Source organism: Phoenix dactylifera, chromosome 8 (assembly GCF_009389715.1).
Source record: "Phoenix dactylifera cultivar Barhee BC4 chromosome 8, palm_55x_up_171113_PBpolish2nd_filt_p, whole genome shotgun sequence".
In the NCBI taxonomy this organism is placed as follows: domain Eukaryota; kingdom Viridiplantae; phylum Streptophyta; class Magnoliopsida; order Arecales; family Arecaceae; genus Phoenix; species Phoenix dactylifera.
In genome coordinates this window covers 18641989-18782518 of record NC_052399.1, presented here as the reverse complement: position 1 = coordinate 18782518, position 140530 = coordinate 18641989, and the positions used below count along the sequence as shown (strand labels likewise).

The following is a 140530-nucleotide window of genomic DNA, read 5'->3' as shown; positions in this document are numbered from 1 at the left end:
AATGTTTTTCCTGAAGGTGTCTTTATCATGGATGCATATAGGATTTGGATAGTGGGAAGAAATAAAATGAGCAACTGAAATTTTTCGCAAGACCAAAACTCACTTATCCGTGCCAACATTAGTATGGGTCGGATTCTGCAGAAGATGTTGCAAATTAGCAAGAAGGCAGAATCCTATTCATTTTTAAATAGAGTACCAAAAATTTGACTCATCAAACATTTAGACGATTGACTAGACGCAAGCACAACGCATATCAGCCCTCATACATTGCATATTGGACATGTAATAGCTAAACTTATAGAGGGATGATGTATCTAGTTTACATCAATGATTTTTATTTCAAAATGAGTCTATATAATGCATTTAGTCCTTAACTTGAACCCAATTGATGTCTAAAGTTTAAAGCACTGACTGATAACAAAATTAGTACAAGCTACAAAAAAATTAGTCAATTAAAAACAATTATGAGGAGAGCTCATATTCACCTCATTAACCTCCCTTGCCAACTCAACTAAGCTTTCATTATTTCAACATAAAATAACAAATAAGAAAAAACAAAACAAGGAGATGTCAACGAGGCTCATTCATAATTATCCATTTCCAACAGAAATAACATACTCTAATTGTACGGTATACGAAGCATAAACAACAACAGGCTCAGCAAGTTGGAAGCAAATTGGGAAAAGAAAAAAAAAATGCTTGACTTCATATTAAGGACCGGAATGCAATTTCCTTTCACAATATATTATAATATAATCACAACAAATTTGCATTGAAAATGAATAAAAATTTTGAAATTACATATATCTATCTTATTCCTTCCTCAGCACTTTTGGCAGCACATCTGGATCACAGAGTGCAAAACTTGATAGAGGCAAAAGCTGCAACTCCAGCAATTCCTCTCTGGTATATTTAATTCTTTCATCTATATCAGAAAAATTGCCATGGTAAGACATGGAATATTGTAAATAAACAAAATAAAAATACAGGAACAACTAACTGATAAGTCAGCAGCAGCAGCTTTCTACAAGAAAATACAAGAGATTCCTACCTGCAAAAGCAACCTCTGGGAATCCACTTGGGGCTTGTGATAATTTTCCCCCCTTTGATTTCAATTTTGGTGCTTGGGTTGTTCTGTGGAATGGGGATGAACCAGCACTAACATTTTCATTAGTGTAGATCATTTGAACAGATTCATGTCTCACCTCAATATGAGGGTGGGTTCTACAAAACGATGAAACAATATCCTCAGTTAAGAGCCAGCATCCTTTCAGATCTAGTACACGAAGTGTTAATGGAGGCATATATAGAAGAAGCCCAGAGTTGGTCAATACAGCACCACGGAATCCAAGAAATTTCAAGTTTGACAGAGACGCCAAGGCATGCAAGGAGATATCTGATAGGAAATCACTCTTCAGATACAAACAGTTCAATCCCCTCAAGAATCCCAAGGGATAGATTGCTTCATCTCTTACTTTTGTCTCTTCCAAGTTTAGACTTTCCAAGTGACTAAGATTCTGAAGCATGCTTAGTGAAAATATTTTTTCTAAATCATCTCTTTGCCAGTAAACAAAACCTGACATTCCAAAATATATGACACATGACAATAAGCACATATAACAACCACTTGTTTTATGTGATAAGGGGGCCTAAAGCAAACTTTTAGTAAGATTGATACCTTTGATATTTGTAGCGCTCAAATCAAGCATTCTTAAAGAAGGCATCATACCAATATATGCGAGAGCAGTGTCGTCAATTGCTGTGTGAGATAAAGATAGAGATTCAAGGTTCATTACATTTCCAGCCAATATACAAACTCCCTGGGTGGTGAGTTTGGTATTGCTAAGATTTAAATATCTTAAATTTACTCCAACATCTGCAACTTGTTCAATTAAAGTATCAGACATTCTGCTGAAGCTGAGATCCAAATGCTTTAGTCTTTTCATTTTGACCAAAAAATGGAAGTTGCAAATGGACGAGCCAGACAGATCAAGGAATGCCATATGGTTTACTTCCACACCGCGAAATGCTTTATCAATATCATCAATAATAGCTCCAGGAAGAAGAAGCTTTGATAAAGGAGCACTAGCTTTGCAGTCTCCATCAAATATAGAACGAATAGTGCAACTGCTCATGTTTAAGCATGTGAGAGAAGGAAGATTTGGCAACCTAGTGACATTGGTCCAAGCTAGATTCAAGAAACTTAATCTAGGAAACGTTTTGAGGACAGCAGCTCCATTGTTGGAAATTTTGCTACCCCACAAATCCAAGTGCTCCAGTCTTGTCAAAACCTGCAATAAGTTATCAAAGATAAATCTCGCTTAAATATAATGCAAGGGAGAAAAACACAATTTTGATCTAAAAGCACCAATAAGTATGACATATACATTTAGAAAAAAGATACAAGATTCAAATAGATCTAAATAGGAAGATAATAGTCAAAGGCACCAATCAGTAGAAATACTTTCCAAAATAACGCACGTCATAGTGACCAGCAGATGAACTTCATAAGATTCAAAAGTGGATGTGTCAAATGTTCAATGATACAACATAAACAGTAGTTAAACTACACCAATGATACAAAATGTAATGATTCACAGACAAATATAAAGTTACCTGTAATGAAGATAGTGCTTTGTCGGTGACAGGGATGCCTCCTATATCCAACAGACACAAGTTGCTAAGGGAAGAGAGGAGCATCACTCCATCAGCAGTCAATCCAGTCTCTGAAATGCATAGCTTCTCCAGATTTTTAATGGATAGCACATGCTTAAGGCCAGCATCAGTAATCTTAGAGCACCTTGACAGATCCAACTCCTTGAGACTAGTCATTCCTAATACCAAGAAAGTATAAAAGAAATTTATCATATCACCTTCATCAATGAACCAAAGGTGTCTAAAACAAATAAATTACCTGTCCCATTATTGTCATCTTTGATGTTATAAATTTCCCCTTGAGAAGTTGGAAAAACAACGTGAAAAAAGAGAGTATATAAAAAAGAGGAAAGAGAGGACAAAGAGACATACAAAGTAATAAATTAAGCTTTTCCTTCACAACCAAATTGATACTGGTCAGCCCTTAGAGACCAGTTTAGGTGCCCTAACTCTAGCATCCTCATGAACAACTAGAAAATGAATTTTAACCAAAAAAAGGGCAAAAGGATCAATGTGCTGGCTTGATGAAGTTCCGCCCTAATAGTATGTTTCAAATTGCTCGGTCTCACTCATCAAGTCCCTGAGCATATTCCTGTTGGAGGTCTCCTCCCAATTCACATGCCGACGTGAACAGACGATTATGGGCTCGTTTGGTTCGCGGGAAGTATTTTCCCTCCTAGGAATATGATTCCTGGGAATCAGATTCCTAGAAAGAGGATACCTAGGAAAGTACTTTTGGCATGTTTGGTTAACCATGGGAAAGTGACAAATTTCCAAAGTGCTTATGTTTGGTTGACCATCCACTTTCCTAGGAAAGTTAAGTATAATTCCTATTATGCCCTTAATAAAAATTAAGTCTTTAATGCCTCTTTAGTGCTTCTTTAATGCTGAAGGGTCTTTTTGGAAAAAAATAAAAAAGGAGTGATTCCCACCTCATGGGAAAGTAACTTTCCCATGTTTCTCATGGGAAAGACTTTCCCATGAAATGTGGGAATCATATTCCCATGGGAATACAACTTTTCCATCTCTCTCCTTTGAAAACTCCAACCAAACAAGAGGCATTTCATTACTTTCCCGTTGACCACACTTTCCCCCCTCCTTTTCCTGCGAACCAAACGAGCCCTATATGTCTACTCTCTTCATACGTTAATCATGCAAGCTGATGTTAAACCTTTCGGTTACTAGCATGAAGGTCCTTCAGAGTACTGGCGTCAATCATTTGCTGACAAACTTTCCTTGACCTGATGACAATTGTCCTGAAAACAGTTTGACGATCTAATCCCATCAAGCATGTGAGAATACAGTCAAATATCATTCAAGAAGTGGTTCTCTTTCATTATAAGTTCATCCAAATGACTGTTGTCATCTCATCCCTTATTTATGAACCCTCTTCAAAAGTCATCAACAGAAGGTACATCCAGAAGCTCTAAAAGAAACTGATAAAACAAGCTAAGTGGAGACTCCTGACCACAGAAAATCTGCATGTTCCATAAAGCTCAACATGAACCCTTGCAGGACTACTAAAAAAACTTGACTTTAAAACCAAAGATCACCTCATATCACCTTAGAGAGAAGGAAAGAGGGAGGGGGGGTGTACATATTGAGCGATCACTTGTTAATCGACATTCAAACTTTTCTAGTGCACAGAACACCGTTTAAAAGTTATCAAGAATCTACACCCTAGCCATTCTCGTATTAATTCTCTTCTTCTAATTCCTTTCATGAATTTATACAAATAAAGTATCCAATAAATAATATTTGGTATTACATAATTGTTTATTTTACTTCTGCATAAGAATTTTAAGATGTCTAGTACATTACTCAATGAACATGCACCTACTACTCCTGATTTAGGTAATAAAGAATCCATTAAAAGGCTTCCCACAAGTAATGATAATGACATGGACATATTATCATCTAAACACTTAGTGCTTATTAAAATAGCTTCTAAAAGATCCAAATATAATCATTGTGAAAAGCCAATTTAAAATTCAGTCCACCCATGATTTATACGACCATAACCTATACTACCAAGCCTACTACCGAAGGAAGGCTTCGCCGCACATTATATAGTTTTCTTCTTATACTTGTTTCACTTATAATGGAACATCCTTTGTTTATAAGTATCAGCATGCTCCTGCATAAATTATAACAAATCCATACCTAAAAATTTATCTTCCTTTCTAAAATCACCACTTTAACAAAAGAGATCAAATCCAATATTCCTATTAAAACTAGTTGTTACTTTATTTAGGATTATCTGCTGATGAAAGTATAGAATAACACTTTAAAGAGTACTGTGAAAATAGGAGACTGAAACTAAGATGATCTAAAATGATAATGCATCCACCAAGTGCGTACAGTGCAGGATGTTTGTCGAAACTCGATTATAGAAAAGGGCCTCTCTTCAATCAAAGTCCAAGAAGTTCATATTGCTCAAAACAAATGAGAATTTTATCATTGAATAAAGATGTGAGGTCACCACCCATTCCCTTCATAGGAAAAGCAGAAAGATGAAAATATGACAGCACACCAAAAGAACACCCACTTTCCTTTTTTTTTTTGCTAAGGAGAGCACCCACTTTCTTTACATGCCGAAAATCTCCTTCCAAGAAGTATCTCTGTCACAACCTGGAGCCCGGTTCTGCCAAATCCCAGTGTGACAACAATCTCAGATTCTCAATAAATCAATACCCTCATTGAACTCAACTGATTGCCAATAGAAGCACATATGCATCAATTTAAACCTCATGACATGTAACTATAAAGTAAATAGCACTTTGATCATACAGCAACTAAAATTTCATCCAACTAAACTTTTGCCACTCAAAATTATAAAATCAACCCAAGATTTATTTCATTCCATTGTCTTATAATATGCAAAATAATTTAGTTTATAGGCAAATATTCATCCCTCAATATAGGAACATTATATACTCTCCCCTCACCTTACTAGTACAGTCCCTTCTATAACTACAAGCATTACCTCAAGATACACAAGAAGGATCTAACTCTTCCTTTTATGGTAGTAGCTTCCCTACATCCACCGAAAGGTTAAGCTTGGTAGTAGACCAATACCAATTAGACTTTCAATCTGAAATGTCATAACTGAATGATAAGCTACATAGCTTAGTAAATACCGAAACACAGCAAAAAATAAAGTGTGAAGAAAAATAGAACGATGAGCATAGTGAAGATACATACTTATTAAAATTAAAATAGTCAATAAACAATATCTTATAATACTTATATAATAAGTACACTCAGATGTAATTTTATTTGAAACACTTGAACGCTTTTGAAAACAATTCGTACATCAATATGCATGCTTTTCGTGCAAAATTATTGAAAAAAAGTTGTTTAGAAAAACACTAAAATACATCTAGAACAACTTTAATTACCCTAGGGACACTTATATCAAAACTTTGAAAGGATTATTACAATCATTTCAATACCAACTGGCCAGTAACCAACTATTATATCCGCTAGTCAGGAGTTTACTGATCAATATGCCCATTAACTAAAGGTTCACTGAGACCAACTATTATACGCGTCAATCAAGGATTTGTTGCATCATATATCTATTGAGAATACGAAAGCAAACAGCTTACTCTTATTGGCCAAGGTCCTACATCGTATCTCTACTGAGAACACGAAGGCCAACAACTTACCCTTGCTAACCAGCATCCTGCATCATATCTCTACCGAGAACATGAAGGACAACAACTTAACCCTTGTTAGCCGAGGTCCTACATTGTGTCTCTATTTAGAACATGAAGGACAACAACTTAACCCTTGCTAGCCGAGATCACTTATCATAATATAACTAACCAAAGTTTTCGTTTCACATCATAACAAATGAAACGTTTCACTTTTAGGCAATATAATGGTTAATGGACATTTCAAATGGCTAGAATCAAAGAAATCTCCCTAATATATTGAGATAAATTTTACTTCACGATGACTTAACACTGATAAATCTGCATGTCAAATATTCATTCAAAGTACATATTTTTCAAAATTCACTTGCCATTAAATATTCAGAAAAAAAAGATGAAAAAATTATGAAAACTTTCATCATTTACATATAACCAAGATATATAACATAGAACAGTATCCATGTCACCAAGGATAATTCTAAAAGTAAAATTAACAAGCTGCCCCAACTTTAGTTAGAAACAAGGAATTTAGACAATTCATAGACAGTGAAGAGTAGAAAACCAATTCCTAAATCCATATGAAGCCCATCAATTAGTTACTAATATAGATTGTAAATCATGTTAGGGCACCTACCAATTTCCATCTTACAACTTCAGGCCACTCTCTCCTCCATGGTATGCCATACTAGTTGGTATCGGTGCATTCTGGGCATACCATATTGTACAGGTACCAAATTAGTACATGGTATGGGAAACATTCTAATTGCCAGTACGCCGAACCGAGATTGTACCAAGCATACCAACATTGTACCAAGATGTTACCGGTATAGGGTCCGGTAGCGAGATGGTAAACCTTACTCTCCTCTCTTCAAATGGATTGCTTGGTATTCATTTCCTTTCTTCTCTATTTTTTCTCATTTCTATCACTAGTTCTCTACATTGTAGGTGGCTGAATAGAGAAGCAAAAATGATAGAATGTGGGCTGCAGCCTCCTACTTATAAATGTCTTCAAACATGAGGGATCCATCCCCAATATGTAAACACAAGGTGGATACTTTGATAGTCCTAAGCAAGAGGTGTACAAAAGTGAGGTGGTAGCTAAGACAACAATTTGAGGTGGCAGCTTAATAATAAGTAAGCAGTGGCTGCACAAGCATAAGGTGGCATGTGTATAAGATGGCTGCAAAGCATGAGATTGGAAATAAGCACGAGGTGTCATTAGCACGAGCTGGCAGTTGCTTAAAGAAGCACAAGGTGGCAGCCTTATTAGAGAAAGCACAAGGTGGCTTTAACTTTCTATATTAGCATAGTCAAACTTTTCTTATTCGAAGTAGGATCTTAGTTGTCATTAAGTTCAAGTCCTTACCAATCTAATTCCCATACAAAAGATTCATTCCCATGATGATCCTATTTACATATATCAATAGTTATTATAGTTCACTTACCTTGCATATACGGATGATCATGTAATAGGCATCAATGTGTTGGGATATTACAATCTCTCTCCATCAAGTTTAATCATTTATAAAGATAAAGTAGCATTCGCCTCTAACCATCATTGAATCAACTGAATATTCTTCATGGTTGATGAAGCCTAATCCATTAGCTGTTCACAACTTCATGTTTGCAGTAATCAACATACTAATCATCATTTTCCACACCCATGTTTTACTTTTGTACAGTGGCACTAATTGCCAAAGGCTTTCTCACATTCTTTCTTGACCTCCCACAAACAATAAAATCAGAACATTAATTTAGCAACATTGCTTGAACAACTAATATTATTTATACCAACCATTTTCTGAGCATCGTATTCTGCATGCTGATAATCAGAATTACAATGTATACTTCTTTCCCTACTAGTTTGTGATTAGATATGCTGAGATAAGAAATACAACAGCTACAGAGTATCTTACCGAACTTTTGGGGGGAATGAGGTAGTGGCAACTGGGCTACAGGTTTATCTTTAGGGAATGTTTATTTAAAAATGAAAGACCACCCTAATGCTATTAAAGTAATTATGTGGATGGTAATTATGTGGATTGTGCATCAAACATCAGAACACATTTTGCAATGGAGCAAAAGCTATCCCAAGACCAGGATCAGAATATTAAGCATTTTATCGCATCTAATATAGAATTCGTTATATGGCAGGACATGTAAATAAATCATACCTGTGACTAGCCAAAGAGCAGAATTGTTGATGGCCCTGCAGTCCGCAAGATTTAAACTACGCAGGTAACGAAATGCACCCAAGTATGCCATCCACTCTGCATCCACGTAGCTTGCACCTTTCAAGTCAATTTCCTCCACTGAGTGCTGGAAAAGTCTGCAAATGAAAGCCAATTACACCATGTTTAAATAAGAACAAGGATGATCGTGATGATAATAACATATGGCTCGCAATATCATCGATAGCACTGGTCCTTGCTATTTGCCATGATACAAAATTCCCATAGCACACGTACTGAATGTACCAATACAATATATGTATTTACCTGAATAAATGATAAATTGGAGACCTGTAACACAAAAGAGACGGATTGTTTTGAAACCATAACAAGAATATAACATAAGTATCTCTAATTTTATTTTTAAGAAAACAATTGAGTCAAAATTAATATCTAATTTACAAAACAAAAAGAGCTACTAAAATACCCATTTAAGAAATAAGCGGCAGCGATTTTGTTCCAAAGAATGATTTTGGGATCTAGGACCACCCATTTAAATAACCACCAAATTCCGCGAGAATTTACAAAGATGAAACCTTTATCGATGGGGAAAAAGAGATCAACGATAACGTTTAGCATTAAAAAAATACGAATCATAGGTTAGCCTTCGAACTGCACAGGAATCAACGAACATCAAACATCTCATCCTCAAAAGAGTGCTAGAGAAAGAAGGAAACTAGGTTTGATGACACGAAATTTTCTTATAAAAAGGGGAGTGTATGGAGAGAGGTCAACGAACTCTAGCAAGGAGGGGTAAAGGAGGCGGCGATGGATGAGGCGGCGAAGGAGTGCGTCGGCGAGCTGGGCGGGAAGGCGTTCGAGGGTCCTCCGCTGCCTCCGCCATTTCTCCACGGTCTCCGGGCTGGCGCTCGCCGCTTCAATACACATCTCCACCAACTCTCCAACCCCGCCAGATTCCATCTTCTCTTTCGCTGTCGTCGTCCCCGCTTCCTTCTCTTTTCCCCTTTAAGACAGGAAGATGACCGACGATGGACCTACCGATGAGATTTCTTGGCAGCCAAGGAGGATGATATTATATTAATGGGGTAGCCAGTACCCAGGACAAGTCCCCCTTTTTTTGGTAGTAAAAAATATATTAAAAAAAAAAAAAAGAAGGAAGGAAGAAGGGCCTTCCTGGGCCCTCCCCATGTAGCATGTTTGACTCCGATCACAAATTTCCGCGTGTTCTTTTCACCCGTAGTTACCTATATGTGAGTACGTCACCCCAGCACTACTTTGGTTACCAACAGACCAGTAGCACTTCCACCAGCAGCATCCAAGCGTGGAATATCCGATCTCTGAATTTACGCGTTTCGAATCTGGACCACCCTGATGGAAGACAGGCTAGTTTCCACTGGGCTACCATCTCGGTGGTACAAGTCCCCGATGCCTCGGACTTGGGTTGAATACGAATTGGATAATGATAATATACGATGGGACCCGTGTAAGATGGGATTCGGATAAAAATTTAGGTCTTACATATCTATTCATAAAGTTTATCAAATTCGGATCCAGTTTTGGATTTTAAAGAGGGCTCATGGGTTGCTCATGCTTCCCAAACGTCACGCATTTTTTTTTTCAAATCCGTGTCTGGATATTTGACAAACCCTAGTAAAAAATTAACCCTACGTAATTTTGCAACAAGAATTCAACCGTCAGGCTCCAGCATTAATTTCAAATTTTATGGCAATGATTTATTCTATGTCTTTAAACCTCAACTTAAATAAATAGAGTTATTTGGTGTAAGTCACAATATTTCGTATTTTTATTTAAAAAAAGCCATTTCTCTTAATAAATATGAAAAATTATTGATGTTTTTATATCATATATTTTATTTTAGATAATTTTTTTTCCTTAGTATTTTAGTGCAAGTTTGGTTGGACTATGATCTAAACCCTTGAGGGGTCAATCTCCTTGTGAGTTTGGTAAGTATGTCACCCTTATCTAGTTATCTGTACTTTACATACTATTTAGGTACTAGATTCCATTCCCATCTCCTAGGTATGTTGACCAAAGACTTTATTGAACCAATGCAAATCAAGTTTAAAAGGGCTTCAATAAAGGCTAGTTAGGAGAATAATCTATTATGATTTTATCTCTTAATATTTGATAATTTTCTATCAAAAAACTTAATATTTGATTATTTAATACAAAAAAAGTTCTTGATAAAATCATACAATAATTGTTTTCTACATTGGAAAAAATAAATACATTATAACCATACTTATCATTGTTTTTAAAAAGCTAAAAAGCACTTTTTGGAGAGCTGGATTCTCTTTTGAACGATTCTGATGTCTTTGGTAAAACTTTTGAAACAACTTTCGGAATCCTCTAAAAATCAAAAAAAAAAAAGGGACAAGCTCTAATTTAGAACTTTTAGGCGAAATATCTACTTGAAGCTGCCTTTTTAGGCAAAAGGCTCCCCCAAAAAATCCGAGTTCAAGCCATGGAACAATTTTTATTAAAAGATAATTTATAAGTTAATAGTATTTTATAATAACCATTTTTTAGAATATAATATAATAACAATACAATAAAAAAAATAATATTATTATATTGTGTTTTAATAATATTATATATCATCACCATCGCTATTATTTTAATATTATTATACTTTAATAGTATTATAATATAATAGTTTTTATAATATACTAAATAATAATATAATAATATTATATTATAATAAGAAAATTATTATATAATAATATTATAAAATTATTGTTATATTTTATTATAAATTGAAATATTTATTATTTACCATATTATTTAGATTAAATATCAAAATAAATAATTTATAATTTAAGAATACTTTATAATATCAGTTTTTTATAATGCGAATATTTAGATAATTAAAGCATTATGCAGTGTCCTTTATTATCATCTCATAATACCAAAAATATTTTTTTAATAGGATATAAAACAGATGTTAAAGTCTCACAACACTTCGAAAATATAATTAGTAAACAGCAAATAAACTTTCTATTAAAAGCTTTATAAGCAGAATTTTACTATCTAAAGTTCTAGGAACAAAAACTCTACCATGTATAGCAATGCCAAATAGGACTTAAAAAATATAAACCTATACATTTAACCACATTATTATTGATCTCAAAGTATATTAGTTTGCGTCTGAAAAAATGTTAGGACTCTACATTATGTTAAACCTATACATTTAACCACATTATAGCTAATCTCAATATATATTAGTTTACATCCGAAAAAATGTTAGGACACCATACAAATCATTTCTTCTACGTCATTACTAGATCACTAGATAACCAGCTGCATTCCTCGCATAACGTCACAGGAAAAGACTCGTGAAATTCAAAGGGATGAGACCACCAAGGCACCGATAAGACACCTTGTCAAATAAGAAACAGATCAACAAATATAGTGGCGTGGCATGGTATCACATAGATGAGTACCTAATATCCACGTGCACTCAATATATACCAGAATCTAAATGCACCATATATACGTTGAATTTTGTTTTAACCTGAATCAGATATGGGATCTAATTTCAAATCTTGTTCGTATTTGATTTGGATATTCGCCAACTTGCATTGCCTAGATCGACCTGTTGATCTAATTTCGAATCTTCTAAAGTTTACACACATCTCTTAGCCGCTCCAACTTCTTTATCAGTCTTGGAGACTGGGAATGATCAAACGCCTGGAACCAGCAAACCTGCACATGCTGCATGACAAACATCTCCATATACAAAATTCTGTAAGGCTGTCAATTTTACACAGGAAGAATTTCTAAGATAAAGACATAATTACATACCTTTTTCCGACGCACTGTTTAGCTACTCAATTTCACATGCATATTTTATTTGAATTTTACAAGGTCAAACTTTGCCCCCCAGTTTACTCTCACGGTAACTTGGTGCACAAAAATTTAACACTACCACGGTTACAAAACCATAGATAAAAACTACATCTACCATGAGAAATAACAGGCAAGGAATTAGTCAATAAGATAAGCTTGTTTGATGCCATAGAATTGCCAGAACCATTAATAGACCTCAAATAACAAAATTACATGTCATTGTATAATTTTTCACTTAATCAAACTTCACATTTAATCTAGGAGGAGCTTTCATTGAAGTATAGGCAGAATCAATTCTGACGATAGAAAAAAAAGAAAATTCTTTAAAGAATCACACTTTTCCGACTTATGAAAATAATTGTCGGCCTGAATTGGGATTGTTGGGATGAGTGGGTGGCCTACTAGGAGTAGGAATCGGAATAACCGCTAGTTCCTTCAATGAAGCAGCAGCAGTAGAATCATCATTTAGCATAGACTGCCAGCATTGAAAAAAGTTGAACATGTAGCAAGTCTCCGTGACTGTTTTAGCAAGTCCATAAAATGGCTGTGCACAATTTTATGCACCCGAATAAGAATAAAGTTCATGTTTTATGGCCAGGACCACAGAAAACAGATCTCATATGATAACATGAGCATATTGTGCAACCCACTTATATCTGCTGATCTAATTTGTTGAAAAATGTCAAATTTATTTTTTTCATTCACATTGGCCTAGTCACAAGATACATCATAAGTTCATTTATCAATGGCAATATACGTCTCCAATTGTATTATGAAGTCCCCTACTTGGCATTTTCTACTCTCCCAACTCAATCGCTACACATACAATACACTTGACCCATTTTACCAGGTCCTAGGAAGTGAGGTCTGCGTTTTCTGCTGCTGCATTTGTCTTCAACATGTCATCAGCCTGTTTCAATTGCACCTGCCACAATACAGCAATAGATGAAATGGTGATGCATTTTTTGAAAAAAGGAAACATGTCATAGTTTCAGGATTGTAACAGCAGAAGTTCTGGACCAGCGGTATAGGGAAATTTCAATAAGTTTTGTAGCACACTAAATATAAAGGTAAACTTTTTCGTATGATATGGCTAGAATACATGCATGCGCACATCCATAATTTACACCATAATATTAACTTTTACAAGCTCATAATTAGTCATTATCTCATAGACCATAATTCATACTTTATATTTTGATATTAATGTATACTACAAAATTAATCCTCAACCTCTCATTTTCGGAGGTATCGGGGAAGTATATAGAGTGTATACATGAAGTACTTGGAATATTTTTTAATTTTGAAAAATAAGATACTTAAATATAACTATAGAACATGTATCTAAAAAGTATCCGACGAGCATCAATATCTGATACGGACACGGGATGTGATAACCCTGGTTCCTATATATTAGCAAGAAAAGAAAGGACAAAAGAGCAAAGAAGAAATGAAAAGTAGAAAGATGGGGAGAGAAGTAGAGGACACTGGCATTCTAAGGGTCTAGAAGTGTTTTTGTTAAGAAAAATGATAGAAATTAGATTTTGGAAAGGGCTCAAGAATGGAGGAAGAGAAGAAAAGAAAACATGCACATGCACGCCTGGGGCCCTGAGGATTTGGTGGGGGTGGCGGTGCTCTGATTCTTATTTTCAGGATTTGACCTGACCGTCAAGTCAAAATATGACATTCTTCTCAGGCCTATCAGAGCAAGTTGTGGTTATACTGGGAACCATACAACTCGCATGTACCACTAGTGGAAATAAGACAAAAAAAAAAAAATGTTACCACTAAATGGGGGAAAGCACAAAATTCAACAAGCAAAGCAGAGGACCCCCATAAGCATTTCCTAGCATCACCCGGAAGCTACTCTTCAAAGTATTCGTTTCAGAGAAGAACTTTTCAATTGTGTTTGTTTTAAAAATGCATGTTTTCTGCTTTAACACATAAAGCAGTTGAACCCACCCCCACCCAGCCACCCCTCTAAATAAAAAGCATTTCCTGGCATCACCTGAGAGCTACTATTCAAATCATTCTCTTATAGAATCATTTTTCAATTATGTTTGTTTTGAAATGCATATTTTCCGCTTCAAAATCAATAAAGGAAATAATGTTGAAAAAGAGAAGATTCGACTTTGAATTTTCAGGAAAAAGAACTACCTTGGTATATTTAATCTATTTCTTCAAATATCCTAAGTCTCAACCATTAGGGTAAAAGCAAAATACCGGATAACATTACAGGAACCTTAATGATTGTTATTATATAAGAAAGCCAACACTCAATAGGAGTCTGTTGCACTCATGATTTGCATCCAATGTCTTTTTTTTTTTGAGCAAAGCACCCCATGACAAGTTATCATATTTATAGTTGACATAACAAAGCTCGTCAAAGATTGAACTTTCTAAGACATTTTCAAGTCATCAGTCCATGATTTTCCATGCACCAATAAAATAAAAATCTGGCAGGAGTAGCAAAACAAGGCAATTTATGAGAATTTTACCATTGTTGAAGAAGCATAAACAGCATTTATCTCTCTCTTTGCAAATGATGGCAAGATGAATGCAGCTTTGTGCATCTGAAAAACAGCAAATAGGTTACCCAACTTGATGCCATGTAATATTAACTTTATGAGCAGCCAGCCAAATCACTTAAAATTTAGAAAGAAGAAATAAAAAGAAAGTGCAAGAAGCCAGTGAAACTATAATTATGGCTAATGGAAATTTTAAACCGTTCCTAACAATAACAATACCTCTGAGTTATAGAATTTGACCTCTCTCCCAACCTTGATTGCTCGTTCCTGCTTCTCAATTGGATTTATAGGGTTCATGAAGTTAACTGGCGGGCCATCCTTTGCGCATAATAAAAACCCAATTGCACCACTGCATTTACATTTAACATAGAAACATCAAAGAAAGCGAATCTAAACTGTAGCCATTCCATATTGCTAAGATTGTCTCATAAGGTACAAACATTGGTGGAGCCAGGGGGTTGGGGGTGCAGTTGGCCCCCTGGATTGGAGAAATGTCTCAGATATTTGAGAGTGCTATTTGCTCCATTTTATTGCTAACTGATGTCATGCACTCCTATCATGGCAGTCAAGGGGAAAAAAACTTTTGGAGTAGCTGTAACAGTCCACAACTACTCATCTCTTTTGGAGTTAATTCAAACTTTTCTATTTAAATCATGATTCTCATTTAGATATGCATGATCTCAAGTGGGAAACTTTACTGGTTCCTTCTGAACGAAGAACCAACTTATAATATGATTTTTTTTTTCAAATGCCGAGTAAAAATCTTGGGCCATTAGATTTTTGATAGATAAAGAGAGTTAGTATTCTTTTAGCCTCATCCCTTAACAATGACTCTTTTTTTTTTCTTAACCCGATCATGATCTGCCCGTTTTTGGCTTTCCGGTTCAGGATAACTTGGCAACCATCTTGGAATAAAGGAGATAAAACAGAACCTGTGAAGAGGCAGCAAGCTTCTTGCAGTCATATGCCCTTACCAAGTTCCAAGAGAGAGAGAGGAGGGCTCGTCGTTTTCATTTTATCTTATTATTATTGTTTCCCTTGTGCATGTTTAACTTTTTCTTTTATATATAGTCATTGCACTGTTTTTGGTTAGAGCTTTTGTTTAAAATGTTATACATACAAGAAACAGTGGTCGGTGAAATATTACAGACTTCTCACTAGGGATCAATTTATTTTTCATTTATCTTCTTCTTTATTATTTTATACTTCTATCTTATACTGGCTTGCTTGTATTATTTAAATGAACACTTCAATAGATTTTAATGAGATGTATTTTTTTATAATTTTGTTATTCCTCTAAAAAAACTTTTATGTTGGATGTATTCATGAACAGTAGTTATCAGGATTGTCCCAACTTACATCATATCCTGGATCAGCCACTGGCTACAAGGAGCGAAGACGATTGCTGACCATCATCAACTTCAATGAGTTAGCCAACTATTCTTTTGTTATTACAAACTGTTCAGTAGCAATCTTGAGATTACAGAGCCACGTAAAGAGAAACACTTGGAGTTGAAAAGCAGGACCAGATATTAGTAAGAGAGAACTCGAAGACAATGCAGATAGCATCAGTGAAAGGTGATTTTGCTACTACAATTGACAGTGACTGCTGCCCATATTAGGAATTAAAGGGGTAGGAGGATTTGAACGAGCCAACCAGTTGGATAAGGAGTATCATGGTTATTGTTTCCCTACAGATACCCGAAATTTTTTCTTTTCAAATTTAACATTTACATGTAACTGCTGAAAAAAATTGCAGAGACAAACAAAATGCTAGCATACAAGCAGTCATAAGTCAGTCTATATGTTTCACAGGATTAAAAACAAATAAACTAGAAAAGTTTCCCCTGCGGAAAACTTAATATACCTTTCTCTCCAGGGAACACATCTTAAAGATAAAATCATATAAACAAGATTACATGTTCAAACTGATAGCAAATCCCTTCCCCCAAAATTAAGGGGAAAAAAAAGAGTTAGAATGTTTAAGTAAGTTGTAAAGAAATTATCTCAAATTGATACACTAGCTAGTACAGTATAGCATAACAAGATGGCAAATAATCCAGCAAGTTACAATTTATGATGACGAGAACAAATAATCATAATGAAAGTTTTCCTTCAGGTGAAAAAGAGAGATGTTGCTACATAAAAAGTCCCAATACTTTCAATTTTTCAACTCATTGCTAAACAATTTATACAATATACTACTAGACAATCAAAAAACCTTCAAATAATTCAAAGGTTGGTTCTTGAACTATTCACAAATTAATTTTAACATATTCATGAAACATTCACTACTAAGAATTCATTAATCAGCAAATGTTCACAGATAAGTGATTGCTAATGTCATCATTGTTGTTGTCAACCTATGCTTATTGCTTGGCGACAGAGTACCAGGATACCATTGTAGCATTCTTCTTTCTTAAATTCCCATCCACGTGACCATCTAACTCTCCATATTAATATTTTTTTACATTTTCCTAAATTCAAGATTTTATCACTAGCTGAATTATTCTTCAATATCAAACTTGTAATAAGGCTACACTTGGGGGCTATATGGATGCTTGGCTACCTCAGTCACTAAGTTATAAGAGGCATCACATAGACATGGATGCCATTCATCCATAGAGCCCTTGCCCACTTTCATGCACCAAAATCAGCACGTTGTAATCATTTAACATGATTGGGTGCTGTATGCAATACCAAACTGTCTAATGGAGACTTCTGTCCAAGTGTTAAGTCTATCTATGCCCAACCTGAAGTAGACTCCTGATATCAAAAGCTTCAGGAGGAACCAGGCACTCTGTTACAGACATAAGAGAAACAGAGTGCAACATTATTGTAACCGCCATTGTGCCAAACATCATGTTCGAAAGCTTCTGAGGATCAGATAAAGATAACCAAAAACTATTCTCAAAAAAAGAAAAATAAAACTGTAAAAGTACCTAGGATATGTGGGTACACTTGTCCAGGCATATCGGACAGAACCCTTAAATGTTTCAAGACAAATAGAAAGCATATCCTGAATAAGATGGGTATGCAGCCACATGCTTTCTGCTTGATTACAAAGAACACCACCAGGCTTTAATGCCCTTGCAATTGTGTCAAAAAATGGCCTTTCCACAAGTTCCTGAGCTGGCCCTGTAAATCAATGGGGGGAAGGTTCAGTGTGCAACACTAATGATAAATGTACTAGAAAAAAGAAACATAACATTAAAGAAAGCACAAAAGGAAAAGCAAGAAAACATTGATTCCAGACTTCTTCAGTTGCATAGAGTAACATGCTTTTATGAAGGTGCCAGGGAGCACCATGGTTTGGCTGTTCTAGTCGCATGTGGATATGCAGTCGTCTATATAACTAATTGAAGACTATTGGAACCATTTCAAAAATAAATTATTGAAGTCACAATAAAGATGCTTTCTTTCAAAATGACTTCGGTGAGCAAGTGCTGAACTCGATGAACTTTTTCATAAGGGCATTAAACCAATAAACGTAAGAGATGACATCCGAGCATGGCAGCACATTTGGAGGCTCATATATGAAGAATACATATATACACTATAAAGATACTAATACAACAAAAATAAAAGTAGCAAAGAAAGACAGTATAACAAATAAATTTATGCTGTAATATATATATACTTAGAATTCATGTTAGAAAAAAAAAAACAATGATGTATCTTTGAAAAAAAAAAGTGTTGTAAAATGCAGTGCATATTGTTGCACAGGACATGCGGTCTCTTGACTGCCTGCGTTGCCTATATGCAATACTACATGCACTCATACAGCATATATTATAAAAAGGAAAAAAAACTGTCAGCTTAGCATTGCATGATTGCATATACAACCTGCTTAGTATCATAAAGCTACATATGTGAGCCCATTGCATTCTGGAGCTGCATATATAGCCCACTCTTACGTGGGCCATGAGGTGATGATTAGGTTTGATATGGGTTTCAGGTAGGCCTAATACAAGCATTAATAGTGATAAAATATTGACTATGTCATAGTCAAGTAATAAGCACTAATTATTAGCTGTTATTGTTATTAATATTGCTATTATTGATCCACAAAAATTTACCCTCATAGATATTGTTATTAATATCTTTTGACTCAATATATGTGGGCACCTGATATCTATGAGGGTTCACCCACCCCGGTGACAGCATTCCTTTCTATTGCGCCTAAAATCTCTATTTTTGCAAATATGTCACGTGTTTCTATTGTTGAAGAAATAAGGTCCGTTGCTGATTTCAAAGAAAAGGAAAAGAAAACGGATCGCCCGGCTACCCTACCATTTGAAGCGAAGAGGCCAACATTTCATTTATATCGAGCGTCCCATCGGACGGATCGAAGGATCCTCAGACTCCCCAAAAAACGTCGTGTTCAAATAGTTCCAACCTTTTTTGAATCTCCATTTTCACTTGACATATCCCCGCTGCTTGGGCGTCCCTGTAGAAAGGAACTCAACTCAAAACGAAGCGAAAACTACTGCTTACTGCTTTGGCCGCTACGAAAAGAGGATCTAAGACCAAGTGTTGGCACCCTCCAACTGAGACAGTTCTAATCTGACAATTGTGTCGCGATCGGTCTTTCGGTCATGGGCAACCTTATGAGCACAGACCCAACAACAGGTGTTACTGAGCGTGGACGGAGTCCGTTACAAGTCTAAGATTTTGAAGTTGCCTTCCAATGGATAAACGTTAGTACCCGTGGATAGAGATGTTTTCCCAATGATTGATAGATATACCGGGGAGATAGTTTGGCAAGCAAGATCTTCTACTGGAAATGAAGCTGTCTTCTACGGGAGAAACTTCATCGGATAGGCCGGAGTGAGGGAGCCCAGTAATATATTATTTTTTTGTTTTTATTGTACTTGATATATTATACTTATTTTAAAATAATTAAAAAATAGTAGCCACATATACCCACAAACCACATAAGCTGCAAAAACACCTAAGGCAGTTGGATAGATGTCATAGTGTGTCAAACCAAAGCAAGGCCGCTTGAGTAGCATTTACATACCCAAGTGATTTACCAGAAAAATAGAATCAAGTGATCAAAACTAAGATCGCTATAGGTGAGATAAGATGGCACTGAAGAAGCAAAATGGAGCATAATTGTTTACGTTGCAAGCAGAATAAGACAGCAAAGGCAGTTGGATATAGGGTTGTCAAACAAGCAAGCTGTTCGTAAGCAGCTCATGTTCGGCTCATAATTCAGAGGGAAATAAGCTTGCTTAATTAGTATAAGCTGAATATAAGCAAAGATTATGAGCTCAACATAAGCAAGCAAAACAAAAGCTGGACCGCTCGCTTATAATCAAGATAAGCCGTCTCAGTAATGAATACCTTGTATCGAAACCACATTATCACTGTGTCGGTACGGTACAATTCAGAGCCTATTCGGCGTATCGAGTGTTATTACACCCCTCATATTGTATACCGGTACCAAACCGGTACGTTACAATATACTCCATACCGCCTAGTTCGGTACAGTACAGCGAACCCTTGCTTATAATCATCTCAATATAGCTCAAATATATATTTTATATTTTCTGTTATTTTTATTTCTAATATAAAAGTATTTCAGATACAGATGATGTCTAAGAGTTAAGATCATTAACTTGAAGGAGATCAAGTTATATCAGAGTTTTAGTTTTCCCATCTACTGGAATCAAGACCAATGGTTGAGACCAAAATCCTTTTAAAAAAAGGGGATCCAAAGAGGGGAAACCCAAGATCAGCTCTAATCTTTCTCTTCTCTCCATTATTTTTTCCCTTCCCCTTCCTTTCCCTTCTCTCACACTCTCTAATGGCAGCAGCAGCAAGCCATAAGATCTCATCTCTGTGTCACCAACTTCCAGCCAACAATCTCCTTGATTTCTGCAGGTCATCGATCTCACCGGCCACTAGATCTTCTCAGCCCCTTCATCACCCCAGCTTCGCTTCCATTTAGAGCTCCGCCTCACCATGACCACCTTTGTCATATCCGTGGCCACCCCACATTTCTTGATTGATGGCCCTAGATCTTGCACCGCAACCCCCCCCCCCCCTCCGAAAAAAAAGCAATCAAGCTAATCGAGCAAGCTCAAGTTCTAAATGACCCATGCTCAAGCCATGTTCTCTGAGCTGCAGTTGAACTCAAGCTGAGCTCGACCCAGCCTAGTTGTCAATCAAACCGAGCTGGAGCTGGGGTCAGCTCGCTCAAGTTCAGCCCTTTTACACCCCTATTTGCATGTATGTCACAGTTGGTGTCAAAGCACAGCAGGGAACCCAGCTTCTACGTGATCTACTGGAAGAATGACGTACCCCACAGAGCTGCAACATGAAAGGGTTGATAGAACCATGCCAGTAGAATGAAGCAGCTAGCAAAGTCAGCTGGCCACAGAGCTAGCCGGCTAGCAAAGTCAGCTTGAATGATGTACAATGACATGCAATTTCAACAGAACAGATGATGTCACCAATATGCATGCTATTGATGTTGACAAGTAATTGAACAATGATTTGTTCTAGGCAGGGAAATGAAGGTTATGAATCTCAATGAAGGCACCAACAAGGGGAGATGAAATAAAAAAGTAAGTCCAGATGGCAATGCACAATGAAACATGAAGTTATGAAGCACCACCAAGAATCACTGATTGGTGCAACAATCATACCAACAAAGAAAATAGAGTTCCACTATGGAGCCAAAATGATGGTGGAAAGAAAAATATAAGGAAAACCCTACTACATGTTTTTTTTTAAAAAAAATCAGCTTGAAGTAAACACAATAGAATGAAGATGCTGCAATGGATGATGCCATCCAAGATTGAGATGTGAATCGGAGACAAGATTGTGCAAGTTTTCAACAGAAGATGATAGGTCGAGCAAAGGATTTCTCGCATATAAGGTCATTAAATTGAAGAGAAAAGGCACGATGTGCATAAAGTTCATAACATCTCAATGGGTCAATACACATAAGATTGCTTGGACCTCAAAAAGTTTGGGAGAAAAAAGCCCGATGTGACCTACAAAAAAAAGATGGATATCACTAGCAAATAAATGGTGGATTCTCCCTCTCATGGTTCATCGTACTGACTCGAACCAGGCAGTATTGTGCGTACCATATTGTACCAGTTCGGTACCGATACACAATATAGGTGGCGTACTAACACTTGGTACAACGAAAAGATTCCGTACCGACACTGCTAGTGTGGCACCAGTACGGGGTCCAGTACCGAGATGGAGAACCTTTCTCCCTCTAATCATAAAGGGTTACAGAAGACCAAAAGGAAAGCTAACACAATACTATACTAGCCAAAGGAGGAACATCCCACAACCTAGATGTGTTGACCTTATGAAGTTTAAGCAACTATATAACAGAGATCATGAAGCGTTACAAACGACCGAATATTACTATGTGACTGGCTGAAGGAGGAACATCCCACAGCCTAGATACAGACCATATAAAGTTTAAGCACCTATACAAGTGGGAACATCATCAATAAGGCCGACCAGATTATTTTAAAAAACAATAATTCAATTACATGCAAAATAATAAAAAGATAAGGAGCACATATAAAACAGCATGGTAGGGAACAGCACTTGTACATTCATATCTAATAGTGTTAGTGATTACCTAACTGAATGATACCATTTGACATTGTACATCTATGTGTAATAATAATTCCACTACCCCTGTAAAAATACTGACAGCTTTGTACGTCTGTGAATATAAATTATTGGCTATTGCCTTCTAATAGATCATTTAAGTTTTGAGCAGCCTGTTGCAACGATATAAGAAGTGATTTCTTCTAAGCAAAGATAATATTTTAAAGATTTAGCATCTAGACATGAAAATTTTCACCCTCAATGATTTCTAGATGAACTATAACACCATTATAAAATTTACCTGAAGAGAAGTGGTAACTGCAGCTCACCTATTGGATCAGAGGAATCAACAATGATGGCATCATACATCCCTTCAGGAACATTTTGCATATACTCAACAGCTGTAAGAAGCCCACATATTACCCAGGAAAATGTTAAGCATAAGTAGGTAAAGCTGCAACTAGAAACTAATTGCTTATATGACTTCACATTCCATAATAACAGTACACATTGACGCAAATTGCCAACCACAGCAATGCCATAAATACAAACTGCTCAATTAATGGCATGCATATGCCAATTTCTTAACATACCATCACCAACATGAAGTCGAACTCGAGGATCCTCAAACCCAACAGATAGATGTGGGAAGAATTCTTTACAAACCTGCATAACACATACATATTTAACCACAAAAGAGAATATCCGTGACATGAGAAGGTAAAGAAATTCCTAACACACTCACATCTATCACCAGCTTATCTATTTCACAAATATCTATGACCTCCACAGAACTATGTCTAGAAACTTCTCGAAGCACACCACCATCACCACCTCCAACGACTAAAACCTGCATTGAATAGTCTTGTTTAGCTTGTCATAGCATGAATAATTGCTATTTGTATTGTAAAAATCAGTGCTAACACAGGATAAGAGACATTTTAACATTACAAAAACAAGAAAAAAATTCACTAAAATGCCATACATATAATCAACCTTACCTCAAGATCTCTGGATCCTTTGTCCATTCTGCCATCTAGAATCAAACTGCCTACTTCTAAACCACTTATTAGTTTATGTCAGCTCAAATTACAAGAGAGCTAAATAAATCCAGCAAGCTACAGCCCATGCCTAAAGAAACTTTTAGAACAACATATGCCATCTACGAATCTATCAAATCTTTAAACATTGAAACTTGGAACAGCATTTCACACCCTCTCTTTGCATTGATTCTTGTTATCACTATCATTTTCATATAATAAAACATTAGATCGTCATGAACACAATTTCAAAATTATAATATACCTATAAAAATGTATCATTATCATAATGTTCTTAGAATAACCTACAACAAGATGATGTGTAACTGAAGTTGATGTGCTCATTAACGTAAATCAATTATAAAAGCTCAGAAGCATGTCCAATAGCACTAGAACAAATATCCTTCTCCACAAATGTAAGGTGGGTGGAAAAAACCTCCATCTAATGCAAGAAATCACCACCACCTTCTCTCTTCTATTGTCGACCTCTTTGACTTTACTATGGAAATATGATACAAAAGAATTATTAACAAGTCCCACTTATAGTGAATTGATGCAATGACAAGTGAATTAATAGATTCATGATCTTAACATTAACCTTCTAATGTTAACATGGAGAAAAAAGTGAATATCATCATCAAGCACAAACAGTCTTAGCATTAGCATGAAATCACCATCACCTTCTCTCTTCACCTCTTTGTTCTTCCTATAGAAATATGAAACGAAAGAATTACTAACAAGTCCCACTGATACTGAATAGATGAAGTGGCAAGTGAACTAATAGATGCATGATCTTAACATTAACTTGTAATGTTAACATAGAGAAACAAAGGCATATCAGCTTAAAGCACAGATGGTAAAATGTGATGTCACACCATGCAAGTGCCTAACCATGGAAGCTACAAGTGCAGCATGCTGTCTTTCGCAGTTTGAAAATTTATCAAGTACCAAAAGTAATTAGACAAAGAAAGGCTTAGAACAGTAAAGTTACATGTTTGGGGGATGGAATTGAACACAGAGGAAGGTGGGCAATCATCTCCTGGTAAGCACATTCATCTTTATCCGTCAGCTGGACAATGCCATCAAGCACAAGCACTTTTCCATATGTCTTAGACTGCATAGGAAAGCAGCATAAAAGAGAGCTCAAAATATTCAAGATAGTTAAATGTCTACAAACAAGATTAAGAAAAACCTCAAAAACCAATATTTCTTGGTACTCTGACCTCCCCTGGTATAGAATCTTCTCCACTTCCAAGGAATGAGTTTCTCCTGTATGCAGCAATTAAATTCACATGGAATAGATATAAGAATTCACAATTCGATATAGGTCAACATTGAGTAATATGTTGTAATGCACAAAAGAAATCTCATATATGCACAAAGCAAATGATAATGCTACAATACAAGGGAGTATCAAGCAAAAAAGATTCAACGTTAAAGTTCATATTGAACCTATTTTTGCAGACAACAGAGCAAATGGTTTAAGCTATGCATAGACATCATGCCAGATTGGTATCACCCAAGGTCCGCAATCTCAGTACCGCATACCATATCGGTATTTTACAGGTTCGGTACGGTACGATACGCATCATGTACCGAAATAGCTTTCAACCACTTTTCTCAATTTTTATCTTGGTACGCCTCAATAAAGGTCGGTACGTTCGGTACGCCTCGGTACAGGTCGGTGTACGCCTCGGTATGAGGCGGTATGGAATGGGGTACAAGGCGGTATGGGGTTTGTACCGATTTAAAATTGAGTTTTGTACCAGTTTCCTCTCGGTATGGTATGATATGCCCCGTATCTAGCAATACGGGGTGGTATGGCAATCCTTGGACTATCACCACAAAACACAAAAAAGATTTGGTAACTCCAATATAAGGCCAACTATGAAAAGTGATAGTCAAAAAAGGAGTTAATGCATACTAACTTGCCAACTATAAAGTGCAATCAAGTCAATTAGGGATGTTATGGCTATCTTCATTAGAGGGGAAAAAATCATATCACAGACATGGACATACATAATCAAGATCATAATACATAAGATGAATATCTCACCAGGCTGAGGACTAGAGGAAGCCTTAACTTTGTAGACCAATTCAGAACTTAAGCAATCCTTATCCAAAAGGACAAACAATCTAAAAATATGGTTCAACAAAATGAGTTTGAAAATTCAAAAATTAATGTCCATCATAGTGAAAGTTTCCCTAGAACATTTGAGGAGCTCCTAGAGAATATAAATATCCTAAACTAAGAAACAAGCCAAGCACAAATACGTATCCAGGTATATCTGATACCTCAGCATCCTTGCAGGGCTCCAATTGAATATAAATATCTTAAAACTTCAAGGCATGCCTCGTCATGCGAAGAATTAATAATTTCTTAGGGTAGGAATGCCACATCTTGTAGAAGTATCATACCAGAACCTGAATATAACCTAGTAAATAACAAACAATTTGCATAAATATTCATTTACTTAATGGCAAGGGTCTCAGTATGATGAGGATATGGTCCAGATACTCCTCACATGTTTTGAATGCTTTTGGCATTTGTGGGGTTATTGGCTGAGTCAGGTCAAGCAAGTCCATGACTAGAAAAACCATATATACATAGATGTGTATATATCATATATACATAGATGTGTATATAGAAACTACACAAGCGCACACACTGAACATGAAATTTAAGAGAGGGTACCTGGCCACATAGGATTATTGTAGAACAAGACCTTGCCAGCTTTACCTGCAACAATTCCATAGCAAGGAAAAAAGAACTGTAAATTAAACCACCTCATATACCTATCATCATTGTCAGGATAATAACAAAATTCAGATACAAATAACAGATAATAACCCGAGCATGACCGAGATTCTGTGAACCACCCTGATACCACAGTAGCATGACATTTAGCCTCAGACTCTGGCACCGAAGCCCTTGCCTTTAAGCAGCAAGGAGGAATGACCTTTACGGAGCCATTTCCCCCACTTCCATTTGTTTCTTGCATCCTATCCAAATCTTTTCCTGCGCCACCTCCCTCCATGTATTCTATTTCCTTTTGCCGTTTCAAGTATCTCACCAAGTCAGAAAAGAAAGCAAACGAGCATGAGCTACACGGAAGAAAGATTTTATTTCCCAAAAGGAAGACACCAAAAGGAAAAAAGCAGAGAAAACTAGAAGAACATATATAGATCTTGGGAAAATTCAAATCTTCAGGAAGAATCAAAATCATCTCCATTGAAAGGACCTCAAGAAGCAACTGAAAAAAGTACCCAGAACGCTACAGATCAAGAAATCAAGAGCCTCTAGCCATTGTCCAAAAAGAATGAAACTGGACACTTATCAAAGACTCTAATGAGAACCAACCATGGAAATCTAGACAAACAAAAGCGAATTTTGGGAAACCTTCAAAAAAATCTTCCGAAACAGGCAACAAAAACAGCAAAAGATGTTCTAATATCACAATCAACCCCGACATAAAAATAAAGAAGCAACTGACTAGCAACCACGATACGAATCAAGAAATCAAGAGTCCCTCACCGTTATTCAAAAACAAAGAAACCGAACATGAACCGCACCGACAAAAGAACAAGAATGCAACCAACAAGCATAAATCGCAATGACGAAAGATTAAAAACGCAACCAAACATGAATCACCACTGAGAACGATCTGATTCTCCGAAAGAAAGACATGATACAACAAATCAAACCCAGCCGACCACAGAAACCTCGAAGAAGAGAGAGACAAATCGGAGAGAAAACTCCAATAAATCTTCGAAAACGAGCAACTAAAACAGCAAAAGAAAAAACCATAAAAACCTAGAAGATCACGTACAGGAAGTAACCGACAGTTATCCACAAACGCAAGAATCAAGAAATCAAGATTCGATTCCCCTGCCACGCTAACTGAAGCGTCTCCAGAGCGAGATCGCCGACCAACGACCTAGGGTTTCACCGAGCCCTATTGGAAGCGTAAGAACTCAGCAAGAAGTCCGAGAAAGAGAAGGGAGGAGGCGATCGGCTCGGCTTACCGGGTTCCAATGGCGAACGAGGGAAAGAAAGGCGTCGACAGATGCCTTCTTGGAGAAAGAGTAGGTCGCTTTGGAACTCCTTATGCTTCTCCGTTATCGAGTAAATTACCCTTATAGCTCCCGCCCGCTCCCTCTCTCGGTCTCACTCACTGTTCGAGTTTTCGAGATGCGATGTCGGAGCGGGCAGGGGGAATTTATAGAGGTGGACGGGGATCATCACCTCTTTTCACGAAAAGACCGATTTGCCCTCAATCCGTTTTGGTTCGGTCTTCGAGGCGCGAGTCGACGATAGCGTAGTGCCGTGACGACGAACTCCTTTTCAATAACCTTCACGGACTTCCTTCATCATCAAAGAGACGGCGTCGCGTGATTGGTGGGCGCTACTGACAGCGTGTAGATAACTTTCCGAATGGGAATGGTTGTGAATGCTTGCCACCGCCGTATCGCTCCATTATTCCAAAAAGAAATAAGGGCGACGTCTCCTCTACCCAAAAACAGCCACGGTTTTGGGCCCGGCCCACCTAAACTTTTTGGTCCGCGGCTAACCACCGCGCTGCCACACGTTCTCGGAACTTAGAGGAGTGCTACGACGAGAGGCCTGTCCTTTGTCAGCTGTCGGAGGCAGCATGGTGTTGCCTTAGTGATTAAAGATCACGAGTTTAGGGTGATTATGGCGATAGAGCGGGGCAACTTTGAGTTATCAATTATGAGGGCGGGACTCAAAATTGCTTGGGAGGATGCCGAGTTCTAGAAACTCGGTGCATCATCCTAAAGAGAGACTCAGTAAAAATAATTAAATAAATTCTACAGTAGGAATCAGAGGTGTTCGATCGCTTCTAGAGGACATTCGGCGTGCTACAAAAATATGACGTCTACCAAATTTTGTATATATTTCGAAAGATGAATGCGCCTGTTGACGGGATCATTATTATTATTTTTTTCTCTTCTGCTGCTGCTCATCTTGTGCAAGTGATTTTTTTTTTTTTTTTTTTTTTTTTGGGAGGACTGGAAGAGCCACGTACCTTTGGATTGGACAAAAACCATCAAATATCATCGCGCATCTCTTGATTGGAAGTGCATGTTGAACGTATGCCATCAATTAGTGGTTACTATTCACAGACACGACATGTCCTCAAAGATGAGGAGCTGCGTCCTAGGAACTACTATAGCCAAAGCGATCGATTTTTAAGTGCACATGGATTCGAAGAGTTTTTTTTTTTTTTTTTTGCCATTGCTTTTAATCTGAGTACGTTCCTTTCGAGAAAATGATGGTGTTTTTTTTTTATTATTTTAACAATATATTTTTATAGGTAATGCGCATCATGATTGTGATTGGGAGGTTTAGACTTTATGCTACGTGCGACATTACAAGATAATTAATGCTTCATGTGCATCCGTTCCACATCTAGCTATCCACATATAATGACAATATCTGGGGGGATTCAAGACCACAAAGTTAACAATATTTGTTCCCCTTCTTCTGGAGGCACTTTGACAATTCTAACAAAGTACGAAGATTATTTGTATTTATTGTGGTAGTCAAAAGAGAAAAGAGAGTGATGACTGGTGCTTCTTTGAGCCAACAACAACAAGAAAGAATAATAATAATAATAAATAAAAGAGACTAGTACTTCCACCTGCTTTTCTTTCTCCCTCCATTTCTTGATGAACATTAACAACCATTTTTTGAGAGGCTTGCCAACTAATTTCTTTAATAAAGTAGATTTATTTGTACTATAAAAAAATGAAAATTATAAATAAGTAGCATTTGTTTATTATAATCACAAGGTCGGTATTTTATTCCTTTTCTCAACTAACTTTTTTAGATTTTAGAATTGAGATCATTTCAGAAGATCTTTATTTAGTTTTCATATGGATAAAAAGTTTGGAAGGGAAAGAAATAAATGAATAAGATTATAGAGGAGGAAATCATGAATTTAGATCCGAAAATTCTAACTAAGGTCAAATTTTTTGATATCATGGTTTTACTTTTTTATCTATTTTCTTTAGAAAACCAAACATCCAACTGGATTAAATCACGGCATATAATTTTCGAATACTGTATTAGATTACAAAATATTATAATTTTTTTGTATGTCTATATGCAACCTCACGACTTAGGAAAGTGGTATTATGTGTGCTTCATATGTTTTTTTATTCAGGAGATTCCAAGTTGGCCCTCAACATTCAAAATAAGAAACAAGATCCTTGGGGCAGGAGTAGGTATGCCAGCTTTGTCCGCATATCAAGTACCTAATGAAGGAAAATATGACTACCCATCCTATCGTGTTTCACAAAGTTTTTTCTTCTTTCTTATAGATATATTTGGGAATGTTGAGAGGGCAAGGAAATAACTCCATCATTGGAAACGGGGGAGATCAAGAAGCAGAAAAATAAAATAGAGAGAAACAAAAGCCAAGGTATGAGCTACTAATTAGGATAAGGACTTTCTCGAGAACAAAAATCATATTGGGCGGGCATCATAGGATATCATATTGGGCGGGCACCATAGGATATCATATAGGACGAAACTTTTTTTGTCATATTTTTTCTTACATCCATTTTAAAGAAGAAGCACGGAAGTCAAATAAAGATAGAACTTCTACTACTAACGGAATCTGTCAATTTCATAACTTAAAAAAATTAAAAAAAATTACATATCAATAAAGACCATATGCAAAAATGACCGCCGCATCTTCTTTCTTCTTCGTCAAGTGATATACATTCATTAGCTTCTTGATACATATTATAAACTTATTTGATATACACCTAATAGCAACCAATACATACCTCCAAATAAATCATTACATAGTTTTTAGAATATGATGTCTACCAGTACATAATATATCTCTAGTTGATATACACCGAGCAATATAGTCATCCAATATCTCAATACATACTTTTAGATAAATCAATATATAGTTTTCAGGATATGATGTGTACCAGTACACACTACTTGATCAAGTAATACACACTTATCGGCTTCCTAATACATAATGCAAGCTTTTCTGATACATACTCAGCGGTAACCTGATATATACCTTTAGGTAATCGGTACATAGTTTCCATAATATAGTATCCGTCAGTACATACTGCACGGTCGGATGATATATACCTAACAAAACAGTCATCCAAGTTTCAATGCATACCTTTAGATAAATCGATATATAATTTCTAGAAGGAAGGAAGAAAGAGATTGGAAAAAAGAAGAAAGACACGTGGATGAGAGAGATGGCTTGATGAAGAAGAGGATAGAAGGAAATGTTTGATGAGGAAGAAAGAGGATGTAGATTATTTTTCTTCGCGCATGATCTCTCTGTATGCGTGCAATTTTTTTTGGTTTTCTTATAAGTTAGGAAACTGATGAACTCCATTAGTAGGAATTTTCTTATCTCTATTTGACTTTTGGATTTTTTTTTAAGACAGGCACAAAAGGAATTGTTTCAAATAAAGAGTCCAGCCCCATATTTTTTTTCCATGTTGCCCACCCTAGATGATTTTTGTTCCTCTCCAAGCATAATGCCAAAGACCTCCGAGATCTAAGATTGGTGGAAAAAAAAATAACCATAACTGTTGTCGAATTCAGAGACAAATTTTTTATTCCCAACAATAGATTTTACGTGTTTTAATTGCTCCACCTCTTAGCGTGCCCCGCCCGACAAACAAGGGCTTTCGAGGCTTGCTTTGTTGCAGTCTTCTTTTCTTCTCCTCATTTTTTTCCCCACTTTCTCATAACCACTCCCTAATCAAGGCGCTTAGTCCCTACTGCTTCATTGTAGCATGCCATATAATCTCACACAGATAATGCATATGGGAAATTGCTTCTCCTTTATAAGTTCTGGAGTGAATGATATTAAAACCTATCAAACGAACGGTAAACCCAAGATGGTGGTTATTGAATCTGCTACAAGCTTTGATTGCTAGTCTAGTTGTGGAATAGATCTTATGGTCTCAATTGCGTATTCGCGTGCGCACCCAAGGGCATGCATGCAGAAATATTTGTTTTAGAAAAGAAAGGGAGAGATCATCCAAATTTTATTACATAAAAACGTCACAAAAGAAATAAAATGATGCAAACAAAAGGATATGGGAAAGAGAGGGAGGAGAAAGGGAAGAGCATCAAGTTGGAAAAAGTAGGTAAATGTGCTTATGTTCGCCAATGTACATTGATTTGTTAGAGATTTATGGGCAGCAAAACTTTCCAGGGGAATTATGACGATTTCATATGTAGAAATGTGGTTTCCTCTTCTCTTCTGAATGGCTGGTACCGTAGCGTGAGTGCCATGCATGCCCCAATCCCTAGTAATGTACACTATGGCTTAATTTGATACAAAGCGAGGAACTTTATCAGGATTTGGCATGCCATAAATTCTCTTGAAAGAGAGGAGTCCCTCAGATGGTTTATGCTAAAGAAGACAGAATATTTTCACTATAGAACTGTTACGTTTTACCTCCAGCCGTTCCCAGCCAAACTACTACAAGCTGAAAGAATCTTAGAATCAGCAATCCTGTTGAGCATGCGTAATGTTCAAGCAAGATCTAATCTAAACAAAAACTGCGCAGTTTCAATCTCTCCTCTCTCTCTCTCTCCCCCCGCCTCTCTTAAATTGGAGACTAGAGAGGCTTCATTAATGGTAATGGCAGTAAAGAAGATGAAAAAGATACAAGCTAGCCCTGATCTATACAACCAAAGCTAGCCAAGATACTGCTTCATGATGAGAGAGCCCCTCTCTGGGACAAAGCCATGCACAAGTATTCAAAATATTCTGCTAGGAATGCTGCACCCCGTGCTACCATTATGAACAAACCTAAAGACAGATACCGCGGCTAAACTACCGCCCGTCCCCTATGGCCATAAATTTGTGTGAACATCCATCAAGCAAAGAGTTCAACAGTTTCCACCATCACATCCCTGGGCTTTCTTCTGAAGAGTCGCCAGCTAAAATTATCACCATCAATAATAACACGGTAAGGTGCTATTCTGTTCCATCCTGAAAAGTTTGTGGTGCATCAAGTCAAGGGTACTGGTCTCTTCTTCTTCTTCTTCTTCTTTTTGGGCACATAGTCAAGGGTGGTCTTGACGCACATCTTTCTTCTAAAGATCAGTGTTAGCCATCTTTTTGCATGCTCCAAGATCTTGCTCCATATGGTAGTAGCTAGTTCCAGTCTTCATAACTGCTCCAAATACTGAGATGTGCGCTAGTCTAGTACACATTCATGTTTGCAGATTAGTGGTGAGCTTGGGACGGTGATATCAGAACTTATTTGCTTTGTCTAAAGTTTAGATTATTTGTTGTTGATGCATATGTTTTCTGCAATTAACCTTAACTACCTCAGTCATACTCTATGTACAATGTTGTCAACTGAGAAGGTCCTTCCTGACTGTGCATTACTACTAAACTTACTGCTAAATCAGGTTAGGAAAGATCAGAGTTGAAGCACTCATATAGCAATACATGCATGCACACGCAAATATACAAGAAACACCATATAAGCAGAGGTATTTTAACACAACCTTTTAGAGAAACTAAACTTTCCACATCCTGACCCAGGAGCTTGTATGGCTATGAGCAATCTAACTGGGTCCTCCATGAAACAAAATAAAACATACTAACCCAAGTCTTATGATCCCTTACAGCAGTACTTATAACATGAAAATAGAGATAGAACAAAGATAACCATAGAGATGGGACTGCCAATGTCAAAGACTTAACAGGCGACTGCCATCCTACATTTTCTTAAGTTGAACTACCACCACACTGACATTGTCAAAGCTTTCTCGAGCTATTGCAAGCTCTGCCAACAAGGAAGCTGCTTGTGAAGCAGCAGGCTGGAGCACTACATTTTGGGATGTCGTGGGCAGCTGCCCTTTGAGGCATTGTCTCACAACCCGGCAAGCAAATTCATTGGACGCAACATCCCAAAGGCCATCACTTGCCAGTATCAGGAACTCATCTTCCTCAGTTCGATTGATAACACTAACTTCAGGCTCAGCGCTGACGAATGGTTTGAGGCAGTAGTCCCCTGCATCAGTCTTGCTTGTTAAGGAGAAAGACAACAGATATAAAAGACTATTTTAGGACTAACACAAAAATTTTCTAGCTACGATTAGAGTCATTACACTAAGATGCTCAGAAAAGATGCTTGACAACCTTACGGTTCTGAAGGTCATCCAAATTATGGGCTACCACAAACTTGTTAACAGCCTTTACGGTCAAGACACAAAACTCTCTGCATCACAACTGTTTGATGTGTCCATGTTCAGGACAGTCTCTCGGTATGCTCAACATTGGTCTCATATCATTATCGATGAAATGTGGAGTAGCTTGCCACCATCTAGATAAAAGAAGAAGAAGAAGAAAAAAAAGTAGCTCACCTTTGGACTAACTTTAGTCAGACTCACCCTAGTCTATACTGACTCTAGTATATATAAAGCTCACAGGTCCTCAAGCAAAAAGAAGTTAGTCAAGAAGTCAAGATCATTTATTGAGTGGATCTAGATGGAAATCATAGTTGAGCAATCTGGATAAGCATGGAAGGTGGAGATCTACCTATTGAGACAACTAGTTAACCCCTCATTAGTTGCTGACAGAGATAATTTCATCACAGGTTCAGATACTGAACTCGATGACATAAATGGCAGGCTTTATTTGGGAATGATATAGTTGAAGCACTTGCAATGAAATGTGCATTAGATTTCGTAGCTCATTGCTGTTTTGGGGAGACAGATTGTAAACCATCTGAGCTTGCTCTATCACCCGAGACAACGGAACCTAATTGAATGGAAGCAGAATAACCACAAAGTAAAGCATGTCTCTTACCAAATTTGCATTTCTGATAATATAAAAGCTCGCCAATACTGAAAATGACAACACAGTCTGAAAACTATGCATAAGATACATAGAATATAACAACATTGCAATCATGAAAAGAAACATTCGAGGAAACTTTCATACAACTGTGAAATAGTTAAATATAATTACAGAAAGCATCCGTTTTTTTTACCCCTTTTTAATTAATGATATCTATACAAGAGCATAACATATTTGTACATTAACCATCTTTAAACCGGAGGCAATTTGCAAGATGAATGGGCAAACAAAATTCAGGCATTAGGATAGAGGACAAATAAGGGTGAAGAATTGAAACTTAACAAAGGTAACGTAAATGATACAAAAGATCCAGAACTTCACAACTAGCTGGTGCAAGTCATCAAACTTCACAACCAGCTGCTCTATTAGTCTTTTCTTATTTGAAAATCTTCGTTCATGTCTAATACCACTCCACATATGCTAATATTTTCCATTTAGCAAGTGCTTTAATTTCAAGCAAACAAATAAGCTTCCACCTTATTTCACTCCACAAAGAGTAAAAGAAACAAGGTGAGGAGCATTACCATAAACAAATGAATGGTATACCCCTTAGGATCAATAACCAAGTCGAGGACAAGAAAATATCCACAGCAAAGAAAGTTGTGAAACAAATTTAAGCTCATGTGCATGGGATTCGGTTTAGCTATGACTAAAGTTGAAATATATGAATAGTGAAATTCAATTTTAGATCTGTTTTGCCATGTTTCTGATTAGTATAGATCAGAATAACTACTAGTATCTATAGATTAGTTCTACCATATATGAATTTTACATACCTAGGGCTCTCGAAGTTGCTAGTACTCCCATTACACGGTAACCATTCCAGTCAATGACTTTTCCCCCAGCCCGAATAAGCCTTTGCATCTCATCCAGCCGGTTAGGCTGTCCAGGAAGCATACAACTTGAGATTAGATACATCAAAACCAAGATATCAATTGTAACCTTCTAGCCAAATGAAAGAAAAAATTATTTTTCATTTTTATGAATATTAATGAAACAAGAACAACTCTGAGAATGTCATAAATTTAGCCAAAGGATATGATTTTTTATCTTTTATGAGAGTAATGAAACACAAGTCTGATTGTATTGTAAATTTGGCTAAAGAATCAAGGAAAAAAATTGAAATGTAATGCAAGCTTACCACACGAAATGGGGCTCAAGAATTTCTTCTTGCTTGGCAATCATCATACTTCAACAAAGCATGGATCATAGAGTACGAACAATTAGTCTTGATATCTTTTTCTGTCAACTTATGAGGTCTTCCGGTAATGCTTGGCAATCCTAGTGCCATGTTTACAGATCATTCACGCACTTGGAGTTCAATATTTATAACCTGACCTAATTACTCCTATCAACCAATATGTGGAACTAGACTGCAATAGGTGCGTCAGGATTGTCGGGACCTAGTAGTTCATAACCATCATCATAGTATTAAGAAGATGATGCTCGATACACTACCAAGTGGTATTTTCTTAGTGGAGTGCATCATGTATAATAACTATTATTAGTAACTTTGTATATGTGTGTTTGTTTGTGTACACATGCATCTAATTTTAGCAACTCCTCAACTCCAAGTTGAATAGATAATACCTATGTGATTCCAATATTACAACATTAAATTTGCAAAGCACTCATAAGAATTTTGAAAGCAACATGTACATAGAAGTATGCATGTGTCTATATACAAGCATATATATCTTCTACCTCCTCTCAACTGCAAGTTGTATAAGGTTATTTTTTAAGTTTTTAACTAATGCTTAAAAGTGGAGTTCCCATGCAAACCAGTTATTTGTGAAAAGTATTTAATAGCCAGTTTGCCTGGATATGGACAGTAAGCATTCTATGTTTCAGGCTAGCAGGGCTTAGCAACATGAAAATGTATCATAAATGGCTCTCATATTTGTCTAGAATAATCAAATTCATAATTGTAATTTATATAACAGTGAATGTTTCATACATTTCTTTTCTTCAATTTTTACAACATCACAAAATAGTAGTTGTTACTTTTGCCTTAAAGATTCTTCACATGACAAGACATTCAGCTCGTGAACATGATTTGACCCTTCACTAATACGAATTGATTTGAAGATATATGTAAGAGCATGGTAAATTTATATATACTATCATGTATAGGAATGCGATATGCACAGTATATCACACAGCTTGGGAATTGATGTGCATCGCATGCATATTAGAAGTCAAGTGGAATGTACATAATACTATGCTTGGTGTGGTACACGACATATTAGATTCCATTCAGGGCTCTAGATTTAGAACAAGTCATTATCTGATTGTGTTGAAATTAATGAATCGAATAAAAAAGGACCAACAAGAAAGAAAATTATCAGTGAATGAGCCTAATGACAGAAGGAATTAAAAGTCATTCCAAGGCTACAAGCAATGACATAGTTGTATATGCCAAATAAAGAAGAAATATCTCTATGTCCACATTGTCGACATTCATTGGTCAGCAAGTAAATCTAATGGCTTTTAGGAGAAAACAACTCATGGAAACAAAAATTATCATAGTTACATCCAATAAATAAAGAAGATATATTGAAGATATATATACACCTATAACCACCTTGTTGACATCCATTGCCTGGCAAATGAATCTCATGACAACAAAAGTTAATAGAATTGGACATAAGAAATATAGAAAATATGTCAAACATATGTCTTCTTAGCTAGCTACTTTATCAATGTTCATTGCTCAGCAAATGAACCTAACAACAACAAAATATTCAGATGGTTAGATATGACATATAGAGGAAATATACCTCATAGATAAAATTTTGATGTTCAGTTGGCGAAAGGCCCTAACGGTAACATAAAGTAAGATGGTTGAATACAACAAATAGAGAAGAATATCAAAGATATATTTCTTATCTTTATGGCCATGTTTTTGACATTCATTGCTTGACAAATTAAGCCAAAGGCAAAAATAATTACAAATAGAAAGCTAAATTCAGAAAATGAATTGCTTGGAGAATGAACTGAAGGGCAAAGGGAAAAAAAAATAATGCAGTTGGATATGTCACATAGAGAAGATATATTGAAGATGCATCTCTAAGGCTGCATTTTCAATATTCATTACTCAGAAAATGAGCCTACCAGAAACAAAATGTAACACACAATTGAGTATGACAAAGAGAAGATATATTGAAGATACATCTCTAGGGCCATGTTTTCGACATTCATTGCATGACAAATAATCCTAAAGACAACAACGGCTAACTTAACTGAATACGACAAATTGATAGGTATATTGAAGATACGTCTCTAGAGCCATGTTTTCAATGTTAATTGATCGAAAAATGAGCCTAATGGCAATAAAAGATTACACGGTTGAATACGATGGATCGAGAAGGTATATTGAAAATATATCTCTAGGGCCATGTGTTTGACTTTCATTGTGTAGCAAATGAACTAACGATAACAAAGATTAACACGTGTGGTTTCGACAAATAGGGAAGATACATTGAAGACACTTATCTAGGGCCACATTTTAGACCTTCATTGCTCAGAAAATGAGCTCGTTCATTGCAAAATGTAACACTATCGAATACGACAAATAGAGAAGATATTTATTTAAGCCATGTTTTTGTTGTTCATTGCTTAACAAATGAACGTAACGACAACAATGATTAATACATCTGGATACGACAAATACAGAAAATATATCTAAGATATCTCTACGACCATGTTGTCAACATTCATTACTCAAAAATTGAGCCTAACGGAAATAAAAAGCGATACGGTTGAACACGACAAACAAAGAATATATATCGAAGATATAGTAGGGCCACGTTCTCGATGTTCATTGCTCGACAGATGAACCTAACTGCAGCAAAGATTCACACAGTTAGATATTGTGAATGGATAAGAAATATCTGCATGGCGACATTTTTGATGCTCATAGGTCAATATATTTCATGCAATGGTTTCTAGCAAAAACTGAAACAGATTTTAAATTCCTTTAATTTTGGCAATTTAAATATTAAAACGCAAGTTATGTTTTCTGCACCTAATTCTATATTCTCCAGTCACTATTTTAGCTTATTTGAACTGTCTGAAACCCACATGGTCATTTCTGTCTGCATCGAACATTCTCCTAGCAGGGTGGAGGCCCTAGGGGCTGCTACGCGGGGGTGGGTTTGTCCCTTCCTCCCCCCTTCTCTTTTTTTCAGCAACAAAAAAAAAAAAGTGTCTGAAACTGGCCTGCTTGGAGGTTCTCTAAAGAATCCTTGCCTCTATAACATCGCTCTACACATTTTCATCCAAATCCCATAACATAATGTAACTAGGACCGCTCTGCAGAAGTCATCTTGTGCCTTTTGCCAATACAAGAAGAAGCCCATACGGGCTCACGTTATGAATTCCTACTATGCATGCAAGTGCATTTCAGCAATAAGAAAAATTCATCACAAGGAAGACGAAAAATGATAAACAAGCACAACATCAAGCTTGAAAACATAACTATTCTTATGCCAAACAGCACCAAGTGAAGATCTAACAAATAATATAAGCAAACAGAAGATACGAGATACAAGGAGCAGTCCGGAAATATTCAGCAGTCAGAGAGAAAAAAAAAGAAAGAACTGTATATACTATATATAGATCTCTTACTGCTGTTCTCTCTTAGAACTTGAAACACCGTATCCACGTCACAACAGGAGAAGCAAGTCTATCTAATTAAGAGTTACTTAAAAAGCATATGATGGTAAGGTAATGGCAAAAAAGCCCACAGAATAAAGTTTTAATCCGTAGATGAAAAACGCAAACCTTGTGATCAGAGGTGACGGGAACGGCGATTCCATTGCGGCAGAGCACCGCCCTTGAGTCGCCGCAGTTGGCTATTATGATTGACCTCGTCCCCACAACTGCAACGACCGCCGTCGAGCCAACCAATATATCCTGTGGCACCATGAACAGCATCTCCCGGTCTACCCTGTCAAAGCAATCCGCCATGGCCCTCTGCCACAGCTCCAGCTCCCCCAGCTCCTCCCCCGCCAACCGCCGCAGCCTCTCCACCTCGACCGCCAGAACCAAATGCAGGTTATCACGGCAGAACTTCGCCGCCGCGGATCCACCGTGGCCATCATACACCCCGAAGAAGTCATACGCCGGCTCCCCTTCCACCAGCGAGTGAGTGAACCCGAGGGCCACCTTGTAGGTGTCCTCCATTGTTCGCCGTCTCCCGATCAGCGAAGTGACCCCGAACGGCTGCAGGGTCTGGAGCCGGCCCGGAGGTTCCACGTCCACGCCGACGGCCGGGACGGCGGCGGCCTCCGCGGCGGACGCCTGGGGAGCTGCAGCTCCGTCGGCAGCGAGAGCGACAGGAGGATCGAATCCCGCCACCGGCGGAGCGGGATTAGGGGAAGGAGGCGCCTCGGGAGTGGATCCAGAGCTCTGGCCCACGCTCCGGACCCGCTTAGGCGGCGCTTCATCGTCGGAGCTCTCCTGCGGGCCCTGCTGCCTCTTCGGAGGCGGAGCTTGGAAATTCCCAGGACTGGAACCGCCCATTTTGGCTTGAATGGTGGGAGCTCCGTCCGACTCCTCCTCCTTGGGCCTGGGGGCAAGGATAGGGGTATCGGTGCCTTCCGCCATCCCTCGTCGTCTCCTTTTAAGCTCGTCGTCCTTGTCTCCGCTCGCTGCTTGGTGTCAAGCGTAGGAACCGGCAGCTAAGCATGCCATCAAACACTTGGAGCGAAGAGGGGATAAAGGAATCGCAGCCGTCGGATGTCGCGATGCGATCGACGGACGCCGGCGACGCTTAGACGGTACAGCGGGTGCATCACAACGGGGACGCTGGCTGGTCGGGACGTGGACGGTCGAGATTTCCCCTACCGACATACGTGGCCTCACGGATGCTAGGATCGGGATTTAACAGTGGGGAAGGATGGTATGCGTCAGGGTGTTCCGGGTTGTCTCGCTCGGGACAACTGCCGAGGCGTTTAGGCTGACGTGTCCAATTTAGAACAACGGCTGGGGTGGACCCCTGTGGAAGCCTCGGAAGAGTCCTAAAGTGGGCCCCATACAGCTGTAGCGAACTGTATAGCGCGAACGGGGAGCGATGAGCGAAGCCATGGAGCGGAGCGAGTGATGGGGGGTGGCGGGATGCGCGAGCGACGGTTACGAGTTCGGACGCGTGTCGGTGGATCGGGGCGGGGAGCGGATGGACGCCAGCCCTTTCCGAGCCAGCTCCCGTTGCAGTTTCGCTGTCGCATGTCTCTGGCGAGGGAGTTCACGTTTCATGTGACGTCGGTATACATGCGACGAAACAGCCACCAAATACGCGACCTCGCACAGGAACCAGAGGCCGGGCAGGGGTTTGCAGTGCTTTGTGTTTTGGGTTTAGCTTAGAGATGTGCCCTGGGCTCGCAGAGAGGGATGGGGCACGTTCATAGTTACACGTCGTATGGCCTTCGCCGCGTAGCAACGTGTGGGCAACGGTTAGTTACACCAGTCAGCAAGAAGTAGAGTTTTGGACTGTAGTGCATTCTCGCCGTCCAAGACCTGGGCTGGAAGTTGGTGACCCACGGATGTCCTCTTGGGATCAGGATATTGGGTTGGGTTGTTGAACTGCATAAAAAATTATCTAAAGATCCTATAGATCGGTCCATGTGTGAGGGCCCAGCAGGATGAGAGCGCGGAAGAGGTCTAGAATCTCGAGGGGATGTCGGAAAGGGGATATACCGCAACAGAGTACTGATTTTTTCTTTCTAAGGTGAATGACTTTAGTACAGACTGATATTCTATTCTAGTAGAATTAGCTGTAGAGTGACGTCAAGGATCATTAAAAGGGCACACTTATGGCGGTCGACTCAACCTGACCATAAATACACAATTAACATCGCAGGTATTTGTTACCATGCAATTACTATGCTTCCAAACGAATAAGGTAATGTATACTCATTCCATTCTATATATATAGGGATGATCATGGGATTCTCGTATAAGCACGCTCAAGTTCTATCTTTCTCTCGAGCACCTCCCACTCTGCTTCTCTCTCTTTCTTCCATTGTTGCTTTACATTTCTCCTGATTTAAACATTGGAGGGTTTCTAGACAGAAACCTTCCAACAAGTAGATTTCTTTGTAGGTCGTGCTTGCCTACTGAATTCGTGATGCAGAACCATCGGCATTCTCTTGGCGAACCTGCCTTTCATCTTAATTTCGGCCGGCCTCATTATACCTCAGCAGGAGACCGACCTCAGATTGTAACAGCAACATATGGGATCTAGATAAGTGGTTAAGAGGCAAACCAAATAAGTAATACTGAAACAAGTTATGGATAACTTCGCAAATAAAAGGACACGTACCATTTTAAAGGGTCCAGATGTCCATATCCGTTCATAACTTTAACGGTGACCACGTTGGCCTAAGCACACATCATCTTGACATAGAAAAAATGAATTCTTATTTCATTTGATTAATTAGCTTAATGCAAGGGATTGTAGGAAAACAATTTCAAGTACCCTTCCTTTTGAAACTTATTACCAACCCAAAACCCAAAAATCCAAAACCCAAAAACCCTAAACCCTAAACCCTAAACCCTAATTTTCACAAAAACTTTGATATTAGACTCCCAGAATTAATAGGCTATGGCCACATAACCCAATGGCATGAGTTGCACAAGTGCCAAAAACTACTATTATTAACCATCGGTGGCAACGATGTCCAAAAACCACTATTCTAGTCATTGCTGAAAACGGTGTCCAAAAATCACTATTCTAATCACCAATGACAATGGTGTTGAAACTAGTCTCTCACAGATACAAGTCGACAGCGCCAACAAATAATCTCTATTGGCGGAGCCAAAACGTAACCATGCTGGGAATACATACATACAAAATAGATAATTTGCTTAGTCAAATTTTACATATTTCATAGCATATAACAAAATTTTCAAATTATATTTAATATGTCTGACCCATTTTACTAAGTACAAAATATATCTCAAAATTTAATCTACTGATAATTAATTTATCAAATAATTTAGAAAACACACATTGAAGTATTAAGTTACTTATCTCTTTTCGCTTAATTTCTACTTCAGACAAACAGGTCAGGTGCACCTATTTAAATATCATTAGAATGTAATTAATTTTTTTATTAATCTCAGAGCTAAGCAAAACCTAAAATACTATTGGACACGGCCCAACAAGATTCCACACGGCTGAACTGAGCCCAAGTTGGGCCCACAATGGGTACGGCCCAACTGGGCACAATATGGCTGAACTGGGCCCAAGTTGGGCCCACAATGGGTACGGCCCAACTGGGCACAATATGGCTGAACTGGGCCCCACAATGAATAGAGCCCAAGCTTGACCCAATTCAGCCCACGACGGGCCTTCTCTTTTTTTCTTTTTTTTTCCTTTCGATTCTTTTAGTTCTCTTTCTTTTTCTTTTTCTTTTTCTTTTCTTCTCCTTTTTTTTCATCTTTTCTTTTCTCCTCCTTTCTCTTCTCTTTTTCGTTTTCTTTTCTTCTTCTTTTCTTTCCTTCTTCCCCGAACCTTCCTTTCCTTCTCTTTTCTTTCTTTTCTTCCCTCTTCTCTTCTCTTTCTTCTCCCACGAAAGGAGGAAGGTAAGCTCGTGTGGGGGTTGGCCTGAGGCCTGTGGGCAGCTAGCGGCTCGCGGCGGCCGGCCCTCTCTCGCTCCCGCAGAGGAAAGAGCTCGGGAAGCGGCGGCCGGCCCTCTCTCCCCCCGACAGAGAAGACGCGCTGAGAGCAGCCGGCTAGGGCCAGCGGCGTCGCGGTGCCCCAGGCCGAGGCCAGCGGCGCCGGCGAGATGAAACCCATGGCGGCCGCAAGAGGTGAGTCTCCCTTTCTTTCTTTCTTTCTTTCTCTCTCTCTCTGTTATCCCGAGTAAATCGGGAGGGAAGAAGGCTGGGAAAGGAAAAATAAGGTGGTCGGGAGCTTACCTAGCTTCGGGGAGGAGGCGCAAGCACCTTCCCCGATGACACAGACATTCGTTCAGGAAACTCTGTCTCCAAGGAAGGAGGAGAACAGTGAGGGAGGAATAGTGACGTGGGGTCAGAAAATAGAAGGATTTTGAAGGGTTCGACGACTGAACCACCGTACATCAATTTCTCTCCACTCGAAGCAACGGGTAGTGGCCTCCAGATGGGCTGTCGACTTTGGTCCATGTCAGCCCATCTAGCGGCCCAATTAGCGGCCCAATACTCATGGTTGCAGAGAGGATAAATCGCACCATTATAGAGAAAGTCAGATGTACTTACCGTGTGCTATGTAATCGACTGGTCTCCATCAGTTTTTTTAGGTTTTGATATTCCTAAAAAAATGTGAACAAGGAAGGATGTTTCCTACTCTCATTTGAAGGTATTTGGGTGCAAGGCATTTGCACATGTGCCTAACAAACAGCATGCAAAGCTTGATGATAAAGCTATTCCTTGTATATTTGTTGGTTATGGAGATGCAGAATTTAGCTACAGGCTATGGGATCCAGAGAAGAAGAAAATCATCAGAAGTATAGATGTGATTTTTCATGAAGACAATATCTTGATAGACTTTCAAAAGAAGCCCAGTCAAGCAGTTGAAGGCGTTCCTGACTTTACATCTATCTCTTTGCCTCTAGGAAGTGCCACTGATAGAGAAGAGATGCAAGTTGAAGACCAAGGTAATGAGTCAGTTGTTGATGAGGACGATTTGTTTGAGTAGAGGGAGCAGTCTACTCTGCCAGAGAGTGTTGAGCACGGGGCAGCCTACTACGGTAGAGTTTCGGATTAGGAGGTCTACCAGGAAGCATCGTCCATCAACCAGATATTCTAAATCAGAGTTTGTTTTGCTTACTGAAGAGGGGAGCCAAAGAGCTTTCGTAAAGTGCACACTCACAAGAACAAGCAGAGTTGGGTGAAGGCTATGCAGGAAGAGATAAGTTTTATAGAGAAGAATGACACTTATGATTTGGTAGAGCTTTCTAAAGGTAAAACGGCTCTAAGAAATAAATGGGTGTTTAAGCTAAAGATGAATGGTGAAAAGCTAGTGAAGTACAAAGCTCGATTGATAGTAAAGGGCTTCAAGCAGAAGAAAAGGTATTGACTTTGATGAGATATTCTCTCCAGTTGTCAAAGATGAGTTCCATTCGAGTTGTTCTAAGTTTGATGGCTAGCTTGGATCATAACTTCAACGGTGACCATGTTGGCCTAAGCACACATCATCTTGACATAGAAAAAATGAATTCTTATTTCATTTGATTAATTAGCTTAATGCAAGGGACTGTAGGAAAACAATTCCAAGTACCTTTCTGTAAGTCACTCCATCCACACAAAGAAATGAACCACGAGTTCCACGACAACCACAGGTTTACTCCAACGAGCATATGGCTCACTGAAACACGTTTGCATAGGCTATTTCCAAAATGTAGCAGCACCAATTTGATTTTGTGCATATAAGATCCATTGCAGTGATTCCCGTGGTTCTGCAAAAACTGATCGAAGCATCAACGCCTTTTTCAATTTAATGTACAGTTTGATTCTTAGATCATAAATGTTGTGCAAGATGTTATTTATAAACACTATACATGAATTGATCGAGCGATCCAGATGATCGACATTTGTGCTCGGTGAAATGTAGCTCGAACTAATGGTAGCAACACAACTCCAATGATAGGAAACAGAAGATAAAATTCGGAACTAGTAAAATATGAAAAATATTTATAATTTACCAACTTGATAACCAAGCAGGAAAAAGAGAGGCAGATTGTAACACAATATTACGCAATCTCCATTGATATAGCAAAGAAAGCTTGAAGCTTACATCTGTGACTACAACCACAGGTAGTTTGTGAAGAAGGAAGAACAGGAAACAAGAAGAAAATGTGGAAAAGGAGGATGAACACTCCCAACTATTTGAGAAGCCCAGTCACATCCCATCTATTTTCCACTCGGTCTCTCCGAAACTCTATAGACTAATAAAAGATGAGGAGAAAGAGGATGAGCACTCCCATTCCTGTCTCTTCACTCCTTTCTCCCCATTCACACTCTTATTGATACAATCCAAGGACTTCTTACCAAACGCACAGCGGCAGAGAAAACACCATCCTGAACAGTAACTCTATAACCTACACAAACACTACGTTTTCTTCGATTGATCCTTCTCCACTTTCAGACGATCTTCAGGCAAGCTTATACCCAGAAATCCAGACGTCAGCTGGAGAAGCAGGGTGGATGTACACAAACTCGAGGCTCTTGCCAGCAGACAGGGAGTTGAGCCATGTCGGGAATCCGTAACCATAGCGTGACTTGTTGAGTCCCCACAACGGGCCAAAAAGCTTGGATATTGAAATGTTGAGATCTTTTACAGTCTTCGATGATTTGTTGGTTACCACAACAGAATACCGGTAGTATGTTCTACCCTTGGCAATCCATGATGTAGTTGCCTTTTGTTCAACGGTAAGTGGCGAGGGAGCTTTAGTAGCTGCATCGAGAACGATACAAAAGAACCTCCATTAGCGAATTCTACTCACTCAAACAATAAAAAGAAAGTTGAGTAATAATAAAATGACCAACTCTGCCTAAAAAGGTGTCCACTGTGAACTTATAAATCCAGGGATTAAGCCATGGTGAAAACATGCAAAGCTAAAAATACCTGGAGCAGGAGACTGCTTAGGCTGAGGTGAGGTTTTCGGCTTTTCATTCTTCGCAGGCACGTTAGGTGTGGGAACGGCCACTGCAAGCACAATGCACAACCTTCAAAGAACTACTCTTCATTTAAATCTCACGTAAAAACCATATGATGCTTTAGTGGCTGCCTACCAGGAAGAAGTTGATTGAAACCAGCGTTGCCACCATTAAGGCGAGCCAATACGCCGAGAACGGGAGCATTGTTGTAGGTCGCAGGCTCGGTCTGCTCATAGTTATCTCTCTCATCGGCAAAATTATCGTAGGCATCCGGGCCACCTACAATGGCGCCATCGAGGAGGTTGGGGTCACTGGCCTTGCGGCGGAACCAAGTGGCATATCCTCCGGTGCAGCTCACAAACGATGGATTGACCTTGATGGACACAATAGAGGATGCTCGGTGGTGGACCTGCTGTGGATAGGTGCTTCCATACCCCACCATGTAGCTCGTAGCTCTTGGGTTGTCTCCAAGTATGTAATCCACCTGAGAGAAGGTGCATACAAGGTGATTGGTATATATATTCATCATAAATCCAGCGTATCTGAACTCCCCTTTTCTGCAAGTGTTGAACACTAAATGGAAAGATAGTAGTACACAAGGAGAAGGACAGAAATTTGGAGAGCTCATAACGATCTAATTGTTTCCAAATTTCCAGTACTACATAAAGACAAATCCCCTGTTCTTCCTGACTTTGGAACGCTCAAAATATGAACCTCATGAGACATGTAACAAATTTGCACATAAAAAAAAAATGAGACTACCATAATGGTACTGATTTTTATGGATCTAAAATATCAAGTGCTTCGTAATAGAAGAGCTGGCCTACAACTTAGGTAACTATGCCAGGTGCTTGATGAAGTTTGTTTTGTAATTTCTGAAGTAAAATTACCTGAGACTTGGCAAAGGCAAGGAGCTCAGAGGGGGTAGCAGTCCCGGAAGAGCACTGTGCGGTCTTCCCAGCAGAAGAAAGGTAGTCGGAGTAAACGGTGAGCAGGAAAGAGGCGCTCGTCGCAAATTGCAAGTTGTTCCAATTCTGTCGGAACAGCAGGCCGCCGGGGGTCCTCTGCACGTTGCGGCTGCCTTTCCCGATGCACGAGCACATGAACAACTCCGCCTTCTGCTGGTACCTCTCCAAAACTGAAGAATGTTCGGCTGCCTTCCCTTGAAGAAGGAACTACAACAGCCAAAGAACTTGCAGTTAGGATTAAAAAAAGTGCACCGTTATCGACGACGCAAACTTTCGAACACTTTCAGATCACAACTTTTAAAAGGGCCAAGAAGGAGCCGTTACAGGCAACTACTCGCGAATACCGTGGTTCCAGTGGGTTGGGCTAAATATATGCAAAAGCCCAAGCTGCCACTCTGGCCCAATTAGTTAAGAGCCGGGTATGATTGGGCCTAGTTAGGCTTGGGCGGAGGAAATGGTGGGCTACGAATAAAACCAAGGGAGCTAATCAAACGTGGCAAAACGGGTCACGCTATAAACAAGGTCCGAATCAATAGCCAGTCAAATAAAAAATCATCTTGATATAAATTGAAGCACCCGAAATTTTACCTTGGAGGCGAGAACCTGAGCACCAGCGTATTTGACATCCCAGCCAAACTCGGCCATGCCCCACCCGGTCCCACCCAGAGCATCGCCGTTGTTCGCCAAATAGTCGAGGTAGTAACGGTCATTGGTGGCCTGGTAAAGCCACGCCGCGGCCCACAGCAACTCATCCTGCAACCATGATCAAAACGCAAACGAGATGAGGTAAATGAATGATCGATCTCTTCCGTCCGATAAGTGGACCTCTCAATTGTAACTTACGTCGTATCCGCTGTAAGATTGGTAATACTTTTGAGCGACGGTGATGCTGCTGTCGTACTTGCCTCTGTACTTGTCGGCGAACTCGAACAACTGAGCGAAAACAAAGCGAAAGGTTGAAGAAACTTCATGTTACCTCCCTTCAAATTTACAAGAAAAAACTAACACCGTATCGTCTCAGATGGTTAGAATCTTAAGAGCGAATCACGAAGCGACTGGGCTACGAGAACACTAAATGACCTTTATGGCCTCAGACTGGACGGCCGAAGGGGAAATGGCGTAAAAGAACAAGGACGTAATCGTCATTTGGAGTCGCGCGCGCGAGGGACAACGGTACTGACGTGTCTCGCCACGTGACTCCAACCGTCCATATTTCAGAAAGATACCGGTCCGGACGGCCCAGATCCGCCAGTCACGGAAACGAAACACGTGGGTCCCATCATACGGTACCACGTTACTTGCTTGCACGTTAGCATTCCACACTAAGCTCATATCAACGTGCGCCGAGTTTTTATTTATTTATTTTATGCGAAGGGAAAACGGTTCGATTTGGTCCGTTTCGGTTCGAACCTGCTTGGCGTGGGTGAGGAGCTGGTTGGAGTAGGCCGGGTCGGAGCGGCGGAAGACAAGGGAGGCGGAAGCCATGGCAGCGGCGCTCTCTCCGGCGAGGTCCGACCCGGGGTGGTTGACATCGATGCGGTAGGCTTGGCGGCTGGTTGTCATGTCCTCCGGCCGCTGCCAGCAGGAGTGGTCTGTGTTTCCATCGCCCACCTGCACGAATCACCAAAGAGACAAGCTATCACTCTCAATTTTTTAAGAAAAAACTCTATCACTGTTAGAAGCAAATCAACGTAAAGGGGGATGTCATGTCCCTCATGATAGGGATAGATATGGACTGATGAAAAGGCTTGCTTCTTCGAACTTTCAATTTGCTGGAATGTCTGTTGTTTAGTATAACATAGCAGAGATGAGACAACCCAACAACCACAAATGAGAGCTTTTCCTAGGGGAACAAAGGTTAAGGGCATTGAGACAACCCCAATGATGATGCAATTTATGGAGCAAGGGAAGGGTTATTTTTACCGGAATTACCGAACCACCGGATATAATTGAACTACAGGAACTATTCTAAAGACACTCGAGGTAGTGTGGGACAGGGTAGAGACCGAGACAAGTGTGTTTCTCTCCAAACAGGGTCTGGTTAAGAGAAAGTAGTTGAATCATATCACGTTTACATTATAATTTAGGATAGAGAGATAATAACGTAGATTAAAGCAACGAAATGCTAGATTTTGTACATTATCTAGTCTATAAAAAGTTAAATACACCATAAAATAATATCTATACTTGATCTTACTTGAACCATGCTGTAGTTTTCGAAAACTTTGAATGATTATAAGAGTCCTCGCAATAGGTGCCTAGATAATTAGAACCCCCATCTTGCCCTTCCTGTTGAATAAACTTTAAATAATTGTTTCCATGAAGCTAAGGGGAAAAATGCATGAAGTTAAAACATAGGAGGCAAGCCAAGAACTCCCGACGCACATGAGAAGTAGTCAAGTTAAAACAAATCGATAGGATTTTACCTAACTTTCAGTAGGAAAACTAGAGAAATCCTTCAGGTCCCAACAAAATCACGTGTTTTGTCACGTGCCCCAACGTTCTAGTGTGGGAAACAAGTCGAGGGGTAAGACAAGAAGCAAAAGATAGGAAGGCACCCAAACCAACACTCGCTTCCTCCAGAGATAAATGTTCGACAGCAAAGTGAAACAATGGCATTCTTAGGACTATTCAGGATTCCCATGTCTGGTACTTGAACTAAACTGATGCCATAAGCAAGGGTCATAAGAAAGGAAAGAAGGGCACCCACCTCTCCATATAGAACATTGGGCTCTGGGTGGGCTTTAATGAGGTAGTCCGTTCCCCACTTCACAGCATCCATGGCATGACCTAGCTCTCCGCTGCCAGCCATCTGTTTGCCATACTCCACAATGCTCCAAGACATCATGGTGATGGTGAAGGCCATGGGCAGCCCAAATTTCACATTGTCTCCTGCATCATAGTATCCACCAACAAGATTTACCTGTTTTCACAACAAAAGAAACCAATCAGGGAGAAAAAAAATAAAAGGGAGCTTGAACGGAGAAGAGAGACACCTGATGCTCTTTCCTCCCCTGTATTCAAATTTAAGGTACAAACTATATGTTAACAGTTGGACCCAACGTAATAAGATGGTGCACTTTTGTACATTGTAAATAAAACGTTTTAGCGCAACGTTTTAAAAAGCAGAGGATAATGGCCGCAAGCCAAGTGAAGAAAGTGAGAGAGAAAATATTTGTTATGGCTCAGTAAGTTCACTTTTTGTAATGTCCATAGACATAGTTATCAGACCAAGAAAAAGAAATGGCATCAAAATTATACACAAGGAGAGCAGAGATTTTTGTGCGTGTTAGAGAGAGAGAGAGAGAGAGGTGGGGCCGTACCCCGTTGGCCTTTCCATCGAGGAGCCCAGAATTAGCTCTCCAAGTGACCCTCTGGTTGCTGGGAAGGTACCCGGATCTCTGGGCCTCAAAGAAGAGAATGCTCTTGCTAAGAGCCTTCCCATAGTCATGCCCAGCCACAGCAAAGGGCACCAGAACTAGCATCACATGAAGCAGCAGAGCAAGACCACCAGCCATAGCTCGTTTATCAAATAAACCCTCTCTCACGCCCCTCGCACAACTAGGAAAGAAGGAAACAGGGATATAATTACCCTTCAAGACAAGAAAAAGAGACCAAATGCAGCAAAGAAGATGAATCCTTTGCCCAAAAATAAACCATATAATTGTGGCTTATCAGCTAAAACTCCTGATAAGCCCCCAAGCCAGTGGAGGAGGAGGAGGAGGAGGAGGAAGGGGGAGAATTGGTAAGGCATTTGGGAAGCTCGAGAGGCCTATATATGGAGAAAGGTGAGGACCCTGCGGCGTGACAGAGTTCTGCCCGTCTCCGAGACGAAAACGGTTCTAGAAAAGGGCAGAAGCATGTCATGTGCCGCCTGCGCTCCCACTGATAGACGAGCCGGTGCGGATTTCCTGCCAGGCTTTTTGATAAATACACTCTTTTTTGTCTTCTATGAAACAATGGTGTATATGTATCAAATTCCAACGATCACATTTATCACTGCTTCGAACGAATCTACCTGACCCACCAATTAAATTCGATTTACTGCGCCTTAAATTGTAGTTACTGCCACTGGAAGAACAGTTGCACTTCGTATTTCCCATCATTTGCAAGTCACATTTTTCCCTCTTTTTTTTATGGGTGGCACGTTTTTCCTTTTTTGTTTTTTTTATGAGTGGCACTCCGCTTCCTTTTGTATCAAAAAAAAAAAACGAATATATATATATATATATACACACACCTTTTTTTTTTACATAAATCCATGGTTGAAACAAGTAATAACCGTTTTGAGTTATGTATAGATGGATGTTGAAACGAGTTTGGAATGCTTTAAGGCCTACCATTTTCCACTCTTTAATATAATAGTATAATACTAACTGACTAAATGGCCAATAGCTTTTATTTCAGCGCGATTGGATGCGTCAGTTAAGAAAAATTAGGTCCAGGTGAGATACAAGCCATGGTGGTAGGCCGCCAACGACGGCCGTTTGGTATTTGGTTGGGGTGTTGCGGTCATTCGGCTTTTCATTTTTCTTGGCTCGTTGGGTTTGAAACGCTTTGTCCGCAGTCGAAAAAATTATTAGTCTGCGGTTCTTAAGTCTATCAAGGAGTTTCAAAGTAGAGAACCATAGAACTTCAGCAAGAAGATAATTTCTCTTGATTAGGTTCACCGAGTTTGGTGAACTCACACAAATAATTTAGGTCTGAACCCAATAGCAAAACCATGGAATGAATCCCGATCCAACCAGCTGTAGACTTCAACGTCTTGGAGCTTCAACGTAGAGCGAGTGGACCATATATTGGTCCTAGTAAAAAGGAGGGGGCTACCTCTATTTCGAAATATTTGGACGGTAATGAATAATGATGTGGCCTTTCAGTTTAAGCATATTTTATGTAGTCGATCACTTTGGAGATTCTGTAGGTAGAAGAAGAGAAGTTGAGGGTGACTTATTATTTTCTGATGTTATTGAATATATCTGTACTAGAAATGTATGGTCCTAGTAAAAAAGGAGAGAGATAAATGATTAATGCGAAACCCCTTTACTTCCCTATGTGAATAGGAAATCCAATGTCTAGGAGGAATCCAGCATTAACCACAAATATAACAAAACGCTGACTATTGGTATGAATGCACTACATTAGGGAGAAGAATTCCTCACCGCAATCTCGCCTTCCCTACTGGCTACTATGTGGTGGTCAAAACCAAATTTTGTTTCGCTTTTGCTGAAGAGACGAGACCCCACCGCAGTCTACTTTGACTTCAATGACCAAGCTTACGCCTTACAGTCGCAAGTCCACTAGAGATCAGATGCAGCTAATTACGTTTTTGGAGACGCTTATGACATAAAAACAGAAGCAAGTTCTTAGAAGTATAAAATATTCATCAGAGTTAAAAACATCACGGGGAGATCAGTCATCGGTTTTCGTGCACTTGACTCGATTTTTTTCCTTCTCGGAGCTGAAGTTAGGGTGGAAGTGGAGATTTCGGTGGACAGTGGAACAGAGAACCCGCCATTGTCTCCGCCATCATCGCCGAAGGAACCCTCGGATCCCTTGTTATTTGTTAAGCCGTAATCCGCGCTGGGTTACAGCGGGCCGGTCTCCTCCAACTTTCTCGTTCAAGTTATCTTTTCCTAGCGGTAAAATATATTAAATCCCTTTTCCTCAAACAAGCCGGAATTTCAGCGAAAAACTGAGAGTAAAACGGCATAATTTTTTTAGATTGGAGTAAAACGGCGTAATTGAACGGTACGGTCCACACATTGGCAGCTTTAGATACGTGGCATCTGCCAGTGCGGAAAACTCACATGGGCTGCACATGACCCTTTGCGGCTATTCATGTTTCTCGCCTCTCACAAGTGTTCTTACCTGACCATCTTGGCTCCCACCATGTTCGTTCATGTTTTCCTTTTATTTCTTATTTTGGTGATTGCTTTCTCAACCATGGGTGAACTTTTTTTTTCCTTCCCATCAAGCAAGGTATTAATTCTAACCATGGTTTCCCGGATACTTTATATCCGCATTTGTGGTGATTGTTGCCGCAACTGAAAATCGGCCCCATTGAGGCACTAAGCTGCCGGACGATCAACTGTTTAAACGGTAAAGACGGTTGAAGGTTGGCATGTATCTCCAAGATGGTAATGTGGTGGCAGTTGTGCTTAAATGGTGATAACTCCAACCTTGATCGCTCCCAAAATAGCACTAGAAGGAGGAAATTGTGCCTGAATCTTCACTTTGTCACTGAATCCAACCTAAAACATCAAAAATAAGGGAGTCATCTTCCTATAAAGTATCAGACGAATGACCCTTTAATGCCTAAATTAGGCGGTCTCTCAGAGAACAGCGAAGGTGTTGTGAGAGTAGTAGAGTGTCAACACAATGGCATAAGCAAGGCTCGAGAGTACTTACCTGGAAGATCCTCCCATAAAGGTTTATATAAATGAGGGTTGATACCGATCGCCGAAGAGTTCAAGAGTGTGGATCGATCATTTTTGATAATCGATTGCACATCTCGAGGATCATGCATCAGTGTGTCGCCCGCACATCTGCTTATTCATCATGCAATTATGAAAACTGTTAGGGATTGTGGCCGAAGTGTTGCCAATTGGAGGCAAAGTTTAAAATTTCAAAGACTCTTTATGCGCATATCTGACTTTGATCGATTAGTTGAAGATTTTATAGCGAGCTCTGATTAGTTAGTCTACCAATATCAATTGTATTCGATTCTGAGATATATCAGCTACCATGTAAGATTGGTGCTAGGTATGACTTTCTTTAGATGATTATTTCAATTTAAGTGCTTGATCTCGTGTTTTTTTCTTTCAACTGTTTGTTTGTTGTTTTTCCTTTTCGATTTTTGGAGCCATATTTTCAATTTTTATGAGCAATGATACCCTTAAAGATTTGTTTGGATACCGAAGATTTTAGTAGACCGACAAGATCTTCAGAAAAGATTTTTAGTTTTAACGCAATACGAAAACAAGCATAGTTTATAGAGTTTGGGGCCGCCAACGGTAGCTGATCCTTGATTTGTACGGCTAGTTAATCTCTTTGCAATAAGATGATTTCGGGTATTAATGAATACAGAAACTGATTGTATTTTGAGCTTGTCAATCTCTTCGCACAAACTGAATTGAAATGTATCGACAAATTATAACTCAAAGTAAGAAGATTTTGTCCGGCCAACAGAATCTTCGAGCATCCGAGAAGGCCGTAAACTTCTTTATTGAACCAACTTTTAGATTTGGGTTTAGTTGTACAAATAAGATTTATTGCTATTAATAATATCACTTGGAAATCACTTATTGGCATGCTTTAGACCTCTAGCCATCTTTGGACCACTCCACTGCCTTTTTGATTTGAATTGCCCCAATTAAAAATAGAAATGGTAATTATGTGTGCTCTTTCTACTTCTCTATTTTGCTTTTGATTTCCAGTTGGTCCATTCAACGAATAACTTTTGCTTTTTGAATATCAAGAGTGAGATCACTTTTACTTTGAACGATTTATTCTTTTCACCTCTTAACATAAATTTGGCAATGCAGACTGAATTCTTGATAAGAAACATCAATCTCGTCCTCAAATTTTTGAACTCGAGAAATATAAAATTCCATTTATTATGGCTAAGGTGACCCACGAAGCGACAGCTAGAACACTAAATAGTTTGTACTAGGATGGACGAATTACATAAATCTAATATAAGTACAACCACATAAGTTAGAAAATAAAATATATCAAAAAAAATTAATAAGACTGCACCATCCATTCGCAGCATCTTGTCAGAGTAAGCGGCAATAAAGGATGCAACTTAATCCACAACTTTATTTGTCTCATGATAAATATGACTCTAACCTGAAGATAGTATATTTCCTATCATGTCTCCTCCAAATAGATGAAGTTTGCTCATAAGTATAATCTTATGTAACTGACTCTTGCCATGGCCGTTCTAAAAGAAATTGGGTAAAATCCGCCAAAGCGGGGAAGCCTTAACCGTCTCTCCTTCCAACGAACACAGCTAAAGCATTCACTTTGTAGACTTTGCTCCATTTGATTTAGGGTAGTTATATTTTGTCTCGTAAAGAAGAATACATGCATCAAATCTTACGGCCCTTCTCTGTATGATCCCACTCAGGGCTCGTTTGGTTCGCAGGAAAATGAGGGGGGAAAGTGTGGTCAACGGGAAAGTAATGAAATGCCTCTTGTTTGGTTGGAGTTTTCAAAGGAGAGAGATGGGAAAGTTGTATTTCCATGGGAATATGATTCCCACATTTCATGGGAAAGTCTTTCCCATGAGAAACATGGGAAAGTTACTTTCCCATGAGGTGGGAATCACTCCTTTTTTATTTTTTCCCAAAAAGACCCTTCAGCATTAAAGAAGCATTAAAGAGGCATTAAAGACCTAATTTTTATTAAGGGCATAATAGGAATTATACATAACTTTCCTAGGAAAGTGGATGGTCAACCAAACATAAGCACTTTGGAAATTAGTCACTTTCCCATGGTTAACCAAACATGTCAAAAGTACTTTCCTAGGTATCCTCTTCCTAGGAATCTGATTCCCAGGAATCATATTCCTAGGAGGGAAAATACTTCCCGCGAACCAAACGAGCCCTCAGTTTTCTATAAGCTCAATGACTCCCTGTGGGATTGATTATCAAATATCCACCAATCTCCTAGAAATCTTTCTGATCTACTTCACATAACAACCAACAAAAATGTCCCACGTAATCTAGTTCTCTCTAAGATAAATTAAATTAAAAGCAGAGATGCGAATCGACAGGCGGACACCCCAGTCCCCGCGAATTAAAAATTTCCAACGAATTACATGCGACAAACTTACATGGATTTGACCCAGATCTGCTCCATAAAAATTTCCATGCGAGCTTGGGTCGGCTACATATAACGAAGATGACGGCAATACCATCAGTACAGTTAAAAACTAAGACCACTTAAAAAAGGGGAAAATAAATAAAGAGAACCTCGATGGAAGTGGCGATTCCCTGCGGTCAAAAAGAGCGAAGCATATGCCGGGAAAGGAAACCGCAATCAACGCCTTCCCGCCGAAAACCCGAAACCGATATTTTAAATTTAATTTTTCTCGGGACAAGTTACCGACTGTGACCGGCACGTCCCCGGTATAACGGCTTGCGCCAGTGCTGTCACGGCGACGGCACCGTGACTGCCCGCCACCGACGAGACAACGTGTCAGTTGGTCTCGCAGAGCGGGCCCCACAATCAACTGCCCGTCTTCAAGGAGGAACCGCCCAAAAAAAAAAGGGAATACGTTTCCCAAAGGAATCTTGAACCCAGATGCCGTTTCACTAATAGCATATGCTTCTATACGACGTTTCCGGGAATCGTTTCTCAGCTCTGATAAATGTGGCGTTTGGGGTAGGGGAATGGACGGGTCCGGTCGGGTCGGGGTTGTATCTTTACGAAGACCGCTGGATCATCCACTGATCTCTTTGAGATGTGTGAGAGTGTTTGTGTGGTGGGTGATCCAGCGGAATCGCGTGCAGGAAGGTGAATGCTTCTTTCGCGTGAACATACGGTCCGCGACATCTCTTCACCGGCATTTGGACTTACGGTCTTTATCTTTGGCCTTTTTTGTCTGGTTGGGATTAGATCTCCCGTGGTCCCGGGAGCTTCTCCTCCTCATCCAGTGAAGAAAGTACACTAGTGTAGGGTATCCTTCGCTTTAATGAAGTAATAGGTGTTAGCCTTTATTTGTTACATGAGTGCAGTTCCATTACTTTGATCCAAATCACCATTTTCAAATCATATTAATATAAAGAGAAAAACAAAAAAAAAAGAAAGAAAAAAAAAGTGATTTTATTTCTCTGTGCCTTCATATTCAATGTATCTGAGGAGTTATATATACTTATGTACAGATTTCATAAAAAAAAATAATATAGGTTAATATAAGATCTTACTAACAATGAAAAATATTATAAGGGATATATGTTGTCATGTGATCCCTAAAACCACTTTAATAAGATTATGCTAACAAAAAAAACTAATATAGGTTGACATAGAATTACGCCGATAAAAAAAATATATTATAAATGATGCAGACTGTTACATGATCTTTAAAATTATTCTAACATCCTCCTTTAAATTCAAGATGTTACTATATATGCCAACTTGAGTTTGGAAACTCGATCACGAATGTACTGAAAAATTGGCATACTAGATGAAGAGCTGAAGTAGCAGTTCAAAAGCTGATGTAGCAGATTAGGAGCTGACATAACAACTCGAAAATTAATATGGTAGACGGGTTGTGTGATTGGCGTGACTGACTGACATGTCTGTCGATATGGTTGATTAGCTTGCCTGATGATGTGACAGCGAGAAAACACAAAGAAGATGATACTTACGGCGAGGACAGATCTCAGAGAGAAGGCAACCAAAACTCGACGATGCTTGTAGATGAAAACACCACGAAAGAAGAGAAAGAGACCTTGAACTGAATGATGAAGGAGCCGAAAGCAGCCTGGTCCTGTCCCAGAGTTGAGGATATTGCGGTTATCCCGCCAACCGGATCTCGTTGATGTGACAAAGTCTGAGCACTATTGCATCCCACATAAACCAGTGGACTGATGACAACACCTCCATGATGGAGGCCTTCATGGCCGCCACCACCGACCTCGAGAGCTTCCCATGGGCGGCGACGCCCGCTGCCTCGATGGAGGAATAGAAGCACCAAAAGTGGGTGCTGAGGGAGCTTAACTCCCTCATTTCCAGTGGCGCTAATGTTTCCTTGCCAGACATGGAGGAACAAGAGCACCAGAAGCGAGTGCTTAAGAAGCTTAACTCCCTCATCTCTAGTGGCATCGGCATGTCCTCGCCCAACACGATTGTAGAGAAGGAGGTCACCAACATAGAGGAATAAGAGCACCAGAAGCAGGTGCTAAGAGAGTTTAACTCCCTCATCTCCGGTGGGTGCCGACGTGTTCTCGCCCGATGAGGCTGTGGAGGAGGAGGTCATCGACACGGACGAACAGGAGCACCAAAAGCAGGTACTGAGGGAGCTTAACTCTCTCATCTCTCGTGATGCCGACGTGTCCTCATCCGACGAGGCTATGGAGGGTTGGAGCCCGCGCTCACCATATCGCCATCGCCCGAGCAGAATCGCCTATAGCCACGACGCATCCGAGGATCCCCCGAACCAGCACTCTGATCGGGGATATCGAGAAGAGAACGAAGAAACGACGGCTTCTACGATCGAAGGAACCCCAAATCGAATGGCAGAGGGACTTAGATGGATCAACCAAGGAAGCGACAGGAGGGCTTTGTCAAGCCGGCCAAGACTGGCAAAGGAAAACGCCTTGCGGCAGGGCAGGTGATGATCTTGAAGCGAGGAGAGCCATTGGATGCGTTTAGGAAGCTGAAGGCGGCAGCGACGGCGGTGTTCAAGAGGGGGAGGATGGGGCAGGATCCAGAGATGGTCCCGAAGTAGATTGGTATGGGAGGGGGGTCTGAAGACCGCAGTGGCGGCCACAGTGTTGTACACCGAGTCAACCTTCCTGGTCTCATCATTGCCGGGCTCGCTACCAAGGGTCCGTAAAGACTCTAAGCGATTTACAGATTTGAGAGGTGGAATCAGATCGAAGAGAGGATGGGGAGTTAGGGATTCCCTATCTTCCCTCTCTAAGATGGAGAGTTAGGGATTTCTCTCAGATTTGAAGAAGGGGGTTTTGAAAGCCATCGTGGTCGAAGCCCCGGCTACCCCCCCAAACAAGGCAGGAGAAACAAAAGATCTGCAAGCGATGATGACCACAAGAAAGGCGGAAGAGATGATGGCAGCAGGTTACGTGATCGGTGGCCCTGATACCATGTTGAAATATTTAGAGAAAAAGAAAAAAACAAAAGAAAAAGAGAGAGAGAAAAGTGATTTTATTTCTTTGTGCCTTCATATTCGGTATATCTCAGAAATTATATATACTCGTGTACAGACTCTATAAATGAAAAATAATATAGACTGATATAATATCTCACTAATAATAAAAAATATTATAGGTGATATAGGTTATCATATGATCCCTAAAATCACTCTAGCAAGATTATGCTAATAAAGAAAACTAATATAAGTTGACATAGAATCATGTTGATAAAGAAAAATATTATGAGTAATGCAGGTTGGTATGTAATCCCTAAAATTATTCTAACATGATACATGCACCTCAAAATTCTTATCTGAACAATAGTTTTTTTTTAATGCATGGGTAACTTTTTTAGTTTGTAGTAAATTAACAAAATAATTTGTACTGTATTAGTCTTACATAGTGTTAAAATTATGCAGTCCCAAGACGTCGCAATCTCAGGCGATGCTTTTATTTTCCTCCTCTTATAGTTGTTATTAATGCCCTAATTTAATTATTCTGCTCGATGAGTAGATGCATCCAATATCGCTCTCCCATAAATTATCTCACTAAACGTTGCAATCAGTACTTTGTTTCTTTGAACCATTGAATATATGTATCATTTATCCTTTTTTTGGGTACATTTAGGTGGGAGACAAGCCTAAGGAAGGTAATCTTTTATATGCTTTCATCTGTATCAACTTTTAGTTCCATGTTAATCGATGGTGACATGAGCTTCTATAATCATCATTCAAAGGCTACTATCGTGCAATATGCCACTGGAAGCATGAACAGAAAAGTTTGCCATAAGTCTGGTACAAAATTCCCACCCCCATCATGGACGTGTCCTTGGTCTCTCATAAGTGCAAAAAGAATCTCTATTCTCTTGGATTACATAATGTGCATACGAAGTTACCATAGACTTCTACTTCATAATTTGAACTTGGCTAAATCAATCAGATCCTCACCAGACTTGGCAGAAGCCCGAAGGAGTTATTGATCTTACGTCATTCTCAACACTCGTTCAAATTTCATGCAAGAGAGAGCTATGAACTGTCATGTTAGCCAGTATCAACTTGTTGCAAATTAAGCTCTTTGATCATACCTAGCTCATTTAACTTCGCTAAAGTGATGGACCTAGGAGTGGCTAATACCATTGAAGGCTTGATCCCTTCTACGAGTGAATGCACCAAATATAAGATAGGACCCTTCCTTCTTTGCGTTCTGTATTTCTATTATGGGAACCTATCACAGTCAAAAGCTCGTTGTTTCATATGATTACACGTATTTACGTGCATATTTCAATCACCTATTTAGTTCCCATGAGTTAACTTTGCTTGAGACATGGGATTATGGTTGAGTTGTATGAGGCGTCATAGATATATGAGTGTTTTATGTGAAATTATGCCTTCTTTTGTCTTTTCTTTTGCTTTTTCATAGCAAGTATTTTTTAGTACCGGAAGGCTTGGAAATTCCCCCCTCCTCCATCTGCAAGACGTGAAACAAATGCGCATGGACAAAATTATCGATACAACTAGAAAACATTCCAAGCTGGCTTAGGATCTAAAACATTTACCTTTGCATCTGAAGTCACATCAAAAGTCGGGATCGAGAGCTTTGAGATGACTAGGAGGTAAATTCCCGGTTGGATTGCCCCAAATGAACCCTGCATGTTAAAGGTCGTGCCAAAGTGGGATATTGGTTGGATGCTTGCGAGCTCAGGGAGGACAAAAAGATGAAAAGTGGGTGCAAAAATCCCAAAGATTTTTTTTTTTTTTTTTTTAAAGAATCTTAAGGAAACAAATCTATAGATCAAATGCACTCGATTAACTAAAATCCTTTGGACGTAGCTCCACTTAAGGAGGAATATTGCAAAATGAAATCCAAAATTAGCGGCGACAACGAATATATGCTTCGCGTGAGAGACGTAAACCATGGAGCCCCTAGCAATGTGCCAAGTTTATGAAAAATAATTGAATCTCCTTTAGCAAATTCCTAGTATGAACCAACAATTCACACATCGTCACGTAATTACGAGATCTGCATGATATCACCATATCCATCTCTCTTCCGAGATGGCATGGGAGCTGTAAAATGGATCGAGGCCTCACTACACCATGAACTCTTCATGAGTTGGCCCCACTTCTTAAATCGCTTCACATCATAGTCCATGTCATCTAATGTATACAGCACCAGGCAATGCATGTGAGTTATCATAGTGAACTAATGGACTACTTTGGATTGAGGCATGTGAGTTTGTTTAAAAATTTGTTCTTGGTAATGGTTGGGCATGTTCCACTAGATGATTGCGAGCACAAATGAGTTGTGGTCTATGCTCTATTATTAGTTTCAGTTTGGATCTTGCCAAATCCTAAATATAGATCACCGTCATGGATATTTTCTTGTACTATCATTCTTTTTTATGATGATAACAATGTAAAAAAAAATAATTAAATTGCAAACATGGTGTCTTCATGGGATCAAGTTGTTCATCATGTATCAAAAGATTTTTTTTTGAAAAAAATTATTTGTCAATTGCTAGTTCAACTAGTTGGTACTGAACTCTCAATGGAAACGATCTTGAATTCAACTGAGTAGTTATAACTAACCACTATAATGCTCGAAAAAAGATATTACGTAATGTTGCCACCAAAATCTAGTTTGAGAGAATTGGATGAGTTGGCTTGGATAGTGTCTGGTCGGATGAACTGCCATATTCGGAGTTGAAAAGTTGACCTGCAAACAAAAAAGTGAATACCAAAGGCTCTCAGATTTGATCCAATGCCTAGGTCAAGGCAAGCTTTTGGAGAACAATAAAGATTTGAAAAAGTTATGAGTTGAATAAACAAAGAGTAACATTGCGTAAACATAAACGTCCTTAGCGTATCTAGAGATCTCCTGGATCTGAAAAGGTGGATGTGCATCTAAATTGCTCGGCAAGCCATAATTGTTCGCACATTAAGCACATGGCGGGAGTTAACTGCATAGGATATGCTTCATGAGCCAAATGGTAACCTTCTGATTATGCGATAACTGCTTAACATGTGAGGCGAACTATAACTGTTCTATCGCATGCTTCATAAAAACATAGAACTATTATCATCATTTTAATTAGTCTTAACCATCTTAAATGTACTTTAAATTGGAGGTACCTAAATGCCGTGGTTGGATGCTCAAGTTGGCCGACACCTCGGTTGACCGCTCTGTTTGATAGCAGTGACCAGCCGACGAATCTAGCTTGACCACGTCACATAGGAGAGCTGATAATTCAACAACTCTGGTCTTAGTGTATTTTCAATCAAAACATCTACTGAATGTTAGATGTAACAAATGGAAACCCCCAGATGGCAGAGTGCAGCTTTAAAACCTTTGCATGGCACTTCAGCATATATTACCCCTGCCGGACGAGTCATAAAATTGTACAAAACCCTACTTGACATGGTCTGCACCATTCCAGTATAAAACAATTGACAGACGATCGAAATGGGATTTGGAGGATGCGTCACGAAGGTGGAGAAAAAAAAAGAGAATGATAGGGCACAATTCGAAAGCACATGGGCAGACATGACACACGAGACAGCATAAATCATGTGGCATGTGCGAACCTGCCGACTCGTTTAGTTGACCACAATTTTTTTTTGTCACTAAAATATTTTATATATAATATTTAAAAAATAATTTTTATATATTTAATTGATAATAAAAAAACATATTTTAGAATAACTTATATTTGCTTGATCATATTATTTTTTTAAAAAAAATATGTAAAATATATGTTAAACTTGATTGTGTTCAATTGGTAGAATAAAAATGTGGTGCATAATAATATAGTTTTAAAGAACTTTTTTTGATTATTTTGATGTATTGATTTAACTAGGAGGAAATAACATTTACAGCCTCTACTCGTATCTTAGGTCATCTGAGAACTAGATTCGCTTTAATTCAAGAGCTTGCTGAGCTCATATAAAAAAAAAAAAATGTATGGATTGATATACAGAAGTTACGAGCAGAACTCGAACCTGCATGTTGGAATAAAAATCTAAAACTTTTTTTCTTATTTTTTATTTATCGTAATTTTGATCATTCGGTTCAGCACCTAAGCAGGTACCTACATTTGGGGCACAAATTGGCATAGAGTAAATAAACATAGATTCCTAATCGTAAATTTTATGTACAATCAAATCAACAATAATTTCAGAATGCAGTAAGTTGGCTTGAATGACCCGTAAGCCCGAGAAAGACAGCTAGTCAAGCTCCAACGGATACTGCAGGGGCAGGATGCGGATCTTTACCACCCCTACTTATTTTGCTTAAGCCTTTGCATGATTGGGTGATGGGAGGTATTGTCTCATCTACTTATCAGAAAACGCCTTACCTCATTTTATCTAAAAACTTAAGTAAATTTTTGAAAAAATAATTATTGCAATTTTCATTCAGCGCAAAATTGACCATTTTTTCTAATAAAATCTGAAAATCTGGTTTCTATGAAAAATTTATTTTTTCGTTTTCTTAAACTTTAATTAAATATAAAATATATTTTTTATTTTTTTATTGACCATACCCTTTCCTCACAGTCCGTCGCGAGAGAGACCAGTCCTCGAGGATCTGGACGATTTCATGGGGACTGTCGTCATGTGGGGTGTCTTCACGGGGCTCGTCGTCCCACACGAACTCACACATCGCCGGCTACTCGATGCTTCCTTGACTCCCTCGAGTCATCAGGCCATTGGTCTAAGCCTCACATGGGTTGGTGGTGGTTTGGTGGCCCCACATCCCCTTGATGTCGAAGACGCTAACTGGGTGTGTCGGTTCGGCCGGGCCCACGATAGACCGGACCGGATGCTTCACATGCGAGCTGAAGGTGACAATCCATGGTTTGCACTTGCGCCATCTAAACTAGTCTAGTTCAGCAACATGGTAAGCCTGCAATAATATTATACTTCATACATTTTCTTCTTGCCCCTTTTTTTAAAAAATACCATGAGTCATGTAACTAAAGAACGTTGGTATGGGATGAGGTATCGAGCTCACAAAACTATAGACCTAGATTGCACCCAATTCAACTCGAGACAGATCATAATGCACACACGGTGATGCAGCCAAAGATTGGGCCACTCCACTAATCATAATTAGTCTAATATGCGATTTGTGTTGTTTTAGGATTTCTTGTACACACTGGTACAGTCTTAGATAAACGGGAAGCGGTGCTGTTTATAAGCAAGTCTTTTTCAGGAATTCTCTGTATTTTTTGCAGCAAATATCAAAAGCCAAAAGCACATTTTTCAGCACCTCAAGTCAAGACAAATAGAAATCTCCCAGAAGCTGTACGTCTTGTTCTCTCTCAAAACACCAACTTTTTTTTGTTTTCATTATTTAGGATATTGGGTCTGGGCTCAACATAGCCGGAAATAATCTAGCAGTTTGGATCTCATGGAAGCAGAGAGGGTTTTGGCGAGGAGAGATGTAGCCTAACATCTCAGCGTTCCGGGGACTCTAAGCAAGCTAGAGGCTTCTTGAGTCTTCAGGGAGACTTCGACTCGCTCAAGCTCTTCTCACGACTTGGTATTTTTTATTTATTTTGTGCAATGATAACGCCCAGTTATCGATCTGAATAGGCACATAGGCTTCAGCTTGGCTATATTCAAGAGGCACCGACGTCGTGGATGGGTGCCACTTCTTGCTTCGAAATATCCGGATCATGATTAGTGGTGGTGTGGCGTTCTAGAACAAGCATGTTTATAGAAAAACTAATTGAGCTGCGGATTGGGTGGTCTCGTATGTAGCCGATCACTTCAGAAAAATTCTGAGTTGGAGAGAGGGAGTTGCTTAGAGCGCTCCATAATTTGCTGTTTTTTTGATTTTTTTGAATGTATTTGTACTAGAACTGTATGAATAATCCGTTTAGCGAAACAAAAAATACATAAGCCAACCTAAGCCTCCATATTACATCTTTACTTTTAATAACACTCATTGGGTGGCCTTAAACCTCCTATTTCAATAAAAGGAGATTCATACATTCCATGTAGCATCATCATCATGATGTCGCCTGCAATATATGGCACTCATTTTGAGTTGAGAGAACTCCAATATTATAGCCCAATAAATTTTAGTTAGTTTTCTAAATTTTAATTAGAAAGACCTCCTAGCCTTTCATGTCTAGCAACTAAAAAAACAAAAGTTAATATTGGCATCCTACATATAGAACTATTTTTGGCATTCATATGATAATATTATTTAAATAAGCCTTTTCCTTCTTCCCCATAGAAACATGATTTTTTAGAAATCTTTAGGATCCATAATGAAGCAAGAGAAACCAAAAAAATCTTGATGATCTTGTATCATTTTTACCCACAGCATTAGTGCATCAAAAAATTTCCATATTCATATTGAAGAAAATTTTGTGATTGCTAGATTAGCCTATGCTTCCCAACCAGGGCTTCAAGAAATCATAAAACATGATTTTAAAGGTCCGTGTCTAGTAATATGAGGATTGTTGGAGAATGATGCGCTTGTTATTCTCTATTGACATCTAGCATTTCTACAGAGAGACCAATAATGCTAGTGACTAGATGGCATCTTGTGTAACGAACCATACAGAATGATTTCTCCTGCTGATTTTTTTGTTCAGTTTTTAAATATTTTATTTTTCAACTCACACGAATGTGTCTACTTATATTTAGTCTAATTTAATGCATCCATTTTACCAAAAACAAAGTTTGTGTTTAGTATGGTTTGTTAAAAACTTAGAATGCAACGAGGAAAGAAAAGAAACAAAAATAGAATTCCAGATATTGAGTAGACTCATATAACTTGTAGATCCAAAACTTGGAAAATGTCTCCCATGCGATAATTTAAACTAGAGATAACCCATCCTTGCTCGTGAAAAAGAAAGGGTGGCGGGATTTAATAGGCCGGGCCAGTTCATGGGCTACTGGACCGTCGGTTCAGATTGTCGTTGGTGGACTTCGATCCCTTTCGTTTGCTTTCTAGGGCACTGATGGCGGCCCGCGTTGAGCTCGACCCGAAACCATTATGCGAACGAGCGTCCGGATGTCCCAGTGTTCTTGAATTAAGGAGAAAGCTCCATAGATCGACGGGGACTCGGCGGACGCGAGGAGACGAAGGGGGGATTGGGAGACAGAGACGAATGATTCTTTCTCGGAAGCAGGTTCAGCAGTATGCTTGTGATTTATTAGTCAAATTAGACAAAGGAAAAAGAGTGATGGTGCGAAGGAAAGAGGAAGGGAGGCTTCCGGAAATCTTGAGACCAGAAGGACAAGTACATGAGAACGGGCCAAAGGATGTCCTCCTTTGTTGGACCGTCACGTTCTTTTCGATTTTTGGGGGAACAACGTTGGCCTTTAGGGTTGATCTCATCATCCCTTCCTTGATGGCGTTATATCTGCGGATTGAAGAATCCCTGCTGCGTCGGTGCCACAGGAGGGGGCATTGTTTCATCCTCTGCAGAGGTTCGAATTCTTCTCGATCTTACTGAATATATGAAGTCTGTTAATGTGCTTAATTTCTTGCTGCAAATATGTGTAACTATGTGCTATATCACTATAATTTCGACTGGCTTCTGCTTTGCTAATAACTTTTATATAAGAAGGATTCCTTTTGCATTGTTTGAATTAGTGACAGTTCGAAGTCAAGACTATAAAAGGAGTCATTTTTTATAAATGAAGGAGTCTTTTTAATGCTGAAATCTAGCTAGTATCTTTACAATTAGAACCGAAATTTAGGGGCCTTAAGGGCCTGAGAGCCATTTCGAAGAAAGGTCTTATAACCATCCTTGTGGCTTTGGAGACATTAATTCGGGAGGCCTGATGAAATTTAGATTAAGTATTACACATTTGTTCTTGAAGGCGGACTTTGCTGCAACGATGAGGTTGACCTAGGTGTCATGAGTTCGAAACATGGAAATAGCACATGAACGTAAGGCTGTGTATATCTGACCCTTCCTAAATCCTGTAGCAGCGGGAGCTTTGTGCATTGGACCATCCTTTTATTGCATATTTATTATTGTAAGAAAAATGCTACTTTTATTCTAAGGTTTGTACATTTATATTTCCCATGCTTATTAGCTAGTTTTATCATAGGGAAAAGATTCCAGCTTTTAAGATCTAAATATTGCACTGTTAAGGAACTTTCATTAATTTAGGGTTCTTAGTTCATCCTTAAAGAAGGACCTCGATGCATGAAATAGATTATGGGTTCAACTCATTTTTTACATCAAAAAGGACCTTGATTAACATTTTTCCAATTTCGATTCCAGCGTTATCATCCTTGGGATCAACCCATATGCGAATCTTGTGCTTTGCCCAAAAATGGAACATTTCTGAAAGTAGCATTTAGCATGTCATTGTTCTGCTATTGCTATAAGATGATGCCAGAACGTGGCTTTTGATTGCACGGCTGAAATTTTCATTCAGATCAGCATGGACCCTATCTGCTATGGAGAGGATTATCAACCGTATTACCTGAAAGTTTTCCTTTAGGCTTTACTTTTATCGACTTGGGTTCTACTATGATGTGAAAAGCTTAATGTACTGTTGGTTGTGTTCTTTGTTAATAGTGAAACTCTACTTTGATTCTCTAGTTTATTGATGTAAATGTGAAGCTTTTAAAAAAACTAGATCTGGGTCTTGGTTTCCTTGGCAACTTTTTTGTTTATAAGTAGAAATAGTCATATTCCTCGCAATTTTGCATCTCTAAGATAAGCTACAGTTCTTCATATACTATTGGCTTTTGTAGGTGAGATTGAAAACTCATCCAATTTACGTTGCATCATATTCCTTGAAGTTCAAAATTTAGCCACTGAGGTATGATGCCTTTGAAACTAAATGGGCAGTTCTCATCAAAATCTGGGTTTTATTTGAACAATGCTAGATTAGCAGATCAACTGCTACACTTTCCTTCAAAATCAAAAGGAGAAAGTTTAGCAAAATTCTCTGTATCTTTTGCCAAATTACATGATGCATATGAACCTGCAAGCATTAGGTGGAAAATCTGTACTTATGATGATACAGTCAACGGAGTTACTCAAAAATATTTAAGCAACTTTCTCCCCGAGAGTCCATTTGTTAGATCAGGTGGCTCCAGATGTAAATCAGAAGAGGATCTTTCATCTCACGAGCAAGGTCCTGAATTTCCAGCAAATCATCTAGCTATTCTTACTGAAAAGTTAAAGGCTGTGCATCTGCATTTATTAGCGTCTGAACACTGGAATGCCTCTCAACTGAAGTTATGCCACGGGTATAATTTTAATTTGTCTCCATATATTTAACTTCTTAAACTTGTTCAATTTATTATTTTTTTATTACAAATTGTGATTTTAGTTAACGAATGGACATAACATTCCAGAACCTACTTGGCGAGCGCAAAAAACTTGACCCATTATTTGGCATTACAGTGCCTTGATGTCCAACAAGTTGAAGAAAGCCTTTCTTCCATAGGTCTGCTAAATTTGGAATCTATGAATTCTCACATTCTTGCAAGCATCAATTCAGTCATTCAGCTGTTGGAAGACCTGGTACCTATAAAGTACAGTATAAGAGGTAACACAGGGAACATGGATAGGGTTGATTATGTTGCTGCTGAGCAGATTGAAAACCAGAGAGAGTACACCATAAATACCATGAGCAAAATAGCCTCTTCTCATGCATCAAGACTGTTTGGCCCATCTGATGACGGGAAGCATGCCCATATTATGGTTACCGTTGGAAGAGAAGTTATATCCAATGAAACACTTTTAATGGATATTCTTAAAGCAGGTGCCAACATAATACGAATTAACTGTGCACATGATGACCCAACTGTTTGGAGTGAGATAGTAAGGATGGCAAAGCACAGCTCGCAGATATTAGAAAAACCATGCCGCATTCTCATGGATTTAGCTGGACCAAAGCTCAGGACTGGCTATGTAGTGAAGGATGCAATTGCAATGAGAATAACCCCACAGAAGGATGCAAATAGTGACATGATTTTCCCAGCTCATATCTGGTTATGTTCTGCTGGAAGTAGTCCTCCTTCTCACTTATCACAGGATGCAATTGTTTGCATAGACCAAGAGTTTTTTAATAATCTCAAGGTTGGTGACGTTCTAAGCTTTGTTGATGTTAGAGGAAGAAAGAGGTCTTTTAAGCTTCTTAAGAAGTATCCTGTTGTTGCTGGTTCTGGTTATATGGTGGAGTGCTCAAGGACTGCTTATATTGGATTAGGTACTAAACTCTTTGTCAAGAAGGATAGGAAGCTTTCAGTTGGGCAAGTAGTAAAGTTGCCATCCATCGAGGAATTTATTATGCTCAAGGTAGGAGATTTGCTAACAATTTCTAGAAATTCAAGCTTCTCTATGGATAAACCGGGTGGCACACCATTTGGATCAGCAAGAATAACATGTTCATCCGACCACCTTTTTGACTCTGTCAAACCTGGTGAGCCAGTTGCATTTGATGATGGGAAAATATGGGGCAAAGTTCAGAAAAAAAATATCGATGAGATTATTGTCTTGGTCACTCATGCCAGTCCAGAAGGTTCCAGACTTGGCTCTAGGAAATCCATCAACATACCCAGGAGTGAGATGCAGCTCAAGGGCCTAACTTCAAAAGACCTTGTGGATCTTGACTTTGTGGCTGCTCATGCTGACATGGTTGGTATTTCATTCCTTCGGGATGTCGATGATATAGTGACTGTTCAACATGAACTAGAGAAAAGAAAGCTTCAGAAACTGGGGGTTGTGCTCAAAATAGAAACCAGTGATGCTTTGGAGAAATTGCCTCAGTTACTATTTCAAGCGATGCAATTTTCAAATCCTCTGGGTGTTATGATTGCCAGAGGAGATCTGATGGTGGAGTGTGGATGGGATCAGATGGCCGATATTCAGCAAGAGATAATGTCCGTTTGCAGTGCTGCTCATATCCCAGTGATTTGGGCAACTCAGGTTCTTGAATCACTTGTCAAATTTGGCCTTCCTACTAGAGCTGAGATCACAGATGCGGCCAGTGGATCAAGGTAAATACAGAATGTGAACTGCTTTTCTTCCATATTTGATTTTTTTTTTCAAGTTCATGCTTTGACACAGAGTTTAATAGGATTGGATAATCAACACTGCTTCTTTCTTTCTCTTGTTCTTTCTCTATTTTTTATGTGTTTTTTTTTTTTCTGGCTTGGGTGGGGAAGGCCAAGCCTCAAAAGGAGGAACAAAATATTACAACCTGACCAGTGCTTTAGTTTAAAAAGTAGAGATAAGTAGAGTTGACTCTACCCCGATCTATGGTGAATATCTAGGTATAAACTTTATTTGGCATCAGCTTTGTATTAGCAGTCTATACATGCGGCCATTTAATCCAGGAGGATGCATATTTCATGTGCAGGGCAAACTGTGTTATGTTGAACAAAGGGGAACATATTGTACAAGCTGTTGTGGCATTGGATTCTCTCATGAGCAAACATTCCACGAGGAAGAACAAGAAGATGCTACTGAACCCACTCCTTCCTTCTAACTGATCGAGTCAGTAACATGATACTTGTCATTGTATAGTAAAATTTGCATGTAATTTGTAATGGATTGTAATGGTTTCTGGGATGATGCCTACTGCCACTACTTTTTTCTTTTTCAGCTTGTTTGGGTTATCCTCATGACTATTAGCTGTTGTTCAGAGATATCAAAGTAACTCGGAACATTTTGATACAACTTTACAGATACCAACTCAAGGATGGAATAATTTGGGCAAAGAGGTGACAAATTAAAAGCTAGGACAACACTATAAATGAAATATTGAGCCAAACTTTTGCCTGTATATTGCTATTTCTGTGATATTTTATGCAGTTGATGTTGTGGTGGATGCCTCAGTTCAGAATATGGCTGGTTTTTCCTTTTCGTTTAAATAGAAGAATCTGTAGGCAATGGGTGTCATAATGGGGTTACCTTCCTCAAACCATCCCGAATCTTTCAAATCCCGGTGGAGGTGGGATTCAATCCCGATTAAAAACTACCAAAAACTTGTTCCGTTTGATGAGCTGGCACAAAAAAAAAAAACACTATATTACCATGGTTTACTTCTTATCATAATTTTTATGTGAATTCAAAAGAATGTTTTATTCTATATACGTGGCCTAAACAATCGAGACTATCATGTAAGTTCAACGGAAGAAGCTATTAGGAGCCAAACTCCGATCCACGGGAAGCCGTAGCTAGACGCCAGTGACCAAACAACCACATAATTCCCTCGGACGACGGTGTATAAGCTGTCCGCCGCTGACCGGATGTATCCGTCGCGCGTGGTCCAGTCCAAGAGCGGTCATTAGATAGCCGGTCCTTCGGCAATGACGCCCAGCGACGTGGCAACCAAGATGAATCGCTCGCCGTGTCTGACATCCAAGATTCTTGTGGTTCCCATTAGCGCCATGGAGATTCTCCCTCTTGGCATCACCGGTAATTGCTCTCCGACGATCTGATTCTTAGAATTATTAGGGTTTCGAAATCTTTTGTAAAATCCGAAGAAGGGGATGAGTGATCTGTTCTTTCTGAATCTTTTTGCCCTTCCGGTCTTCTTGATGTGATTAAACTTCTGAGTGCTACTGTAGGTTTTTACCTATCACGATTTAGCCTAGACTAGAAGAAAACCTAGGATGGATCTGTCGCGCGTGGTCCAGTCCAAGAGCGGTCATTAGAAAGCTGGTCCTTCGACAATGACGTCTTGCGACGTGGCAACCAAGAATCTCTCGCCGTGTCAGACATCCAGGATTCTTGTGGCTCCTAGAAGCGCCATGGAGATTCTCCTTCTTGCCATCGCCGGTAATTGCTCTCCTCCGATCCGATTCTTAGAATTGTTAGGGTTTCGAAATCTTTTATAAAATCCGACGAAGGAGATGAGTGAGCTGTTCTTTCTGAATCTTTTTGCCCTTCGGTCTTTTTGATGTGATCAAGTTTCCGAGTGCTACTGTAGGTTTTTGTCTGTCACGATTTTGGCTAGAGTAGAAGAAAACCTTGGTTCATTTCTCTGTGTAGAATTTCTGAGCGTGAGAGCCACCGGGGTTTCTCACGATTGGGGGGTCAAAGATTTTCTTTTTTCTTTTTAGCAAAAGATGTCAAGATTTGTTAGGAGCATACATTGAAAAGGATATTTTGGACGAAGTTGTATTAAGGTTTATTAGGTCTACTTTTAATGCGTTCTTGTGAGGAAAAGCGTGAGTACGCTTGATGAAAGGGCATCGAAACAGTAAATAAGTGTCGTTACCTTTTAATCAGTTGAGACTTCTTTGCAATCATAGGATTTCCATTGTTTTTTTGGGCCTTCAAGAGAAGTGTGCAGAATAAAGTAGCAGACATAACCCTAGATTCAAAATTGCAGCTGCACTGCTAAACAATTGAACACCCAGCAATTATATTTGAGAGCTTGTACCCTTAATTATGATTGTACGGATGACTTCATATTGGATCTTCTTTTAATAATTAGATATCTGAAGATAACTAGAAGTGAGAGTTGATCTTAACATGCGACTTATATAGCATGTATCATGCCTCTGACTGGTAAAAACTCACAAAATTTTAGTGCTTCAAACCTTTTAATTACTTATCCAAATGTTCTACAGTTCCAAGGTACTGAGGTATTCATGATTTCCAAAGTGAAGGTCATCATTCACCACATGATGAAATTTCAACTTGCGAAGAACTTTGTATGTGCTTTGATATCAATACTTGAATCACTTGAACTTCCTCTATCAGACCTATAAACAACCTGAGACATTTTGTTATTGCTCAAGGAGACTATAGTTTCAATAAAATTCTATTTTTGATATAGAAACATTTTATGGCGAATTAATTGCTTACGTAATTTGAGAACTCATAGACCAGTTGTAAATCTTGAAGGCCTTTCTTAAGTTGCACCTCTAAGAAAAAATTCAAAAAGTTGATAGAATAAAAATCTTGTACAGCTGCAATTGTCTCTTGTCTCTAAGTGCTTGAAACTTTTGCATGGAAGGCACCAACATCTAACCCCTCATGTATGATGCAGTCTCAAGTTGTAAAATCCGCCGATGCCATGGTCTAGAGTACATGCAACCATTAAAATAATAAATCCATGAATGCTTAAAGCTTTCATCCATCTATTTTCTCATATCATTAATCTTGTTTCCCTCTCTCTATAAGAAATGCATACAAAAGCATGCATGCATTATGCGTCTACTTTTCTATAGATAAATATGTAGATAGCACCAGTGCCTTTTTATTTGATATCCTGATGACTCAACATGCGGTATGAACTGGATTGCATGTGATGTTTCCTGATTATATCATGAAATTCAAATGTGAAGCTTCTTTACTTGCTTAATGTTTATGTATTGCAATCTATTTGCAGATTATTATAGTTAACACAAGTAGACAGCATTAACTGTGTACATTTGAACTGCACAAGTTTGTCATCAGCATTATACCTTTTACTTTATTAAATATAAAATCCTATTTCTGGTGTCATGTGAACCTTATATGGAATTGAGTGTTTGATTAGGAATCTTTTCTTTCTTAAATGTGCTGGCTTCTAGTATAATTGGATCTCTGTACACATCATTTACTTTTTTTTTTTTTATATATAATTCTTGTTTCTGTTGTTTCACTTCCATTGTTGATCTTTTCTGGTTCTCTGACATGATACACAAAGGAAGCCTTTAGATGCAGCTACCTGCAGTTTCAGTCCAATCAGTTGTCTGTCATGGATCCCTTCCAAATCATGTAATATTTCTCCTAAATATGTCATGTTTGCAGCAAGAGTTGCTATACTTAAGATGTTTGTTCTACATTGACCAAATATTTATAGATCTTCACCTTTGGTCTATGTTGAATGCCTTTTTAGATTGTATCTTACTGTTTGAAGGATGGGTTTTCACTTCATTGATCTTTGTTGCACTATGTAGCACATACTTCAAATATCAGCAGTTATCATATTCTTTGTGTAGTTAGTTAAGGGAGAGGGTGCACTATGTTGGCTTACTATCTCAATCTTCTTGACATTTATATTCCAGTATCTTAAAAATGTATCTAACAGAAACTGGGATATTGAAGCTACAAAACTTATTCCAAGATCCTTTTGCTCATATCCTTTTTCTAATCTGTGACCTTTTCGGTTTAAACTTTGATACTTTGAGATATGAAACACTTTTTGTGGATATTTCTTGCATAGACTATGGTTGTCCAATGACCCCCCCCCCCCCCCCCCCCCCCCCTTTCTCTCTTTTTTCTTCATGTTTCCATGTATAAATTCAAAAATACAAGGAAACTATAGAAAAAATGCAGAAAATTATGTAGTTTATGAAATCAGCATTTGATATATGATATATTGTTAATATTTTAGCTGCTTCATTGCAGTTAGAGGTTTTTTATAATGTTTGATATCGGAAAAAAAAAATAAGGCAGGACTATTTTGATCAGAAGTTGAGTTAAACAAAAATGACATTTTAGGTAGTTTTATTTACACTTCCACCCTGCCCCTCCCCTCTTTTACAAAATTTCTAAGTAGGAACTTTGACTAGAATCAGGTCTCTTGGTTTAAGAAACTTAAGGCATCTCTATTTTGAAAATGATGTGCCCTGAGATTAATGTTTCTAACCTAGGATTCTGGGGTATTTAAGGGTTTTGCTTCATGTCATGTAATGGGAAGTCTCCAGTGGAGATAAATAAAATTTGTGGAAATCTGTTTTTAAGGAAACACTAATGTTACAATTGGTGCAAATCAACATGCTCATAAGAGGAAGAGAAGGCAGACTTTCTGATTATTTTATTCTGTCATTGCTAAGGCTCAAACAAAGGAAAATCAGATTTCGATATTGTATGTTCAGAAATTTTATGAGTACAGACCATAAATTGTTTGTGGAAACATTAATTGGGGTTACCTGGATGAGCCAATATTAGCTCAATTATAGGCAGTGACTGCTGTAATGGTAAATAGTATCCAGAACAACCAATAAAGGACTTTTCACTTGGACTTTTCAATATATATGATTACGTCATGTTAAATAATTTATATTTATTATAATTCATTGCCAAATGGCATTATGTCACTGTCTCACATTGTCAAAATAGCTGCTAGCAACTGTTAGAATTGGATCCTATTTTGCTTTTGCTTTTATTAAAAAACAATAGTAAGCTTATGGCAGACAGCTATAGCCATTATGAAGTTTATAAGGTTTCTAGACTTGTTTTTATATATGTAGAATAATGTCATGAAAATCTTAGGGCCTGTTTGATATCATTTTTTTCTTCTTTTTTTTTTTTTGATAAAAAAGGTAGAGATATAGAATCCAATATAAAAAGTTGTTTGTTTGCCTGTTTCTATTTTTTTTAAATAATTTTTATTATTTATGAAAGAAGTAAAAGTGAAAAATTATTTCTTTCTTCTTCTTTTTTAATGACTGTTTTAGGTGGGCAAAGGACTCATGCATATCGGTTTCGGGTGTGGAGCTGAAGGCCGCGTGGGCGGACCTTCGTCACGCCTAATGTGTTTTACGGGCCAGTTCCATTGTCCTGGAGGGAGACTCGGCCACGGTCATCAATTGGATCCGGGGGGCCCTAGGGGTAATGGTTGCGTCCACCCCTTGCTTCAAAATATCTGGGCAATGGTGAGGGATGGAGGGGCCTTGTAGGCCAAACATATTTTCTGTGAAGCTAATAGGGCTGCGGACTGGGTGGCTACTTATGTAGCCAGTCACTCCGGTAGTACCTTATGGGTTGGAAATGGAGAGTTGTCCCTGACACTCTGAGGTATTTTATTTTTTGATTTTATTGGGTGCATCTGTACTCGTCAGGTATGATCCACCCGCCTTAGCCAAAAAAAAAAGAAAAAAAAGGACTCATGCATCCCAACTCCTCCTGACTCCCCTTCGGCTTCCTTCCCAACTCCTTCCGATGTCCCTAGCGACCTCCTGTCCCTCCATCGTACCACCCTCTACTCCTCCAGCACCTCTCTTTGTCACCCCGCGCATCCACATTTCCTGACCTCCTAATTTCTCGTGTTCCACCTGCCCTCCTTGTCCTCAATGACACCGCCTCACCAACACCTCCACCGAGGTCTCCATCGCCCACGCCGTGCACTCCCTCTCGCGCTCCGCCTCTGCCCGGTTTGTGCCTTCTCCAACCGCCCCCGCACAATGGTCGTCGGCTTCACCCAGGCGGAGCACATCCTTAAGTGCCTCTTCCTCTAGTTCGTGCCTCTATTGATTTTCTAAATTGATCCCCTTCCTTTCTTCTCTTTATAAATCCAGTTATTTCTGACACTGAATTTGTCACGCCTCCGACCCGAGATCGCGAGCCGGGGGTCCGCGGCAACCGCCGGATATCCGTAGAAAACTCTCCCCACGAGCATGCAAGGCATCTCATCACAATATCAAATCAAGCAGCGAAAATATTTTAACTAATATTATGCAAATTTTATTTCTTTAACTAACACAACTTACAATGTCTCACAAGTCTAGCAATAGTCTAAGATAAAACATCAATTTAAATAAATCTTAATTTAAGATAACTTGTGCCTCAATTCTTCTAGTCGCTCTCCCATTTTGTAAAACCACGATAGATTAGTGCTCGAAATCTGTAAAACAACAAAAATTGTATAATGAGCTAAACAATCCAGTAAGTAATAAATAACTTAACTAGACAATTCATATAATAACATAAAATATAAATACAAATTACGACGAATCAGCATAATGACATAATCAATTTCTTTTCAAACACAAATCCATTGAAATCCATATCTTTCAAATATCCATATACATAATCATAAATCCGATTCGAAACAAATCATATTCAACTCAACATCCTTTAACTACGACCACACTTATACCCTGTGGCTAGGTTAGAAATAGAACCGCACTTATACCCTGCGGAGTGGGCCTGAATATCGCACTTATACCCTACGGAGGGGGCCAAAATACCACACTTATATCCTGTGGTGGGGCCTGAATTGCCAATGCATAACCTCCAATTGGCAAGGTCCAGAACATAGTCAAGCTGAGAGTTCCAAATTTGATGCATATCAAAATTCTTTTTGTAACGCAACAGATATATCATAATCCGATCTAAATATGCATTTACGATGTAAGAACAGTAAATATAACAATAGTTCGAAAAATATTATTCCAATTCACATATCTATTTTTCATTCAAATTACCATCTCGTAAAATTCATAATTCACATATAAATTCATTAACAATTTATTCGATGCAAAAATAATATTATATAAATGAAGAGTCTAGAAAAGGTAGTTCATTACTTACTTCGAACGCGATCCACAACAAATCCAATTAATCTCACAAATTTCTTGCAGAACCTAATATCCAAAAATCATATTTTTTTTAAAAATTTATTACAATATATATAAAACTTAAATTTTAATATTCTCCTAGGGCCGACCTTGCAGAAGTGTCTAGCACCCCGGGTTCGGGTTCATACTCGTAAACCACCCTCCTCCCTTTATTTTATTATTATTATTTTTTTCTTTTTCTTTTCTTTTCTTCTCTTCTTCTCCAGAAGCTTCCTCTCCTCTCTATTTTTTTTCTTCTTCTCCCCTTCCCTCTTCTCCCGTGACCATGGAGGGGGAGGCGCGACCCCATGTAGAGGCTCGGGAGGGGGGGTGGCTTGAGGCCGGCGGCCGGCCGGCTGTGCCCGCGGCTCGCGGTGGCCAGCCCTCTCTCCGTCCCGTGGAGAAGAGAGGGCTTGGGAGGGCGGCGACCGACCCTCTCTTCTTCCCATGGAGGAGAGAGAGCTTAAGAGAGGAAGAGCCCGCGGCGGGGACCAGCAGCATCAGCGACGCTCGCGGCCGCACACGGGTAAGTCCCCTCTTTCCTCTCTTCTTCTTTCTTTCTTTCTCTTTTTTTTTTATCAAATGGTATAACAAAGAGGTGAAGGTTAGGAACCCTTACCTCAGCCCCGATGAAGATCCGGCGGCACTCTTTCTCTCCGGCGGCAAACGGAGGAGAAACTCGTGCCGATGGAGACCCGCCTTTTTAATGGCTCTCTCTTCCTCTCTCTTGGCCGGCAACTCAAGGAAGAGAACCCAAACCAGGAGGAGGGGTCTGGCGGCTCTTCTCGGATGGCCTCACAAGAGGAGGTAGAAATCCTAGAAAAACTTGGAGCTAGGCTGGTCAAGTGGACCGGGTCCAGTTCTAGGGTCTCACAGAATTCCTCCCTAATCTGAATTTGATGGAAATTTTTTTAGAAATTTTTGAGGGTTTTCATTTGTTTATGCAAGTGAACTCTCTAGGGTTTCTTGGGAGATTGATGGGGAAAAAAAAAGAAGCGACGGTTTGTGGGGTACCTGGAGATGGCATTTTTGAGCTGAGGGATTGGGACGGGCGCTTCAATTTTTTGGTACTTTTATCGTTTGGTTTTAATTGTATGAAAGAGGGGGGAATGGTGGACTTCCATTAGGGGAGGAGGGGGGTGAGCAAGGGAGGAGGCGAGGTGATACAGAGGGTGAGAGGGATTGGGGTGGGATGAGGAGGGGATGGAGGTGGAACCCTTGTAGCATGGATCCACCTCTCTTCTCTATGGGGTTTTCATGTTCAAAGCATGGATTCCTCCATAATCTGAAATTTCCGTTCATCTTTTATAAATCCAAATGATTTTTTTTTTAATCTTCTCATTTCATTTGATGTGAACTGGGGAACAAGAGTGGAAAGGATCCACCATGAATGGAGAGAAAACAGAACAGTTACATGACTTAACATCTGGATCAGTTCCAGCTGAACTCTATCTCCAACATGCTTTTGGAAGATGTTCTGCCTCTTTTAGCATTTCAAAAAGAATACACACCTCTTGTTGAGGAAATTGTACATTGATGTTGTAAGTTGTTAGTTCTGTTGAAAAAAAAGTGACTACCAAACATGTTTTGGTTGTCAGAAATCTTTAAAAAATGGAAATAGAATTCTTGTTTATAATTTTTTTAAAAAAGCAAAGTGGTAGTGGTGCCAAACGCAGACCTAGACTACATCGAATCAGTTTGCAATCAGTATGACAAGAAAAACAAATTGTCCATGCCATAAGTTATTGGCGATTCTATGACCTAAAACAAAATCAGCATGAGCAAAAAATCTTTATTCTTCCTGTTTTTCAGACATCCACGATATTGATGACCAAGAATTAACCTGATCCGAGGCTTAAAATCATCAGTTGTACAGACTTTGATTAAACTCCAACCACTTGCTTGGCATGACATGTTCTGTGAAAATCACAAGTATATTGAGGCTAAACAACTCATTATGCATGATTATGCAGCTTCATGATGCAAGAGATTATGGCTCTACCATCTAGCATACTTGCATATGAGCACAAACCCTGGAAAGAAGGATTGGTAGGGCTAAATGTACTAAGAAGAGATTTCTGGGAATGTTGTCGGGTATGGTTAAAACCTACAAATTAAAAGAAGTGAAAATTTCACTAAGCTTTAGAGTCACTTTGTGCCAAAGGAATTCTTGTTATTTACATCCAGTGGAACATTTTATGTCAATTTCATTGACTTGTTTGTTGAGAATCCATGCAGAATTACATCTATGGGTAAGCTGCAGTTCTTTACTTGGGTTGTTAATGTCAATATGAGCTACTATTTTCTATAAAAGAACTCAAGATTTAGTGGTTGCCCTTAACGGACTTGCCGGATTCATTTTTCCTTTCTGACATCAAAGCCTGCTTTCATCACTATATTAGTCTAGTCTTGACTTTACCCTGCACTTTCACTTAAGGGCTCGTTTGGTTCGCGGGAAGCATTTTCCCTCCTAGGAATATGATTCCTGGAAAACAAATTCCTAGGAAGAGAATGCCTAGGAAAGTACTTTTGGCATGTTTGGTTGACCATGGGAAAGTGACAAATTTCCAGAGTGTTTATGTTTGGTTGGCCATCCACTTTCCTGGGAAAGTTATGTATAATTTCTGTTATGCCCTTAATAAAAATTAGGTCTTTAATGCCTCTTTAATGCTTCTTTAATGCTGAAGGGCTTTTTTGGGAAAAAATAAAAATGGAATGATTCCCGCCTCATGGGAAAGTAACTTTTCCATGTTTCTCATGGGAAAGACTTTTCCATGAAATGTGGGAATCATATTCCCATGGGAATACAATTTTTCCATCTCTCTCCTTTGAAAACTCCAACCAAATAAGAGGCATCTCATTACTTTCCCGTTGACTACACTTTCCCCCCTTCTTTTCCCGCGAACCAAACGAGCCCTAAAAGGAAGCTGGCCTGTACTTAACTAGCGGAATGTACTTAAGTCTGTTTAACCCCTATTGCGCAAGGCTTCTTTCCGACTACCAGGACTGAATCTCTATCTTTCTGGTCCACTTTCTTTCCCAGCTTATATACCCCAACCCCTTTTTACCTTTGGAAAGACCAAAAATTCAAGAGCCTGTCTTTTGATTCCATTTTGTGGTCTTTAGCCTATCTTGACCCGCATTTTGTCTTGCCCATGGGACCTTTTCCTGAATGTCTCAGCAAGCCATCCCTTGAAACTGAGCCTCTCCTTGACGCCTTTGAGCCCTGATCACTTTTTTGAGAAAACGGCAACCCCAGCTTCAAAGTTTTCCTTTCTACTCGTGGAATTAAATTGACTTTGGGAGAGAGCGTTAGACATTAAATAAATTTTTCCAATAGTATTGAACCGATTCATTGATTGATCGCCCCAAGCCCGTGTCAGGTTGGATTAGCCCTCTCTTTTCTAAATTGAGGACTCCTGAATCAAATCCGGTCCCAGAGGCATCTCGAAAGAAAATATCTATTTTCTGAATTTGACATTGAGATTGATGGCTAACGTGCATGATATCTGTAATGTTTTTTTTTTTTTTAATTTCATTGTTTCAGGCAATATGTAAGTTCATCTTGCAGAGCTGGCATCTTCTAAACCAAATGGACAATTTTCTCCATCAACATGTAGAGTTCCTTTAAGCAATGCAGTTTCTGGAAAATACCATATCCGACTCCAGGTGATATCAAACGAACATCAAGACAGTATCTTAAATTTTTTGCCAAGCTATCAGGAGATGATGATTCTGAAAGCAACAGCAGGAAAACTTACGAACATACGCTCGATGCTTTTACAGACAAATCAGGAAGCAATCTTAGGTCTGACAATTCATCTTTAGGATCAACTGAATCAAGTTCTCATGTAGAAGAGGGCTCAAACTGTCTGTCCTTTCCTAGACAAGAGCTTTCACAGTATCTGTTTGACCATCAGGTTTACCTTCACAAATTAAGGGTTGTGCATTTGCATGTATTGGCATCAGAGCAATGGAAATTTTGTCTTAAAACATGCTGCAGGTATAGTGTTATTCCTCTTGTCATGTGTCCCCAACCCTTCTGAGCTGTTTGTCTTCTTTCCCCCCTCATGCAATTGGGTTTACATCTTTAGGTGTTATGATTGCTAGAGGAGATCTTGCAGTGGAGTGTGGATGGCATCAGATGGCCAGTATTCAGGAACAGATCTTGTCCATCTGCAGTGCTGCACATGTGCCTGTTATTTGAGCAACCCAGGTTATAGAATCGCTTACAAAATCTGGTGTTCCTACTAGAGCGGAGATCACAGATGTAGCCAGTGGCCTGAGGTACAATTGAGAGCTGATCTTTCATTTTTTCATTGGACTATTTTTTAAGAGGCAAAATTCATCTAAGGTTATCTGCCTTCCAATTTGTCAGAAATCATGAGTTCTTCATTTCACTAGCTAGCCTTATTAAAACTATCAGTAATATCTGTGTGTGAAGAGGTGGTGTTAGGGGCGGAGAGTCCTCCTAGAAGGATTTGAGCCCAAAGCATATCATCTTGAAAATCATGATAAGTAATCTAAATTGATAATCAACATTGTTGATTTTGATCTACAAATTAAGCCAGAAAACTGAAAATCAAATATTTGGAGGTCCCTACCAATATGCCAATTTTTATGCGATATGGTACAATGTTCTGGATTCTCTCCTTACGTTGACTACATGTATTTTAACATCATGAAATGGCTTGTCATGTGTTTTCAGTTGATAAATTTATGTTTAGGTCTTCTTGACAGGATTGTAGCACAACATACACTGCTTTCCCCTCTGCCTGTGTTTGTGCATTTCTAGTTGAGGTAGAATCCTGTTAATAGGATTTCCTATCAACAGTCAATGATGGACATTTCAATTGAAAATACATCACAAGCATGGTGTGTGACATCTAAATGTCTATGCATAAAAAATTTCCTACTAATGCATCAAGAGAAAACAGGCAATCTAGTCGGCATGCTGTATTGTTTGGATTTTAAAATGTGTTGCATGAACATGTGCCCTGACACCCTGGACCCATCTCTCTTGTTTGTGATACACATATATAGCTAGATGACCATCTGCAATCATAGTTCATAAGTAGCACACATGTTAGAATTATTGTTATGCTTATCAAGTGGTGGTCAGGTTTGATTAATTTGAAGCCCCCTATCATCCCGGTGATCTTTGATAGATCCTACTGATTATGCAGGGCTAGTTGCATGATGCTTAACAAGGGGAATCATATCGTAGAGGCCGTTGCAACTTTGAACTCTATTTTGTGCAACTGTACTGCAAAGAATGTGAAGACCTTACTGAAACCACTTTCCCCATCAAGCTGCTAAATCAGTCACTTTGCCATTGCCCTTCTACACCAGATCCCTTGCAATCTGAATCTCCTTGGTTCTATCAAATGCGTCTATGATGGCGGTAGCTATTTTATACTTATGCACTAGTTTTCAGGTTCTGTGCAGAACTGTCTGTCGGGCTTGCATCTAGGTATGGTGTTCTATGCTTCATTATGTAAATCAATGTGATTTGATTGTTGTATATATAAATCATAGAATTGTTACAGGGTTATGTATATAATCATTTCATGTCGGATGGTTTTGTAGCTGTGACAGAGTCGAGAGGTTACCAAATTACGGCAAAAACCAGACTCTGCTTGGTGAGTGTGACCGAACTGTTGTGATGATAGATAAAATCTGAGCTAATGATTGTGAATTGGTGATTGTAGGTAACACTCATGTATGTGGTGGATTGACGTTTTTTGTTGAGATAATCGCCATAAATACTCCTTTTGAGTATGAGGTTGGAATCCTTTCCTTACCTAGCCTTAATAAACAATTTAAAGAAAGAAGTGAATGTCAAAATGATCCTAGGAAAAGCTTATACGAGCTTCCAGTTTGTATTTAATTTCATGGATACTGGTGCCTCAGCCCGTGGGAACTGGAATAATCAGTTTCTTCAGTAGCCTGAGTTTACCAACAATCGAGTTCAATTTCAAAATTCTTTTCTTTTCTTCTTCTGTTTGCCAAATGATTTTCCCGGAGTCTTCCTGAATGATCAGATTGTTCATGAACCACTCGATGCATCACAAATTTTTCGACTTGTTCATGAAACTGACGTGGATTAGATGTATGTTATCTGCTTTTGATGGACATGTTGGTGGTGTTAGAAAATCCAGATTCCAGACCGGGACAAGCTGTTGCAGCTTAAATTAACTGTCTCGTTGTCAAGAAAAATGAAATTTAGTCTCGAGGCAGCCAAGGGGTGGACACCATCATCAGCTTCCGTCAGCTCCAAGAGGCATTGACGCATTGTTTGATGTTCCATACATGTAGAGAAAATATAAGTCGTGGTATTGAAGGAATCGAAGTGGAGAGAGAAACTCGGCAGAGCTTAGAAGGTAGTGGAGGAAGCAGGAAGCTTGCATGCTTGTATTCCAATTATTTTCGGGAATAGAGATTCTATCTTGAACATGAAAAATTCTCAGAGTAGCTCTCCTCCACCATTGCTTTCCCAGTATTTTACCCTGCTTCCCTATCACACGGTTCCCATCACCACGGCCTCGAAGAGAGCTAAGAAGAGAGTAGGTTGCAGATCCTGGGATCGCGGGATGGTGGTAATAATACACATTGCATCATAAATTTCCGAACGACACTGCTATCCCGTCCGATCAGGCAATTATCAAATCCAACTTCTTGGTAACATGAATCAGATTAAACTTTGCTACACGGTGAAGGAAATACTACGATTCTTTAGATGCAGAGTAAGTGGAAAGAACTGTGATACATACAAGTGCCGTGTAAGAACAGGCGGCCTGATGATTAGCACGGACGTGCACCAGCTACCGAGCTCCCTCGTTAAGCTGACTGGTCACAATCAAAAGATTGGCTGTAATCATGATGGCCTTACCAAACAATGAAATTCAAATGATGCCTGATCTGGACTGTAAATACCAAACGCAAGGAATTGAATATTGAATCGAAGCAGACTTAAAACCTATCAATGAAACTCTTATCCAATTTCTTAATAATTTACAAATAACATTGACCACTATCTCCTTGTCATGGGGTTTTTGGCGCACAATTTGTGCACCAACAGCCTTAGACCACCATAAACATATGACAAGACGACAATGCAGGTTAAATAACTGTCTTGGGTTCTCAGATTGAAAATTTAATGCTGCAAGCGCAAAGCTAAGTTTCAACCTGTTATATACAACTTGTCATATCCATTCACACTACTGCACCATACAATCAAGCACTTGGATAGGATCGATAACTTCAAGATAATACATTCTTATAGTGAAAATGCGGTATCATGGCTAAAACTATGCACTAATGCTTTTCAGCAGAAAAATTGGGTTCTGCTGGCTTCTGCAGTAACATCACGGGAAGTCTCTCCTGCAAGCGGGCCTTGCGCGTTCCATTTCGCCGCAAAGTCCGCATGACATTCACGGCGAATCTTGAGGCATATAATGTGGCACCAAGGCTTGGTGAACCGGCGCCACCGCTTGCCATTGTGGCCTGCAACCTTTCCTCCTCTTCATGTAGAGCATCCTCAAGTTTCTTTCTTGAGTACCTGCGCCATGCTGCTTGTATGAAACAAGCAGCCCATGTCCTCCACTGATGCGAATACAACCTGAATGTATGCTGGAGCTGCTTGCTGTGGAGCCTCCGGAATTGTGAAGCAACTAACTTCAAATCTTCAGCCATTAGAGCAAAAGCTTCAACCTCGGACAACGCCTTTACTGTCCTTGTTGAGCTGGGGAGGCTAGAGGCTGAGTGAGGGTCCAGCGCCCACGTGAGAAGCTCTTCTCCACAGAAGTCCCCAGCCTTCAGAACATCTAAATTAAAGAAACCAGTTCTTCCACCATTTGTGGTCATACTCTCTAGCTTTCCTCGCATGATAAATAGCATCTCATTCACCGGGTCCCCTTCACGAACAATGCAGCTGCCTTCTGTGTATAAAACTGGTTTCAAACGGTCACACATGGCATCCATGAGTTGATCATCCATCTTTTCAAACATTGGAACCTAACAGGAAGAGGAAATATGCATGAAAACCTCACCACTTTTTACATACATGGCATGCTTCTAAAATTATCAAGATTTGACTGGATTTAAAGAGAAATGTACTATAGTTGGAATCCCCCTTTGAAGAATGCTGAATATTACCTGGCCTTCATGGAAATCAATCTGTGGGCTGGAGGTACGTTATAAATAAGGCAACTTTAACAGTTGATAAATTTTACACCATGGAGGCAGTATATTGTAGGATTGCCTAGAGGAGTCGTCTGCAATTATTGCTATTCGGTGGGCATGTGGATGCACACAAAGGGCTTTTGTTTTTTCCTTTTGTTGAAACTTGGTTTGGGCGTTTCTTTTACGGTTCCATAAAAGGCTTTAAGTTATCCAAACATAATAGTTTAGAAGGATGTTAATAATGATGATATAATTACCTGAGAACTAAAATGCAGATTGTTTGATTAATTTGACAGATGGTCTACATTCAAGTATCCAACCGCCAAGGCTGTTTTTCCTTGATAAGTTGGGTTTCAGAGAGCAGAGCTTCTTGTCCCTATGCTCAAATAATACAAACACAAATCATCACATCTGCTAGCAGTTACAAAGAAACTTTCCGGGGTGCAAATTGGAACTCCTAAAACTTTCAGGGTCAGTATTGTCTGTCCATCAAATGACAACATCTAGATGTGAATTTTATTACTATTTCAAGTTTTCAACACTAATTGTAGATTATTGCTGACCCAATTTTGCAAAAGAATCCTCTGGTCAGTGGTCAGCCAGCATCGGCAAATAATGAGTCTATCAATCCTTTCTGATTTTAATAGAGTTGTGCATACTATTGGATGCATATTACTGATCATCCTCTTGCAGAAGATAGATAAATTCAGCCATATCTTAGCAAATCTAGCAGGTAAATAAAGGACATCAAGGAAAAAAAATAGGACTGTGAGAAGTTGCAACAGGCTTGGTTTGTTTTTCAGCTTCGCTATTAACTGATAACATCGTTCCTTAGCTTTCCCTGCATGCTTCTCCTAAAGCATCACCAAGAATCCACTCTATGGAGTTCGCCCTCCTTCCTAGCAAAATTGATGAACAATGGAGATGTCTAATTGCATTTTTTTTGCAATTTTGCTTTTTTCATGACGGATATTGTATAGGCCACAAGATCTGAGTATTCCATGATGGTGGAGATCATTGACAACCAAGGTTCACCGAACTGGTACCGAGACCAATATCGGTCAGCAACCGGCATGTTATGGTACGTATCCATACCATGTCGTGAACGTTCAAAATTGCTGACTTCAGTTCAAAATTGGCAAAAAATAAATAGGATCCCCTGTTTCGAAATAGGGGTTCCCTATTTTGAAAAAAAATAGGGGAGGCTTCCGAGCCCTCTCTCCCTCCCTTCCTCTCCCTCTTTGTCCCTCCCTCTCTCTTTTCCTCTCTCTCCTTCTCCCCCTCCCTCCATTTCGAACTGATGTACAAAACCATGCCTGTAACCGATCGATCCGGTTTGGTACGCCCTGAACCAGTCGATTCGGCACGGTCCAACAAAACATGCTAACAAGTAACAACACCTCCTAAAAACATTCACTTATTGGAAGTTATATGATTAGCACAAAACTTGCAATGCAAATCGTATATTAGTGGTGTGATCTGTATATGTGTTGATTTTAAGATTTTCTAATGAATGAGAAAATGAAAGGGATTTTCTTTAGGTAATCCTATAAAAGTTCTCTATCCCTCTCCCCACTCCTCTCCCACCCTTTCCTCTTCTTTGTTGTTGAGGCCTCTCCCTGGAAACATCACTTTCACAACCCATCTCTCTCTCTCTCTCTCCCCTCTTCCGGTCATTTATTTTTCCGTGTATTTTTTCTTTCCTTATTTAGTTGCAGCCACCAATGCCTTATTTCCTTTTCTCATTCTCTATGACCTGCTTCCTTCTAATGGACAATGCATTTTCTCTTCTTTCTCCTTTATACCTCGTAATTCTTCCCTTTTTCCCCTTTCTTTGGTTGACAACAACAACCATGCCTCCCATCATTTCTCCTTGTTCTTCTTTCTCCTTCACCGTCTTCTTCTTTCTTTTCAAAGATATGCAAGACAGATCAAGAAATCACATGATCGCTCTAGTAATATAAGAGGCCTTAATTTTCATCATAATGACATAATGCATAAATCCTGAAAGTAACCCTTGCCCTCTTTGGTTTCAATATTATACTTATTTTCTGTAACTAATCAAACTTGAAACCCTACCGTAGTTCTTTCACCTTTTTAGATTTGCAGATCTGCAAACAATAAATCCATTCAAATTAGGCAGTTTGACTAGCAAATTAAAATTTATACTTCTCTTGTTAGCTTTATGTTTTCACTACATGCACGATGTTGCCAGCTGTTAGATCAAGACTTAGGTTTGATATGGTTTTTCATTCTAAAAGAAATGAAGTAACTTTCACACAAACTAACCATAACAAATATCAAATTAGGATTCATTGCATATTTTAGCATATTATACATTTTGGTATAAGTCCAACGTCAACTCTCCACCTTTTACATACATGCTTGGAACTGACACCAGCATTGTTAAAACAAAAGAGTATGATTATCTTTCAAAATTTTGATACTCCTGCGTTAGTGGACCAAGTAGGAGTGAAAGTGGATTGGATAATATCTATCTGGATCTGTTTTCGTATCTAAAATTATCCGGATATGGATAAAAAATTGAGCATCCGACTAATATCCATATCCATATCCATATCCGTCAAAAAAAAAAAGATATGGATATGGATAGACAACTATCCGAACCATATCCTAATATTCGATTCCATTTGTAACCCTATTAAATTTTACATAGCACTCTTTTAAACTTTTAAGAAAAATAACCGCATTAGCATCGTGTTGACTTGATTTATCCACTTAGTAATATCATTGATTGTGGTTATGAAGTTTAATTATGCGATTTATATCCGTATCCATATCCATACTTTCGGTATCCAATTTGTATCCGTATTCGTTTAAAACAAATATAGATATGAATTTTTGCATCCGACAACCATTCGTATACATATCTATATTCATTAGACAAAACGAATATGGATATTGATATACTAGTATCCGATCTGTATCCGATCCTATTTCAGCCCTAGGATCAAGTAAAAGAATTGTACAACTATGTGCTTGTTTGGCACCACTTTTATTTCTCTTTTTTTATTTTTACAAATAAAATTATAGAAAATTGAGGCAAAAACATGTTGGATTCCAGTATTTTTATTTTTATTTTTTAAAATTATTTTCTTCATTTCTAAAAAAAAGAAAATAAGAAACCTTTACATTCAATATTTTCAGAAAAAGAAACTCATGCTTTTTACCCCACCACTAACACCACCTCAGACCATTGCCACCATCGCTTTCCCACCCTCACCATCATCTCCTTTGCCACCATCGCCAGCTCTACCACCATTGTCATCGTCGCTATTGTCAATGTCATCTCTGCCCCCACCGTCGCTGTCACCATCATTAATGTTGTCTCTACCGCCGCCGTTGCTGTCACCATCACCGTTGTAATCGTCGCCATATTGCTACCACTATCACTACAACTGTTGTTGCCACTACCACCATACTGCTACCATCGTCATTCCCTTCACAACATCATTAGCGTCCCTACCAACACTGTTGCTGCTACCATACTGCCATCATTTCACCTCCACCATACCGCCATTACCACCACCTCCTCCCTTGCTTCCACTGTTACTACCATCGCCTTCACCACTATTGCCATATTTATGTTTTTAAAAAAACCGACCATACTATATATATTTAATTTTTTTAAAAATTAGAAAAATAAAATACACTTTTATATGCTTTAAAAATAGAAAAATAATGAAAGAGATGCTAACCAACACCTAAATTAGTTAGATGATATTCACCTTCTAAAGTAAATAAAGGCATGAGCTCACATGTAAGTACATGACTGCAAGTATCTAGAAAGTCTAGCATGAAGCCATTTGATTGCTTGTGCCTTAGTGTTCGCAGTACGAAATGGCAAAATACAAAGTCAAGCTCTTTTTTCCCCTCAACATCTAGGGTTATAGGCATGTGGCTTAACCAAGTCATATAGTATCAAAATTTACACACATATGCATGTATAAAAAATAATACAAAAATACTATAGTGAATCTAGGAATCTCAGTATCATATCTCCTTCAAGACAAAGTTTGAACTACTAATTTATTATGTACATCTATTTTGGTTATCAGAACTACCCTAGAAGCTTAGAAGTACAAATGACATTCTTATAGTAAGACGTCCTTGCTCCCTTTAGTGTTGTTAGGAAAAAGCAAAATAACAATGAATTTGGAGCAGAATAATGAAACCCTAAATATCAGCAATTATTATGATTCCTTGGCAGAAATGTGGAAAATTGGTCGATCTCCATGGAGCAATAAAATGCAGCACAGATATCAATGAAAAATGACCTACCCTCATGAGAAGATTCAAACAGAGATGACGCTTTATATCCCTTCGAAGGTCTTTAGGAAGGTTCCGCAGAAGATTCTCTTCATCGACACCTCTTGTTTCTTGCCACCTGTACTGCTCGTGACGACGAATTCGCTCCCTAAGGCTATCTGGAAGCAAGCGGTGAGACATCCACTGCTCTGCATCTCGCCTTTTCACTCTCATCTCTTCTATCCTCACAGTGGTGGACTGCAGATAAGTCTGTAACAGTGAAAAGCAATTTAGTTGGCTCGCAACCAGCATAAATCTGGGTATTTTTTTTTATCAGCAGAAAATACATAGTTGCAGAGCAATATATTCCATAAGAGAGTTATCTCTATTAATGACCATAAAATACTTAACGCCATGCAACCTTTGATGTCACAAACTCAACTTTGGGCGGAGATTTTTATGACCTATGTAAAATCCTTGAATTTTGTGAAGCTACATGTAAGTTGGAGACAAAGGCATTTATTTGAAAGGGAATGATGCACATAACTAATAAGAAGTGAACATAGTGATATACAATTGTCAGCAGGAAAACTGTGTTTTAGCTTGCATAATTTGAACTGTAAAACATTCTTGGCTAAAAAAAGTCCAAGGATATCTTACAAGATACCCCATACAATATTATACGGGAAAAATTCATCTCATGATTGACAGAATTGATGGGTCAGCACAAGACAGTTAAGCAGAAAGATACAGTACAGGGGCATCCGGCATCCCAAATTAAACTATTTAGCCTTTCATTAAGAATTACTGCAGCCAACAATATTCAGAATATTGGTTATTTACATTTAATGTGATGGGACAAATATGCAAATAATAATTAGAAGTTGAAGTACAATGACCTGCATATTGCCGATGAGAAGTGCAAACAGAACTAAACCAGAGATGGAAACGAAAACTGCAAACAGGATCTCCCAGGTATAAGTACTTGTTTCCAGATTCTGGCCAAGAGAACTGCAAAGAAAGCCAACAGTCCGGTTCAAGAGAAAAACAATGAAATAAAATACAACCACATCTGACTAGTTTTACTTCTGATTAGGTCTGGAAGTGGGCTCGGGCCGGCCCGAAGCCCATCGGGCCGGGCCGCCCGCGGGCCGGGCTATGGGCTAGGCTCAATACAGTTCGGGCCGGGCTCGGGCTGAATGATTAAGCCCATATCTATTTCGGGCCGGGCTCGGGTATATCATGGGCCCGGCCCGGGCCCGGCCAAGTCAGAGCCCACCTCCAGCCCGAATCGCGGGCCCGTCTGCCGCCCGGCCCAAACCCGAATCCCCTAAATCACCCGAATCGACATCGCGGGCAGCAGCTATTTTTAGCAGAGGCGGAGCGGTCTGAGCGATAGGGTTTCTTCGGGCGTCGAGCAGTGGCCGGTGGAGGCGGAGCGGGCTCTGGGGCGTCGAGCAGTGGCCGGTGGAGGCGACGAGGCGACGAGCACTGAAGCTAGGGTTTCTTCGGTCGTCGTCGACCGTCCAAGATATTCATCTCTTCGACGGTCCGTCGTGGTGAAGAGGAGTCCCGACCACCCTATCATCGGCGAGGTACGATTACCTTCGTTTTGGTTAGGATTTGCAGAAGCGCAGAGTGGACGAGCGGCGAAGGCGTGGAGCTAGGGTTTCCTCGCTTTTTCTTGTCAGCTCGTCGCCGGTCGCCAGCCATCGTCGTCGACCGTCCAAGCTCGGCGAAGCGGGGAAACCCTAGATCTGAGGGCTCTTCGACCGTCCATCGCAATCTTCCGTTATCTTTATTTGTTTTGGGATTTGGCATTTAGTCCGCTCATGCAAGCTTCACTTGAATTTCTATCAATTTTGATTCTTTGAATGTCAGTTTTTGCCTTTTGGTTTTGGTAGTTTGGACCTTCGGTACTTCCAAGCTAGCATCACCAAGAAAATTCACTCAACATTGTTTACTCTGGATATTATACATTGTTAGTGGCTATTGCTGACATGAAAACAATGGGAAATATTCTCAAATTAGCTTATAAACAAATGGCAAGCCCATGGATGTATGCCTATGTTAAATTTTTGGTTCTTTTCCTTGCAATATTTTCTGGATATGGTGCAAATTGTTTTGTATTTCTGTTGCATTTTAACGGTTACTGTATACGGTATAACATTCTACATCTTCAGGCTACAAACGAGCTGGCCCAAACGGGCCGGCCCAGGTGGCCCAACTGGGCCGGCCCAAATGGGCTCGGGCCGGGCTCGGGCCTTGTTCCTTAAAAATTTTTCGGGCCCCGGCCCGGCCCGAAGCCCGGAAAAAAAATTCGGGCCGGGCTTGGGTAGGGGTTTGGCCCGACCCGGCCCGGCCCACTTCCAGCCCTACTTCTGATAAACTATATGCATTACATGAACAGTAAATATAACCAGAAACAACAAAATGAAATTTCCCTTATAGGAGTTAATATGAGCCATCTACCTTAAGAATCTACATGTTAGATATGATGTAAAATATTCAGAATGCCTGGAAACAAAAAAAAAAATTTAGAGGTTGCTTATTAGTGCATTGCGTGATTATCAATAGGGTGCTACCAATCAAACTAGATAGAAGGTAAGCAGACCAGGCCCTATTAACTAGGTATTCATTCTATTGATCATAATCTTCACATTTAAAAACTCATATAAACCAAAATTAAATGGGAACAATTGCTCCTAAATACCAATCAAATAAAACTAAAATCGGTAAATTTGCCCTTAATCAACTCATTTTATTCGTACTCATGGATTAAAGCACCCCTAAAACAGTTAAGTTTCAAGTTTTTTTAAGTATTTTATTGAATACAAGTTCAATTTTGTCAACCTTACTTCTTCGCATGAAGCCTCACTAACAGAAAATTAAATGAATAATTTACGACTTAGTCTTTTAGGTGGGTTGACATGATCAGTTGTAATATTTTCTTTAACTTGTTAAAGAGGGCAGCAATCACTTAATAATTTTCATTGCATATGTATAAAGAAATAGGAAACTTCATGCCATCAGGAGTCTAAGAGCCTCATCTTTAAACAGTAGCAAGACATAAGAAGCCAACACACATGCAGGTACACATGGGCACATGCACACCCAAAAGACGTACAAAGGCAAAAATATATCCATATAAATGGAAGCAAAAAATAGCCCTACAAACTTGGCGCTTTTCATCTCAAAGATCTAATTTGCAGTAGAGGTGTGGCTGGTGTCCTATCTTGCCACCTTTTCCTGTGATTTATTTCAACAGTTTTGTCCCCTTTGGCCTAGGTTGGGCATGGATGGGTGTAGGCCCAAAACAAGCCTGAAATTTAGAGCTTAGGCCCAAGCCCAGCATGGCCTGAACCAGGCTGAGCCTGACCTGACTCAGTATGATTTTTCAGGCTGGGCCGGGCTCAAACTGGGTTTTCATTCATTTTAAACCAAAATGTGGCCCAGGCCTGGCCCTGAAATTAATCGGGCTTCCTGAAAACCAGGCCGATCAGGCTTGCCAGCTAAAAATTCCATCCTGCACCTGGTTTTTTCGTCTGATCACTGGGCCGCTCGGGCCAGCCTGGCCCATTGACAGCCCCAGTCAAGACTGACTCCCCCCTTACATCCTCTTGATAAAGGAAAAACCTCCCTTCTTGGAACTTCAAATCATTTTCAATGAAAGCCCTCTACCACTTTCTTAAAATTAGGAATGACCTGATATGGATTTGGGAAACCCCTAGTTCATGTAATCCTCCATATGCAAACATCACAGTCCCAAACAAGTGTTCAACCATACAATATAGCTCTCCAGGAAACCTATAGCAATTACAATACACAATTTCTACTTCAACACTAGGACATGATTTAGAGTGCGCTTATTCTTGGTCATTGTTCCCATGGTAGAGCAAAAAGACAGAACACAGGTTTCCTCATCATTCTTTTGATATATTACTTTCCAATAGATTACTCTAAAACTTATACCCATCAAGGACGAATTGGTGCAAGGGTATTGATAAAGTCTGTAACTTCTTTTGAATATTGTAGCTAAATAACAGGTTGACATTAAAAAAAAAAGATACTTCTTTACTATTTTCTTGGCTAGACTAACCATGGGACTTCAGCCTAGCATCTTATGAATTTATTATTACAGATGATGATGTTAAAACTGCAAGAACCTTCTTGAATTCGGCCAACAAGAGCAGAATCAATAATGATATATGATGTATTCAAGTAGGGAGATAGGAGAAGAACAAAAAGGATAATTGCAATGAAATTCTTCTTTGCAATCTTCTTGAATTGTGGAACATATTTCCTTGCCTTGGGGCTTTTGTTCGTTACTAATCATGAAAAATTTCTTTAGTAAATTCAGACTATGTTAGATTATGACCTTTGTTGCTTCAGCAATAGTGCTTCTAGTGGAAAATAAGGATAAAACATGCCAGCTAGGCATATTTCAACATACTCCAAGCCCGCTAGGCAAATTTTTCTTGCTTTGTCCACCTGATCATCTACAAAGACATGGCTTGATTGCATGGTATTGCATCCTTTACCTAACTCTCACTTATTTGGCGGGAAAAGAATACCAGAATATTTTAAACCATGAAGGAAATGCTATTTGCATCTTGAATAGGATAATCTCTCTTCTTTTTGGCTATCATGTTTCAGGAATTTTCAAGGCTTATCCTCTCTTAGAGCTCTGCTGCAAATATGGTCAATTTCTAGGAACGCCCAGATGCCTTTGTTTAGTTTATATCTGTATTGTGCCCTTGTTTCTTTTAGTTTTACTTCGCATTTCATATGCTTTATTGCACATGTATCCTTTAACCTTGTTTTCAGAAGGCCTTGTTATCCTCCATGTTCATTTTCTTAGCAAAGAGAAGACATCCATGACAAAAAGCAATTACGGCACAACTTCGGTTTGACATATCTAGACAACAGTTTTTCCATATGCGAGATACTACTCTCTTAAATGATTCAACAACATTTATTAGGCATTTACAGAGTTGTCATCCCTGGAACTTACAGAGCAACTGCCGATAGCTTATAATTTTGAACAACCCTTATCATAAAATGTTATTTACATTAACTAGATTATACTGTACTGTTTCATAAATTAATAATTACATCAGTTATTTGAAAAATACTTGTTTATATTCTCATTAGGCTCTGCCCAATCTTTTCCCTCGAAAAAAAAGAGAAAAAGCTTCAATTGGTTCTTGAGAAGGCTCTGACTTATCATATGTTGCTTCTCAAAATAAGACCTAATACTGCATATTACACACAGATACAGTTTCACCCATAAGCATCTTTTGACCAAAGACAGAGCTTTCAGTCTTTTAAACCTCCAGATATGGAGTACCTAAAAAAAGAGGTTGAACTTGAATACGTCAAGTTTAGAATGTGATTAAATGTGAATTCTTTATATCTTCTTATGTAATTAAATATTCAATAACATCTCTTTGACTGCAACAAAGTTTGATTCTCAAAAGAGTAAATAAGAAATCACTAGAAAGAAGCCACAAACTGCATGCAATATTTGTTCTGTTTCACTGCTGAAATGCAGTAGAGGTACTCTCCAATAACGTAACAAGTTTATCATGAGTTGATTAAAGTTCTATACTTATGAATATTATAGGAATAGTGCAAACGAGTGGTGGGACATAAACAAATATCATTGAAAGAAATCATTTCTCCAATACTTAAGAGAAATTAAAGAATTCACCTTCCCAGTAACCATCATGGTACACGACTTAAAGCCTAAAAGTAGATAATTCTTTTGATAGAAAGAAAAGAGGTGATATTTCAATGCACAAACCTCAGGTTTTGGAGTCCCCACCAAAAGCAATAAAACAACTTCTCCAAGAAGTTCCTTGACTGGGCAACATTTTGAAGAGCATGTAGATATATTCCAAAGTTGAAGACATTTTGATCTTCGCTTAAAGGGCAATCATGAAACAAGAAACTATTGTTTCCATTATGTTCACCACAGTACAAAGAGGCCATATGGCAATGGTTTTGGCTTTGGCTACAGGCATGTCTCCAGCATGCATATTGTCGGTCAATAGCAAGTAAATACCACATTGCTCCAAGAACCTATGGAAATCAGAGAAAATGAGTCCAAATGACAATCATGCTTTTTAGTGTAGAGCAAAATTAGGTCACACGTTAAAAATGATGATGATGATGGTGACGATATACAGATTACTAGGTTTGCAGAAAGGAAAACATATGGTCTTACTTTTTGCCCTGTGAGGAGGAATTACTTAAGTTTTGTAAGTTATAGGTGGTGCATGTGGAAGGATTGTCTGGATGAAGTTATTTGTTCTAACTAACTTCCTTTTCTGTAAAGAAGATCATATGGCTTCCTTAAGAGTGTATCTTACTTTCTCTTCTTAGCTTCATATGCACATGGAGAACATTGTTAAGCATGTTTGCAGTAGTGTATCACTAGCGAGGAAATGCATAAAAGATGATTATCTGCAAGACACAATGTTTTAATATCTCCTAGCTAATTTCTTTAGAAGAATAGATTTTGCTTTCTTTTTTTATGCATATCTTTTATAAGATATCAGATGTGAATGCAGGGTTTGCTGAACCGAACCAAACTGGGTGGTATTCTCCATACCATACCGAGATGGCAAGGAATTGGCATGGAATTGCATGCTGATTCAAGCCCAGTTTGGAACCAGGTGGTACAAACCAGTTCTAGGCGATATTGTCAGGCATTTGTGGATTCACCTACATCCCAAGCATAGAATGAGAAGAAGGGTTTCCTGACCCTTTTTCTCCTTAGATTTTGGTTTGAACTTGGTAAGAGAGGAAAAGAGAGGGAAAATGTGATCTAGGAGAGGATTTGTGGCCATTTTAGCCTCATTCAAGCTATAGAGACATAAGATCTCCTCTATTCTTGTTTTTTCGTGCCAAAAATAGCCAAAAATTGGAAAAATAAGAGGAAACCATGCCAAAATTTTGTATTTTGCATGACCCATGCTATGTTATAGTTCTCACTCTGATCAACACATTGGCATAGAAAATATTTGCAATGTTTTTTAAACATTTTTCTAAGAAATTAATTTTCAAAAATAAAATATAAAAATGCTTGTCAAGAACAAAAACTACTAGCATGCTTGGGGGGATATGTGCACTTCCTGTCTAAGCTTATGCCCAAAATTGAATAAATGTGAAAAGTTACCGAGTAAAACACCTCATTAGCTGAAATATATATATGTAGTAACCTTGTATGTTGCTACAATAGCCTGAACTAAAATCTATTTTTTGATTTTTCTAATTTAATATAAATTTTTAATAAAAAATATTTTAAATAATTATTAAATCTGAAAAATCATGAAAAATAGTAATATGTAGAGATAACTAGGATATACTTTTATAAGCAACTAGCATATTTGTTTGCATGATTTTATAAATTAACAAAATCATGTAGTGATTTAGAAATTAAAAAAATCACTAATTAAACTAAATCATGAAAAATGGCAGTTCTAAAGATAATTGGACACTTTATGGAGCAACTGGATATTTTACATGGTTATGTAAATTAGCACAATTATTTAATGATTCATAATTAAAATAGCTAACCAAACTAAAAAAATGTGCAACAATAGTTTAAAACTACTTAAGAAAATGTAGTAACGTTCTATATATCTTGAAGTCATAAATGAAGTGTATTGAACAAATTTATGATTCATTAATGACATTAAGGACCCTTGCTTTAAATATCTTTTACCTATAATTATATTATAAAATCATGAAATATGATGAAATACAAGTTAGTGTTTGATGATTAGTTGTCAAAATTGCAAGATCCCACATCCAAACGCGGAGCCAAGTAGCCAAAAGATGATGGATCCTAACATTGGTGGCAGTATAGAACCATGTTAGGGATCCAGCACCACCTGAGGAGCAAACGGTGTGACCTGAAAACCCAAGGTGTGACACCCAACTCAAGTAGCATGCTGGGGTGCTTAACCTAATGTGACAGCTTGCTAGGTGTTAAGCAAGGTCCAGCAGTAATAATGCAACATCTTCAAGATACCAAGGAGGATATGAAAAAAGCAAGGACAAATAGGATGAGATAAATCAACAAGCCAACCAACCACCACAAATTCATGCTGGCATATTGGTAAAATCTGAATAAGAAGTGGCAAAAAGATAAGGTGGCCAGGCACAACACACTTTGGACTCTTCAATAGCCAAAGTGGCTACCATCTTTAGCCAATATACAGCCAGTATCTAAACCCTTCACCGCAGACTTTATATTCAAGTGAGTACTATCCTCCATAGCCCTATCCTCTTACGGGTCATAGCATACCGCCTCCTTCCCTAGTATGTGATGGCTAGCCCAATGTCAGATAGGAGATCAGTATCAAGGTGGTTATCTAGGATAATATTAGACAGATTAACAAGGGTATGGGCTTCTTTCTGCGGCAAATACTGCACAAGAGGCAGAGAAAGCTTCGACTTTCTCGGATCTACGGATGAAATGACCCAGAATTTTGATTCCACAAGATCTATTTTCGTTCAAGTAAGGGATTCTAGCCAATTGAAAGGATCTTCTGATCAATCCATAGATCATTTCGATTCCATTAGAAATGAGGATTCGGAATATCACACATTGATCGATCAAACAGAGATAATAGGGCCAGGGACAATATTCAGATTGGAATCAAATCCTAGGCTAGAATATGAAAAAGACCCAGATGTCTATGAGGCATATAAACATTCTACATGGGACTACACTTAAGCAATGTGTTGTAATTTTCAGTTACTTGATATAAATCCATTTCTAAAACTATAGTTCATAACTTCATTTATTTAAATTTATTTGCTTTGTATAGTGTTCTATGATCTTTAAACCCTAAAACCTGTACCAGGGAACCCCTTAAACCATAAAAATTTTAAAAAATAACAAATAAAAACCCCTTAGATCTTGAATCAACATAAAAAAAATTAAAAAGATAGAAATTAAATTAATAAAAATAATAAAAAAAAGTGTTTTGGTGTAGTAGTACCTGACCAGCATGACCCACCATACCATGTGTTGGTATAGGACCATACCAACCTAGTAGTTGATACAATGCCCACTATCAATACAACAAACCTTATCTGGATGAATGACAAGGTCCATCCATCCATTGAATTTGGTCTAGGAATCATGTAGTTCCATAAAATCCTATAGTAATATAGAAAAAAGTACAAATATATGAGAGATCAATAGAGAACCCCAAACAGGAATATGCACTTCCAGGGGGAAGACGCATTCCCTGCACTCTAATGGAAATAAAATTCATTAATCCTCAGGAAGAATTTGCAAGGTACTATGGTGGCATAATGGCATGAACGAAAGGACAGAAAAGAAAGTCATGGAAATAGAAAATTTTGACATATTCCACAGCGTAAAACTCATGTAAGAAAAATGAGATTAGTTCCCATGTTCCACACGAGATTGTCTTAGATATCCATCTCCTTTGTTGGTTGCAGAACATGAAGCAAAGCCCACTCCTTATTATATCTCAAATTCTCGATCATTTTTCATTATTTTATCCTTTAGTATTGCAAACTATCAAGTTTTTCTAGAATTCTTGACAACAGTCCAAGTTTTACCATGTACACCTTAACACCTCTCTTTTATACGTTCATCCTATGCATGAAATTTATCAAGTTCATATGATAAACTCAAGGGATACAAGAAATATTTTCTAAGTGTGCTTTTTCGTTCTTTCTTTCTACAACTTGAGATTTCAGAACCTCATCCTCAGCTCGCCTGACGTTCTGAAACAAGTCACCAAAAACCTCCCTATTCCATGGCCAGAGAATGCCTTTCATTTCAGCTTTTCAGTTGTAGATGATCATTACCGAAAGAGATGTCCATTCAAATGAGAAAAGAGGGCCTGTCTGAGAGGAAATAAAGAATATTCATTTGCAGATTCTTCCGACGTCCAGTTCCTACTATTTTCCATCATGCAAATAGCATGGACTGGATCATAGACCCGAACTCCAGAGTTCACTGTTCATGAAGCTTTGCCTTTCTGCAGACTCTCAGATCTTATCATGTCTATCATGTTTGCTATATTTTTAGTCTAGTGTGCTTGAGTGTGTGTGTGTGTGTGTGAGAGAGAGAGAGAGAGAGAGAGCTGTGAAGGCAACTGGACAAGCTCAATCTCAGAAAAAAGCACAACTGAGAATAAATGAAACAACCTACTATCACTCATCCAAAAGAAAAAAACTATTGACTGCATTAGCAAGCCTTACCTGAAAAAATAGAAACGTATTGATAATTTAGTAGCTACTTACTCCTCTAGAAGGTTCAGTTGCTAAAGGCAAGGTGTTTATCTCAGAAAGCTCTTCATTGACACCTCCCAATACAATAGGGTAAACCACTCGTCTAAGCCATCTAAAAAAAATAATCTCTGATCCCCTTGGAAGCCTTAACTCACTAATTTGAAAACAACACTCTATCATGAAAATGGTATGCTGAACCGGCCCGTACCGGCCGGTTCAGCCCTTATCAGACCGGTCCGGTGGCCTATCCGTACGGTTCCGCCATGGAAACCGGTACGCGCCGGAGCCGGGGAAGAAAGGAAGAATCAGAGAGCGAGCGGGGGCAGGACGAGAAGCAGCCGCCGTGGATGCTTGTGGAGGGCCGCGGGGGGTGGCGAAGGCCGCGGAGGCGCAGTGGAGGCTGAGGCCGTGATTGCGTCCCCTGTTTCTTTTGAAATAGGGGACGCGACTGTGGAAAAAATTTAGAAATTTTTAAGTGAAATTGGCAAATTACTTGCCGACTTTAAAAATTTTCAAATTTTTTAAGTTCGAAATTTTTAAATGAAGTCGGCAAACCCTCTGGCCCAGAGTATGCCGTACCGGCCGGTACATGCCAGTACGAACCGGTCCGAGCAGAGACCGGTACTAGATCAGCGTGGGATCCGGTACCGGAAGCTTTTCATTGAAAAACCAGCCGGTACGACTACCGTGCCGGTACGGGATCGGTATATATCGGTTCGGGCCACCATCGGTACGCTGACCAGTACCAGTACGGCGGACCTTGCTCTAGCTTCTGCCGACTTCACTTAAAAATCTCCAAATTTTTTCCACGGCCGTGTCCCCTATTTCGAAAGAAACAGGAGACGTGGCCTCGGCTTTCGCCACCCCCCTGCAGCCCTCCGTGGCTCTCTCTCCCTCCCTCCCCCGCTCGCTGTTTCTCTTCTCCTTCTTCGGCTCTGGCTGAGCTCTCCTGGTATAGGCCCGGTACCAAGACGATACCGAACGAGCTGAACCAGTCCGGTCGCCGATCGGTACGGCTTCCGGAACCGGTTCAGCAAACCCTGATCATGATATATATTTACCATGACATTTATCAACTGCAAAAGCTGCTTTCTTCCTAGCATATGCTTTTCCACATGTAGCCCCTTTTAGTCTAAAAGCTAAAAGATGGCTTCAGTTCAATGTTTATATACTTTGTCACACCACTGTTATCTCTTTCATCAACCAGTTCTTATGTAATAAGGACATCTTCAATTGTCTCACTAAGTGTTCCCTATGAGTTAAGATGTTGGAAGTAACTAACCTAGGGAAACATTGTAATATTGGTCGTTATCTCGTATTTCAGTATCTTTGCAATAGGAGAGCATAAATAAACTGTCTAATTTGCATTAATTTGCAGTCTTTTAAGGCCCTTGGATTATTTTTATGGAACTTTCTCCTAGTCTCATTAATCATGATTTTATCTTTCTAAAAATAAACAAAGCACAGCTTCTAAAACTATAGTGAACAGATAATTTAACAAGTTAACGACTATAAAGAGATTGAACTAAATGTCAAGACTGGCAAGCCCTGCTACAAATTGCAAACTGCAAATTTAATAATCTCTAAACAAGATATCCCATACAAAACAGCAAAATGTTAGTTTCTTCAAATCTTTAGTGAATCCTGTTTAGAGACTCAATGTATGTTCTCCTCAACGTTAACTAACAACCGCTCCAGGACAGTTGTTGTTTCCTATCTCCACGACAAGGAAAAATTTTTTGTAAGGTTTTTGCAAGTGTCATCAATTAATTAAATAATAAACTTGATGGTTTGTCTTTCTGGATAAGATCCAATAGTTCCTCCAACACATCACTTGCCCAAACCCATTTTCATTACTGTCCATAACTTCATAGCGTGACATCTGAGATTGATTACGCAATGGTGCACTTATCTACACCAGCCTACACCAATGTTATTTTACTAGCATATAGCCCCATGGTACTCCATTCCTCATCCTTGCCAAAGCTCAATCGATATATTCTTGCTCGACCCTCTCTGATTTTCATGAATAAAATAACAGCATTTGACAGTGGCGATAGCACATGGCTTTAATATTATAAGACCTAAAAGAGGAAGAGAGGGGGGGGGGGGGGGGGGGAGCATGTTCTACTCATGACACTTATTTAATATATGCATACAATATGCTTTTTCTTTCTCTTGTTTTTTTTTGTTTCGGGAGGGTGGGGGGGAGATTTTCTTGTATTTACTTTAACTCCCATTCATTCATGGACTGCAGGAGATTAAAAAACAATAATAACTCAAATAAGAAAAAGTAGCACTGTGGCAGGAATTGCTAGCAGTAGATACACAAAAAGAAAAATAAAATAGTATTTGGCAGAACTACAAAGAAAAAAGCCAGGATAAATGGACTTACATGACTTGCAAGCATATAAAGTAAAAGGTTAAAAGCAGCCCCAGCCCATGCTGTTTCAGTAATTATGCCAGCAGACCTTGTAACTTCAAGATACAATGGTATGATCCTGACAAATCTTGGCACATACTGGCATATAATGATAAGCATCAAAATATTTTTTGCAGTGAGAAGCGCTGACCCTTTCAATTTGGGTATTACAATCAATACAACCACCTGAGCAGAAAAAACATGCAATTAACAAACATTGGCACCTCTCAAGGAAACAAATAACTTTCCCACCAGAACAAGATGAGTAATCCTAACTAGATTATGATATCTTAAGTCTGCGGGGGTGAAAAGGACCTTCGAAGTAAAACCAAACAAAAACCAAAATAATGTTGAAGTAAATTTCTGCAAGCAAATTATGAATTTGATAAACAAAAGGAAGCAAATGAGATCATACGAACCAAAAAAAAATTGAGAACTATATCCAGTATCAGAATAACAACAGTAAGTATAAACAAAATATACAGATCAATCTAATAAAAAACTACATGAAAACAACCGGAGCTCCAAAACTTTTCAGCCCAATAAAGAAAATATCACATGCAGCAATGGTATAATTTTGCGGAAAATGAGTTGAAAACATTGTTGAAATATTTTGAGATTCGTCAGCTGGGACTAATATATTAACAGAACATCAACTTCAGAATCTCCTGCAAAAGGAGCATTATATATTCAATTCTATGCACCTAATCATTCCAAGCCAGATCCTTCCACTTATTGCATCTGCCCGAACATATTATAAGAAAGAACAAGTCATTGCCTTTTTAAGCCACCGACTTGCAACCATCCTTCTTTTTTAACAAAGCAGAGTACTTTAATTCTTTCCTCTTTCATAGATTCAAAAATGCCAATATTTTTCCATAGAAAGCGCTTATGTCCAAAAATACAAATTGCAGAACGTTGTAGCTAAATTAGTAAACATAATGACAACAAATAATTCTTTATAGGACTTTTATGGGCAGTTGCACAAGAAACAAGAATTCTTGTACTTTTGGAATCAGGATTTTCATTCTGGAGTTACCACAATTCCTAAGTGGGAAAGGATTTTCATTCTGGAGTTACCACACTTCCTAAGTGGGAAAGGATTTTCATTCTTGAGTTACCACACTTCTGAAGGTGGTCCAACAATCAGAAATTTTCCACTCAATGCCAGTGGAGGGTGTGAGACTCTCAACAGTTTGTAGACAAGATAGAAACATAAAGACCAAAAGACGCTAAAGAAGAGCCATTGCAATCTGTAATTTCTAAAACGATAACCCATTGCTATAGATTCATAAGTTAGGGAATATGCAGGAAAAGAGAGAGCTTAAAGAATAAAACAAGAAAAGAGCATAGACAGCATTTTTTTTATAAAAAAAACACTTTTCAGTTAAGATTATGTGATCTTTGGAACAGTCCCCCAAGCATGGCATTAGCTAATAGATATACAGGATTCCGTCATAGATTCACTAATGCACAGAATGTAGTGTTTGATAAAGACTTCAATGGTGGAACTGCGGAAGGGTAAACATCAGATTTTGAAACAATTTGGACTTCTTTAACAAACCTTGATATTGCAAGAAATGCACTGATCATTCGGCAAATGCTTAAGTTCAATTGCACTTTGTTTAAATTAATGGGAACAATCACTAGGGATTTATTTTTGAGGTGGTGGTCAAGATAATAATGGATCAAGAAGAAAGAAGGTGATGAGCTCTAATGTTATCCTACTTCTTTCAAACAAGAAAAGAAATTGATTGATAATTCAACAATTAAATTGCAGAAGACTACGGTTTCTACTTTTTGCAGGTTTAGTTCAGAATCAAACTAAGGACATAGGAAGTCATTTGAAGACACTAAATTGGGTATTTACAAATTGTGAATCAAGGGATGACCATTTATGCATAGGAAATTCAGCATCTATAAAAATCTCATCATGTAGTTACTATTTTAAGTCATCTGGAAGTTTCTTTTAGTGTCATAATGAAATTTGTATGTCCAGATAATGTATCAGTTACAAAAAATTATGCAATCATACCATTTTAAAGCAATCGAAAGTTGAATTTGGAACCAATTAAGTGCTTCAGTTACAATGATATGATGTTTCACAATTTTTGCAAATCATTAGTTTCTTATCTCAAACATGAAACAAAAAAAAAAATTCATATAAATTGATCAGATAGTAACCCATAACTAAATAGATTGGCTGTGTGATATATAGGAATACGTAGAATAAATGCACATCAGAGTAAATCTAGTACCTGAGGAAGGGGAAGCACAGCAAGAATGTCAATTAGGAAGTATGATGATATATATCGCTTGGCTATTGCTGACGGATCTTCCACCAAAACACCCCTTCCAAATACTCTAGATGAAGGAGCAATAAAACCAGTTCGAAATTGAAAAATGATATGAAGTATATAGAAGATATCTGTGAAGAAACGCAAAACACTTGCTGTGATTTCCAACTTTCTATCCAATTCAAGGCACTTGACCTCATCATTGATCACCGGGATGTAAAAGAACAAGGGGTCAACAGACACTGCAATTACACAGGATATGACAAATACTTTGTTCCACTTTTGAAGAAATGATCCCTGAGGATCAAGAATTTTTTTTCCAGACTTTATTTCCTCTGTAGATGAATTACTTAAAGACTGATAGTGAAAAATGTTTCTAATCCATTCAAATACTCTTTGAATTATCTTTATTATGGAACCAAATGTTATCTGTTTTTTCCCTGAAAATATCCTCTCTGAACTCAGGGACCGCTCTGAATTCCAGTCCTGAAACCTGCACATAGAAGAATCAGTACAACAAGAGGTCCATTGCAAGCCAGGATAAACATATGGCAAAGGCTGAAGTACGGCTATAATTGCCATCAATTTATAATTTAAGAGCAAAATTATATATGTGTTGCCATTATCTGCATCTAAACACATAAGATAGCAGCATGGAATATGAAAAAGCAGAGAACCATTATTAAAGCTTCACAATTCTCACAAAGGTAAGACTGCTGTTTAATAAGCAAAAAAGGTTCATGGCTAAAATAAGCTTAGTCTCTCCAAAGTGCTTCTGCACCAGTTTTTCAGAATTGTGGACTATCTAAATATCCCTGTTTATTCTACTTAAATCTGGACTATCTTGTGGAAATCCCACTTCATACATGAGATGGGATTAGCAAGAGCAAACATTAGTATATAGGCGCAGTTGAAACGATTGTATATATGGCTTGGTTTGTTACCAACCGCAAGCAGTATGCACCAAAACCTTTCATGTATTAAAACTTTTGAAACCGAGTCTTAGGATATCTGCAGTATCATCAAGATAAATATCATTTTTCAATCATTAGCACTCAACTCACTTTGCCAGGCAAAAAGAGATTAACTAACCATGATTGGTGCAAGTAAAGAAGACAGTCAATACAAGCAAGTAGGAAAGGTTAAAACTCATCCTGCATCACAAACACAACTCACTAATTGGGGTAACTCTTTCTATATAAAGTTTGCCAAATTCTCCAATTTAAACTCTCCAAATATGATATTATGATAAAGAACAATAGAAATGTATCTTAAAGAAATAAATCCATTTCAACTGACCATAATTGGTGCAAGTTGCAAAGGAAGTCAACACAAACAAGTAGAAAAGGTCAAAACCCAGTCATTTTATATAAATAACATGGAAGCAAACTCCTTGCTTTATTTAAATCTATGTTTTTCTACAAAATTTGAGCCGAATTTGAATTCTTGAAATATAATATCATGATTAAGATTCGCCGTCTCGGTACCGGACCTTGTACCGATGCCACACTAGCATTGTATTGGTATGGTACAGTACGGAGTCATTTCAGCATACCCAGTATCGGTACACCACCCATATCGAATATGGGTACCAAACTGGTATGGTACGCCCTGTACCATCCAGTTTGGGCTAGTACAGCAAACCATTTTATGATGAAGAACGCTAATAATGTATTCCAAAGAAACAAATCAAGGATGAGTTTGGAAATTTAAGTATATTCTTGGATTCAATTATAACTTGAACTAAGATAGCATGTGATATCATCTTCATGAATTCAAATTTGCTTGTTATTAATATATTGCATGGTGGGGAGAGGAGGAAGTGGCAAGCAAAAGGTGGAAGCTCACCAGGTCCACAACTAATTTGGAGCAAAAACTAAAGGTAGTACAAAATTACAGATACAGAAGGGGACAGAAAGGCATCCTTGCTTCTAAAGAACAAGTACATATATCTCTAGGCAATATATTAAAGGCCTGAAGAGAATGTTAGCTAACAATCGTATGCTCCTTTCTTATTGGCTTGTCATGTCATACTAACAAATATATGGTTCACTATATATAATGTTCTTCCCCTTCAATTATATCATGAGTTGTTTTTAATGGCATGCCCTCAGTTTCACTCAATTTCTTGTTGAGTTGCTTACAGTGGACCTACTTGATCCCACCCTTACTATTGGTTTATGATCCCACCGTTTACCAAATGGCTTCAGGCCTTTAAGCTGAGAATATTTTCTCTACTCCACTAACTTCTCTCTCCTCTCAACAAATACTCATTGCCGACCCCTTATGCGATATTCAACAGTTGACGTCAGCAACAAAAGATTAGAAAGAAATTTTGGATAGACTATAATGGTCCAGGAAGGAGAAATCTAAGATGATGGCAGCATTGCCAAGCTTGTAAGGGAGACAAGTATGAGTGCTAGGAGTTGCATGTGCATGCACAAGCATGCACACACAAAGAGGGAAGGAGGGAGGGATAAATGACAATTTCCCAGTAAAGAAAACCTAATGTTGGCAAAGCACTTGTCCATCAAATAATGATTAGGATCATGTGATTGTAAATTTCTAAAATAAGTTCCACACACCATTGATCATATGAAATTAGGGCAAGATCTAAAAGTTTTCTTTCATCCAAGGAATCAAATCTCAAGGATTGGTATTGTATCAAATATCAATGGCTAGTGAGCACAGTATATCCTTGATAAGAGGCAGTACGCCTCAATGTGCCTTGATACAAATGAGCGGGAAGAAAGTGTACTGAGTGGTGCAAGGTCAATACACCTATATACAACACAATATAGTGACAGGGTTCAATTTGTGTTTGCCCGGTACTAATGCATATCAACCCCTATAATACCAGCTCAAAGCCAGTAGACTATGCAATAGTCACTAAGGGCCGGTACGCCTGAGATTGCAACCCTTACTTTCATCACATGCTAACTTGATAGAATAGGGGTGACGTTGTGGCAGTTAAAAAGCATTATAAGCACCAAATATGGTATTAAGAGCTACTTAGAGGTAGGAACTGTTCAGTTGTTATCTGTACGTGGGCAGATTCAATAGCACACGTAGTTGGAAAATGTAAAATTGCAATTACAATTACTTGCATTTTCTTTTCATGATAATAAAAGGGACTTCTGTTCCATGCTTTTTTTTCCTAATGAAATGAGCAAAAGACTCAAAAGAAGAACAGGCAGAATTTTTAGATATCAAGAACTTCCTACCAAAACAATGTAGTTAGTTTCACCTGATTGAGGCAGCTGTTTGTTTAGAGAAAAATAAAAGAAGCCACTTCTGTTTCTCCAGAGGAGACTGAAGAAGACCCACTGTCAAGTTTATAGGATAAAGTGATGGCAAGGTTTCACCTTAAGCTATTTCTTTTTGGATTTTGCATTCAAGCTTTGAGACATTACTTGTTTCCCATGCTTGTTGGTTGGGCTGTTTGATTTCTTTTTGCTGTTTTTTTTTTCTCATTTCCTTTTTTTTTTTTGGATTTCTGAACTCTCCCAGCCTCCTTCTGGGTTTGTTTTGTTTCTTTTTTTAGATATTGTACATTCAAACAGGGTGGACTTTCCACTTTTTCAGTTTTTTTCTTTTTTTAAAAAAGAAAAAGAAAGGTTTTGACCGGACTGATGATGCCAAGAAGGCAGACCACATTCACAAGCTCCTTATTTAGATACCTTCCTCTTCAGACCGTTATAAGAGTCTATATAATCACTAACCCATGTGTTCTGCTCAATAACAATATTAAATTTTAAGATTACCATATATTTTTCTAAAAGATGGAAACTGCAACAAACTTGATAGCAATCCCCATAAGAAAAGACTAATGCCACCCTTTTAGGTATTTTCCACCCATATCTTGAATTTGAAGTGAGATTTAGATTTAAAGAAAAAAGAGGGCATTCATTTGTCTTTATGCCTAGCTCTTTTTTCCCGATTATCTTGACCAAATGGCTAATTGAGTCTTCCACCAGCTTTTGATCCCAAAAACATAACAAAGCATTACTCTTTTTTCTTAGCATGCCTAGGATCTAGAAAACCTCACTTTTATCTTTTATCTTTGCATGTTATGCATCAAACAAAAAAAGGGCATCCCACTTCACAATGGAGCCTCTTCTTGCGTACGGAGAGGCTGTTTCCATATTTCAAACCTGTGACACCTAGTTCACGATAGAGCAACCTTACCTTTGCACCAAGGGCCGTACTCTATGTTATACATCAAACTACTAAATAAAAAAAATTAAAAAAAAATAATTACCGCCCCACCCTACCCGCACCCGAAAAAGGAAAAAAAGCTCCTTAAGCTTCAACTGATCTGCTAATTATCCGACACTAAGAAGACACAAACGTAATAAATCAGCATAATACTCTGCTTAAATTTTTGTATTCAACATACTGCTTTGCTCAAAATGTTTTCTCTTTCATTGCAATTGTTGACGGATTCACTTGATAATACAATAAGCTGAATATATTAAGCATTGAATTGAGACAAGCAGTCTGTTTTGATAAAGTTATCAGGCCTTGAATGGTCCCAACAAAATTAAGAATACCATCAAGATTATTTTGAGTAGTTAGAATTTGTTTTATATAAGGCCTACAGTCCAAATTGCCTCCAAATTAAATTGTAGACCCTACAAATGCATTTCTCTATGCAAATGTACTATTAATTAAATAACTGATTAAGTTTTAACTTACTTGAGAACAGTGCTCAAGAACTTGGTGTGGCATTTTCATTCTTGGTGAAGATGAGCAAAGAAATGCTTTGGTTTATTCCCAATTTGATTATTTGCAGCTTTGTTATTAAATTAAAACAAAGAAAAAACAAGATCGGACTTTGTTGGTCAGGTGTTCTTGTTACACCCATACACTGAAAGAATTCTTTTTGATTGTTCAACACCAGAAATATACTTAATAAAAATAACTGTTTAGGTCCTAATACCAATTTAAGCACAATCGGAAAAGAATATCAATTCCAGAAATTTCAGTTTGTGAAATTGAGGTCTAGTGGTCCAGCAAAAAAGAACATCTTCAATGCTGCATCAAGGAATAAAAATTCTTTATTTCCTATGCATACTCTGAATACTAGCAACCAGCAAAATATCAGTTATTTCCTTATTTGTAATGTGGGGTTTTTTATTTTGTTAACCAACAGTTAGGTATTGAAATCGGCAAGAGGGCCAAGCGATGGACATGCATTGACACCAGGGAAGAAAAAGACTAACCTCATAAATTTCTCTTCCCGATGATGCATTACTTCAGTTTTCTATAGCAATGCACTGCCTGCTATAAGAAACCCAAACTTTAGGCATTCAAATATGACAATGTTCCATATTGTGGATGCTGTCTGACTGCCATCAGAAATCACTCATATCAACCTTGAAAAAGGACAATTAAGACAATTAAAACATAGTAATGTAACTGAGTTGCAACCAAACAATATTTAAATGCTATAAAGTAAATGAGGCAGAGCATGTCAAGAAGGCGCGGAGAAAGATTAAGTGCTAAGAAAACAATATGTTTGCCACTATGCCCATTCTTCCAGTATAATTTTTCAGCTCTATACATGTTCAGTTTGACAGAATTCATGACACATTAATAGGACTATACAAATAAATATTGGGTTCACCAAATTATGCAGCTTCAATACGTGAGTGTTGATAAAGAAAAAGGAAAGAGGCCAATATAAAGACCGAAATTTATAGTTACCGCAAAACTAGAGTGGCTCACATAAAAACATAGTGCATTAGTGCATGGAAGTAAATATGAAGTTTTGAATCTCTGCAGGCAGGAGTTTGTGTTGAGCATCTTCCACACTGGGATTAGCAACTCTAACTTGGATAATGTGTAAAATTATCATTTATTTATCATAAGTTCAACAAGAAGGGCTACACTAGTTTAAAAAGAGAAAATCCAGTCAAAGTTCTAATTCAAACAATGCACATAGGGCAACAAGGTGTAGCACGCCACTTGGCTAACTTACATTTGAAGAAATGTCTTGAACTTTCTTTCATGTTAGATAGCATGTTTCCCATTTATCAAGCATCTATAAAGCATGTTACCCATGTAAAACATATGCAATTTCAAGCACAAGTTTCCATTTGCCAAAGAAAAGGGTTCAAACTTGTACGAACACTTCTTGACCTGAAGTCTGGCACTGCATCGTTTGTTTGATCAGAGTAATCCACTTTTTCATATTAGTTGTCTTCCACTTGGATAAGTCATTTGAGTCAAAAATTAGCTAATGCTCTCTAGGTGCTTGTGAGAAATTTTGTCGTGATAATGATAGAACATTAGGTGCTTCACAGTCCCATAAGCTGAAAAGAATTTTCTGTTAAAGCACAAGACAACAGAACTTTGATCCGAAACAGTACTATTGTAATGGCTAAATATGTAGAAGCAGGTGAAATCCTAAATCATGGAGGGTTACCCAACATGCATTCTTTAGCAAAAAGCTGAATGACATGCACATGTGTTATCATACTGTGTTCTACATGACCATTTAATCATTGGAATGTTAGGGCAGTTGAACACCAAAAATGAAGCATCGAAATCTTTGAATTCAGAAAAGACTCGAACTTCCGACATGCCAAGTGATCCACATTCTTTTTAAGATTACATGTGTCATCTTTGTTATTAGGCTAGGGTAATCAACATGATGGTCAACACATTGAATTTTAGCGCCTTCCATTAGCCATATTCTCTCTCGTGCCAATCAGTTTTGGCAGAGACAAGGGAAACTATAAAGATAATTCTTATCTCGGATACTATTAATGGCCACATAGAATTCCATTCATAACTTTCCTTTTCTAATAAACTAGTTTCTTCAGTATTGGTCATGTGTTTCCTATAATTCTCTTCAAGTTATTATTAAGTAAAACCACGAACGTTTAAAAGGAAACCTAATCAATTAATGCTTCATAATTTTGACCAGAATTGGTAGAAGCCATGATAACAAGCAATCAAAACCATCAGAAATTAACAGGCGGGTGAGTAGTTCAAGTCAGGGTCCATGGACCCGCCAGTTTCTTAAGCAGCCCTTTCGCCAGTAAGAAAAGCTAGCGAGAGGGGTTTAGGCCATAGCTCGGAGAAAATCTACGAAAAACTAGAACCATAACGACAAAGGGAACTCTGATCATAATGTTTGAACCTAAAAAGTCGAACATGGAACCGATTTCTTTAAATCTTGCTCTGACAGGCACAATATGAACAAAGAATTTATTATCCGTATAAAGTAATTTGCATTTCTTAAAAATAGGCAGTAAAACAAAGAGCACAAAAAGAAACAGAAAGAAAAGATTAAAAAGAAAGAGAGAAAAAGGAAAAAGATCGAAGAAAAAATACGAATCCAAGACGGAACTCCAAGAAACTCGGGGATCAGGAGACGAAACCCTAGCAGAGGCGTAGATTGAAGGGGAGACGAAGAATACCCGTTATCTCTCGCCGATCGGAGGAGGGACCGAGAGTAAGAAGTCTCCGCAATCGCTCGCCGAAACGGAGGGGTTTACCACTTCTTTCCTTCTAGGGTCCAAACATCCATCTCCGATTATTTTTGAACTGAGACACGTCGCCATAGTCTTTAGACTTTCGAAGGAGGAGGAAGCTTCGCCGAGGCTTCTTGGGTCGTCGGAGCGACGGGAGGCTTGGTCCTCTCGGAGAAACGGACCGATGGACCTAGTTAAATGAGACCGAGGCCGCTACGGGCCCCACCGCCGCAACGTTGCTGACCAACGCCGTCAATGCCCATCGCGGGAAGGGAGCTGTTGGGCTGATTGCTCAACACAACCCGGATATGGGATCCATAAAAAACCGGTTATGGGTCATTGCCCTTTGAGATCCATAATTTAATCAGCGTCCATATGTTTCTACCTTAGAACTACTTGATTGGAAATAAGGCCATGCTCTCGCTGGGCTACCACCTCAGTAGTATCCTGATCGGTTTAGTTCTTTTTTTACAAGCCGCAGCATTGCTTCCAAGATACCCACCTAATTGTATCTTTCAAAAGGGCGTTTCCTCTTCCTCCACACAAATTTACCGGTGCAATAGTCGCTTTAAAATTTGTGCAATAAAAAGTTTAGAGTGCTTTGTGATCTTTGTCGGACTCAATTTAGTGGCCGACGTTATGAAAGAAGATGAATGATTCTTTCGCATGAAAGATACAACCCAAATCCTCTTAAAGGAGACCTTGTGTTGCACCCAGCCATCTTGATTTGAGAGTATATAGCAGAACATTTTGCAGGCCCCTATGATGAAAGTGCCTCATTTCTTTCGTACACACAAAAGTTACATTTGTACCACCAAAACGAGGGGGAGAAAACTCTTTTCGTTTAGCCCGCTTTTTACCTCCAATCTCCTTTTATCCTGTTTTTTTCACTCTTAATGCTAGCATCCATAAGTTTGCTCGTATCCTTGCTATCATAAAATGTGACATGTTATTACCCCACCCCCTTTCTCCTCCTTCATCTATTCGCTCTTTACATTGTACTTTGGATTTTTTTGTGGTTTGATAGGTATATGATTTTTTACATTACGTTAAATTGACTCAAATAATTGTTGGAACAAAATAAAAATATTTTAATTTTGACCTCATTCTGATATTTGGTATGGCACTAAATAATAGAATCATGGTTTCTTTAAAATTACGAAGGAATGGTGATTCCACTCCTGATAAGAGAAGCGGCCGTTCCCATCAGTATGGGAATGAATGAATTTTTTTGGTAATAAACTAATTAACAATATTTATAATATAAATAATAATAATAATAATAATATATTTTATATGAGTTAGTTAGTAGAATAAAAATAAATAATTTAAATATATATAAATAAAAAATTGTATTAGAAATAATGAAACTATCAAGTTAACATGCATTGTAATATTATTATTTAAAAGATTTTTGGTGTATTGTATAGTAGAAAATAAGCATTGTCTAATATAAGTTCATAAATAATACCAAATAAAATAATAATATATTAGATGAAATTAAAAACAATAAAATATTAAACTATAATAGAAGCTATAAAATACAAATATACAAAAGAGTAACTATAGGCAAATGTAATACAAAATATAAAATTATGTAATTAAAAGTTAAAAAAATTGAAGAAAAATGAAAACAAAAAATAAAAATTAAGAAATAGAAAGAGGATAAACTATAAAATTAAAAATAAAAATAAAGAAATAGAAAGAGGATAAACTATAAAAATGTAAGATAATGATCATTAATCTTATAATAGTTGTTAAATAAAAGTTCATCATATAGAAGACTTCCAGAACAATTATAATGATTGCTATTATAAGATTATTTCTGCTCTTTATTCAATGATATATTAATATCATTATAAATATTAGATAAATAATACAAAATTAAATTATATATTAATATGCAACTAGCTATGTTAAATTTTAGAATTGAATCGATACTTATGCATTCCTTTATTTCTTTCCCAAAATTATTGCCTAATGCAGTGCAAAGGCTGCCCCATCTCTCTCTCTCTCTCTCTCTCTCTCTCTCTCTCTCTCTACTCTCTCTCTCTCCTTGTAGAGAGAGCTAGCGTTTGGAGATGGAAGCGGGTTGGACGAGAGGCTAGATGGGGGATCGGTAACAGTGGGGAAGCAGGAAAAAGGGTTCACAAAAGTTAGGAGACCGGGAAAATAGATAAGTCCTATAGGAACAAAAAAAAAAAAAAAGAGCACTTCGTCAGCTGAACTGGTGTCTCTTCGTTAAGGCCTCAAGGTCTGTTGTAATCACTGCTTATTCCAAAAACTTAATCTCATCCGATGAAGTAGATTTATTTATATATTTTATATTTTTTTATACTCTTTCTCAGAGGAGGAACTCAGGATCTCTATTTTGATACCATATTAAAATCACTATTTATTTCAAAAACTCAAATTCATAGAATAAGATAAATTTATTTATATATTTTATATTTACTTACAAGATCAGCATCAAATGAACTTAATTAATCTTTGATGGATCATTCAATATGTTATCTCTCAAATTTTAGTCTAACAGGAGATACTTTTGACAATTGAATGCTAGCTAGCAACTTCCTGCCAGTTTTATTTACCAGCTATCACGACGGCATGAGGCAATGACTTTGGGAAAGAAATACAGAAGGTCGTATGCCTTTTTTTTTTATTGCCGCAATATTTCTATCCAACACCGTTGACGCCAGTCGAGAGTGGAAAAGTATTGGGCTGATTGCTTACCAGACCCCGGATTTGGTATCCATAAACAGTCGGTTATCCTGGCAGGTTTAGTTCTTTTCTATTTAATAAAATCAGATTTATTAAAGAATCTAAAATAAATAGATTCGTGACTGTCCAAAAAATAAAATATCCAATAACTCAAAAGTGGTGGTAGCCATCCAGGAAGTAGATTCTATATAATTTGCAGCACATGATACTATCTAATCCGCTACATTGTTAGTTTATCTATAGACATTTTTAATCTCATGTTCTCTAAATAATCTTGTCTCATATGATGAAGATTAGTGCCTGAAGTTTTTGTTCTCGAAAGCTACCTAATGACTATTAAGGGATCTACTTCCAAAATAATATGAAAAGCTTTTAAAACCTTTGTTACCTATGATATATCTTTTCATGCAGTATGCAATTCTGTTGACAAAATTATAATATCAAATAATCTAACATCTCTTGCCGCCACCAACGTACCAAAAAGAATTTCTTTTGGGTCGCCAAAAATGATGGAAAGAAAACTCCTTTCTTTTAGCCTGTCTTTTCCATTCCATCTTAGATTATCTTATTTTCCCCATTCCTAATGCTAATATCCATAAGTTTGATCGTGTCCTTGCACTCGTCAACGTGACCAGTTTTTCTCACCCACCTCTATTCGTTGCTTATTCTATATTCTGATTTTTTTTATATTCCAATAAGTATATGATTTTACATTACATTAGTTGACTAGGACAACTGTTGGAACATGTTCGTGTTCTTTCTCTCCACTGAGGAAGATCGAACAACATACCCATTTCCTTTTTAAACTGATATGTGCGAATGTACGAGCTTACCACCAACATCTCTAGTCAGAAAAGAAAGAAAGATAGTAAGAGAGTAGCAAAGATTTTAGTGCCTCAACTTTCAAAAACTTTTGCTACAATCACACTGCTCATTTAGTAGAAGGAAAGTAGAGTATGGTCGAGACTACAACTGAAGTATTTTATTGCTATGCTCCTACCAGTAAATGAGAGTCCTACTCGGAAACTGAAAATAATGAATATAAAGATAGAAGCAAGAATAAATTAAAGGTAAACTGGCTCCATTAATTGTTGGGATAGATATCATTGCTTAATTTTTGATACATATGCTTTTTGATTTGCGCCATATGGACCATTATTATCATGTATTGTAATTATCTTTCCTCCACTACTCCTATATTCTGAGTAGTTATACTACTCCTACATTCTGAGTAGTGGTACTACTCTCATATACTAGATAGTGATATGGGTAGTAGTAAAATAAGTGTAAATACTTCACTTCTCCATATTCTAGGTAATGGTAAGATAGGTATAATTATCCCATTCCTCATATGTATCGATAGTGGTAACTGTTGACCAACCACCATCCTTGGACTCTCCTCCACTAAGACTTTGATCTAGACTAATATCTCTCGTTCTCCTCGATCTATACTCTATTCATTCGGCCTGCATCCTTAATATTTTGATCTGTACCTTTTTTAGTGTGCTGACCTTTAGATCACAATCGCCATCTGAATATGGTGGAAACATAACGAAATAAAATTTTTCCAGTTTAGCCCTATTTTCATATTTGGTATGATAATAAAAAATGGAATCATGATTCCTCTCATCTATAAAGGAATTGTGATCCATCCCGATAATAGTAATGGCCATCCCCATCACCATGGGAATAAAAGAAAGTTTTGGTAATGAATTAATTAACAATATTTATAATATAATATATATATAATATAAGTTAGTTATTAGTAATTATTATATAAAATAAAAATAAATAATTTAACTAATGTTTTAAATCATTTTTAATAAAATAATGAAAATATTATATATTATTATTTAGAATATTTTTGTGTATTATATACTAGCAAATAAGCCTTGTCTAATATATATTCATAAATTATAAAAATTAATTTAATATTTTTAAATAAAATAATAATATATTAGATAAGATTAAAAATAATACAAATAATAAAATTATAATATAAAATATTAAAAGAGTACTTATATACCAATATAATATAAACTATAATTATATTTATATAAAATATAAAATAAGAACAAAAATGGAAATAAAAAGCTTGAAAATTATAATTAAATTTTAAAGTCAAAAGTATATATTAAATTTTAAATTCAAATATAAATAAAGTTATTTGATAAAAAAGTTGATAAAAATGGAAAATAAAGAGTGCAGCAGAATCCTATGTCACAATAATCAAAGAAGTTATCAAAAATAAAATAAAATTAATTAAAAATTAAAAATATAAATTAAAAAATAAAATTTAAAAATTTAAAATAACAATCATTAATTTTACAATACTTGTCAGATAAAAGCTCATTGTATAGTTATACAGTACAATAGAAGCCTCCCAAAGAATTATATTATTGTTATTATAAGATTCAGTTCTACTCTTTATTTGATGATATATGTAGATAAATAATATAAATCATATACTAATATATAACTAGCTATATTAAATACTAGAATTGAATTATTATCCATTTTCCATGCATTCCTTCATTTTGTGTTTAACAATGGAATGGGAATCGTGCTTCTGATTCCTTGCCTTCCATCCCTATTCTATTCTGATTTTTATTTAATTCTTTTTCATTTCTGCGAATCAAGCATAGCATTTATGAATTCTGGTTATTTTTCTATCCTTTAATCAAAGGGAAAAAAATAAATGTCCGAAAATTTCAACCCAAGGGATACGACTCCCTGTTTTATTGGAATGCTGACATCTAGGAATTGATGTAATGACAGTAGCCTTCCATGCATTTGATGCATTTCCTTAAACAGTTATTTGTTTTATTTTCAATTCAATTATAGGCTGCAATTTAATTGCTCGCAATTAGAATTGTAGTTGTGGAAAGGGGTCTGCTTTAGTTGTCTATAAATTGAAAACTACAAATACAATTATATTTAGTTATTTAAGACGGAAAGGGATATAGTGACCCTGTAATTGAGCTGGTAAGATTGCATCTGAAAAGTTTATTATTTCCATTTTATATTATAGTATAATATTTGTCATTCATTTTTATAGTTATAAAGGAAAATAACATTCCTATTATATTATCATTAGGTTAGTACAACAATAATCATATCAATATAAAATAATTTGAGAGTATAATATATATCTACAATATATAGTATATAATATAAAATTTTAATTATTATTATAATATCACGATAATAATGTTATTATACTATATTATTATTGTAATACTATTACAACTACTATTGCTATTGCTACTACAAATGTTGCTATGTTACTATTGTATTACAATTACTATATAACTATTATATTTTTACTGCAAGAACGCCATGGGAAAGAAGAGGAATGATCTAGCTTGGTCGAGCGTGTCGTCTGAAAGAGCTCCTCTCAGTTGCAAGGAATCTTGTAACTGGAACTGTGGCTGATTTTGGCTGTAATTTCAATCACAAACTTGAAGCCTGTTTTTGTAGTTGAATTGCAGTTTACAGGTGCAATTACAAGCCTTCAAACACTTGTTTTGAGCACCGACAATTCATTGAAGCTAACTACAACTGTAACCTGCAAAATCTTCTAGTTGGCACTTCGTCCAAAAAATTCTTTTTGAAGCCTGCAATTCAATTTCAATCAACTACAGCTATAGCCTGAAACTTGCAAGCAAACAAAAAGCTCCTGGACCGAGCTCTCGTGTAGCGGCGGCTGGTGGCTGCCAGCTAGCGGAAACCTCGGTCCCTAGTGCCGAGCTGAGGGCTGGATGGAAAGACTTTTGATATGCGCGGCGAGTGCTGCAGGCTCGCTCCATTATTATGGAAGGCGACTCGACCACTATTATAGGATGGATCTAAGAGGGTCCAAGGGTGTCGGGGTGGGACCATCGCCTATTCCAAGATATTTGGGCCATGGGCAGAGATGGGGACGCCTTCCTAGCCAGGCATGTTTATAAGAAGACTAATGAGGCCGCGAATTGGATAGCCTCTTACGTGATCAGTCACTACTCACTCGGGCTACATTTTGTGGATGCAGGAGGGAGAGCTGCCCAGGACTCTTCGTGATATATTATTTTCTAACTTTATTGGGTATCTCCATACTCGTGTACTGTGATACGCCCGCCTAAGCGCGCGCACACAAAAAAAAAAAGCTCCTAGAGGAATTTTAACCAAAATGTTGCTATTGCCCTAATCTGTCATGGCTCTCGCCGGTAAGGACTATTCACATTTTATGAAGAACGTTCGGAACGAGGCTGTCTGCATTGGTTGCTGGTTTTTACCTTGATAGTTGATCAATGAACTGAAAGATCCATCAGCTATAACTCACAGTCCATGTCCTTTGGAGCTGTGCAAGAACATGAAAGAAACTTGGGAGAGTGCAACCGGGAACAACCATGGTGGTAGAAGGGGATCATAATGGACCAATATTTTCCAACAAACCAGGACAAGGCCAGCTCAAAACTGTTTGAATTCTGGCCAAAAGGCCGCCAGCACACTAACATGACTATTCATGAATCAACGATACAGATCCGACAAAGAAATAAATGTTGGAGATGCTATACCCTTCAATAGGGTAACATATGCTTGCATGATTGTCCTCTAGTTCAACTAATAATTTTCAGATGATCAGATCATAAAGGGAAACACAGAATACTGGGCAAGGTTGAGTTGAACCATAATGCAAAGAGCTCATAAGAATTCATCATGCGACGCAGTTAGATCGTAACGATGTCCTGTTACGATATACAGTAATAGCATGCAAGAGAACCAACTATCAATCATGCCAATAGAATATTGGCTCAGAAGGTGATTATTTATTGTTGCAGCAATAGTGAACCACTGGATATTCTCCAGTTATTTAGAATATCCACTGCAAAATTCTACAACACTTGATGGAGACCAGTGGGAGCTGTCAGCTATTGACCTAGATAGGATAATACGAGTCACTAAGGCACACTGAATATCCATTCAACTTTAACATCTCAATATTTAGAGATGCCAGCCTCCTACTTGTAATCAGTCTATCCTAGAAAGTGAAGTCGGCAAAATGGTGGCATCAATTCTGTTCCCTATGATTCTCTTCATCTGACTGAGAGCAGGGCCCGGTGATGGCATCAGCAAAGTATTCCTCAACTGAAAAGAAAAGATCAACATAGATAGCATCAGTGTTTCCTTTATCTTGGATGAAACTTCCTGAGAACATGAAATATCCTCCCTAAGATCTTTTTTCGAAACCACACCCGTCACCCTATGAAATTAGAAGATTGGCACGAGACAGATCTTCTAATTGCATGAAAAGATGAAATCAAAAAGAAATGATAGGTTCAGCTTACCTATATCTTCCTGTTCTGGAGAGTCAAGCAGGATGTCAGAGTCTGATGGTAGGAATGGAGAGCCAGTGTAGTTTCCCAGGGCCCCAAGATCTGCCATGGATCATGACTTAGATATTAATAGCAGCAGGAAAATAAAAAAGGTTTAAATAACAATTAGCAAGAAAATCATATTATTAGAACCAGAATGTCTCTTATAAAGTTTGCATTAGCCTCCAACTCAAGATACACAATCTCGGCATCGAACCTCGTACTGGTACCTTGTCTCTTATAAAGTTTTCCCTTTTATACAGAGTTGATCCCAACACCCAGGCTTAAATGAATTCCTACACCCATTCTGCCTTTTAAATTTTATGCTACCTTGAATTGATTAAAGTTAATCAGTAATATATTATGAAAGCAGCAAATGTACCTCCCAAATTTGCGAAATCTGCAGTCAGATCTGTCAGACTGAAATTCCAAAATTGTCCTAATGATCTGTGGGAATCCCTGGAGGATCCAACCCCACCATCTGGTCCTAGTTGCAACCCTCCTGTGTTCGCTACATCAGATGTGAAGTTCGGATCAAGTGCAGATACATCCATACCCATCCCTGATAACTCGGATGGAGTGAAAGGAAAATGATTGCCCGATGCCACTGATGCAGGACTCACAGCCATCTCTGACATGGATGACATAGCACTACATGGAGGAGCAGCAGGAGCTGCTTCAGGTGCACCACTGTCCATCACAATTCTCCAAAAAAATTCAAAAGAAGAATTTATTAGAAATGTCACCCTATGCAAAAGATATATTGAAATCAAATACAAGTCTATGATTAAACTTGAGTATAAATAAAATTGCAAAGATGACATTAAATTTAAATACCACTTACGAAATTACAAGAGCCATCAGAAGGCCCTATGATCTAGGGAAGAAAATGAGACCCTAAATCTACTAATATAGATGTTGTGTGTATAGAATAAAAAACCTATAACAGACCAGCTGATGACCGGGCAAGGATGTTAATCAAATGGATCTAGCCCACTATGAGCCACTTTAACAAGACCAGAAGCTTTGTAAAATAATCATTTTTTTCAGTAGAGTTCTTTTGTCGAGGGAAGTATAGACATATACCAATGAAAGATACATATATTTCTTTATAAGCTAAGCTACATACTTGAAGAGAAAAGGTCAAGGACCGGCTTCCCTCTTCTAGCTTTTTGAAAGCTTAAGGTGTAAATGGATGATTGATATATTTTTGTTCTTCAGGAAAGGGTTTTGATCTGAACCTTTACAACAACAAAGGTTGTTCCCCAATTATAAAGAGGTCTAGAAAATTCCATCACAGTATCATAATAAAAATAAGTCTGGTCTGTGAGCCACATTCTATTTAATCATAAGAAAATGAGAAAATGCACTTACTCATTGCCAGAATTCATACGGATGGGATGAAAACTGCCTGGAGCAGGAATTCCATTAACTACATGACAGCTCGATGGTCCACAACCCATAGGATCAACATGAGGCTGGCCAGTAGTTGGCATTGGAGGTTGCTGAAAGACTGGGTACCCAATTGGTAAATTATTAACTGCACTGCGAATAGGTTGACATTGAATAAGAATGGTAACAGTGGGCAAACATATTTTTATGTTGGGACGATTGCTGAAAATAGCATAGATGCATAAACAATAAATTTACGAGTGCTTTTAAAGATAAGTGGAAAAGATAAATTGGATAGTTAAAATACTTTTTAAGTAACATTGGTGACCCTTTATCCCATGGGCAAACATTTTCATGAATTTTAACATAGTTTTGTGAAATTTAAAAAGAACAAGTCATGTTACAATGTTCTCCAAGCTGATAGAAAAATAATCGAGTAGCTACAGTAACAGGAATATGAATACATTTTGTAGGCGACTATATGCAATCAAGTTGCCATAGTAATAGGAATATCAATGTGTGCCTGTATGTGGAAGCACACGTGTGTGGTGATTTCAAAGGTTATATATACAATAAGATATTTTGTAGGGGCATATAAGCAAAAAATCCCAAAAAAAATCAAGAATATTCATATTGATAGATGATTGAGCTCTTGTTATTATTATACAAATGTAAAATTTACAGAGTTGATGCAAATAAAAGAGAAATAGCAGATATTATACTGTGAGGACCTGCGCGGGCGTGTGTTTAGTCCCACATCGGTTATTCGATGGAAAGATTTTGGGTACTTATATAGAATCAAGAAACCCAAATAATATCTTCCGGCTAGTCTTTTTGGGTGAGGTCCTGAGTTGTGACAAATGGTATCAGAGTTGTGACGAGGACGTAGAAGCTTAAACGGAGGAAGTATGTGAGGATCCGTGCAGGCATGAGTTTAGTCCCACATCGGTTATTCACTGGATAGATCTTGGGTACTTATATAGGATCAAGAAACTCAAATAATACTTTCCGGCTGGCCATTTTGGGTGCGGTCCTAGGTTATTACAAATGGTATCAAAGCGGACCCAGCTCATAACCTATGTGGATTAGGGGACACTGCAGCACGGATCCATTGGCACCGACCATGAGCTGATCGTGGTGCTTATAATTAAATTTGAATGGATTTGAACTCTTAGCTCGACGAGGATGTCAGGGCTTAAATGGAGAGAGTATGTGAAGACTCGTGCGGGCGTGTGTTTAGTTCCATATTGCTAATTCGCTGGGTAAATTTTGGGTATTTATATAGGATCAAAAATCCAAATAATACTTTCCGGCTAGACTTTTTGGGTGAGGTCCTGGGTTGTGACATATACAGATCATGATTACTTGATTTGTAATAAAATAGTATCTTATTATCAACAAATTCTAAGCCTGATAAAATTACCAAAAATGGAAGATACTCCACTGATCACTTCTAGCTTTCAAAATTTCATAGCAACCTCTATAATTAAGAGAAACAGTCATGCTCAAAAAAATAAGAGAAATTACCAGGCATAGGGTGCAACCCATTTTGCATTGGAGCCAGTGGAACCTTAGGTGGCACAGGGTATTTCATCAGATGGTACTGGTTCTCCAATAAATGATTGAACAAGATGATTTGTTTTTTCAGTTTAAGCCTTATATAGTAAGCTCTGAAAAACTCAGAGTTTTCTTCTTCCAGTTTCTGCCATACTGAAAAGAAAAGGGATATTAGACCAAAACAAGATGAATATTGTACTATCAAGTTGCATACCCCCCAATAAATAAATAAAATAAACTCTTTTAAGTGTTTCGGCATGCTTCAAGAACACATCGGACATGAATGCCCAAAAAGCAGACAATGGTAATTATTCATTAACACAAAATTTTATTATACACATGCAACCACACTTTCAAATGCTTTAAAATAAAGAATTTTAGATAGCATATAGTTGTCCAATCAGGGCAAACATCACAAGGAAAAAAAGTTTCCCATGATAAAAGACTTACCTAGTGTTGTAAAACCAGGTTCTATTCTAGCACGATTGGAGAGAGTCCTAACCACTTCCCCTTTGCTCATATACAATTGCAAACAGCGTTCTATCAAATTTTGGACCTGGAACCATGAGAGGTAACCACATAAATACAAAAAAAAGATACAGATTCATATGGGCTAACTTTTCAGGATTAGCTTTAGCAGATATGACAATATAACCAATTGAAACTTATCGTAAGCCATCTTACAAGTTCAATGTCTTCACGAGAAACCTTTCTGTTATCACTGCTTGCAATGGTTGCTGAACCTGAGTCCGCTCCAGGAGCATCTGTAGCGGAAGAGTTTTGCTGGTTACCTTGCACTTCGTGTGAAGCTTGCGACGATGGCTGTAATTCTGCCGTGCTCTGAGGATCCTGTAGAGAATGACTTTCATGTATCAAGGGGGCAAAATATGTAGATGGTAGAAGTAAAAAGACTGAATAAACGGAGCCATAATGTATCAAGAATAGTTATTGATTACTGGCAAAATTTAGCATGTATGCACCACAAGTACTGTTTGTATATGTAAAGTGACTTCATTACAGCACAAAATCAAACTTCTTCTTGTAGTATGAGATATATTTTACAAAGAATAAGAACTGCCAGTGGCTTCAACCAGTTTCTGTTGATCATCTCACATCATTAAGGTCTGAGGAACAGACATGTTCCAATGCAAAATCATCTCACATAATTAAGGACTCCAAATTGCAATGACAATCAAACAAAAGAATGTAAATCTAGATTATAAATTTGAAGATCTAAGCTGAGAAAGACCACCATCCAAATTAACATCTTAGCCAACAGCCTCTCAAAAAACCGTGTTACTTTTGAATTGTTGTTCTTCAACCAGTATCAACGGACAAATGGGTGTGTTTATATAATACCTCGATATTTTTTTCTTGTTCCAGTTGTATTCATGAGTAGAGACTAAAGTTTTATAGAAGTCAAGGAGTTTCTTCCAAATATTAAGTTCTTGAATTTCTGTAAGTAAACAATATGATAACTTTTTGTGCAGACTTAGTCCTGGCTAGAGGTAAAGATCTGATGCAGAAGGCAGGGATAGAGACAAGACTCTATTGTAAGCTCATTTTTCTTGTCATTAAAAAACTGCTAGGGAGGGATGATATGATTTACCAAAAACAAGAATTAACCAGTTTGATTGATTCTCCATAGCATACTATTATGTGCAACCTATAAAATTTTAAGTGCTAAAACATGAATGTATGCATGGAAGTTGTTTATCAAAGTGATTCAGGAAAAGGAGCATTCTGAAGTTGGACTTGTGGCAGTTTAAAAAGAGTAGTATTAAGGACTCAGATTTCTGCAAAAGTAGACTTTAAATTAGAGATGATTTACATAAATCCTGTTCAATTACTCACCATGGAAAAATGGTTGCTTGGTAAATATGGATGATGCAACAGACGTGACAATTGCTGCACTATACAGTGCAAGAAACATTCACACAGGCAGTAGACCTCACAACCACCTCACCTGTGAAGCCTTCATTTCATTTCATCACGTTAGTTTATCTAGGATCACCCAATGTACCAACGTGGAGATACTAAGCAATCTGTGATGCTGTAGGATATTTTTCAGAGTACTACATGCTCCATATTTATTGCAACTTTCTCCTGAAGAAAGAGGGGAAAAATCAGTACCTGTATAAAAAATTAAACAAGCTGGTGCTTTGGTGGTTCAAACCAAATTGTGAAGACCAAAATTTATCACTCAACAAAACTTTCACAAATAGGTGTGGCCAGTGCATGAGGCTCCCATCACTATGAGACCTATGGAGGGTCAGATGTAATGCAGCATTACCCTGCATGTGGAGAGGCTGTTTCTATGCCTCGAACCCATGACGCCTAAATCACAATGGAATAAACTTACCATTGCACCAAGGCACACCCTCTAACTCTCACGCATGCGGAAAAAAGAAACTAAAGAAATGAAAATCATCAAATTGAATATATTCAGAGAATCTTCATATGCATCAAGAATGCCAATACCAGGTAAAAGTAGCATAGAAAAGAAGACTAGACTGACAGTTCTGAATGAGAAGCCAAAATGAAGATGTAATTGATAACTGTGAGATGTTTCTTTATCATGCAGAACGGCAAAAGGCTGTCTAAATTACTGAACCCTTTGAAATGCTTCTAGTTGAGCTGCTCTTTTTCCAGTTGACATTTATGCAATAACGAATTACAGATGTTCCATAAATTTGTATTTTTATTTCTTGAATATTATTATTTTGCAAGTAGCATGTTTCCACTCAACTTATTTTCATTAGTTATATAGCTCAAGATATGCAAAATGCTACCTTTTGGTATAATTAATAATAGATGTTCCAATAAATAATGTGTTTTGTCCCTTGAACATTATTGCATTGCAAGAAACATATCGCCACTTAACGTAATATCACTATTTAAATAGCCTAAAATACAGATGTATATACACATAATAAATCTTATATGTATGGCCATGCAAAGAATCCCATTTTATGGACACGAGAGAAACAAATACTCTAGAAATCAACATGAACAACACATTATACAGGTTCGGTCAGTCTATATCAAGCCATGATTCATGATACAAAATGGTATTAACAAAAATATGCTTGATGGAAAAGGACCAAGACATTCAGGAGATATCACTGTTCAAGATTCAGAGAGGGTCTGCATCTAGATATTCAGGATGCTAGGAACTTTCCTAAGACTACTGTTGTAACCAAAATACTCGTTAATCATTCATAGTCCTCCCTATGGCTGCTTCCCAGATCATTATTTCCAAGGTTCGCATGCTCTGTAATCACAGTAAGCTTCATGCACTGAGATTTTGATTGATTTGCATATATCTCATTCACTAGCATAATTGTCAGCATAATTAATACAACAAAAATCGAGGAGACTGGAACAAGTGGGCAGTTATATGAACAGGAGATAATGAGAACAAAAACACACTCAAAAAAGAAAAAAAGCAGAAACATCTACTGTAAAATCTCTCGTTCAAAAAACACGTTGCTGGAAACGTAAAATTTAACATTCTACATCTGAATACCAAAGTTTGCCGTACCAGTACCGGACCCCGTATCTGTGCCAGATTAGCATAGTATCAGTACAGTATGGTACGGATTTTTTTTTGGCATAACGGTACCCGTACGAATACCGAACCGGTACAGTAGGCCCAGTACCATCTGATTCGGTATGGTACGGCATACCATGCTGAATACTAATGTAGTGATATAGGAGTCAAAGGATTATACTCAGCTCAATGCTTCACTGTCCCAACCTAAGAAAAACGCATCCTGTCCTCACCCTAGTAAGATTATTGAGTAATTTTTTCATTTGACGTAAAATTCTCAAATTTGCTCTTCTTCTTTCTCTTTATTCGTGGATAGACAAGGTCTCTCTCTGAAAAACCCCTGCTGGATGAGAAGAGAGTTGGGTTTTGCTAAGGAATATCACAGTGAAATATGAGAGACACGCTGAGGTTTGTGATGGACAAATCTTCATCTTTAGGAATTACAGATCTACAAGCTAAAAAATGTAGACGGTTAGATGGACAGGGCAGCCTATTAAATAAAGAATGTTGAAAAAAATAGTGGGGCTAAAAACATCTAAAGATCTACAGAGAGTAGCATACTCCCTTGAAAATTACTAGTGTATACACACGGATGTAATTGCGGTAATCAATTACTAATCTTGATAACAGTGCTCAAAGTGTTACTGACTGAAGGACTTCAGCAAGCTACTCATCTACCTCTATCACAAGCTACTTACTTCCAGTACTGGGGAAATTTTTTTGTAATAGACACAATAGACTTCAAAACCCCAAAAGAGCATTAAAAGTCGGCAAACTGAGGCCTATAAAAATCAAAATAAAAGCCATCTACATCTCAAACTACGCGTGTCCAACTTTAGAAACTTCAGATGCACTCTCATATGTAAAGACAATCTTGTGAGACCCAAACAATCAGATTCTGAATCCACCACAACTCTCTGGCCTTCTCTAAATCAAGAAAAAGAAAAGAACTTGAAATTATTAGTAGAAAAATGAAAAAAGTCGTCTAACCTCAACCCCATCTGTCGGGAAGGGCAAAAAAAAAACGAAATCAAAAGAAAAGGAGCGGAAGAAAGGGAAAAACAGGACAAAAATGTTGGTGCAAAACAATCAGCAAACCTAAGCATCCTACCGCGAAACTCAAGGACAATCCCGTTCCCGATCATTCTAAAGATTTTCTCGAATCTAAGCTTACCATGGAGTCGATAGAAAGAGAGCGGAGAAGAAGAGACAAGTTTTCTAGGTTTTCTTAGGGCCAAACTCCACCCAGAGCCCTCTCTTCCTTTCCCTCTCCAACCGCGGAGAATGAACGGAAAGAGACGGACGAGAAGGAGAAACGAGAAGAAAGGAGAGAGGAGGAGGAGAGGAAAAACGCCCCTTCACCTCGGCAAGGCCGCTGACATTTATACACGCGACGATTTTATCTTCTTATAGTAAGATTAGATTTTTTTTTTTTAAACTAGCGAGGAGGTGGGCTTGGGCTTTTTGAACGCCGGAAGTGGTATGTATAGTAATAGTAGAAACAAGACAGTATAATACGGTTCGTGGCTTATCGGCTCGGCTCGGCTCGGCTCGGCTCGGGAACAGGAGAAGTTGGCTAGATTTTTGGAAGGGTGGTGGTGGTCATTAATAGTAACCGCGGTTTCGGCGTGAAAGGCCAGACGAGCTGGGTCGGATCGGAGCATCGCATTCTCCGGTTTGTCCAAATCTGGCGTCGGCGAGATCATGTTCATTTGTGGCCCAAAAACATTAGCAAAAAAATCTTGATGGAGAATTTCTGTTTTTTTGTGTACATATTGAGAATTTCTGTTTGAAGGTGGAAATTCTCAACTAGTTGGGATGCTAATCAATTGCTCCAATTTATACTAAAGTCACATAAAAATTAAACCAATTAAATTCTAGTGGGTTAACGTAGAGCCAAAAAAGGTTGGATCAGATTTTTGTACTTTAAAGACTACAAATTTCTTTTCATATTGATGCACAAACACACAAACACAGATATACAGCAGGTATGCTATCCAGCCAACTTGAAACACAAAAACCCAATTGCTTGTAAGTTCCAAAGTTCTTGAATAACTCCCCAAACTTCCTTAATTGATATAAAAACCAACTATATCACTTGTACAAATTTCGAAAAAGATTGTTGAGATGCATGGAATTGAAGCTGGAGAGAATCCAAACTTGTTTTAGTTTTTTTTGGAAATAGTATTTGTCCTCGAGGATTAAAAAAAAAAAAACCGCAATAATCAACCAATCAATCAATCAATCAATCTTCCGGCAACACGACTGGGTTTCCAACTTTCCCATGGCTGTGATACGACGCACAACACATGCCGTCACAATCCTGCGCGATCATGATGCCACTTAATGGAAAGTTCGCACGAACAAATGAATCAGCTCGGTTCTCAGCTCTTCGCATTTTAGATATCTGGCTTCCAGTTTCCGGCCGGGTCCCTGTCTGCAGGAATTCTGTGTGCCCCATTGTAGTAGAACCGTCGCCGTGTTCGATCGACGCCCACTCGATCGTCGGCCTGAAAGGGATACATGGTTGCGAGGTGAAATAATTGAAAAGATCCACCACCTCCCCACCAAAACAGCGCTTATGTCCGCTTGCCAGCCACTTTTTCCGCCTGACGTTGATGCCCAACATCATTTCCGATTCAAGTTCCACACGAAGAAGTTCTTGTGGCCTACAAGGTGAGCTTACTGTTGACCACCCACAGATTGGGCGAAGACAAAGAAAGAGAGAGAAGCCCACAGATTTCAGGAGAGACAGAGTCCCAAAGAGCCCTTCAAAGGTGGCTGGAGACCTTTGCGAGGGCTCAAGAGGCCGGAAATAAGGTCATAGGAGAGGATTCGACGTGCGTTTCCTTGGTCAAATGGAGCAGATATTGGCGCTGGTGGAAAGCTGCAGGAGGGAGGGGCCCACGCGGCCGCGTGTACGTAGTGCCTGAGGGAGAGCCTTGGAGAGGGACAGGGAGTGGGATTTTGCCCTAATGGAGGGAATGAAGACGCCCATGGTTTTAGCAGCATTCTTCACGGAGATTGGAAGAAATTTCAAGAAGACAGGGAGTGATTGGAATTTGCTTTTGATACTGATTAAACAGTATACATGACAAATGGTGGATGATTGAGACTTTTGAGTTCGAGTTTGTCTGTTCCGCACGCAAAAGAATGATCGATCTTCTTCCACGAAATCGATCGTCGAGTTGCATCCCGCATACATCTTAAAGCACTTCAAACTCTTTCATTCATCTACCTGCGCAGATCTTGAAATGATAATTACATGATTCAATAGTTGATCCACACTAAAGAACCTAAAAGAAATGGGTGCTTTCTTATCTGTGTTGTAGTACGGAGCACTCCTAAGTGCTTCTAGTCATGATATTGTGTCTGCTACGTGCAATGTTGTGGAAGCTTTATAAGTCATATTATGCTCGATACTGTTATGAGATAACAGGACTCGTATTTCTTTCCATTGCACCAATATCATTTGGGACCCGAGAACAATGTTGGCAGTCACGTGTGGAGAACATTTTGGTGTGCACTCAAATATTTGATTCAAATGCTATCAATTAATCTCATCTACATAATAATGCATGAATTAAGTTATTCCATCTTCTCTTATTTTATCTTTTTATTCTGGATATTGATTGAATTCCCCTACTGTTATCACAGCTATTGAGAATTGCATTTGCTTGGGCATTATTGCATCAGTCCTATCCTCGTATCTTTTGCAGCCCTTGCCACTGTGGACTGTTGTCTTCCTTCACTACCAAGATGATTCTTGAAAGTGCAGCTAATTATCCTCGTCTTTGATTGTCGGCACATGCCTTCAAAAATTTAAGAAGTTATAGGATTATCAGCTAAATCAAATAGGCTAGTTATGTATCCACATATATTTACATTGTTGTTAATAATATTTATCCAGCACTCAAATAAGGGTTTTAATTACCTCTTGTGAAATAATTTCAACTTACAGAGATTTCTCTACCCTCTCTTTTATTTTTTCTTCTCTCTTTTACTTTTTCTTATTTTTTGTAACCTACCTCATGTTGGAATATTTCAAAATTCCGAGTCTGCCCTTCTCTCTCTTTTGTCTTTTTGTCTAGTGTACTTTCTTTAGTCCCACATTGGAAAGGAACAAAACTCAAAAGATCTTTATATAGTATTCAACATTTTAACTTGGTGAAGCAAAGAAAGAAAGTTGCCCACGCGCGCATGAGCCCAATGGAGGTCCAAGCCAAAATTGGCGAATCCGATCCGGAAACGTTTAACCGGGCGCGTTGCGATTATCACGCGCAGGGGGACCCCCCCCCCCCCCGCGGGTGTGGGCTTGAGCCAGGTTTCTTTTCTCTTGATAAAACGACGTATCTTTTAAATACGCCTCTTCATTTCTTTTTAAACCCTATCAGATCCGATAGAGTAATCTAATCTAACCTATCCTCTCTCTGTTTCCGAAAGCCTCTCTGTTTCTTGTTCCCGAGAAGAGTCTCCCTGTTTTCTTCTCTGTTGTCATTCCAAGAGCGCGGTTCTGGGCTGTTCGACCGTCACTTCATCTGCGAGTGTACGCTTGGAGTGATCCAGTTGTTGTATCCTGGAGGATAGGCCGCCATTACCTGCTACACCGAGATTCAATCTTCGAGGGGCGCGATCTATTCTTAAGGACAGTGAAATCACGCCTCAACTGATAAGTTCTTCCTTCTTTCATCTATTATTTTTCTTACAATCTTAAGAATAGTTCGGCATGGATTCTGCTATGATTACTGCTAGATCAATTCCTGATACTTCTAAAATTGAGAGTTTCAATGGTATGTATTTTAAGAGATGGCAAGAACGTGTTTATTCTGCATTGGATATGCTTAATTTTGCTCAGTATTTAAATCAGTCAAAACCGATAGAAGGGTCTGAAGATTTTGACACTAAATTCAAAGAGTGGGAACATGGAAATAAAATCTGTAGACACACAATTCTGAGTACACTGTCCAATGAACTTTTTGATGTCTACTGTTCATACAAAGAAGCTGCAGAAATTTGGGAAAATCTGAATAAAAAATATGTGTTAGAAGATGCTGGAGTACAGAAATATGCTATAGGAAATTTTCTGCACTTTCAAATGTCCGAGGATAGGGATGTGTCATCCCAAATACATGATTTTCATAGATTAGTCACTGATCTTAAAAATGAAGATATAATGCTTCAAGAAGTTTTCCTAGCCGGCTGTTTGATTGAAAAATTACCTGAGTCTTGGAAACATTATAAAAATAGCATGAAGCACAAAAGGAAACATATGAGTCTTGAAGATGTTATTGTTCATATTAGAATAGAAGAACAAAATCGAGTCAGAGACCGAGAACAATTGGCCAAGGAAATGACTTCAAAAGCCAATGTTATAGTCAGCAAACCAGGTGGGTCTCGTTCAAAGTCCAAGAAGCCTTATCTCAAAAATGATAAGAAACCTAAGTTCCAAGGTCCAGGTTTTAAAAGAAAAGGAACTTGTTTTGTTTGTGGAAAACCTGGACATTATGCTAATCAATGCAGGTTTAGAAAAAGGAATGATATATCTGCTAAACCAAATGCTAACTTGGTGGAGACAGATATTATTGCAGCAGTTGTGTTTGAAACCAACATGGTTATGGGAGCAAAGGACTGGGTGGTAGACTCTGGGGCTACCAGACATATTTGTGGAAATAGAAGTGCGTTTACTTCCTACACTCCATTGAATGAAGGCGAGGAACAAGTGTTCATGGGTGATTCGAGACCCTCGCCAGTGGTTGGCAAAGGAAAAGTACTCCTCAAGCTAACATCAGAAAAAGTCCTTTCCCTGAATGATGTGCTGCATGTTCCTAATATCCGTTGGAACTTAGTATCTGTTTCTTTATTAGGAAAGGCTGGAGTTAAAGTGTATTTTGAGTCTGATAAAATTGTAATGACTAAGAACAATGTTTTCATTGGGAAGGGTTATTGTAACCAGGGTTTATTTGTCTTGAATGTAACCGAAACTATGAATGAAAATGCATCATCTTTTGCTTATTTGATTGATTCTGTTGATGTATGGCATGGTAGATTAGGACATGTTAATTTTTCTTATATCAAGAAAATGAAAGACCTAGGCTTGTTAAATAATATTACCTTTGGAAATGTGAATGATAAATGTGAAGTATGTGTAGAATCTAAATCTACTAAAAAGAGTCATAAGTCAATAGAAAGAGAAACTGAATTACTTGGATTAATACATTCTGATTTAGGAGATTTGAAAAACACTCCAACTAGAGGAGGAAAAAGATTTTACATAACTTTTATTGATGATTATTCTAGATACACTAAGGTATATCTACTTAGGACTAAAGATGAAACTTTTGAAAAATTTCAGCAATATGTTACTGAAGTAGAAAATAAATTTAATAAGAAAATTAAAAGAATAAGGACTGATAGAGGAGGAGAATATGAGTATAATCTCTTCAATAAATTTTGTGAAGATAAAGGTATAATCCATGAGATTACCCCACCATATTCTCCTGAATCTAATGGAGTTGCTGAACGTAAAAATAGAACTCTAAAAGAAATGATGAATGCTATGTTAATAAGCTCAGGAGTACCTCTTTATTTGTGGGGGGAAGCTATTCTTTCTGCTTGTCACATTCAAAATAGAATACCTTATAAAAAATCTGGTAAGACACCCTATGAGTTTTGGGAAGGTCATGTACCTAACCTTACATATCTTAAAGTGTGGGGGTGTTTGGCCAAAGTTCTATTACCTGAACCAAAGAAAAGAAAGTTGGGACCTAAAACCTTTGATTGCTTATTTATTGGTTATGCATTAAATAGTGCTGCTTATAGATTCTTGGTATTAAAATGTGAATCTAATATTATGGAACCCAACACTATAGTAGAATCTAAAAATGCTGATTTCTTTGAACATATCTTTCCTATGAAACTAGGTAAAGAAAAAATTGACTCTCAGTCTCATAATAAACAAGAAAAGGAGGCACATGAAAATTATGAAATTGATTTAAGAAGAAGTAAAAGAACTAGAAAAGAGAAAAATTTTGGAAATGATTTTTACACCTTTCTTGTTGATAATGAACCTCAAACTTATAAAGAAGCAATAACTTCAGCTGATGCACCTTTTTGGAAGGAGGCTATTAATAATGAAATAGAGTCTATTATGTCTAATCATACATGGACCTTAGTTGATTTGCCTCCAGGTGCTAAATCAATTGGTTGTAAGTGGATTTTTAAAAGAAAGTTAAAACCAGATAATTCAATTGATAAGTTTAAAGCAAGATTAGTAGCAAAAGGATACTCACAAAGAAAAGATATTGATTATTTTGACATCTTTGCACCAGTTTCTAGAATTTCATCTATTAGAGTACTCATTGCATTAGCATCCATTCATAATTTAGTAATTCACCAAATGGATGTAAAAACTGCATTCTTGAATGGAGAATTAGATGAAGAAATTTACATGGAACAACCTGAAGGCTGTGTTGTTCCTGGTAATGAGCACAAAGTTTGTAAATTAGTAAAATCCTTATATGGATTAAAACAAGCACCTAAACAATGGCATGAAAAATTTGATAAAGTATTGGTAATCTAATGGCTTTCTAATTAATGAGGCTGATAAGTGTGTTTATAGTAAGGTTGTTAATAATGTTGTTGTGATCATATGTTTGTATGTTGATGATATGCTTATAATGGGAACTGATTTGAATATAGTTATAGATACTAAGAAATTTTTAGCTTCAAATTTTGATATGAAAGATATGGGTGAAGCTGATGTAATTCTTGGGATTAAAATAACAAGAAGTTCTAATGGACTTATGCTATCACAAGAACACTATATTGAGAAAATTTTAAGAAAATTTGAGCATTATGATAGTAAACCCGTATCTACTCCATATGATGCTAGTATACATTTAAGGAAAAATAAAGATAATGGTATTTTACAAATAGAATATGCTCGCATCATTGGTAGTTTAATGTTTTTAGTTAACTGCACTCGTCCTGATATTGCTTATGCAGTAGGAAGATTAAGTAGGTATACTCATAATCCTAGTAAGGACCATTGGAGTGCTGTTCATAGAGTACTAAGGTACTTGAAAGGAACCATTAATTATGGTTTGTTATATCGTGGATTTCCAGCTGTACTAGAAGGGTATAGTGATGCAAATTGGATCTCTGATTCAGATGAGATGAAATCCACGAGTGGATATATCTTTACTCTTGGTGGGGGTGCAGTATCTTGGAAATCATCCAAGCAAACATGCATCGCTCGGTCTACAATGGAGTCCGAGTTTATTGCCTTAGAAAAGGCAGGTTCTGAAGCTGAATGGCTTAGAAATCTTGTGGGAGATATTCCATTATGGAATAAACCAACACCTTCTGTGTCTATTCTTTGTGATAACCAAGCTGCTATATATCGAGCTAAGAATAAAGTTTATAATGGGAAGAATAGACACATAAGGTTGAGACATAATATTGTAAGGCAGCTGCTTGATGATGGGATTATATCTCTTGAGTTTGTAAAGTCAGAGTTGAATTTGGCCGATCCTTTGACAAACCACTAGGTAGAAAACTAGTGAGTGAAACATCGAGGGGGATGGGACTAATGCCTATATCAAAGTCAATAACGACAGAAACCCAACATGTGTGATTGGAGATCCCATGAAGCATGTTCATATGGGTAATAATAAGTCGCTAGTTGACTGTGAGTACACTATCGTATTTAATTTTGGAAAATCCATCCCTATGGTGTAGATAGTGCAAACTGCAGTAGATAAGGATGAGGTAAAGCTCTTAATGGATACCATAGTCCTTTAGGATGGTGTGTATACCTGCAGTACACACTTGATGGATCCACCTATATGGGTGTGGGAGTGGGGCCGCTTCCTATGAGAATTAGGCAGTTCTCTAAAGCACTCATGAATATCCAGGTAAGGTGCATGGCCTATTTGCACCAACCCGTTTAGAACAAGCCCAGAACTTGAGAGGTCAATGTGGGCTATGAGTCACTGTTTTACATAAAGGACTTTTGGTTCATAGAAATTTCATATTTCACCAAAAGTTCTGTAAGTCATACTTACTAGTCCTAAAAAATGGTTCATAGTCTCAAAGACACCAATTTGATGCATTGAACTCTCGCGCTCGTTAACTTATTATTGAATTTTAAAATATGTGGGGGATTGTTGGAATATTTCAAAATTCCGAGTCTGCCCTTCTCTCTCTTTTGTCTTTTTGTCTAGTGTACTTTCTTTAGTCCCACATTGGAAAGGAACAAAACTCAAAAGATCTTTATATAGTATTCAACATTTTAACTTGGTGAAGCAAAGAAAGAAAGTAGCCCACGCGCGCATGAGCCCAATGGAGGTCCAAGCCAAAATTGGCGAATCCGATCCGGAAACGTTTAACCGGGCGCGTTGCGATTATCACGCGCAGGGGGACCCCCCCCCCCCCCCCCCCCCGCGGGTGTGGGCTTGAGCCAGGTTTCTTTTCTCTTGATAAAACGTCGCGTCTTTAAAAACACCTCTTTCATAAAACGACGTGTCTTTTAAATACGCCTCTTCATTTCTTTTTAAACCCTATCAGATCCGATAGAGTAATCTAATCTAACCTATCCTCTCTCTGTTTCCGAAAGCCTCTCTGTTTCTTGTTCCCGAGAAGAGTCTCCCTGTTTTCTTCTCTGTTGTCATTCCAAGAGCGCGGTTCTGGGCTGTTCGACCGTCACTTCATCTGCGAGTGTACGCTTGGAGTGATCCAGTTGTTGTATCCTGGAGGATAGGCCGCCATTACCTGCTACACCGAGATTCAATCTTCGAGGGGCGCGATCTATTCTTAAGGACAGTGAAATCACGCCTCAACTGATAAGTTCTTCCTTCTTTCATCTATTATTTTTCTTACACCTCACTATATAGCACTCAAACTTTGGCCGATAAGAGTTATCATTAATTTAGGGATAAATGGATAAGGTAACAAAAAACTTTGGCTATAATTCAAGAATGAATGACATGTTGCTACTCTAGTCACCTAAAACTCACTCTCTTTAACCTTCTGTCGATATAGGATTTTGCTACATTGAAAAGTTAACAAAATATTATTCACATTCTAGGAAATATAACTTATTTTTTAATAGTTTATCATGGCTAGAAGACATATTTATTTTTTTTTTTTTGAGCGGTAAGGGAGGCAAAAAGCCCCCTAGAAATTTTTTATTAGAGAGAAAAAGATATTTACATAATGATAGAATGGAGGGAAGGATTAACGAACATTACAGCACAATGCCTATATTTTCCCCAGAACAAAATTTTCATCCAATAGGAAAAACTCCAATCCTATTAAATAAAATAACATACTTGGCCTACAAAAAAAAAAAAAAAAAAAAGGAGGAAGCTGGAGGAATCATTAGGTAGAGATGACTTTGGTCAATAAAGCTAAATATAATTAAGTGTGCCGATGGCCTTTGAGCAGAGCATCCTCTCTCGGTAGGTTCCCAATATGAATATTATTTGAAGCTTTCCAAGAAGATTTTGAGGGGTTGGAGCTGATAAAAGCTTTGGAAACAGTCTGAGCAGAACAATTTTTTTTAACCTAATTGAAAGCACTTGTATTGCTACCAAAGGAGATCACCTTGAAGGTCAGACTTGCTTATAACAATTGGTTCTGAAAAGCAAAGTAGTGGAAAGATGACTTTGGGTTGCACAAGGATAACCGATCATTGAAGAAGTGAAGTCCCTTCAAAGCAATGACTGTATTTAAAGAGTGCTTATCGAGGAATATTCTAGCTTTTTGTTCCTTCCAGCATACCTAAGTTATAGCTGCAAAGAGCATGAGGATAATTGGTTGGGCCAATTTAGAAAAGGCCCTCTTTCTCTGTGTGAAACAATTATTTTCAAAAGAGAAATGAGGATGCGGAACACCAAGAGCCAAGCAAATTGTTTTCCATATGGATAAGAAGAAGTGACAAATTTGAGAATACGTGATCAATTGATTCTTGTCCATGACCACAGAGGGCAAACCTCCCATATGTCTTCCTATCTTTTTTCTTAGAAGATCTCTTGCATTCAGCCTCCTGTTCCAACGTAACCATAAGAAATATTTGACCTTAAGTGGAGCACAAAGATTCCAAAGATCACCGGCGAACTTGCATTTGATGCCTGTCATATTGATGAATTGGTAGAAAGAGGCGGTTGAGAATAAATTATTGTTATCTAATTTCCATACCACTTGATCACCATCTTGGTTAAGAGAAACACGAGCAAGAAGAGTTAGTAATTTATTAAATCCAGCTTGAACATCCGTCGTGGACCGCCTAAGTTTGTTAAATTTTCATTCCAAAGTGCTTGGGTTGAAAAATTAAGCCACTATCTCATTCTTTTTCTGGTTGATTCTATAGAGCTTGAGGAAGAGGGTTTGTAGAGGAGCATCACAAATCGAACAATCTTTCCAAAAGAGCATTCCTTGACCAGTGCCGGTCTGAAATTTTGCAATTAGATAACATAAAATGGTTTATCATGGCTATACATTGAAAACTGACAATTAATGATTACTAAACGATAAAAGAATCATATTATCCAAAAAAAAACAAGATTCTTGATAAGTGGTATTCTCAAGGGTTGAGAGATTTTACCTCTTTTCTCCTTGGTAAGGTGTAGGTTATGTAGATTATGAAGAACTTGTTGCATATATGTTGTAATTAGTCCCAACACTTGTAATTCTAGAAATGATGGAAGTTTGTTCATTTTGCTAAAAGAATAAATATATTTCTATCATGCGTTAAACCTCCTTGGACCACAATTTAGGTTTAGGTCCCAAACATAGACATTTGGTCGTATTGGAAAAGAATAAATCTTGCTTTCACTAGACAAAATCAAACTTGATGTGGCTTGATAATAATACGAGATAAAAATATTAGTCCATCTTATAATTTACAACTCCAAAAGAAACATGGTCTAAAATAGTATAATACTTGTTTTGCCGGCTTTCTAAGTTGGCCATCCTTGCAAAAGATTATAGTAAATATATCAAAATAGTGAATTTCCTTCTACTTTTATAATGAAAATTATAGCTATTATTTGCTTAAATATATCTAGATTGAAAATTTTTTGGCATAAAACAAAAAATTATTATCATGACATTTTATGGTGAAAAATAGTAGGTGATAATGGTAAATGATAGTATCAATTGCATTATTTATTATTAGTAGAAATAATTTTGATCAATTGGTATGAAGTTTAAAATCTAATTATCATTTACAGATGCAATTAAAATGTTAAATCCCAACCTACATTTCTATTATATATTAGTTCTAACAATAAAAATCTTGGATGATGCATTTTCAAAAAAAAATCAATACTTAGATAATTATGGTGCGGATAGGTCCTCTTTTTTTCTCTGAAAAAATAGATACTATTTAAAGTCTAGGCCATATTTTTTTCAAAAGATAGACTACCGGTAGTCGCACTCTTTTAACTCGGCAATGAAAAGTTTTGGAATTTATATGAAATTACTGTAAATTTAAGTCTCCTTCTTTGGAAAAAAAATTACTACCACCATTCGCCATTATATTTCATGCTTTCATGCCAACCTAGATGTTGATTTATACTAGTACAATGTCTAGCTATTGTAATATATATAAAATTATGGTCTTTCTTGGAAACTTGTATATATAAACTATTTTTGAATCTTCTAGCTAATTTAATTATTTTCAAACAATAAGAACATCATAACCGCTAATCAAAAAATAGTGAAAATATCACAATCAATATTGAAAAAGAGTACTTTAACTATTTATGGGTCATGATCTCAGAATAGATTGGCCCTTTCTAAGTTTGTGTACTTTCCATACCAATCAATATAAATCCGAATCTCCAAATTACTGCATCAGGCGTAATTTACCCAAGACGGCAGATAGCTCAGCATCAAAGCCACGGTGCAAGATATTAAGATAAGCTGTGCCTAGTTAACTGGTCCAATATCATTCTTTTCAACCATTTCTAGAAGTAACCAACTTTATCCACGTCGACTTGTATTCCGCTTCGGGGCGCAACCGGAGCCGGCTCACGAGCCTCGCGCCCGCTCTCGTGACTCGAGAGCACCTTTGATCCGATACTTCTCCCTCGAGGAGAAGAAAGCATCAAAAATGATGGCAACAAGCTTCTCAACGTCTAATGCCACTCTTTTCCAGATTAAGGGATATTTGTGCGTGGGGACCATGAGGAGCGGGACCAGCAAGAAATACGTGGGCGAACTGGAGGGGACATTCGTTAAACTGTTGGTTGTCAAGATAAATGTCCAGGTTTAATCAACAAAGGAAGGGAAGAAGGAAACGTAAAGTGAAATGGCCAATCGCTGTCAACCACGTTTCAGCGTCGTTGTTGGTCCGTCACGCGCCCCGATGACAGCGTCCCGTGCGGGGTCCATCGCGAGAGTGGGGGTTCCGTGGCCGAGATCTGGACACGTGGCAGGAGGGAGGCAGCGGAGCGTGGTCCACACGGGGACCGTTCGTCGGGGGGGGGGGGGGGGATCCCGACCGGGAGTGGGATGGAATGGGCCGCGGAGACCGTTTGGCAAAGAAAAGTTTGAAGGAGTGTTGAAATGTTCGAGTTGTTTGGAGTTTTTTATTTCTATTTTTTTTACAAGAAAGTAATGAAAAAACCCGACTCGAATTATTAAGAAAATAAAAAAAATGCTTGCATACGCTTGTTGTGGAACTGCCATAATTGCGCCATGGATAAAAAGAAATGGAGGGGCATCTACGCTTGAGAATATGGGACCACCTCAACGCTTTACTCTTTCTGCATACGGCCTCAATTCGGGTGTCTTATCTCAGAGCCT

At 38.2% G+C, this 140530-nt stretch overlaps 7 protein-coding genes and 1 long non-coding RNA gene across 40 annotated transcripts; 2 read left to right on the top strand and 6 right to left on the bottom strand.

The window, feature by feature from the left end:
* Positions 1–568: 568 nt before the first annotated feature.
* LOC103702965 (putative adenylate cyclase regulatory protein) lies at positions 569–9569 on the bottom strand. 2 transcript variants are annotated; one of them, XM_008785625.4, is made up of 6 exons: positions 9285–9569; positions 8489–8643; positions 2617–2834; positions 1679–2291; positions 1052–1576; positions 569–925 (listed from the first exon to the last, which is right to left on the bottom strand). In XM_008785625.4, exons 1-6 carry the CDS (start codon positions 9464–9466, stop codon positions 813–815), a joined length of 1806 nt encoding a protein of 601 aa, XP_008783847.2. In that variant the 5' UTR covers positions 9467–9569; the 3' UTR covers positions 569–812. The 2 variants fall into 2 exon arrangements, with proteins under 2 accessions (XP_008783847.2, XP_038985080.1); XM_039129152.1 differs by having other exon boundaries at positions 8813–9544.
* A 3470-nt stretch (positions 9570–13039) lies between these two features.
* On the bottom strand, positions 13040–27732 carry LOC103702966 (spermine synthase-like). 16 transcript variants are annotated; one of them, XM_008785636.3, is made up of 13 exons: positions 27561–27728; positions 27365–27490; positions 26386–26603; positions 26230–26274; positions 24727–24803; positions 24526–24648; positions 23240–23344; positions 23088–23160; positions 22824–22895; positions 17847–18042; positions 15124–15253; positions 14875–14949; positions 13040–13301 (listed from the first exon to the last, which is right to left on the bottom strand). In XM_008785636.3, the coding sequence occupies exons 3-13, from the start codon at positions 26570–26572 to the stop codon at positions 13230–13232; spliced, it is 1155 nt and encodes a 384-aa protein (XP_008783858.1). In that variant the 5' UTR covers positions 26573–26603; positions 27365–27490; positions 27561–27728; the 3' UTR covers positions 13040–13229. The 16 variants fall into 16 exon arrangements, 13 of the variants coding, with proteins under 13 accessions (XP_008783858.1, XP_026658757.1, XP_008783854.1 ...); XM_026802956.2 differs by having other exon boundaries at positions 26386–26584; XM_008785632.3 differs by having other exon boundaries at positions 24526–24803; positions 26386–26639; positions 27561–27729.
* A 5326-nt stretch (positions 27733–33058) lies between these two features.
* On the bottom strand, positions 33059–40050 carry LOC103703044 (protein phosphatase 2C 51-like). Its single transcript, XM_008785743.2, has 3 exons — positions 39218–40050; positions 35209–35314; positions 33059–33584 (listed from the first exon to the last, which is right to left on the bottom strand). Exons 1-3 carry the CDS (start codon positions 40040–40042, stop codon positions 33289–33291), a joined length of 1227 nt encoding a protein of 408 aa, XP_008783965.2. The 5' UTR covers positions 40043–40050; the 3' UTR covers positions 33059–33288.
* A 5108-nt stretch (positions 40051–45158) lies between these two features.
* On the bottom strand, positions 45159–50812 carry LOC103702964 (endoglucanase 19-like). Its single transcript, XM_008785624.4, has 9 exons — positions 50367–50812; positions 49754–49966; positions 48454–48654; positions 47887–47976; positions 47632–47796; positions 46966–47250; positions 46211–46559; positions 46044–46124; positions 45159–45872 (listed from the first exon to the last, which is right to left on the bottom strand). The coding sequence occupies exons 1-9, from the start codon at positions 50559–50561 to the stop codon at positions 45571–45573; spliced, it is 1881 nt and encodes a 626-aa protein (XP_008783846.1). The 5' UTR covers positions 50562–50812; the 3' UTR covers positions 45159–45570.
* Positions 50813–65856: 15044 nt separating this feature from the next.
* Positions 65857–70702, top strand: LOC103702963 (plastidial pyruvate kinase 4, chloroplastic-like). Of its 4 annotated transcripts, none has more exons than XM_039129146.1 (4): positions 65857–66373; positions 67659–68159; positions 68268–69914; positions 70277–70702. In XM_039129146.1, exons 2-4 carry the CDS (start codon positions 67729–67731, stop codon positions 70407–70409), a joined length of 2211 nt encoding a protein of 736 aa, XP_038985074.1. In that variant the 5' UTR covers positions 65857–66373; positions 67659–67728; the 3' UTR covers positions 70410–70702. The 4 variants fall into 4 exon arrangements, with proteins under 4 accessions (XP_038985074.1, XP_038985075.1, XP_038985076.1 ...); XM_039129147.1 differs by having other exon boundaries at positions 67180–68159; XM_039129148.1 differs by having other exon boundaries at positions 65857–68159; positions 70277–70413; positions 70605–70690.
* A 446-nt stretch (positions 70703–71148) lies between these two features.
* On the top strand, positions 71149–83195 carry LOC103702962. Of its 9 annotated transcripts, none has more exons than XR_005512949.1 (7): positions 77519–77724; positions 80746–80867; positions 80985–81201; positions 81293–81485; positions 82385–82671; positions 82748–82840; positions 82910–83195. It is a non-coding gene; the product is annotated as an uncharacterized LOC103702962 (long non-coding RNA). The 9 variants fall into 9 exon arrangements; XR_005512947.1 differs by having other exon boundaries at positions 77529–77724; positions 82788–82840; positions 82910–83193; XR_005512942.1 differs by having other exon boundaries at positions 77515–77724; positions 82385–82840.
* A 1125-nt stretch (positions 83196–84320) lies between these two features.
* LOC103702961 (cyclic nucleotide-gated ion channel 1-like) lies at positions 84321–112442 on the bottom strand. Of its 2 annotated transcripts, XM_026802949.2 has the most exons (9): positions 112088–112416; positions 110802–110974; positions 109883–110035; positions 104619–105150; positions 102334–102546; positions 95458–95735; positions 90551–90662; positions 89685–89921; positions 84321–85214 (listed from the first exon to the last, which is right to left on the bottom strand). In XM_026802949.2, the coding sequence occupies exons 3-9, from the start codon at positions 109909–109911 to the stop codon at positions 84516–84518; spliced, it is 2100 nt and encodes a 699-aa protein (XP_026658750.2). In that variant the 5' UTR covers positions 109912–110035; positions 110802–110974; positions 112088–112416; the 3' UTR covers positions 84321–84515. The 2 variants fall into 2 exon arrangements, with proteins under 2 accessions (XP_026658750.2, XP_008783842.2); XM_008785620.3 differs by lacking the exon at positions 110802–110974 and having other exon boundaries at positions 112088–112442.
* A 7077-nt stretch (positions 112443–119519) lies between these two features.
* Positions 119520–128071, bottom strand: LOC103702959. Of its 5 annotated transcripts, none has more exons than XM_008785616.4 (9): positions 127893–128071; positions 125020–125271; positions 123850–124014; positions 123616–123721; positions 123136–123318; positions 121591–121756; positions 120599–120921; positions 120190–120279; positions 119520–119989 (listed from the first exon to the last, which is right to left on the bottom strand). In XM_008785616.4, exons 2-9 carry the CDS (start codon positions 125020–125022, stop codon positions 119913–119915), a joined length of 1113 nt encoding a protein of 370 aa, XP_008783838.2. In that variant the 5' UTR covers positions 125023–125271; positions 127893–128071; the 3' UTR covers positions 119520–119912. The 5 variants fall into 5 exon arrangements, with proteins under 5 accessions (XP_008783838.2, XP_017697286.2, XP_017697287.2 ...); XM_017841797.3 differs by having other exon boundaries at positions 125132–125271; XM_017841798.3 differs by having other exon boundaries at positions 120599–120906; positions 125132–125271.
* Between the last annotated feature and the right edge of the window lie 12459 nt (positions 128072–140530).

Coding starts and splice junctions, on each gene's coding strand:
- LOC103702965 (XM_008785625.4), bottom strand. CDS start 9,466: ATGGAATCTGGCGGGGTTGGAGAGTTGGTGGAGATGTGTATTGAAGCG. Junction 8,644..9,284: donor CTTTACCCCTCCTTGCTAGA/GTTCGTTGACCT, acceptor TTTCATTTGCAG/ACTTTTCCAGCACTCAGTGG. Junction 2,292..2,616: donor AAGCACTATCTTCATTACAG/GTAACTTTATAT, acceptor AACTTATTGCAG/GTTTTGACAAGACTGGAGCA.
- LOC103702966 (XM_008785629.3), bottom strand. CDS start 26,767: ATGGAGATGATTTTGATTCTTCCTGAAGATTTGAATTTTCCCAAGATC. Junction 23,161..23,239: donor TAGATAAGCTGGTGATAGAT/GTGAGTGTGTTA, acceptor TGTGTTATGCAG/GTTTGTAAAGAATTCTTCCC. Junction 22,896..23,087: donor TCGACTTCATGTTGGTGATG/GTATGTTAAGAA, acceptor GGCTTCTTACAG/CTGTTGAGTATATGCAAAAT.
- LOC103703044 (XM_008785743.2), bottom strand. CDS start 40,042: ATGGCGGAAGGCACCGATACCCCTATCCTTGCCCCCAGGCCCAAGGAG. Junction 35,315..39,217: donor CCGTCACCTCTGATCACAAG/GTTTGCGTTTTT, acceptor CTTCCTGGACAG/CCTAACCGGCTGGATGAGAT. Junction 33,585..35,208: donor AGCAACTTCGAGAGCCCTAG/GTATGTAAAATT, acceptor AGACTGATGCAG/GGGACTACTGCCTCAAACCA.
- LOC103702964 (XM_008785624.4), bottom strand. CDS start 50,561: ATGGCTGGTGGTCTTGCTCTGCTGCTTCATGTGATGCTAGTTCTGGTG. Junction 49,967..50,366: donor TCGATGGAAAGGCCAACGGG/GTACGGCCCCAC, acceptor TTGTGAAAACAG/GTAAATCTTGTTGGTGGATA. Junction 45,873..46,043: donor TAAGCAGTCTCCTGCTCCAG/GTATTTTTAGCT, acceptor TTCTCGATGCAG/CTACTAAAGCTCCCTCGCCA.
- LOC103702963 (XM_039129146.1), top strand. CDS start 67,729: ATGATGCCTTTGAAACTAAATGGGCAGTTCTCATCAAAATCTGGGTTT. Junction 68,160..68,267: donor CAACTGAAGTTATGCCACGG/GTATAATTTTAA, acceptor ATAACATTCCAG/AACCTACTTGGCGAGCGCAA. Junction 69,915..70,276: donor GATGCGGCCAGTGGATCAAG/GTAAATACAGAA, acceptor TTTCATGTGCAG/GGCAAACTGTGTTATGTTGA.
- LOC103702961 (XM_008785620.3), bottom strand. CDS start 109,911: ATGCATCATCGGGAAGAGAAATTTATGAG. Junction 102,547..104,618: donor CTGTGCTTCCCCTTCCTCAG/GTACTAGATTTA, acceptor TTTTCTGCTCAG/GTGGTTGTATTGATTGTAAT. Junction 85,215..89,684: donor GTTTGAATCTTCTCATGAGG/GTAGGTCATTTT, acceptor TCTTCCTGTTAG/GTTCCAATGTTTGAAAAGAT.
- LOC103702959 (XM_017841797.3), bottom strand. Junction 123,319..123,615: donor ACCTGGTTTTACAACACTAG/GTAAGTCTTTTA, acceptor TTTTCTTTTCAG/TATGGCAGAAACTGGAAGAA. Junction 121,757..123,135: donor TGGGTTGCACCCTATGCCTG/GTAATTTCTCTT, acceptor TTCGCAGTGCAG/TTAATAATTTACCAATTGGG.